This window comes from Tyto alba, unplaced genomic scaffold (genome assembly GCF_018691265.1).
Source record: "Tyto alba isolate M040663 unplaced genomic scaffold, T.alba_DEE_v4.0 Super-Scaffold_8, whole genome shotgun sequence".
NCBI classification, from domain to species: Eukaryota; Metazoa; Chordata; class Aves; order Strigiformes; family Tytonidae; genus Tyto; species Tyto alba.
This window is the reverse complement of record NW_024881329.1, coordinates 7232995-7346173: the sequence shown is the minus strand read 5'-3', so window position 1 is coordinate 7346173 and position 113179 is coordinate 7232995. Positions and strand designations below refer to the sequence as shown.

General features: G+C 35.8%; 1 protein-coding gene and 1 long non-coding RNA gene across 2 annotated transcripts; one reads left to right on the top strand and one right to left on the bottom strand.

Moving 5' to 3' along the window:
- Window positions 1–8075: 8075 nt before the first annotated feature.
- On the bottom strand, window positions 8076–22860 carry LOC122152479. Its single transcript, XR_006164597.1, has 2 exons — window positions 22331–22860; window positions 8076–9932 (listed from the first exon to the last, which is right to left on the bottom strand). It is a non-coding gene; the product is annotated as an uncharacterized LOC122152479 (long non-coding RNA).
- Window positions 22861–22984: 124 nt separating this feature from the next.
- On the top strand, window positions 22985–109511 carry PDE3B (phosphodiesterase 3B). The gene is made up of 16 exons (XM_042784532.1): window positions 22985–24210; window positions 85528–85578; window positions 86442–86690; window positions 90645–90787; window positions 92607–92713; window positions 95046–95250; window positions 95788–95861; window positions 96377–96480; window positions 97265–97399; window positions 99561–99672; window positions 100436–100549; window positions 103163–103362; window positions 105067–105270; window positions 105771–105932; window positions 107315–107564; window positions 107880–109511. The coding sequence occupies exons 1-16, from the start codon at window positions 23200–23202 to the stop codon at window positions 108104–108106; spliced, it is 3348 nt and encodes a 1115-aa protein (XP_042640466.1). The 5' UTR covers window positions 22985–23199; the 3' UTR covers window positions 108107–109511.
- Window positions 109512–113179: the final 3668 nt, after the last annotated feature.

Here is a 113179-nt window from a genome sequence, read left to right as displayed (position 1 = left end):
CGGATGCACACAGGTGCTCAGAAGGGTACAGTAAAACCTTCAATATGAGATTTGGTTTTCCCCTCGTTTTTTCCACTCTGAGGCAAAATCCGTCACTGTTGAGCAAAGGGGTATCTCTGTAGAGCGTACGTGAGTCGCACCGATCCCGTGCAGACAGTATGTGTACGAAGAGGCTACCTCTTTGGGAAGCCAGAGTCAAATCATACCAGTCCTAACTCTTCTAAAACCAGTAGAAGGTTTTGAAGCTCTGTGTTCAGTCACTGACCTTTTATCACAAGCAGGTGTTTATGAAGTGGTGTGCTTCCCAAAACTGCAGTTAAGTTTTCATACAGTGTCCAGGCTAACAAAGCCTAAGAGCTTAAGCAGTTGAGGGTAAAAAAAAAAAATAAACAACTGAAGGCAGTTTGGTAGGAGTAAAATAACAGCCACTGTTAATCATATGTAGCAGACTGGAAATCCTCATATTTCTGGTTTGGAAAAAAAAAGGGTACAGGAAGTCTACGAAATTACATAAAGCTAAATGAGACACACTATTATGAATTATGTTAGAAAAATATTACTATGTCTTTTTTAATTATTACTATTAATTACAGCTAAGATGTGATTAAATTTCTAAACGGGTCTGTTTGCTCTCAAAGATAAAAAAGTACAAGTGTTTAACAAAAATTGCTTACTGCAGCTCTTAATTTGGACAATGTAAAATAGAAAGTCGTAACTAAAAAGGGAGTTAAAAGTGACTATGAGAACTCCTCTGTAGGACTGCATGACTCAAGCATTAAGATAAAAGAGAATCAATTAATACTGTATTCATATGTCTTACTTTTTTAAACAACCATCCAGCTGCTGAAGTCACAGTCATTAAAACCAAACTAGTATTCTATCACTTTTTGGCTACTAAAAGACCAATGACACATTTCTGTTACCATTGGAGAATTCCGTCTTTTTCCCTGGAGAGGACTACAGTGTAGTCTAGGAAGAAAAAAAAAAAATCTCAACAGACTGATTTAAATTCTCTAACTTGGTTTGTTATTTTTCAGCTTTCCAATTAATAAAAAAAAAATGTTCTGAAATAGCTTATTTTCTTCAACATTATTTGGTGTGCACTGAAAGAGGATATATAGACATTTTATTAAGTCAGCTGGACAGCTTTCAAGTTTCACTGAACTTTCAGTCAATATTCCCGTAGTCTCTGCTATAATGCCATTCTGTAATAACTTCCTACAGCGATAAGGAACTCCCTAAGATCTGTTTACTCCACCTACAGTAACAGAACAATAGACAGATATTTCCTCTCTTCTGGCAAAAGTGTGCTAGTTGTGACAGAATGTTAAGCTATGCCAAGACTCTTGTTCTGTGTACTTACAGCAAGTAATATTAGGACCCACAATTCTAGTGATAAAAAGGCAGGATTTGTAAAACTTTACATCAAAAGTTGGTAAAAACTGTATAAATGAAAAACTGTTGGAAGCTATATGAACAGGTATAGGTTTATTAAATAGCAACTTCAGTATTTTCCTGAGTAGTCCTTTTTTCCTTTATTACATGGATAGGAAAACATATTCAAAACCAAACTAACCAGATGTCCAGCTATTAAAAATTTATTTGAAAGCAAACTGATTCAGGTCATGTGAGAGCAGGAAGGGTGGTGTGGAATGGAACTCCAGCTGCTCCCCAGTGCTTCAGGCAGCACAACTGTTCCCATATTCCCAGGGCAGCAGCAGGAAAGGATGTCAGAGGCAGGAATAATCTCTAGAAAAGGGAAATGCTTACTGTGGAAGGAAGTAATTCACTTCCTTCTGAATGCTCCTGCTTGCCCTTTAGGCTCAGTACAAGCCCTCTATGGGCAGGGCTAATGCCAGTGGGTTTGTAACATATTTCTGACTACATCACAGTGCACTGGTGTTAAAAAGCACCCAACCTATTCCCCATTGATGTATCTGAACTGAGAGTGTAATACTTAAATGCAAAATGAGAGAAGGAATTAAGGGAAAAAATCAAATAGCTCTTTTTCAGATAACAAAGGCATCAAATGCGAAAGAAAGCTTTTTACATATATTTTGCCCAAATATGGCAAACAGTTACTGAAATTAGTGAAGTTAGTGGTTTATCAGTCATCCAGAGTTGTTAGAAAATTTGAATGAAGGCCTTAAATGAGAGTTTCAGTAAATTTTAAGTGATGCATAAGCATTATGTTGACCTCTGCACCTGAGAAAATGTCACCCTTGCTATATTTAATGGTGGTACAGTGGCCTGCAGAAAATTATCTGCTTCATAGGAGATCAAAATCCACATGACAAAAGACTATGGTAACACAAAAGCAGTTGATAGACACAGCGAAAAAAAAAGTGCTGCGTGACCAAGACAGTTAAACTGCTGTTTTCTCCAAGCCATGTTGTGGGACACATTGATGAGGCAACGTGGGACACAACTTCACATTGATTTTGCCACTGCTGTATCTGATCCATTATTAAATACCTACAAAACTATCCTAATTATCCATATCACAGGTATTAACTTTATAATAGTAAAAGCTATAGGAAAGTGCATCAAATGTTTTTCTTTGGTAACAGTCCTAACACCAGTATTAAGATATGCTTGCATAGTTCTATAAAAGGTTTGAATTAATAGAAAAAGATGATTAAAGAAATACAAATTTATTTGTAGAGAAAAAAAGTGAATGACAAGCAGCAGCCAACATACTACATCAAGAAGTCACAATATAAAAGACTACAGGACTGAGAAGTAAAACTAAAATGATTCTCACATTTAAACAATCTATTCATGAAACATCTATGTTAGGAGAAAATAGTATTTTCTTACTTTTAGTTTCACAGTTGGCAACCTGATAATCCAGATCACTTCAGAGAAATTAATACCCAAATTGATAACTCTACCAAAACGTGTTGAATGCTCAGTAATGGCCAAATTAAATGTTAGGAATTATTAGGAAGGAGAACAAAATGTAAAGCACTGCCACTGTATAAATCCATACTGTATCTGACACTGGTCAGACTTCAATACCAGCTGTGATTCCTGTTTCCCACCTTAAAGGGATGTATCTGTACTGAGGGCACTGGGAAAAGGGAAAAGAATTATTCAAATTGCAGAATATCTTCATATAAAGAATGACAGTAAAGAGTAGAATTCTTCAGTCTAAGTAAGAGATATGCAAGGAAAGGTGATGAACGCCTGCCAAATCACAAGTGGCCTGGAGATGCTTCTCTCTGCCCTCCTGCAGGTTCAAGCAAAGACAAAGCGGTATTTCCTGGACGTGTCATACCTGTGCTGTGAAAACCTTTGCACCTGAACACACTGTGGTCTCCTGGTCATGTACTGAGAGAACAACTGGACAAATTCAGGGACAAAACAACTTTTCAAGCCACCTTACAATACTGCTGATTTAAGTGCAGCAGTGAAAAAATAGCTAACCTAAAGCATGCATATACAGTCTCAAGAGAAATCAGTGATACTATTTTGTTCTATGTTATGTTTCCAGCGTAGTTATAAACAGCATCTGACATCTGAGCAATGGCAGGCATTGCTCTGTGGAGATTAATACACAGGAACTAAAAGGCAAGGTCATTATGCCTCCTCTTCTGCTGATTCACTAGAGGAGACAACATTCCACCAAGTCCCCTTTTGGGATACCACTCACCGGCAAGCTACACTAACCTCTGTGTTGCTCTGTACTACACTCCTGTAGTTGTATGGCCTTCTTTGATAAAAGATCAGCTCCACTGGGGTCAGTGGTGACACTCCCAGGAACTGCATGTTTTGTGCTACCTAGGCACAGCAGATTCCAAAAGAAGAAAGAAAACTCTTGTGCCAAAGTAAGAGACAGACTGAATGAAGGCAGGGTCTCCATCCCCTTGGAGAAGGGGAAGGACAGGTCCCGGGAGATCATGGAGCCACTCCTGTCAGATGGACGAGTGGTTACTCACAAATAGCAGTGCTGTTACTGTTGAGCAAGTAGGAATGGGCATATTGCTGTGACGTTCAAATACCCTGCTTTGATTTCTTTGGCCTGTATTTCATGACTCGTGCAGTATAGCTTCCTGCACTAAGTAGCTGTTAGTGTATAAGAATAAAAAAGTTACCAGTTAATCTCAACTTTTCTCATATAATAATAAAAAAAAATTCCATTGCTTAATATCTAGCAATCGTTGGGAGTCTGACTGTTACTCTTGGGGGAAAAGAATTGGTCAGTATTAGCCTCAGGAGACTTGAAGATACTATTTGTGCTGAAGAGGGTGGATGAAGTAAAGCTCAGCAGCCAAGCAAGAGTCAGACTGCTCCTAGAGTAAGTGGCATAGGCAAGAACACATGGTAACAACAAGTGATTTGCATTAGTTAAGTAACTCTCAAGGGTTTTATAACAATGCTATCCCTATTTAAGTGAAATGTATGACACTGTAAGAAACTAAGGGCAACAAAATCCTGAGGCAGAATTTAATTTGCATAGTTAGCTCTCTTTTTTGTATTATATGGTGAATGTCCATTTGATCAGTCATCTAGGTCAACAGGAAAAGGGGTGGATACCTTCTTCTGGAACACAATACAGGACTCAAATATTATAGTCAGGAGAATTAATTACAGAAGAGAGACCTTAAAACAGTGGTGTTCTTCCTTCCCTTGTTAAAAAAAAACCAGAACACCAAAAAATAGTCGTCTTCTCCACTGTAGTCAACAAATACTGGAGGGCAGAAATGGCAATCACATTTGTTTCAGAAGATCCTTCAATTTGATGTGCTGTATTTAGTTGGACCACATTTACACCTAATTTAGTCTCAAGTCACCACAGCTGATAATAAATTCACATAAAGTGCTTCTTACACTTCTCAAGTCATTGATTTGTGTCTGTTGATTTTAATGCCAGAAATCTGGACCTTAATCTCTAAAATAAAACTGGGTTTAAATAATGACCCAAACACCCTTATTCTATACGGACAAACATTTCAGCTTCATGTACACGGATTGGTTTCATCAAAATAATATTACTTAAGATTAGATTAAATTGGATATTTTTACTACGTTTTTTTGAGAACTGCCTTACTCTCTCAACCATGTGAACAGTCCACATTTGGATTTAATGCAGGTAATAAATTTACTTAATAGATATTTTATAAGGGGAAAAGACTACTTAATTGTAAGCATTTGTTTATGACTGGTCATATTTGATGTCATTTTCACCAACTAAGTTAAAGCTGATGGCAAAAATTTGAAAGCTGCTATAAATGTATATACTTGTCTTTAGAATCCTTTAAAGATGATGTCAGAAGTGCTCACAAAGGAAAAAAATTATAATACTTTATTTAGTATTGTAAATAGGAAAAAATAACTTGTTCTATAAGTGATGCCAAATTCCTTTCCTATTCTTTTGCAAGTTCTCAGTAGAAGTGCAGACATTTCTTTCTCTGTGACAGCCTTGCATTTGTGTTGCCAAAGGCATTTTTAAACATTTTTTAAACTACTGACCAATTTAAAACAGTAGAATATTTTTTAATGAAAAATGTTAATTACACCAATTTTAAGTGTCTATTCCTAAATTTTAAAAATCCATAGCTTTTGTGAACTGACATCATTTGTCCTTTTCAGGACAGGCCTTCAGGGCAACTAACCTTGTTTGATCATCAAAGCTGGCTGCGAAAGACCAGGCAATGCTGAAAGCAGGCTAAAATAATCCCTGTGGAAAAAGAACTGCGGAAAAGAGCCTGGCTCTTTCTGTCCAGTCCTGAAACAAACAAGGGCACAAGGTTCAACACAGTAGAGCTGTTGTAGCATATCCTGCTCATGGAAATAGTTTTTATTTGTAAGTTCTTGTTTGAATAAAAGAAAACTATATTTAGAGAGAAATTCACGTGGATATTATTGCTAGTTATTTCTTGGACCTGAAACTTATTTCTTCGTTCGGAGTGAGGAAGGGTTTCTGTATAACATACATTAATTATACAAGACAAATATATTTTGAGCTGTAAATTGCTTGCTAGCCTAGAAGTTATGATTTAAACAGTGTACTTAGTATTGTCTGAGTCAACAAAAGATAATTGAAGAACCATTTTCATTATTTATGAGAATATTATGAAATATTGGAGTTTTATGAAAATCTTAAGCTTTTTTTCAATGAAAAAGAATGGCAGTTTTTATTATAAGGTTCTGACGATAAAAGATCAATTTCAGTGTGCATATAGCTACATAAACTCTTTCAAATATATTTATTGGTACTGTTGATTCTTATTGTTGGAATTATTTTTGACTGAGTATACCTGAATCAAAACCAAGGCATCATCAAACATTCATCAGTGGATATATAACATTTTGAGACAGACATCTATGAATGATGCACAAGTTCATGAATGAATACTGTATCAGTTATATTAGTGATGAAATTTTTCAAAATTTCTACCTATGAAAGAATTAAATATAATTGTCAGCACAGATTGGGAATAACAGATCGAGTGATGCAGAAATAAAGCCTTTGTAATCCATGAGACCGCTAATGGATCCCATTTCCTTATGACAGACATTACTGTCATGTTGAATAAATGGCTAGACAAAGTATTACCTTCTTACTTATGCATTTATATTCCATAAATATTTTACAATGAGTACTTATATGTAGATCACACAATAAAATGTTCAGAATGTTTTTGCCACATCTATTATTGCCAAAAGTTTCTGCTTGAAAAATGGAAATGTATTCACATACAGACATAAATTTGCCAGATGCTATTAAACTACTTAAAAAAAAAAAAAAAAAAAAGAGAGAGAGTAAAGACCATGGGAATTACTTAATATTCCTCCCAAGACATTAAGGATTTCTGTGACATTTCTCTTCGCAGGCATTTTGAAGTTCTATGGGAGTGTTTCCCTTACTGTAATAGTCAGTTACTACTTAGGCAACAATTCGGGTATTTGTGGACCACACTTTATGAAGTGACTCAGCCCATTCTTAGCATGGATTCAGTTTTTGGTTAGGGAAGACTACAATACAGAATTAATATGCATGAAAAAAATAGATGTTTGAGTAAGCTTTAGTCTGCTGTCATCAGCCAGGTTTTTTTCTTACTGTTTGCCAAGCTCCTAATTTTACTACATGGATTTTAACAGCTTTGCTGTCATGCATATCCCTGTTTTCATAGTACAAATTTTATTTGGCACTGCCATCTTTATTGCATATATTCCTAAACTAAAAACAATGGAAGCAGAAATCTAAGCCTGTCCTGACAAATGTGAGTGAGCTTCTGGCAGCGCAATGTCCATTGTCTACAATCGTTCTGACAGATCACTGAGCTCAGACAGTGCATCATACATGCTTAAATTATGAACAAATTCCATTGATGTAAGGATAATTCTAAATCCAGAGTATTTGGCACAACCCTTGGTTTCTAAGTCTGGTCCGTGGAAGGATTCAGTGATGGGCCCAAAGGGCTCTAAATTAATTCCAGACCGCCTTGACATAACCCTGCCTTGAAACTAGCTAGTGAGTATCTAAAAATCTCTGCAGTAGTTATTAGCATATCACTATATAGTCTACGCATCTGCGCATTTGATTTTAAGAAGTATCTATCATAAATTTGTGACTACAGATGTCTCATTCACGGCAGATTCTGTGGCACCAAAATATTTTTAAACTGTGTTTATCACATCATTAAATGAACAGGAATAGTAATTCTTCAGACAAAGGGTATTGCCAAATGGAAGATTTCGTACTTTGAATAGGGAAATTTAAAGAAAGAAAAAAAAACAAAACAAAACAAAACATGAAATCAGACGACTACCTTTGCATTTGTACAGACCCTTTCAACTGTGTTATAATAATGAATAAAAAGAGGAAGATATTTTCCCGGTTGGAAATTGAGTACATACCTTAGGATTCTGAAAAGTGGCCAGTGATAGAGGCTATCAATTTTTTGTTATGCAACTTGAAATGCATTAAGGCAAAACAATTACCAGAAAACCCTGGGTACCTCCTTGTTTCATAGTAAGCAGTGAGAATGAATGGATTTGTATTTCTTTTTAATATTGTGCAAAATCACATAGGTAAATGTTACAAAATAAGCTACTCTCAAGCAGAATGCTTTTATCAAATTCTGTATTCTCACTATTAACTGTACACAATACTCAGCACATGTTATTTAGATGAGTTTCATACAAAAATAGTCTTACCACTAAAGCAGAACATTAAGTTAATTTGTTTAGGATCTTATCCAAAAGCCACTTATACAATATAATTTGAAATATGCCCTGATACTGCTTCCTTATCAATAATTACCAGTCTTCACCCAAGTATATGGCTTGTCCTTTCGTAATGTAGCTTTCCATTGAAGTGATATCAACATATATTTCTAATGAAAATCAGCTCATTAAACTTTTCTTCAGAATATACTCGAGTTATAAAATCCAGTTTCTGTGTTATAATCTTTACATCATTAACAGTGTGGGGTTTTCCAGAGACTTCAGTATAGCCAGTTTTACTTAGATCTTGAACATGTAGTTGGGACTGTCAATTTTAAATCAAATTAAGAAAGTATACAAAATATAGTTTGTTTCAGCTTTTATTGAAGACTGGTGTGTATATATCTCCAAATTTCATATCATAGCATTTGCCTTGTAAATTTAAAGGATTAATCTAGATACTGGCTATCAGCCATTTTAAGGTATTTTTTTTAAATAGTTGATAACAGTTTTAATATATATCTACATTTGCATGTGTTCTTCTGTACTTTTTCTTTCTTAATGCATACCTCTTTCCAAGATCAGTGTAAGTTATGAAGGATCTGTGATAAACATTCATAAGCACTTCAGAGCTCAAGTACCATTTCCGACCACTCAAAAAGTGTTCAGAAAAAACTATGATATTCAGATCCTACTTGAAAACTAGTACATAAAGGAAAAAAAAATATTAACAAACCCTTCAAGATGCAGTTACTATAGTACCAACAAAAACAAAGAAGCCACCAGCCTGGAAGCATAGTTCTGAAACAGCTGTCAAATAGACTGAGCTGATAGAGGAACCCAGCGCCATCCAGGAAGCAGAGAAATTCCAGACAATGAGGCCAAGGAAAGGAAAACTGGCTTTTCTGTATACCACATGGCATATTAAGTCTACTTGGCCAAATAAATTTGCCTTGTATTTCTTCTTCTATTAATTAGGGTATTTCTCTGAAGGAAAAAAAAAAAATCACTGGGCATTTAAAAAAACCCCAGCTACTTCAATAATGAGGTTGAACATCGAAGTTCAACAGAAAAGTTAAAATTATGCCAGATCTGCCTTATGCTTATCCTTAGCTATCAGAATGACAGCTATTTTAAAACAACTCTGAAGATTAGAAAACGCATGCATGGTTGACATGAATGCATCTGTCTCCTTTAACAGTTGATTACAAAAGGGTCTGGAAGACACTGAAGTAAAAAAGATGGCATTTCCTATTCACGTCCATGAGATGAAAAGATCTCGGTTAACTGCATTCTTGTAGAAAAGTCTCCAGAACATTGTCATGGACTTCCTGCTTGTGATATGGATGCTTGAAATGACCTGATCTGTTTTCCAGCTCATTCAAGAACCCAGGCCGATTGCTAACAGAAATGTCTGATACCTGATATACTATATTTCTGGGGAGGACAGCATACCTCCTTTTGATTTCAAGTCACCCAAGGACAACTTCTAGCCAAAAAAGCAAGCATCTGTTACAAAGACCTGCACAAATGGGTAACTGGAACAACATTCTAATAATAATGTTGCTCAGATTCAGCCACAAAGTCTTCAAAAAAAGGTCAAAAGTTCACTAAACAGCCAGCAGAAGAGTAAACTAATTCCTACCACTTCCGCTTGCTTCTGGTATGATGTTCGAGCGCACACCCCTTTGTGGTCCATAATGCTCCTTTGGAGGGGATGCTGAAGAACTTCTTTCTTTATAATTCTTTTATTCTCCCTGGAAACACAGAAGCCAAGAAAATTGCCTAAGAAATAAGGAGGAGGTGAAAGCACAGACTGCTGCTCCTGCTGCGTCAAAGTGAGGCTTGCAGGATTGTTCTAGATGACATATGACCCTCAATAATTGGAGTGTCAAACTTCTGGCAAAAATCTTTGGGCAGTAATCTGATAAAGGTCACCAGATGGTCAAAGATCTTGTGGATTGTTGTGGTTTAACCCAGCAGGCAGCTAAACACCACACAGCCATTTGCTCACTCCTCCACAGTGGGGTGGGGGAGAGAATCGGTGAAAAGATGAAATTTGTGGGTTGAGATAAAAACCATTTAATAGGACAGAAAAGGAAGGGAAAATAATAATTATAAAAGAATATACCAAACAAGTGATGCACAATGCAATTGCTTGCTCTCCGCTGACTGATGCCCAGCCAGTCCCTGAGTAGGGGGCCACCACCCCCCAGCCAATTCGCCCCAGTTTTATTGTTCAGCATGACGCCATACAGCATGCGACGTCCCTGGGGTCAGTGAGGGGCAGCTGTCCCGGCTGTGCCCCCCCAGCTCCCTGTGCCCCCCAGCCACTCGCTGCTGGGGTGGGGAGAGAGGCAGAAAAGCCCCTGGCACTGTGTAAGCCCTGCTCAGCAACTAAAACATCCCTCTGTTATCAACATTACTCTCATCCTAAATCCAAAACACAGCACTATACCAGCTACTAGGAAGAAAATTAACTCTATCCTCAACAAAACCAGGACATGGATATAGTTTGAGCAGCACACAAGGTAGTTCCAAATGTGGAACTGAAGTGACAGTGAAGAATACTGTCTTTCATGGAGCACAAGTACCTCGGGAGTTCTTCGGAAAGTAGCTTTGGAAAGTACTTAGGAAGCACTGCGAGGAGGTGAAGATCTAGACCACAGGGAGATCTTTTCCTTAAGAACATGGTAATATGGCAATAGCCTCTGTTAGGGCTCTCTGGAAAACAGGTAGTGTGATGCTGCATGTCTGAGAAGCTTCTCCAATTGCCACAACAGTCACAGAGCTGACCCACTACTAAGGTCTTGCTCAGGAATCAGATGGTCCCAGGTTTGAGGTTTTGTCTTTGGAGTACAGCTCTTTCCCATTCTGACTGAAACAGGCTATTCAAAAGCAATTTTCTAGTTGTGTTGATGGGATAATAAGCTATTTTGGTCCTGAAGAACTCATAAACCTAACTAACAAATATTCCTGAAGCTAGTGCTAATGGTTGCAGTGGGCAAAAAGACAAAGTTGTCCAGGAATATGGGCTATCAAAGCAATGGGAATGATCATATGAGATTAAAAAACAATTGCCAAAATCAATGCACCTCTCAAAACCCCAAGGCAGAACTAGTCAACGTAAAATAAAAATACCAGCAGTAGCTAAAACTGTCTTAGCTGTAAAAAAAATTAAAACGTTTCAAAGTTGGGTGACACAGGTGCTGTATGAAATAAGGAATCATTTTGATTCAGTAGACATTTAAGGGCAATTGAGTAGAAAGCGGATTGTACTTATTGTCACATCGACATTATGTAGGGGGTTGATACTTGGGCGTGCTCCTGCTGCTATTAATAAGATTATCTGACCTATAGCACCAAGTACAGATACGCTCTCAGTGTGAATGTAAACAAAGATCATCTGATAAAGAGAATATTGAATCCTTGACTAATTCAGTCAATGTATGTTTAACTTACTATGAATCATTAAGGAAGCTTTGTAAGAGAGCTAGCCCTTAGAGAGTCCCGTAGCCTGTCTATATGGAAAAATGGAAAAAGGAGAGGAAAAAAGAGGGAAAAAAAGTGGGAAGGAGGAAAACCAGATAGAATATTTCTTATCAGAAGAAACACCTTTCAGCTCTTTGAACATACTGTTTGCATTCCGTGTCTAAAAAATTTACATTTGCATTTGTGAACTATGTTCAGTGATTAAGTAATTAACAATACATGGCAAGTACCTGATTCTATTGGTTAAAGTTCATTTAATTTCTGCAAGTCATTTTGTTATTTAAGACTTAACTTTCCAAGTAACTGGGAAAGCACTGCCTGACTTCACAAACATCTTATAAAATGTCATGTCCATTTATAAAAATAGTCTATGTATGTTTCAGATTAACACAAACAGAAACGAATGTACTTGTGCCAGAAACTAACGTACTTGTGCATACTGCTCTATCAACTGGAATCTTGTTACCTTACATATAGTAAAATGAACTATTACATGCTCTCATTTATGTCCCAAGTCAATATATTCCTGTATCTGCTACAAAAACAATGGCTTTTAGCTAGATCTCTCAGAAGCATGATCCTGTTTATAGATTATTACTGTCTAAAGACTCGGTATAAAAAATAAATACTGAAGCAGCATTCCTGCCTGTCCTCTCTAAGGCTCTTATATTTTGCTGGGCAGTGTACAGAATCAGGCCTCTAAACTCAAAACCTGAGAATTCCTTTGCTATTTTAATTTACATGGCAGATTAATATATTTTACAGTTATTCAACTTTTTTCTATTCAGAAATATGTTAATTGCACCATTAGATCTGGTACAGACCCATTTGTGTAGGAGACCTGGCTGAGGAGGAAACTAAATAGGATACATCCCAGGATTTCAGTTAATACCATAATTGCCCCATGTACATTTTAACAATTTCTAAACTATGAGGTAGGTAAACTGAGTCTGGAAAATGGTTATCTTTTCTTCCCCTGATATATCAGAAAGCATTAAAGGTTTAACTACGCATTCCCTTCAAACTGGAATGTTGTTTTCCTTCTTCCCTCCATCTCTTTCAGAACTTGCGTGAAAAATACATCAATCATGGGAAGGGGACATGTTACTCAATAAAAGCAAAACTAAATTTATGTGTAAAGGATAGATTCCTCACTTTCAGCACTGAAGAAAGCAAACATGCCAAGTACTTAATACTTTAATGAATAGGGCTTTTTAAGTAAATTCATATTAAGTAATCAAGGCCAAAACTGAAGAACACAGAATCTTGTTTAAATCCAACCTTTAACAATACTACCTGACACCTAATGTTCAATTTTTAATATAAAAGTGCATCAGAATTAGCAGCAATCTGGATGCATGATGTAAGCAAGTTCAGTTTGTCACTCAGCTTCTTTGGTATTTGGCTAACCCCCTGGTATATAGCTTTTTCGTAATTTTTATGTATCAGACAATGAAAGCAGTGTGTAGTGTTTTAAATCCCAAAGGTTGCATGCATCTAGGAGACCTGCATTTAGGAAACTACTATACAGCAATAAGCCTTACTATACTGAAGTACTAGAAACCAAAGTGGCCAGGAATCAAACTTTTAAACCATTATCAAGTACGCACTGGTACCAAACAGCAATTATTACAAATTTCAAAGTCTTTGTAATTAGCAGCAGTCACAGAGAAAGCGATTACAAATCAGCAAATTTTACAAATCAGCAAATAAGTAAACAATAATAAAGGGTAATACATGTACATGTTCACTTCATTTACTAATTGTTTGTTGACTGTGCTTTTTTCTCTAGTAATTATTGGCATAATATTCACATTTAATAAACATTCTAATTCTAGTAGACATTTTGAATATAGCAATACAAGTAATCAAGTAAACATAGCACTGCAGTTGGTTGTAGATCGGTGCTAGTGAATACTGAATCAATGAAATTTAATATGTGATATCTATTCCTCTTGAAAAAAAATAATGCTAATAAAAATCTCTGTAACTCAGGTCATGGTCAATGTTATGCTAATAGCTATAATAAGATATATGTGTTTCATGTAACTTGCAATTGATATAACTTTTTTTTCCAAATGTAACTAAAATTCCATCAAGGTTGAACTAGACAGATTTTCAGGTCTCAAAAAACCCTCGAGATTTTCTTCCATGCTTCCATAAACTCTTACATAATTTTAACAATCACAACAGGGATCATTATAGAATGGTATAAACGATATTGCAAGTACGTGATAAATAAGAAATCAGTTAATGATGTAACCTTAAATCTTCATATATTCAGTGTTTTAGTTTGTTACATTAAGCATCACTCATTGCTACCTAGTTATTACTAATTGAGCTTAAGTGCAAGGATACCATGGTGTAAACTTCTGGGTTTCGTTAGACAGCTCTGGCAAAACCTATTGCTGTGTCCAGTTTGCTCTCTTTCAGGGTGCTTTCCTCTCAGGTTGTTGTTAATTCAAACATCAAAACTCCAAAGCAATGAAAGAACCCTTCTAAATGCATTGCTTTTGTTATTGTGGGTCAATTATTATTCTTTCAGTGCACGAAAGATCCAACAGGTGCACGTGGCTGGTTGTTTCTACATCATTACTTTGTACCCCAGTATGCTGGACACATTTTCGCTAGAAGTAAGCACATAAAATTTAATCAGCTGAAGCTAATACACTTGCATTACCTAGATTCAGAATTTGTAAAATTTCCATAGCACACCCTCATTTTTGCTTATGTAGTCAATTCAGACATGCTAACAATAGGGGAGACAGACCTTTTATGATGGACTAGTTTTTGCTGCTTGGATAAAACCCAGAGAGATCAGCAGTATTGTCTGAAAGATCCTATCTATTCTTACTCCTAAAGAACACCACCTGACAAAAATTAACATCTTGAAAATATTTAATGTATGTTCACAACCAACCGTTCTTCCTCTGCTTACTGTGACATCATGCCTAAAGGTAATAAGCACTGGGTTTTAGCACAGAAATAGTCGAGTTAAATGATCAAGCCACTTACCCCTTACTCGACCTTGTGAAACTGCTGTCTGCTTTACCTACAGTTTGCCTTTGACAACCAACTACAATCTCTCAATGTTTGTAAACAATCATGTTGTATCATTATGCCATCCAGGGGAGACAAAAGCAGGAAGCCCATCAGAATTACAAAACCATTTCAAGTCTTTAGTTGGTGTGCAGTTTCTGATGTAGTGAATTCACACCCCAGGCTGCTGATGCCCGGAGCACCCAGGGGTTCTGCTCTCGCAGGCGGGGAGCGGGGAGCTTCTGCTAGGATGGCAGGAACGGGCTGAGAAATTCCCACAACTGTATGCAGTATTGATTATGAATGCTAAAGAGTCCTATTGCATTGTTTGAGGAAGAAAAGCAACCTTTAGCTAAGTAAGGAGCCTTAAACTGCAAAGATTACTGAGAGAAGTTGTTTGAAGTTGGAACACTTTCACTGCCTGTCACAACTTCCTGGACAACAGAGAAAGCTCAGGTTATTTGTGATGAACAATTTCGTCTTAACCATTAATAAAAATAAAATTAACCTAAGAAATGCTGGTGCCATGCTTAGATTTTAGAGGACAGACATAAAGCACATAAACTTATAATTTTAAAACCAGACGATTTCTGTCTCCTACCACAATTTATTCCTGTCTGCTTTTTTACTCAGATTAATTCCTTCTGTGGTTAGAATGACAAAATACTTCCACATTAATGAGGTAATTAGCTTAATTGCATAATTTTGCTATTTTTTTGATCTTATGTTGAATCTCCAGAATAGTTACCAAGTCACAATTACAGGATTCTGTTACATTTTTCCTTCTTGGGTAGGGGTAGGGGAGAGGGGGAAGTTATATTCACATGTTTTGTAAACAGTTTGCTTACACAGACTTTCTTATTAAGCCATCATTACTTTGAATGCTAAAATCAAATTAATCTCCAAACATTTTAGAAATCAAGATCATGATATATAACAGTTTATGATAATATGTGAATGCTTAATATTCCAGATAATAATATTTTTTTTGTTCAAGAGGTAAGATATTGTACATATTTCCACATATTTTCTGTCAAAGTACTATTATTCAAATATCTGCTGCCTGATACTTCAAGTCAAACGTTTCAGTTTTATTTAACTATGAACAAAACAGTGAATATGTTAATACCATCTTCTTCTAGGTCCAAGCTTTTACAATACTTACCATAAGAAAGCATTAAGTATGATGAACTTCTGAATACATTAAAGCTTATAAGGGTTTCCTACGCGTAACTGAATGAAATAATACAGCCAAACAAAGTAGTTGAGATTATGCTCAAGCATGTGCTGAAACACAGGCCAGAGCCTGAAGAGGTACATCTCAGCACAATTTCTTTACTGGGTTGTTTTACACCTGCTGACAATATAATGTAATTTTAGCAATTTAAAAGAATTTAAATGTATGTCAATTAACAAGGACCTGTCCTCATGATTTAGGGTCAATAAAATGGGTATCTGAAAGATGTGGTAATAAGAGCTGACTAAATGATACAGCTCACTTTTTTTACCTTTTCCTTCCCAGTACATGACCTGACTTGGACTGATTTTGATCTTTTTCAGAATATATTTATGCATCTGATGCTCATGTGTTTTCAGACTTCTCTGAAAAACCAAACCAGCTCCCTAGTTAGATTTAATCTTTACCATTATTAATAAGCAGAGTCCATGAAATGCCTTTATTTCAATTCAAGGCAGAAATTCAATTAGCAAGTGAAGGACTGAATTGCCATCAAAATATTAGTATGTATTCTTAAGTTTAATGCTATTTCACTGAAGGTGTAGATTTTATAATAAAACATGATTCAGCATAAAGTAAACTTTTTACAGAGAGATGCTACATATGAAGAATGTCCCCTATTTTCTGTTTTGTTATTAATCTTCAGTTTTTCTTATACCATATGATGACAAATTGTACTCAGATAATCAGCTTTGAAAAAGTGAAATCTGGAAAAAATTTCACATTTGACAAATTCCTGCATTTTTATTGTAAAAATATTAAACTATCCTGCTATTCTCCAAGTAAAGCTCATGTAAAAAAAAAAAATCTACCATATATAATTACACAGTTCTCTACCATAGCCCATTATCTTTATTTTTATTAGGAAATAAGCATCCAAATTTATGGTACCTTGTGGAAAAAAAATCAGCCAGAGACATCTTCATTTATTTAAATTGGTTATTTCTGAACAACTTCTCAAATATTTCTTATCAAATTTATATATTATATATTGCATAAAGATGTTTTTAAAAGTTATGCAATTCCATTAAAACTTTTCATAAAGCTAATATGAAGTGTTAGACTATTAATGTTATTTGAAGGAATATGGAGATTATACATGGCCTGACTATTGAAATCAGATCAGCATCAATAGATTCTGCTTGTAAAACATTAAAAATCATTGTCTACTGACAATTTCACCTTTAAAGTGAGAGCTAGGGAATGATCAAAATACATTACAACTCTAGAGGTGCCTATCACTACGTGCTTATCTGGAGATGCACATCTTGGTCCATTTCAGAAGAGTCCATTTGTTCAGATGAGGCCGATTGCTTAGGTTTAAAAAAATACATTAGTAGAAGCATCTGGATACAGTACCAGAAGCTATCATGTTGCTGCTTCTCTACATAAAAACAAAAATATGGGCACCAGAATAAACTTGAGAGACTAGATAAAGATTTATGCCCTTCTGTTTTTTTTCTAAAGACATGATGTTTAATTAGGTCGATACAGTATTTCTGCTACTCACTGTTCCTCAAAGTTTGCGACTGCTGAGCTACATCCTGGATCATCACACCAGTATCTTCCTTTGCCAGAAATGAGAAATCTCACCTAACGATGGCATACCATAGCAACTCTATCTTTCTAGTGCTGTCATCCACACTTTTTAAACTGACAAGTGCTATAGCCACTAGAGACATCTTATCATACAAGGAACAACTTTTTTCCACTCCCTCTTTCTGGTTTACTTTGCCATGTACCTAGTTTTGACAAATTAAACTAAAAGATGTAATTTCTAGTAACTTGGTCTTTGCTGCTGCCTGATGAAGGTCAAAACGCCACGACCCACCTTTGAAACTGACTGCTTTGCTTAATGTGGAATGCAGCTGGACCTCTCTTTCCCACCCTTAGACATGACAACTACATTAACACCACCTTATTGCAAGTATACTGACATCATGCGTCATGAGTACGCTTGCACCAGCAGCCTCTTTTACCTGTATTTTTTCAATTCCCTTAATAACTACATATCCTTCAGTCGCTTGTTTCCATTATGCCTGGCTGCCTGTGCACCACTGCAGACCTCCCCAGGCCTTTAGCGCTGAAGATGTACAAACACCTCAGCAGCTGGTATCACAGCCTTTTAGAGGCCAGCACGTTACACGCAGATAAATATGAGATCACCCAAGTAGCTCTAGTTGCTAGCTGCAGCACATGTTTCTACAGTTTACCAAACAGCAGCCACAGTGTTTGCCACAATACAAACTTAGAAAGATAATGGATAATGCTGGTGTTTCTCCAAACATTCATTCAAGTTTGGTTAAGACTTTTGATTTCTCTAGGTGAACTACACTTGTATGGGCTTTCTGGAGGTGTAAATTTATTTTGTTTGTTGGGGCTTTTTGGTTAACTGATTATGGCTGTAATAATGTAATTTCTTTATTTATTCAAGCATCTGATGTAAAACTGATAACAAAGTTGAGGTACGCATAGACAGTTATTGCCTGCATCATCTTAACTGTGTATTAATTTACAAATTAATTTTTCAAGTTGCAATATTCAAAGAAAAAACAGTGACAAACATGGTAGTCAGGCATAAACTTTCTCATGGATATGAATGAAAACAGCAAATGCAGTAACTTACTAACTCTGAGCTCCAACACAAGATATGTACTCTGTTCCCACTTTTTTTTTTAAACATACACTCTACCCCAGTAGTCAGGTAGTAGGATATTGTTCCCTCAACAAAGTATCAATTTACCCATTCTTCAGTCATACACAAGAATTTCTATGCAAATGATCCCAGATTACGATTAGAAAGCCAAGCTATTTAAACCACATAGCTGCTTTAAATTTCTTTTGTTTCCAATTTCAAAGTTTAGTTTGTTTAAAGAACTTGATTACCTCTAAGTCCATTATTAAAAATGAATCTCAAATAGAAGAGCTCAAATAGAACAGGTGCATTTTGGCCAAGATAAAGTTCAGTCCTCAAGAAAGCTGCCAACCATATCAGAGACAATTTTGTCATAGAAATACACAAAAAGGAGAATCTAGAAAGCATTGAGGTGTCTCAATTTCCTGAAAGATTACCCTATGAAAGTTTCCAAGTTAGGCACTGTACTGTTAATCTCTTTCCCCGTGTAAAAATGGCAAGGATTACAGTCGAGGTACAATTAAATACACGAATAATGATATCTAATTATTATTACTTTGAGGAACACAGTATGGAAGGCTTGAAGAGAAACTTTAAAGAGGACTTCCTAGAATTTCATTACCTTTCTGTGCTGATAGAAGGGGAAGCACAAAATGGTTTTCTGAAGTGAAGAGCTCAGCACCTGTGTCCAAAGTTATTAAACAGATGCCAAAGTTGTCCACATGGTGAGAAAGTGATCAGAAGCGCAGCACTAAATTAGGAAGGAATAATCAAATGTTTGTATCTGATTTGTCTGAAGAACAGGAGACGCCAAAGGTACTTTGAGTTGAAAACCACAGCAATTTTGAACAGAGCTGATCCCTGTGCATGCCAAGATTACAAGGCACACAATAGCCAGGGCATGGACAGAAAAAAAATAATAAAATTGGACAGTGCAAACAGAAGGGAATGATTGAAACCTAGAATTATTCAAGTGGATGTGGTAAGATTTAGCCATGTTCTGGATGTGTGGGTCAAAGGAGAGAAACAGGCTGAAGAAGATGTCAAGATTACAGCCTTGAGTGAAGGCAGTCATGGCTATATTCTCTGTTCTTCCTAGTTATTCTGTTTTGGAACAGAGAGCAGACAATTAAAAATATAACTCAGTATTTTGAAATATTATAACCAAATTTGCATTTCGAAACTTACCAAAGAGCAACTGAAGACATTTGTTTGTATGTCTAGGCCGTAGGATCAATAGCCACTGCTATACAGATGCAGGTATTCTATTGTACGGTACCTTGTGAATCAACCAAGATCACTAAGCTACCTATCTTCTTTTGGTAGCGAAACTGGAAGATGACAAAGGAATTACATTTACCCTGAAATTAGTTTCATCATTCCAATTTAAATGAAACACTTTATATTTTTCTATATTTATTTAAGGAATAGTAAATGAAAGGGTATTTGTTTATTCTAAAAATTATTCTGTTCCAAACAGAAATTTAGTTAACGCTCTTCTAATTTATGATAGGTGCTAAACTACTCAAACCAAATTTTCTTTATACTGAAATTATTCATTATTAGATTGCAAACTCATCAGGACAAGGGCCTGAAATATGCTAGGAAGAGTATTGTTAGGCGACAGAGATGCTACTAGAGAACAACCATATTGCCGTTACATTTTGCAATCAATTGTGTATACACTTCTCCAGGGTGTTTTTGCACAGACATACCACTGAAATAAAAGCTAAATAATTCATGATAAATGATATGAAGACAAATAAGTAGTAAGGTGGTGAAGTATGCTGTTGATACTAAGTTACTGAGGATAGTAAAAACAGAGCTCGCTGAGGGAATCAGCATACAGCTTCTGAGTGCATACGCAGGTGACATTTAATGTAGGTAACCATTATGTAAACACAGGAAAAAATCCTATCCTTACCTATAAAACTGTCTAGTGGATGTAGGTGTTAACAATCAGAAAATAGATCCTGGGATCTATATAGTTAATGCCATGAAAACAATGTTCAATGTTTATTCAATGTTCAGCAGAACAACATTCAACAATGCTCAGTTTATTTGCTTTCTCACTTCCCTGACATAGAAAAACAAATAAATTACAGGAATTATAAGGAAAGAACTCGATAATGACATGAAAACCATTCTTTTGACTGCTTTTTTGTCTTGAATACTGTGTGTAACTCCGGGTCTCCTCTCTCCAAAAGCACATAGTAGTGCTCAAAAAATAAAAAAAATAAAAAAGAAAGATTACTAGTAACATGAAAAAATAAAATGGATTAAAACTCTTCAGCTTGGAAAATACAAGGCAGAGGAAAAATATAAAATGATGAGTTGAAGACAGAAGGTGACTACAGAGCAACTGTTCATTGTTTCTACCAAAATGAGAATAACAACAACTAAGACAGATAGGAAACTTTAAAAAAACCAAACATTTCACACAATGCATAGTCAAGTTGCACCGAGCAAGAACTTCTTCCTGTAGTACACTGAGGGTGCCAAAAACCTACGTGGAGTTTAAAGAAATGATTGGGCAAATGTGTAGAATAAAAATATACTGAGAACTGTTAAAAATAAGACACTACTTCTGATTCAGAAAGTGCTGAAGCCACAGATTGTTGCATTCAGGATAGATAATAAGGGATCACATGATGTCCCATCTCTGTACTCTTCCTTCTTAGGTACTACAGTCTTGTGTCCACTGCTACAAACATACATACTCAAATATGATGTTTTAATGAAGACAACACTATCTAATAATTTCTCAAATGCATTTATTTATGACTGAATTCAAGGGAATCAAAAAATAAAAGATAATAGCAAGACACATCTCACAGCCTTAAAAACATTTACATATACACTTGATTGTGGTCCAACTGATATCATTAACATACGAATAGCAGTAAATGTAAGAATCCCCAAAGGAACTTCACATTTTCTCTTTTCAAAGCTTTTTAACACGGATTCTCTGCCATCATACTGGTACCAAATCAGGACAGAATTTATTTTTCTTTTTTGTGAAAGGGTGTAGGAATATTTCTAATGGAGGAAGGTGTACGGCGGTATTAAAATTCCATCAATTTGATCTGCCTTCTGAAAACATTACTTATTTCCATCTTGTTACATACGAAAGTTACTTTGTTTGTCACTGCATATTGTATTTTTTATCAGTAATCGCCCTGGGAGATTTCTGCATAGTGTCAACCTTTAGGCCAGTATCCTGCAGCAGCACAGCCTCCCCACAGCAACTGCTACTTGAGGGAATTCAAATGCGGCAAATCACAAGCAATGACACCGAGTCATTTCAAGAATTCCTTGTTCCTATAAGCAAGGGAAAAGCGCAATCACCGACTTACCTGATCCGACTTCTAAACCAGTTTAAGTAAAGCAGTATAGTACTATGTGGAGACATGGCTCAAAGGACATTTATTTTAAGTAGCGAGGTAAAAACGCACGGTTGTAATCATAATTGCAAAAGTACTAAACAGTTACTCTGCTTCGAAACAAACGGACAGGATGAACGAGCAAAGGCATTACTCAAAATCCTATTAGATGCCTGTTTTCACTTACAGCAGTCTAAACAATTTTAACAGGCTGGTCCGAAATGATTGTTTTGATCCATTCCAAAGGGATTAGCTGTGCAAATAATCAAACCCGGTCGAGCAATACAGTCTAATCTGTAATTTAGTTGACAAAGACTGAAAAAAAAAAAAAAAAAACAAGTGTAGAAAATTACTCCAATCCATACTTACTTTTCAGGAGTTAAGAAAAAAGGAAAAAAAGAGATGGATGGTCCTTAAAGGGAAAATACTTCGGTACCCTTTGTGTGCTTTACAGCCCGCACTAGCAACTTTTCCGCGGTATCTCAAAGCAAAAAGACGAGATAAAAAAGAAAGTTAGACCAGCTCAGCGTTTCTGTCCCTAAATACCTTGGCCAGAGGGCCGCTCCCAGCGCCGCGCGGCCGCCCGGACTCGCCGGGCCCCGGCCGCTCCCCCCACGCCCCCCCGTGGGGGCGGCCGCCCGTCGCGCGGGATACCCACGTACGCGTCTGTCTAAACGCTTACACAGCTCCGTTTGGTGCGGGCGGGGACCGACGTTCCGCCACCTCAGGGCGGGTGGCGGGAAGGAGCGGGCGGCTCGCGCCGGGCGTGGAGCGCGAGCGCGCCTTCCGCCCCCCCTCGCTCCTCCGCCCCCGCGGCCGCGCGGCCGTTAGCGCGTGGCAGTTAGCGCGCAACCGCTCCCGGGGCGCGTGCCGCCGCAGGGGCTTCCGCGCGCGCGCCGTGTGCAGCGGCGCCAGGGCGGGCGGTGAGGGTGAGGGGGGCCGCTCTTCGCCCCGCTCCCGCCCCCGCCGTGGCCCCGCCAGCCGCCGCCGCTGAGCGCTGGGAGGCGACAGCGAGTCCCCGCTGCCGCCGGGATCCGTTCGGGGAGAGCGAGAGAGCGAGCGGGCGAGCGAGACTTTTACCTTTTCTCTCTTTCCCCGTCTTCACCCAGCATGCTGCGGACGCCACTGCCTCAGCCCGGCGCCTTTCCCCTGAGGAGATGAGGGAGGCGCGGCCGGGCCGGAGCTAGCGCGACCCGCGACTCTCCCCCGTCCTCCCCCCTCCCGCGTCCCCGACCACCATGAGGGAAGAGCGAGAAGCCGCCGGGGCCGCCTCCCGGCCCGGCCTCGGCTCCGGCAAGCCCCCGCCGCACTGCCAGCAGCTGGAGGGCGGCGGGTCGGCTGCCCCCCCGGCGCTCCCCGCCGGCGGCGGCGGCAGCCCGGAGAGCCTGCGGAACGGCTACGTGAAGGGCTGCGCGACCCCCCTGCGGCAGGACCCCCCGAAGAGCTTCCTCTCCCTGCTGCTGTTCCCTGCCGCCGCCTCCTCCCGGGCTCTGCTCAGCCTGGGCGTCCTGGCCGCCGTTGTCCTCTCGCTCCTGGCCTTTCGCGGCCGGGGCAGCGCCGGGGGCCAGCAGGACGGGAGCGGCTGGCGGAGCCCCCGGCCGCTGCACGCCTTGCTGTGCCTGGCTCGCTGCCTCAGCCCCCTTTTCAGCATCGCCTGTGCCTTCTTCTTCCTCACCTGCTCCCTGGCCGGCGGCCGGCGCGGGGAGCACGGCGGCGGCACGACCCGCTGGTGGCTGCTGGCTCTTCCCGTCTGCTGCTACTCGGGCGACTTCGTCGCGCTGCGGTGGCTGCTGCCCGCGGAGGGGCACGAAGAGGAGCCGCGGATGGTCCTGGGCAGGCTCCTGACAGTGCTGGGCGCCGTGGCAGCGTTGGCCCTGCTGCAGAGCTCCCTGAAGTTGCGCCGGAGCCTCCTCGTCTTGGCGTTCTCCAGCCTGGTGTGGCTGGTGTCGCTCACCAGCCTTCCCTCGCTGCCCCCGGCGCTCAGACCGCTGCTGGCCGGCTCGGTCGGGGTGGCAGGCTGCCTCCTGGCACTCTGTGGCGGGGAGCGCGGCATCTTCTCAGCTCAGAGCCGAGGAGCGCACCACCAGCATCATCACCACCCACGGCTCCCCAGCGCGGAGGAGAAAGTGCCTGTGATCAGACCCAGGAGGAGATCTAGCTGCGTGTCCTTAGGGGAAACTTCGGCCAGCTACTATGGCAGCTGCAAAATGTTTAGGAGACCCTCGTTGCCTTGCATTTCCAGAGAGCAGGTAGGTTTCTCCGAAACTGGAGGGAGAAACTTTCTGAGGAATGGGCGCCGCTCACTTTTCCTAACTGCTGTATATGTCTGTGTTGGATGTCTGCTAACTGTCAAACTCCTGTTAGAGGAATGGAGGAAAGCGTTAGTCCCTTAGCGGGTTTCTCAACTCGGTTCTGCAGAATCGATGTGCTCCTTTATGTCTGTATAGAAGCTAAATCATAATCATGTCTTTGCTAAAGGACAGAAGGCTCGTTCGCTTTCCATACGATCTTAAATATTAAAAAGTAGTTTTTATTGATTAAAACAAAACCTCAAACATCTTTAGCTACTGGCTACCTTGTTATTTTGATTGTTTCTTTCCCAAAGCCCACCACCTCCTTCGCTTCTGGCAGACTTTACGAGAGAAAGAAGCCACAGCTTTTTAGCGGCTCGGCGCTCCTGGTTCTTCCTGCTTTCTATCGACAAAATGATTGCCAAGTGCTAAAAAAAAAAAAAGATCAGGTTTTGAGGGCTGTTATTTATCAAATGTTGGCGTTGTTTGAGTGGCAGCTGTCCTTCTGCAGATTACTGTCTCTTGTTTCTCTATCCTTCTCATCCTCTCTTCCTCGCTCCGTATAAGTTAACACTGGGCTTGGGTTGATGGGATTTAAGAAGCTTCTTTTTTACTGAAGAGAGAGCTGTTCAGTAGAGTCTGGAGGGATGCCCGAAACGCTCAGTTTTCTTGAATGGAACTCTGTTGGTTTCTACCTCCCGGAAAACTTTTTCAATGAGTCTTGGGTTTTTTTTTGTAGCGCAAACCCCCGAGTGGGGGGAGTTTGTTTTTATTTGGGGACTTGCACGTGAACTGCAGGAACAGCGAGTTGTGCTGCCACTGGAACTGGCCCGAGGCTGCTGCAAGTGGATTATCGGCCGTTATAGGAGGGAGAATAGAGGGGAGTGTATTTAATAAACGTGCAAGTGAACAGTTTCTGGGAAGTGATTGTTGCTGCAGAATCCCCCATCTACAACTGTTGTGGCTGAAGTTCATGGATACTAAATGAAATTTTCTAATTTTGCTTTGCCATGTGTTCCGTAATGCACTTCTTGTGATTGACTGTCAAATAGGTCTGAGGAAATACGAGGTAAATCTGAAATGGTGGAGTAGTTTTCAAGCATTTCTTTCTCTGCATTTGCACAATAGAATAATACAGCGGTAATTGTTTTTGCATAAAAGGTTAAAATACAAGTATGTTGTAACAGGCTTCAGAAGTAACTCATTCAGTAAGTTTCAAGTTATCTAATGAAAGATACTATGAAAGAAACATTAAAATACTGTACTAGCAGTTCAGATATGTAGGGAATATTGTATAATAATTTACTTCCTCTGTTCCCTTCTGGGATAGTAGGTGCTCTTTCTGTCACATTTATCTGCAGTACAATGTTGTTTCATTAACCTTTCTAGATGATAGAAGATATTTGTTCTTATGCAAGTTACTAAATGCTTCCGTTACTACTCTGCTCACTTCCTAAAGGCACGTGCATATTTCAAGTTAAGGCATTTATTATTCTTTAAGTAACATCATAAATGTCAACCATAACTAAGTATGCAGAATTTATTGGCAGTACTTAAATCATACGTGTTCATAATAAAATGTAACTGTTTGGTAGACTTCCAGAATTTGATATCTTTGTTATCACTAGAAGTGAACAGAAACAACAAAGAGATCTCAAGTTCTTTATTTTCCTAACAGTCTATTATGCTTTACAATAAATATTTGTGCTTTATTAAGCATGGTTTACATGGGATTCATAGATATATATTTTATGCAGTATTTTATATGTGATTTTTTAAGGGTAACAGGTTAAATCCTCTGATCTCCTATCTGACTTGGAGAGAGATCAGACATTGCAGAGCTGATAAAACATTAATTGTTTGGGGGGCAGGGAAGTAAGCCCATAATGTGTGACTTTATTTAAATAAACACTACACAGTTTTTATATTGCTTCCTTGAAACAGAAGGAATGTATGCACTTAATGCTTTTTAGGGAGCATTTATTATGTGAATTTTCTTTAAGGACTGATTGCATGTTTTGCAGATCTTTAAAATATTACAATGATTCTTTTCCAATATTAATATTTTAAGAGTGAGTTTAATGAGCATTGTTAGGAAGATCAGTGGAGTACAAGGAATGTGCTGCAGGTCTACCAGGACAGGAATATTTTGATGAATGAGAGCTAAGTTGCTATTGTGATTCTATTAGATGTATTTTGTACGATTGTTACGAACCTCTTGTATGCAGAGGTTTGTATGAACCTCTGCAAGCAGGGGCACATGAGAACAAAAAAGCCAGATGTATGGAACCATAGAATACCAGGTTGGAAGGGACCTCAAGGATCATCTGGTCCAACCTTTCTTGGCAAAAGCACGGTCTAGACAAGATGGCCCATCAGGCTGTCCAGCTGAATCTTCAAATTGTCCAATGTTGGGGAACCCACCACTTCCCAGGGGAGATTTTTCCAGTGGCTGATTGTTCTCATTGTGAAAAATTTTCCTGTTGTGTAAGTTTTAGTTACTCTTTGAGGAAAATAAGGAATGCTAGTATTGACCTTAAGTTTTCAGTGACTTGTTGATTTGAAATCATGCCCAACTCTCTGTCTAGTTAAATATATGCAAAAATAATTATATTGGGTTGAGTGTTCTTTTCATTAATAAGTTCAAGCCAACAATTGTAGGGGGTCGGTGTGCATGGAGAGTGTACGGTGGGGCAACAGGTATGTGCAGCTAGCAGTGTGTGTGCATTGGAATTGGATCGAGCTATCGCTGTTTTCTGGAGTAAAAGTGGAAAGAGGCCCTGTGAGCACAATCCTGTAAATGCTTTCTAATTTGAGCAATCATTTTGACAAATATTTAGATTATTGCTTTCTGTACTTAAACAGGTATGGCAACTATAATGCGGGAAGGTTGATAAAATTAGATCAACTTTATTCTTACCTTTTATATGAGTATTCATGCTTACCTTAGCCACCAAAGTCTACAATTTCATCCTCTGTGTGGCTTTTCTGCAGTACATATGGCTAGCAATGTAGTTTGAGGTGGGAGGCAAGAGTCTTGAATAGATTATATCTTTAAATTTTTATGTGAGCAAACTTAAATGCCATTATCAGAATATAGAAGTACACATAGAAGGGAGCAATATGACTAAAATGAAGGCTAAAAATTATGCAAATGCAGTGTCTGAACTCTATTAACACGTCTGCTCACAGAATTTCATACGTTTTTAGCAGTAAGCAGGCTTTTTGTATTTTAACTTCAGTGTTCATCTTGCACCTAGAGAGGAATTTCTTCTTAGCAGTATGACTGCAGTATTGATTGCTTTTACAGATTTTGTGTAGATGATGTTTTGATTGTATGTATTAATTGGATGCTAATCTGTTAGCTGTACCTACCGCTACTGGTATCAAAGGGTTTATCTTCACTGACTGTTGCATATTTAGCAGTTTGTTGGGTTGTGGTTTTTTTTGTTTTGTTTTGTTTTTTACATGAAAGCCAAATCATAATTGGGAATCTAAAAGGTGCTTGTCAGTATTGCAGACCTTGTAAACATTCAAAGTCCCAAAACACACTGTAGTAAATTTTTTTTTTCTTTAACATATGTATGAGAGCAAATAACTATGTGTAGGAATTCATACATAGGAACTTCTCAGAATCCAGAAAGGTTATGTGATTTCTAAAATTCATATTTTTCCTTGAGTAAAGAATAGGCCTTCCTAATTAAATATAAAAAACAGTCAATTAAATGTTCAAAACAGTCTGCAAACAGAGCTGATAGTTACCTGACTAGGTTCAAACACATAGAAAGGCTGGGATTTTTCATGGATAAAGACTGCTTTCATGGTGCACTCTGTTAATTACAGGAAGAATTGTGGTTAGGTTGTTCGATTGACCGCCACCTCTCCCTAGTTTCTGTTCCAAGCGATCTCGTACCTTTGATGCATTACCTTAAGATCAGGACTCGATTTCAGGAGTCTAAAATATTTATGTAATTTGAAATTAATGCAGTTCCTTATTTGCTTAGACAACTTATATCTGTGTCTGTTACCTGTTTGTGAAACAAATGATACTTTGTCCCTGAATACTCAGGGTATAAACTTTCTAGTGCAGAAGCTGTCTGCTAACATTTGTTTTACAGTGTCTTAAAATTGTTAAGTTCAGATACTGTTTGCAGCCTAGAAATATGTGAGCCTTTACCTGTTGATTAATGCCAATACATAAAATGTAACTTCTTCCTCTGTGTTTGACAAACTAGCTCTTTGAAATTTTAAGTTTTCCATAATGATTACAATGAATATTACCACAAGTGTACCTGTATGTCAAGATCTGTTTCTGTTGTTAACAGAATCTTCACATCTCTTGGGTTTTTATTGTTTTTCTTGTGGGGAAAATCACGGTAGAAATGTAGATGTGTTGAGCTGTGAATGTAATCAGTTTCAATGGGATGGGATGGAGAGCGGGGAATATGCAAAGAGAAGGATTACATGGTGAAAGCAGCAGTCTTGGAAAACTCTTTTTGCAACCATGTTTTGGATGAGTAGGATTATATTGTTTGTCTGGTTCTCTCTGACCTTGACAGAATGTTTTTGTGCTAGATGAAATGTGAAATTAGAAGACTTTTGATAAGACTTTTGCATCCTTTTTACTATTATTATTATTAATTATTGTTATTATTTTTTTTCATCCCGAAGTTATATTCTTAAAGTATTATACTGCAAAGAAAGGATGATTTGAACATGGTTTGCCCACAGAGCCCTGTAGAGTGGTAGATCAGAGTTTAAGATGGTATCCTCTGGCAAAGTGACCATCAGGACCATACAGTGGTTCACAGAGAATGACAGAGAATGGATTAGGGAGACTGAGTGCAGTTAGGATCTGGGTTAGATAAGTTTGCCTTAAGCTGGTTTTCAGATATTCAAGACTTGGTGGCAGTTCATGTTCTGGACAGAAAAAGTATGCTAAAAGCGAGGAAACACGTATGTAAGTTGTCAGCGTGACAAAGGGGGTTGACTCTTTCTGTAGGTGTGGTTTCCCAGAAAGAAAATGTAAAAGGAGAAAGGAAGGAGATCAAATACAACTGCTGTGGAAACGCTGAAGAAATTTGGACGAAGGTGAGGATAGCATATTACGGGAGTGACCAGAGTGCCAGTAGTAAAGAAATGGGGAACGCTGAGAGAGAAGGTTCCAAGAACTGCATGATTGACTGTGTTGAAGAAAACCAACAGAATAAATTGGTTAAAGTACTAATTTTCAGCTTTGACTAAGAAGACATTTTAAACTTATGAAAGAAAATTGTAGAGATGAGGAACAAAAGGTTCCCAGGAGAGAGCGTCTCTAGAATGGCAAATAGGACAGCTTCCACCCTGCGGTTCATGAACAGTATATTCTGTGAGGTTAAATATGAAAGGGAAGAGAATTACAAGGAGTCAGGTGTATTTTCCTGAGGAAAAGACTCATCTTTTGACACAGTGTGTGTGTGCGTGTGTGTGCATGTATATGCCCGACAATACCATCCTGATAGCTGAACTTGACCAACTGATGTGATTGAATACTATGGCCTTAGAAGTTTCAAAGATGCCAAATTCCAGCAAGTTTTATGAAAAAAGGTGAGTGGGAAATGAAGAGATCCTATGGAATATAGCCCAACACAGGGCAAGTTTGAAGTGTGAGCTGAACTCGTAAAAATCCACATGAGAGTGTGTCTCATGTCATGAGTGAATACCAGAACTAAGGGATGGAAATTCTGTTAAAGCCTGGGCCTTATTTTGTCATTTGAATTGAAAGTTGTGATTTGTTTTTTGTTTTTGTTTGTTTGTTTGTTTGCTGTTTTTTGTTTTGGTTTTGGTTTTCTGATACCTAAAAATGAAAACTTCTTGCAGCCTTACCATCATTCAAACAAATCACAGAACAAAGCCGACTGTAACTATCAGGTCTGGTGTTCAGAAACTAGTTGCTGAAGATGGAAAAGAGTAAATCTCTTGCTGTTGTGCAAGGATGAGGATAACAGGCAGGAAAACTGGGAAATGTAATCTGTTCCATCATTGATGCAAAAACTTGTAGAGGAAAACAGATGAGAAACTTCTGCTTGCCAAATAAGAAGGGAGGTCAGACCATGGGAGGCTACAGCCATAGAATATTTTGTTGGAATCTCACCTGTTTTTCCAGGATAAAACTATGTGGAGAGTGAGCTGAAAGAATAGTTTAAAATGAGAGTAAAGGGGAGTGAAAGGAAACACTGAATTTAAACATGATTTTTTCAGTTGGCAAACACAATACTTAGCAAGACAGACTGACACAACAGAATAAATTTTAATGGAAAGAAAAAAAAAAAAAGGGACTTTTCTGCAACTCAGTAGCAGGAATGAAAATTTAAGGTAAAAATGAGGGCTTGGATTGGTCAGGGCAGACTGTGTGATATAAGAGTGAATGTTAGTGAAACAAAAAGGATCAATAACTTTAAGGATCCAGTGGATGTAAAAGAGCACTAGAGCCTTACAAACAGACAGGAACCACGGATGCTAATCAGTTAGAGTTCACAGGGTAACAAGTGAACTGGATGATGGTATTTGGGAAGGGGAAGTGTGACAGAAACAGATTGGAGAGATCTGTCGCTAAGGAAGACCAGTTAAATGAGTGGCCTTATTGGTGAGTGTGACGAAATGAAGTGTTCTAGGAATGAGAGATGGCATAACAACAATTGACTGCTGAAATAAAATTATAGTTTCCAGAGCAGTTTTATATTTGAAAATGGGTCATACAGCTCTGGGAAGGGACATAATTCATATAAACACAGGCAGCTGGTGACCAGGAATAAGTTTTAATGTGTTGGGCCATCCCTACTTTTTCATAGCTTTTAAATGTAGCATGTTCCGGTGAAACAAGTGCAAATTTGCTGGGAGAAGGACAGAATAGGGTATGGATATCCAAGTAATTTTTTTTATATCTCTCTGTTTGATAGTTCAATATTTATGAACATTCTGCACAGCAGCACTGATTTTCATGACTACCAGTGCTAACCTCACGTTGTACAGGATGTGTGGAAAAAGCCAACATATTTCCAATTAAATGACTGATTAAATGGTAATCCTGACAAATTTTGTTATCCAGTACTGAGTTGCCAACCTGATCTTCCTTTATGCAAGCCCAAATACCTTCACTAAGTTAAAAGCATATTTGTGGCAAATGTTTCATTTGTCCTTCATTTGATAAATGAAAGCTTGTTTTATGGAATCTTAAAATTATATTATTCCCATATAATTTACTATTTTTAATCTATTCAGGATACCATAGAAAATGTACCATGTGAAGCTCTATGTGGGTACTTTGGATTTTGTTTTGAGATCTTCCCTCTTTTATGAGGAACATTCCAGGCATTTTGGTATGAATTAGCAATATAGGTGCTTTGGTTTAGCTATATCCATGCTGGTAATAGTAACTGAGAAATACAGCTGGGTTTAATTTGGGGTGAGTACTCTTAGTATGCCCAGAACAGCCAGTGCTGCTCCCCTGCCCAGAGGAACTGGATCACTGTTAGGTGGTGGTGCTCTAAGCTAGTGTCACATCTGCCTGTATCTATTGTCAGTACAGTTTTACAAGCAAAGTTCGTAATGTAGAATAAACTCTGCTGAAAGTGTGTGAAACTTAAGGCTTGCAGAGGAAAGTTTTATCAGTTTTATTGAAATAACAGCTTAACTCTGACTCCCTGCATAGGCACTGTGGTATTAGAGTGGCTCTCAACCTTCTTTATTGGTCATGTTACATTTTCATTTTTATTAGATTAAACCCTTTTAACAGGATAGAAGCTAAACTAAAGGCTAAAAAAGGTCATTCTTATACTAGGCTTACTGTGTGCATCTTTAGCACTATTTTGGTTCCAATGTAACCAAAAATTAAAGTCCTGTATTTACATTTAGGGTCTTTTTATTTTCCTTAGAGTCAGTTTAATATTACAGATTCAATCATAACATATTTTCTGGTTTGTTGTGGTTTTTTTTTTTTTTTTGTTTTGTTTGTTTTTTTTTTTTCTTTTTTTTTTTTCCTCAGCATTGTTGTGTGATGCATGTTTGCCACTTCAAGCATATAATTCCGTTCCTTCTACCTAGCAGATTCTCTTAAAGGAATTCTAAATTTCTGGGTACTCTGTTACTAACATAGGATAAGTACAGGGTCTTTTAATAACAGGCATTGATGAATTTTTCTAGTACTTTTGGTTTTCCAGAACAGTTTCTATCTTTTCACACAAATTGCTGATATACCTACTGTTTTTCAACATTTGATTGATAAAAATTAATCCTTAGATATATCATTATCTTCTGTGTGAGAGAGGTCTGGTGGCCAAGGAACCTTACAGTGTATATGCTTTACAGAAGTGGATGGCTTGGGCTTGTAACTTTGGAAGTGAACTGACTTTTTGTGAGCTTTTGCTGAGGCAGGGATTGATCCCTGTATTTATAGGACATCATTAACAGTTAATAAAATTCAGTATCTTGCATGTAGTTTAATGATGCTAACTTTAAAATGAAAGGAATGTTCTTGAGAGAAGTCTTAAGTGGTTATTGTCTTGATTAATGTCCACACTAGCCTTCTTTTCATTTGGTTTGCTACCAAAGCAGTGTAATGTGTAAATGCACTCATAGGTTTTGATACCCACTCCTGCAATCCCTTAGAATTATCCTCATTGCATAGTATGAAATGAAAATTCAGTTAATTTAAACTACATTTTTGTAGATATGAGTAGTTATGGTCTTGTATGTGGGTAGTAGGAGAGGGAAATTTTTGTTGAAACATGAAGGTGTGATTAGCAGACTGAAAAAGTTTTGATCCTGCTGTGCCTGTGAAATGCCATCTGCTGTGGCACTGCCCTGAAGGAATTGGCTCAGACTGGAAGAAGTAAAGGCACACTAGCACAGTTTTCCTCTTGACTAGCCGGATCTGCGAGAAGCTGGCTTTATTTTGCTCAGGCAAAGATGAATGTTGATCTGGGTTATACTGTTTCCACTGAGATTGTCCATACAAAAGTGCACTGAAACACAGATATACCTACTGTGTGTTGCTGCTTATAGATTGGGACAAATAAACACAAACATTAATGCTGACAGGGGCTTGGGGTTCTTCCTAACATGTTAGTATAGAAGAGAGCAGTATATTTCATATCTTAACTAGGAAACACAAAGAAGCTTGTGTTGTCCACTCTGTACGTGTCCTTTTCCTGTCCTTGTTTCAATTAACCACATTTTCGGGGAAGCATAGTATCCATTTGGGCATCACTGAAGCATGCTTACAAAGCAAATTTCAAATTAAACTTGCAATGAGAGAATTTCAATTGATTATACACACAGATGTTTAACTAAGCATCTTCCACTTTGGTTTGTTTGGTTGGTTGTTTTTTCTAAGTAAAAAGCTAAGGAATGTTACTTAGGATCTTTCCAGTGATTAAAGAAATGTAGTATGTCTATCTGAAGGTAAAATGAGTGATTACCATGATATAAATAACACCTTTGTGCTGTTACGGCAAAGTGCAGATGGAAGCATTCTGATTACAAGTATATGTTAACTTTTTTTTTATGTAGTTATAGAAAAGCATTGATTAGAATCTGTATCAGAATTTTTTGCTACTTTTTATTCACCATAGTAGAATGCTTCCATGCCATGGTAATATTGAAAATCTAATTTTTCCTTCTATTTGGAGTTTCTGGTTGAACAAGTTTGATCAAGCAAGCAGAGTTTGGAACAGCTTTTGTGTTACTGACCAGTCTTTTTTGTCATTGCTTTTAATTAATTTATTTTTCATAACTAGTAGCCTGTTTGTTGGATGCTAAAGAATTTTTAAAGAAGCTTGAAAATAATAGGTTTCTAAGTGATTTTCTGTGATGTCAAGATGAAAATAAGAGAACAGGAGTAGATGAGCAAAGGCAGATGCTCGCTGTTGCTTTTAAGGGTGGCCTATATTTTCAAACCCTCTGAGACAATGACTATCATATTGGAGACATCTGCAGAATATTCTGAAGAAGCAAATAGTATTTCAGTCTGTGTGTGAAGGATAACCATTTTTTATGAAGAGTGAAAATCATAACTAAGTAAAAGACCCTAAGCTTCAGTTTTGTTAAAACTGAGTAAAACTCTGTGTTTATGTATGAAATCCGCATAACCCCATTAGTATGATCATTAAGGATAAAATAACAGGACAAATTAATTTAGAAACTAATGTTATATCTGTAAATATGAAATTGATATCTTGTTCAGGAAGGTATCTTATAACTTTAGAAAATACTCAAATTGTGTTTCATATAATAAAGAGATGCCATTTCAGGATTAACTGCAAAAGTCAGTACAGCTTTAATAACGGATTTATAAAGGTATATATTTAGCTCTATGTCATTTTATGTGAGACTAGCTGCTGTTAAAATCTCATTGCTAAAGATCTGTAAGTCTTCTATACTTACCTTAACACTTATTCTAGTAGGAAGCTCCCTGGAGTCAGCAGAGCATTTAAGCTTTCAAGTGGAAAAGAACATGTGTTTTACAGTGTTTAAGGACTGATATTATAGTCCTTTCTTGTTTAAAAATTCACAGAGTTTAATGTCATTTATAACTTTAGCAAGTGTTAACAATCTCAAATGAATACATTCTTAAAGCTGTGTTCCTTTCACTGGTCTGGTGATGGACAGGATTGGTGTGCCTTAAGAAGACACAACATTAATTTTAGTTATTTGCACCTTGAAAGTAAAAGCACAATCATTTCTCAGGAGATTAGTGTTCAATAGTAAATTGCTTTCTTGTCTTTTCTGAAATACCATTTTTCTTTTTTTTTTTTTTTCCCTGTCCTTATCTGTTTTTAATTTTACAATAATTTTAACACCTCTTTCTACCAATGTGTTCTTTCTCTTTCTACGTTACAGGATCAGTAACATAATTTGGTACAAAATTACCAGTGTCTTTCAGCAAAGACAAAAATGTTCTGACTGAAAATATTTTATTTTTTTAGAAACCTAGCAATCAAGTGATTTTTTTTTTTTTTTTTTAAAAAAAAAAAAGTATAGAACATTTGGTAACATGTACTTTAAAAAATAGAAGAATTAAATATTTCTTTGCATTTACAGCATAAAAATGTTTATAGAATCTCTTACTTCAGTACCCTGCCAATGTCTGTTATTGAAAACTGATATATAAGTAGACTGCATTTGAAAAGGCATGTACATTTATTTTTGACGTACTCATACAGACCTTGTCCTTTACCTTGATATTTTATAGTATTGTAAAGTTCTTTGGTTTTTCATTTTATTCTTCTAGTTGTGTAATTTAGATGCAAGGTGCTTACCTGCTTCGTTCTCTGTAAACATAACTGCAAATTTATTTCTAATATCTGAGCTCTTAGCATGTAGGCTTTTGTAGTTAGGAAATTACTCTTTGTTGCCCCAAAAGAATCTGTATGTCTTCAGTAGTTTCAAAGCTGCAAACAATCCTCTGTTTGTTTATTTCCTGGATAGAAGGAGAAAGGTTGGGTTCTAAGTTGTTTTTTTGTTTTTTTTTTTTTGTTTGTTTGTTTGTTTTTTGTTTGGTTTTTTTTTGTTGTTTTTTTTTTTTTTGAGAAGATGGAGTCTTTAACCATCTTGTTTATGTTTTGTCTAACTCTTTCCTATCTTAAGCAGGTGAGGAGGGAGAAATAGGAGTGTTGCAATTGTATCAAGAGTAGCTGACTGACTAATGATAATAGGGAATGAACTATGCCTTAAAAAATAAGTACTGAACATCTTACTCCCTTCACTTCTTCATTCAAAACAGAGGGAAAGAATTACAGGGTTTGTATTTGTCAGTGTAACTTTCTGCAATATTTGAGAGCTATAAGGAAGCTTTGCCTGGTTCTTGTAATACTGACATACATATACAAATTTAATTGAGGTATTTCATTCTGATTACAGCTTGGGTTGTAACAGAGTCAGCAGAAGTGGAGTAATATTTTCTGTCCTAATGTCATGAGCTTTACTTACCCCCACAGAGCAAGCAAATTTAACTGGACTTTTGTAGAACTTGCTTTTTTTTTTTAGGGAGATTTTGAATTTTATTTCCAATTTCTGAGTAATACTTTGGCTCAACATGTCTGTTAGATTCCCAGCTGTGACCCAGGTCTGTCTTTCTTCCCATTGGCCCTGCTTCACTTTTTGAGATGTTCTGCAGTGGTACCCCTGCAGATTTCAGGAAGAGGGATAAGCCAAGAAAACCCGGAGTCAAAAAGAACAGTGAATTCCCTGCATCTGTCTTGTCATGAGTGTCATTTGGGAGGTTATCTAGCTTGGTGGACAGAGCTATATTTTTCTTCTTGCATCCCAATCAGAGTATAGCAGGGGACAGAGGTGGAAAAAAACTGTATATTGTGATGTCAGATTCCATAGCTAGTGGATTGTTATAAGGCAGATAATGATTCTGGGTATTGCAAAAGTACTAAATCGTTAGTATTTGGATAGACTTTCAAGCCTTATAGAGTCTAGCCTTCTATGTAAAAGGGTGTTGTTATATATCAGTTACATAGCTGAAACGGTTAAGTCATTTGGTGTCTATGCTGATATTTAGATATAAGTATTTTTTAGTGCCTTCTGACAGAACTTGCATGTGGATGTTCTTCCACGTGATTCTAATCCAGGCATCTAAAACCTCATTTCATCAAAGATGTCCTCAGCAACCATTTTATGTTTTAGTTTTGGAGAACCTGTCTGAACCTTGAGTCTCATAACCTAAAGCCATCATGAAGCTCATGATTTTTTCTCAGGGCTCCCTGATGCATTATTGAATAGTGTTGGGGTGGGAATCTCTTGTATTCCAGCATAACCCTGCAACAATAGTGTCGCTAGCCTGTGCTGGTTTGCTTCCCTCCCCTACAGAGATATTTGGTTTCCTCAACATGCCTTGTGTCATCACAGGTTTTCTGCCTATCACTGCCTCTTCGTCCCTGAAACTTCTTGATCTCTTCCTGGAATTTCCATAATCACATACCAGATTACTTTTATGTTTTTTTTTTTTCTGAGCTGACTTTCCATCCAGTTGATGAAAATTGTTTATCGGTGAAGAAAACATTTCTTTCTTTTTTCTTCTGCCTTTCTACTTACTATGTGGGTACTACAACATCAGAACAAATTGGAATGCAGGTGCATGGGAAGAAACTAAGAAATTATGCAGAGGAAAACTATACTAATAGAGTCTAAAAGCCTGCTGATGGAAACATCCACATTTAGAGAAGAACATCACTGAGATGCTAACAAACAGTTGACTGCTGACTAAGCCAGAGCATTGATAATATTGTGTAAACATGGTAGCCCTTTTTTCTCTCTTATTTTATACATAAGTATAGTTGGCAGTACATACCTGCACACTGTTCTTCAGAGTTCTGTTTCAGGCCACTCATCTGTACCCCTGGGCGTTTTGGTCTGAGACTTTGTATTTTGTTTTTTTGGAACAGGGATAAGTTATGATACAAGATTTGAACAAGAAGGCTTCAAAAGAAACTGAAGAATCTGTGATGTATTTGACAGAATGAAACTTACAGTTACTGGAAAAATCAGGACTGTTTTAGATCTCCTTTTAGAGCAGTTTTAACTTGATACGAGCCTGGCCTCCTGAGTAAGTTTTTGTGAAAGAAATAGTGAAAAGTCCCTAACATTGCCTCCTCCCTGCACCTTTATGTTTCTGATACCTAGTTCTCTTTAGTGGTCAGGAAGCTGCTGTGACAGGTTGTTCTGGCTGGCTGTCATCTGTTGATTTCAGAATGCTTTAGGGGATTTCCCACTTAAAACTGCCCTGTGTAAATCAGTCAGTGAAGGTGGGAGACTTTTTTCCAGCAGTAAATTTCATGTACATTTTGACTTGGTGAAGCATTGTCCAGAATTTTAAACTAAAAAATATTACTTTTATCTTGCCTGTTTGCTTTCTTTGTGCCCCACTAACTGTTCCATAGTATAGAAAAAGAGTTATGTTTTACGCTGGTTAAGTACCGATGTCAGCACATAAAACCTCTGTGCTAGAAATAGTTTGTTTCGTGTTTATTCATGTCCTGAAATGACCAATTCAAATTCACATTTAAAAATTAAATGTAAAATGATCTGATTTTTTTTTTTGTGCAATATATTGTCAGAAAGGCCAACATTTGCATTTTTTTATTAACATGTTTGATATTTTTTTAATTTGCTTCAAAATCTACAGTTTCCCTGCAAGGTAGTTCACTGGTGAGATCCATTCTCTCTACATGTTTTTTAGATCAAAATGTGATTTTTGTTTTCCTTGGTGTATACCGTAACCATTTTGTGATACATTTTTAAAACGTGCTTCCTACTTATGTATGAATACGCATCTATTTGAAGTGAATGAGAAGTAGTTTGATGGATCTGGATGTTTGTATCTAATTTACTTTGGGTCTAGTATAAAATCAGGGAAATTCTGGAACTATAAAGTTAAAACCAGAGATACAGTTATTCGACACTTTATGTAAAATCTGCAGGTGACATTTTCTTAAATTTAATTTATGGCAGAAACTTTCAGTAGTGCAAACACAAATTAAAAGGTATGTTATGTGTTGTTTTTTTTTTTTTTTATTTTAGATGATGTTTTCTTTCTCATGTTTTCCTTCTCAATTAAAAAGAAAATGTAGTGTAGACAGCTGCTGCAAAGGTGTGAAAAAATTAAAAATGCATGTGCAAAACATCACTGTAAAAGTTAACTGTAAAGATGTTAGTCAAGGGTTAAGCTCAGTATGTTTCGCTGGCTGCTGAGTGAAACAGGATGCAGTGACTACATTGTCAGGCTGCTGGTGTGAGTGCAAACAGATGAGGAAATGCTGGATCAGGCACTTCAGCAACTTGGGCTGTTACCTAGGAAACCGCTTGCGTCATACTTGCCAGCAATTAGCTTACAGTTCTTTTATTTTTGATAGTGTTGCAAGCTGAACTCGCCTGTTACAAAGGAAAAGTCTGGCTTCATCTCCAACTGTTCGGTTATGACTGCGGCTGTGGCGCTCATGAGATTTTGCAAAGAGCTACTTTGGATAAATTGAAAAATTATTTGAATTCTCCAGTTTACTTCTTCAAAGAACATTGTAGTTGTGCTTGATTCTGAAAGATGGACAATCAAATTTTTGTGATCTGTATGAAAATGGTCTTTCTTAGTTACCAAAATTAAGTACTATGCAGGTTTCACCAGTGCTTTAGATATCACCACCTTTTCTAGCAGTTATACTGAAGTATTCTTGTGTGATGCATATTAAAACATAGTTTTCAAAATTAATGTTATCTGAGGTTTAACCTCTAAAGCAAGGGAATCTTTTTATTAAATACTTTTTTCCTGTATTGATTAAAATTCAGTAACTTCCAGTGGTTACCTAGCCACTAATATAAACGAGTTAGTGTTAAAAGCAGTGTATGTTTTACCCTGGAAAATCATCATGCCTTCTGCATTTTACTTAAAAACTGTAAACAAATTCACACTAACTGATTTAATATTGATGTATGTTGTTAGTATGGGTATTGCCTTATGGCTAGCTATGGCGAGTTATTTTTTTGGAGAAAAATCTGGCAATGACCAACAGGTTGAACCAAGAATGTGTTTTTACTTTTTGCTTGTTTGTTTGTTTTTGTTACATAAGCAAACACATGAATAGACTTAAAATTTTAACAAACTAGTATTAAAGCACAGAGTTAAAAGCTAAATTTGTTAAAATGTCAAGGTTAATACAGAATACGCTTGTGTTCCTGTGTTTGTGTGAAGCTTAAAAAGAATAATATATTTTAAATGTTAGAATAATAGGATTTTCTAATTATTTTGGAAGAATTCTTCCATATAAACCCCCTGCATTTTCTCCCTTATTAAAAGAATTACTTTGACAAAACAGCAGTTAGAGCTGTGTTAGTATCTGATACTAACAGCAGTTAGAGCTGTGTTAGTATCTGAAGCCTACACACAAAGCTCTTGGTTGGTTGGTTGTTTTTTTTTCCTCTCCCCAAATCACCAAACCTCCCCCCCCAAACAAAAAACCTCACCCAACAAAAAAAAATTCAGACAAGTCCAACCTCCTCACCTGTTTGTGAACCCTTGAATACAAGGCTTAGAAAGATTGAGCATCTCTGTTTCTGCACGTTATGACAGATGAACCTGGCTGTAAGAGTCTGGCAGCCCATATTTTTAGAACATTTTTCACACTGTAGACCAGTGTCACCTATGGTTAGCTGGTCGCTGGGGTTGCATTCCAAATGGTGATCTCTCTCTACCTGGCCTGGGACCTTCATATGGGATTCTCTTCAAAATTGTTTTATTCTTCAAAAAAAACGAAAAAGAGAAAAAATATTTTGTGAGGGGGTGCATGTGGCTAAAGCACTGAGAAGCCCTTCTAAAGGAAGAGCAACTGTTTCTGCTGCTAGTTCAAAGCTGTTTGACTGACTTGTCCAGCCACTAACACGTCGTTGCATGTGGCCACTGCTTGATATGTGCTTTATTTGGTATGTATTCATATTAGCTCAGTTGCAAGTTATAAAGTTTCACCATTGAAGTCAATGAGTATTGGGATTTAAATCTGTATGATTAATAAACAGCTGATGTAGATGTTAACAAAGCAAGATCTGTAAATCTCAATTTTGAATTGTGAATTTTGTCCTTAATCTTCTTTAACCCTTCAGTTCCAGACATTAAAATGGAGGTTATGGTGTCATCAGGTCACAGCTGGGTTCCATGAGTGTATGTCCAGTAACTTTGCCACTTATTTACGGCAATGCTTGCAAGTTATGCAGTACATAAAACACATTGAATATTTTGTTTTATCCTCATTTAGTATTTTAGCCCTGTAAGCCTTGTCAGTCTTCCTTCAATGAAGCAGATGGGAGTCACATGATCACATTCTGCATAACTTTTAATATTGTTTAATTATCTGGATTTAATCTTCATTCTAGCACTTGTTAACTATTTTCAAAGTGCTTTTTATGAGCTGACAACATCCATTTGTTTTCTCAGCCAGGCTGTTTGGTATACATGCATGTTTCAAAAGATAAGTCTGTAATAACAGATGGAATAACTACAGCGTAGTAGGACACTACTTGGCTGTTTAATCTTTCAGGCATTACAGTAAGGGACTGCCTTTTTTTCAGCAAAGTCTGTGAAATTTTGTACAATTCCTGTGGTAGCATTTGGTTTACATCTGTCTTTCCTGACTTCTTAAGCCAACTTGTTTAATGCTGTATGTTCTGTAAGTTTTAGAATCAGTCAGGTGGCTGCTACAAAGGAGAAAAGGGTTGAAGATCTCTTCTGATAATCTTCTGATTGTGATTTTTACTGAGAAAAATGAATCAGTAAAATGTTCTTTGCAATTCTCATGTTCTGAAGTATTCTGTAGAAAATGCTACTGAAAACAGCAAATGACTGAAAAGACATCAAAAAAGTCCATAGTTTCTTTATGTATGTTGTTGAAATGGCTAGCAGTCACATCACCTTGCACACATAGTTTTGTGCATCAGGAATATTTTCATGCTCTTCTGAGCAACACAAAGGTTTTTTTTTTCTTTGTTTTTTCATCATATGGTTATGTTCCTAAATGGTAGTTAGAATCACTTAAGATGGGTAGACTTTTAAAAAATATTATTGTTATTCCCATTGTCTAATTTGAATAACTTTCTTCCAGGTCTTTTTATTTTCAAACCAACTTTGCCAGTCATGGGTTTTTGTTTCCATGTACTCATTAAGATCAGTAGAGGAAATGATGTAAACTTACTTCTGTTCAACAGCCCCTTTCTCCTGATATTAAAATTTCCCTCTTTCCTCTGAACAGGAAGTTTCTCTACAGCTCCACCCTAGGACATCACAATTTAAGCCTGCAGTAAGTTTGTTATTGGGCTTCTTTGTTTGCTTTGGATTTTCAGAGGATAAAAGCTAGGGGGAATAACAGAGAGGCAAGCCTTAGCCATCTCTGAATTTTCCTGGCATGACACAAGTTTTCCTTTATTTTGTGATTTTCACCATTTATTTATTGTCTGTGTCCAAGTAACTTGTTTTCAGTTTTCTTCAGTGTCAGGCTTTCTCTCAGTGTGTTTGGTATCCACATAGAACTTGAGTCCTTAATTAATCAATAGAATGTAACAGTTCCCTAAAATCTTGTGGAATGGAAAGCTTGTTTCTCCTTTTCATGGCCTTAGATTACAGTTGCAGGTGATTTTTCTCAGTCTTAATATGCCACTAGAGTTCTCTTCTGGGGTAGTAATTTTATAAACATTTCTGATTTAAAATTATGTTCTCTGTGTACTGTAGCTATTTAGAAGAAATGTTTTTGCTAAGATGCACATTGGAGGCTGAGACTTCAATGGCTTTTAAAGTCAAGTGTTAGAGGTATACCGATATCAGCAACTTTTCTATACCTGCCCCCCACTTTTTTTTTTTTTTTTTTTTTTTTTATTCTGGAATGCTGAACTCTTGCATTTGTCTCAGATATCTTCTATTATTATTCTTTTTTTCCCCAGCCTTCCTCATTGATCCTTCACATTTTGGTGGGTTTTGGTTTGAAAGGTTTTTTGCCTCTTTTTTTTTTTTTTTTTTTTTTTTTTTTTTTTCTGATAATGCCAGCAGCAGAACTAACTAGAATGTGTGGTGCAACAGCAGCTTTTGTTGGCTGGGAGGTACAATTGCAGTGCAAGTCTTGATTTAAATTTTGAGTTCTGAGGTCAGAGCATGATAATTTTCTGATGCTAAGAACTATGTCCAATTCGGATTAATTTTTATGTAGTCACAGAAAAGGAATTTGTTTTTGACATTTGGACATATCCTTTCTAATCTGAACACCTCTACTCAAATGTTCCAATTCCCTGAATGATTTGTGTGCTTCCACTGAAAGGAGTAGTCTGCTCGTTCCTGCCCTGGCACCATCCCCCTTTGTGCTGACACAAGCATTCATGAGACTGCACAGTGAACTAAATTGGGGAACTAATCCATGTTAAAAGTAATCAGTTCTTTTTGTAGTTCCTTGCCACGTGGCTGTATGAATGCTTTTGCTGCATAAGGGAGGGAGTGACACGAGGATGGGAATGAGCAGCTGAGGGAAGGCAGGACTGCTTTATTGTGGCAATGCCAGGCTGTGCTGATTTAAGAGAACTGATGGGACTGAGGTGTAAATAATGGATGTGTTGGAACTTCCCAATAAATCAGTCAAAATAGAATCCCCTTTATTTTTTTTTTTTCTGTGTCTTGAGTGACCTGTATATTCTGCATTTGTCCACTTGAGGTAAAAGGAACAGAATGCCTCAACACTGGAAAGATGAAATATGGCAAACAGGTACTTAAAATGTAAGATATTAAGCAATTGCAGTCAGGTGTGGTACCATGCTTGCAACATATAACATTGCACGCAAAGTTTTCACAAAGACCTTGAATGGAAAAGTGCAATTGAGATATCTAAGCTAGACTCATACAGTAAATGGGGCAGAGGGTTCTTTTGAAAAACGATATAAGGTTGTTTGGTAACAGACAGAATCATACTGCATTCATGTGTTGGGAACAGAATGAATTGGTAAAGGACATATGAATCTGATTGTTACTAATACCTGAGTATTTGGCACTCATTTAAAAGTGTTTTAATACTCTTGTGTTTGTGTGAAAATTCTTAATTATTTTCAGAGTGAAGTGAAATAAAACCATTATAAAACTGTAGAAACATTTTGCGAGTCACCTTCTGAGTCTTGGACTCTCATCAATCCATGATGCATCCATCTACAGGACTAAATATGTAATATGGTAGTGGAGAAAAGCTATTACCTTAGAATGTAGAAGTCCTCTCATACTGAATCAGGAGTTATGTCTGTCCTCCTTTGATGCTTCTAGCTATTTTAGTGATTTTTCTGCCCACTTTTGTGGGTACCTGAAGTTTCCGATAGAATAAGTTGCTACAATAAGGAAGCTTCAGATCAGCTCTTTACAGTAACCCTCCTTGGCTCTGAATTTTCATGTTGCCAAAAATTCACATACATGACAGCAAAAAAAAAAGGAAAATGTGACCAAAATGACAGTTTCTTATTAATAGTTCAAGCCCAGACTGAACTTCATTGGACAAATAAGTCTCATTGACATTGTTCCTGCCAGCTTCAGAGTTCTGTTGGGTTTAAATTTTCTATAATATGGAATTGTGGAATCCAATCATGTACTCCTTATTCCTTTCATAACTCTTAGTCTGTGATATGTTAACTTTATAGAGGTGTTTGCTCATATGTTCTGTCCATCATCCCAGTAGAGTCACCGGTGTACAAGGCATTAGCCACAATGATAATTTTTTGCAGAAGGGGTGGGAAGTGGACAAGCTGGAAATAGGTGCACCACGTGTCTCATTTCAGCTTTTGAATAAATTAATCTGTTAAGCAGTACATACAAATTACTTCAGGTATCTGTTTCTGTTGTGAACTTTTGGAGTTCTTTTCTACTATATACTGGAGGTTTGTGATCAAAGAGAAAATCTTGTGAAAACACCTGCAGTCCTGCTGCTTTGAGTTGTTAGCTCTACCCCTTTATGAAATCTGAAATATTGGATCTTACACTGCGCAACTGATTAATGCTTTGCCAATACAAGAACAGTTTCTTATCACCTATTTTTATTTTATTTTTTAAATTTAAGTAATGTTCAGGAAGATAAAAGAGAAATTTGCCCTTGATTATGTTCACATTGTTTAGGCCAAAACATTAACAAAAATGTTGATAATATAGATGCTTGACAAAGATTAAGCTTGAACTCAGGAGAAGTGAGAGGGAAGTGAAAGGAATCATAAACTGGAGAGAAACGTTTAATCACATAAAGAAGAAACCAGAATATAGAAGCATAAAGTTTGTAAGTAAAACCTGATGTCAAGCTGAATTCTCTTCATAATTTTTTTGATCTCTGATACCAATTATTCCTAGCCAGAAGATGGAGTTAGAACACTTTTTTTTTATTATGTCAAAATAAGGATTTAGCAATTCTTAGAGCTTTATCTATTTATTAGTGTTTGTACAAGATAATCTGTTCCAGACAATGCTGTGTGAAGTATGAAGGACGTGCAGGATCCTCTGTCACTGGGTTTCCCAGAATATGGTCTGTATGATCTTTAAGTATGGCTAGTTGGCAGATATGTACTGGAGAGGTAAAACAGTACAAAGACTTTTCAGCTGAAACATTATTAGAAATATATTGTAAGAAATAGTTGAGGGGAATTATTCATTGACGGAGACAGTTTGGCAAGCACTTTTGAAGAGTGTAAGTGTGACCCATAGCAGTCACCCACTATAATGACTGCAAAAAGGTATAATGAACCTACAACATCTCAAGAGGGGAGGTACAGTGACTGCTGTTTGTGATGGCTTTAAAACTACTGTATCGAATGCTGCTAACGGTACAGCTGAGACAGTTTGCAGCATAAAGTGCAACCTACTCAGGAAATTGGGTGAACATGGGTGGATATCTTGTGTTGAATTCCATTCTACCTTTAATCTTTTTGATTAATTGAATATTTGGGAAAGTAGCCCACAAGGCTTAAATATTTTGCCAAAACACTTTGTTGTGGCTGATGAACTATCAGAAGTTCAATGTTCTGTGAAATTTAGCCAATGTTTTCTGTACATGGTCAGTGCTGACAGGGATATAACCCAAAGGCAGACCAGGCAATTCTAGTCCAATTCCCTGCCTTACTTTCTATGCTGCACTATCTGGGGGCCTCCAGTCAAAACCCTTTCTTGAATGTTAAGTGTTTTGTTCTCAGTGCAAATATACTGCGTGCTGATTTGATTAATTAATTAGCTTGGTTACAGTCCTGTATGGGTTGAGGAAAATTAAAGATTACTCTATTGTTCAGAAACATGAATCAAACAGAAGCGATTTCAGAGTCTGCTAAGTGTTTGATTTTATTGATATTTAATATAGCTTGATCCACAATAAGATTACAGATTTTGTTGCTATCTTAAAATACTAGAAAAGCTGTAATGCGTTTGTACTTATTAAATTTCAGTATATAAAATAGAGCTTTATTCTCTGTTTTCTTGGAGTACTTATAAAGCAAAGGATTCTTATTTTGCCAAAATGCTTAAAGATAGTGCTTTTGGAAGATAATATTTTGTCAGAAAATTTCAAAGTATTCAAAATGTTTCAAATTTTCAATATGAAAACTAGGAATATTGAGATTATCATGAATACGGTTTAGTGAACTGATGTGAATTTTGATTTTTTTGTTCACTCCATAAATTCTTGCAAGTAGCTTGTAGCTTGTTTCTATTTAATTGAAGGATTACTGCTTTCTACTGTGTTGGTTACTTAGTAATGATTGTTAGAACATTTACTTCAAAGTTTTTAAAAAAAAAAGAAAAAGCAAATCCATGTACCCCAATATTCTAAAACTTTATAAAAATAAAAAAGTAGAATGCCTAACATTCACAGAACATGTGTTTTTCCCACCCCATTTTCAGATCTGTGTATTTAATGACTGACTTGTTATGTGTCTAAATATTGCAAAATGTCCTGTATGCTCACACTGAAATTCAAATCAGCTACAGAACTTTTCTTATATTAGCAAAATTATTGTCAGTCAAAAATATAATCAAAAAGCTTTGAAATTAAATTACAGCTTTTGCATTTTGTCATTTAAAACATGTTTCTTAGTATTCTGACTAGTTTCATAACCTTTATGAACTGTACATTATGCTTTTGTTTAAGCAGTTGTAGTAATTTTTAGTAACCAATTATACATACTGAAAAACTGCACTTTCTAGTTTGCAAAGTAATAGCTCACTTTCTGTGCCCCAAAGCATTAATTAAAACTGTTTAAGTATGATAGTGAGAGTTAACATTGTTTAAAGATAACAGTGTGAGTCAGTCTTATGGTGTTCGTAATAACAAGTTTCCACATCACTGGGATTTTTTTAAGCACCAATATGATTTTTTTTTTTATTGAAGAATAAATCAATTGAACCACTCCATTCTGCAAATGAATCAGCATTTTTTTATAAGTAGCTTTTATTAGTCTTAACCAATTAATTTTTGTGAACTCCAAGTTGAGTTTTCTCTAAACAACATCTTTCATTGTTAAAGCTTTAGTCCTGAACTTACACTACTTCTTGAAATTATAGTTCTCACAAGAAGCTAAAGCATCTTTTAGCTATGTAAATGTATCCCTAAAGTTTATGTTACAAGACAGAAAGTGTTTAAAAAATAATTTCCTGTCTCCTATTTTATCTTCATGTTAAATACTAATAAAAGATACTGTCCTGGGCTGTCAAATATCTGGACTTGGTGAGGAATTTTTGTTCCCTTACCACAGATGTCTCTTTTCCAGGTCATCTCTAAAGTGGCTATTCTGACCTTCTTCTTGGATGTACTTCTATAGGTTGTTATTGGCAACGTAACGCTGTATTAAATGGTGACCTTAACATTTGGTAGAGGTATACAAATATATGTATGTACAAGCATGTGTGTGTTTGTGCAAACATCACAGACACTTTGTAATTCAAGTACCTTTTTGTCATGCGATCATACATCCCTAATATCTTTGAATTCATTGGCTTATTTCAGTTAAGTTTGATGGAGGATAATACTCTTGAATAATAAATTTCCTGTAAATTTCATGAATATCAGTAGCCAGCAAGAGAAAAGAGCCCACTAACACCTTTGTTATGGAAAAGGCTGAGGAAGCCACAAAAGACATATGGGATGAGTACTCCAAATACGGGAAAATGGGGCATTTAGAGTTTACAACTTCAAGTTGCCAGGTAATCTAGACATATGACAGAAGTTCTAAGGGTTTAATCATTTGTGCTCCTCACAGAGCTATTTACCCCTTTTTTGGAAAAAGTGTTTTTACTGTTCTGATGTTCCTCGTTAAGATGTTTTATTCAAGTTTTGGGAAGAAGGTCTTCTATGTAGTGAAACGTGACAGTGTGTTTTCTGTCATGTTACAGGACTTAATTTACCATTCTTCAGTCTTTAGCAGTTACAGAAACAAGCTGTCTAGTGATGGCAGCTCCAAGATAAATTAAATGCCGTCTCATTTATTGGCTGATTTTTTTTTTTTTATACTCTCAGCCTTTCTCGCAGTAGACTATAACTTTTTTTTTTGTTGTTGTTTGTAACACACTACTAGGTGGGAATGACAATGGTCATTCTTTGAAGGAGGCACTCGAACAGGTTTTTGACTTAGCATGAGACATGCCTCACTGCAGTTGCTGGGATGCGAAAACAAATTGTCTCATTGGTATTTTATTTTGTGTTGTACCTATTCAGAAGTACAAGAACAGGTCCCAATCTATTCTTGTGGAGCCCTGAATAGTAAAATGGATAGCAGACAAAAGGATGTAGCAAAGAAGCTTGCTTTTCAGGGTAAAGGTGAATTTTCATAGAATTTCTTTTTGCAGAATGACCAGAAAGCGTAAAGTTTTTATAATATTGATTCCCACTCATTTTCCTCATAGTATTTTCTGATGCTCCAAGTGATTGTTTTTCCCTTCTAAGGGACTTATGTGTGAGTGAAGTATGTTTCTCATTGTATCTTCAAGTTCACGTTATGTTTGCAGATATGATGGTTTGTATGTTTATCATTTATTATATTGTTTATACACGTGTTGTCTATTGTCTTTTTTTTTTTTTTTAAATGAAGTAGCTAACATTTATGAAGGAGAGGGTGAAGAAGGAAAAAAGACACACACTTAAAACTTCCCATTTCCAAGACCAGTGATTAGAACAACAAAATTGATCTCTCAGTAAGTCTTACCTCTTTATAGGATAAAGAGCTGGCATTGTAGGGTCATAATTCTAACTAGAATTCTGAAAGTGTGTGCTCAGTGCATTGACTGTGTTTTTGGTAACAACTGGACATTTGCTTCTGGGTCTTTGCTTCCTGTCACAGTTTACGTTTAAAAGAATATCCAGGTGGCTTCTGAATGTCTCTATTGGAGGTTTACCAGGAGTAAGCCTTGGTCAGCAGTCTCCTGGTGGTGCTGTCCATTGAAGCACAGTTGAACTGTGTTCTAGCCCCTCAAAAATTCTTAAAGTATAGCAGTTTGAACAGCTAGTTGTTCCTTTCGGCACCTTGATTGTTTCCAGATACAGCAGCAGAAAAATGATGCTTTGTTTCCCAAGGGTATTAGAAAACTAGCAACTCTGTTCTCAGCTGTCACGGTGGGAGGTGTGATGGGATGTAAATTCAGAATCCTGGAAAAGTTGACTTAGGGTCCATGTACAGGAATATAAATGAGAAAGCAAACTGAAATAATTTCTGAACTATAGCAGAATCAACTAGGAAAGCTTTGCTGAGTCTAGTAGCGCCAATTTTTTCTTCAGATCTCTCTGCTTGACTTCCACATAAACTACTTAGACCTTTGGCTGGTGTTGGAATGTTTCAGTTTGGGATCAAATAGCTATTCTTGGCCCAAAATTACTTCTGGACATTGTCCAGAGACAATATTCTTTAGGGGTGCATTGAAATCACAGAAACAGTTTTCTCCCACTCCCAGTAGCAGACCAAAAAAATACTATGAGATGAATGAAACCATGCATTATGTGCTTCAGATCAAATTGATGTTACTTGCTCCTTTTTTTTTGTCTTGGTTTTAGAGAATTTGGGGATGAATTGTCTAAAACTGCTTGCATGTCAGGAAGCTAATATTTAAAAAAGATTATTATCCTTGTTTACTGTCTTTTTATATAGTTTTTCAACTTTGCATATGAATGGTGGATTTCTTCTGGTGGGGTGAAGGGGGAATGTTTCTGATTTTGAACACTTGCATTTGATATAGCGTATGTTCCAGTTAGTCTTCCTAAATTTATGTTTAATCTTATGCTAGCATAAAGGAAGAGGCAGACTGTGTTCTCTTTCCATGCAGTTTTTTGATCAGAGATGGGTACAGCAAAAAACTGTGATAAATGCATACACAGCTTCTCATGTCTGAGTAAATAACTATAGTTCAGGAGTTGAGAGTGACTGTTGAATGTGAGGTTTCATATTGGAAATACGTCAGAAGAATATGAAAATAAGCATTCTGTTTTTTGACTCATATTATTCAGTTTTCTTCTTTGCAATGCCATTTTTTTGGCCATTCTAGTTTTAGATTCTTCCTTCATGTTTTCAGAGCCAGCAGGAGGAATGTGAGCACACAAGGTACAGACTCTTTCTGTTATGATGGCTAACATTACATTGTGCTCCTATTAGGCTGAGCTCTGATGATAAAAATGCTTAATTTCTGCTTAAACAATGATGTTTATAATTTTTTCTGATGAGAAAACTGCTTAATTGGGGAATGCCTACCAGAGGTGTAATCATAAATCTAGCAGCTAACTTTAAATAACGTTTTTTGAACTTGTGCAAACTATGCACATTGTTTTTTCTTCTTCGATAAGTTTTGAAAAATGCAACAAATGGTTAGAAACTTTAGAATATGTTATACAATGGAAAATATTAGGCTACTCAAAATTTGGGCTTTATTTGTAAATTACCCTGGACCGATAAATAAGCCTGTACACATGGTTTTCACACACATTCTTTCTAAATTAAAATTCTGTAACTCTAAAATTAAGTTCATTTGGGAAACTGTCACGAACAGCTTTGCAGCTATATAGTTTTATGTTGTTTATTTCTGAGAATCTTTAGATTAGTTTTTGTATTGAATAACTTAAAGTAGAGTATTTATTTCTAAGTTCCTTAAATGCTAGACTTCATAAACCTTTGACTATGTAGAAAATAGTAATTTGATGCTTATTTCTAGTGGTGCAGGTTGTTTTGTGAGACGTTTTGTTTTCCTGCTGTGGGAACAATAGGGCTTTGTCCATATAAAGAGTTGCCCAATGAAGTTGTTACTGTATTTGAATTTTTGTTTACAGATTAAACAGAAGTGAAAGAAGCTAAAAACTTGTGTTCCAAAACTGATGACTTTTTTGTGTGTGGGGGGGGGGGGGGGGGCGAGTGGAAATTGTACCATTTAAATTGCAGAAAAAAAATCCATTACTCTTGGTAGGACTTGCAAGATATTTAAGCAGATAAGCATTATTTTAGAAAACATCTGTTGTAGTTTTTATTTATAAATTTGTATCTCTTTTCCTGAAGCTATGGTGAGCACTGCATACTGTCATTCTTTTTCAATTGTAAACATAGTTTCGGTACTACCACTTTTGCACCAAATGCTGTTCCTAAGCGACTGCTGACGTCAGTTGGTGCAGCACAAGAAGGTTTGTGTGTTTATCTGCTGTGGGCAGACTCTTAGAAAAGACGAAAGTATGTAACTAGATTAGACCAAAGCGATTGCAGCTTTAAATAAGCATACATACTGTTTGCAATGTCATACTTTATTTTTTTCTGTATTTTATTTTGATTAGCGGTTGTATCTTCTATTGCATATGCCACAGTATTTTGTTTGCAGGAGATGATAAGGAGGGGTATATATTCTCCTTGCTATTGCTTTAAAGGGGTAGCCTTTTTCCTTCTTTTCTATGGCATAGTTAGAATTTAAATGTAGTGTAAAGCTTTCACATACCTGATCTTAGGGTTAGAAATAGGACTATTAGAAATGAAAGCAGGCATACAATTTCCAAATCAAGAGAAACATATTTATGTAGAGATTTTTGGCCAGAGTCTATACATTTGGATAAACTGGAATGATACTCTTGGAATATTTTACTGCATGTCTATGTGTCAGAGTTAGAGTGGAGCTGGCTTGATGACCTTTGTGAATTTTTTTTGTCCTTGATTATACTTGCAGCACACCCACACTGAATAAAAATTACCTGTAGCAAAAACTCTTTGTATGAAAATCTTTTTATGAAAGTAAAGGAAATAATAGTGGGACTGCAGTCATGGTAGGCCAAAGAGTAAAGCTAAAAAGTTTATAGAAGTAGTAGTACTGGATGGCTTAATAAGGCAGGAAGAAAAATGACAAGCGTAGAATCTCTTCAGAATAGAAGCAGCAACTTTCAGAACTAAATAAAAGATGAGAACAACTGCTCCAAATTATCTTAAATTAGATTGAAATTATAGAAAATGCCTGTGGGACATTGAAGGACATTAGCAAGCATAAAGGTGAAAAGGTCAAGCTAAAAAAGGTCCGCTTTGAATGTGGCTGTTGTGGTTGTCTTGCTGGTCTTGAAGTACACATCGGTCTTGCTAACTTCTCTGTACTGTTACACTGTGCTGTCCAGTCTGCCTGCACAGCCTTGCTGGGCATTCTGCTCCACCTTGTCCTACTGCTGTGTGTCCTCATAGTGAGAAATTTTCTTCTTACCTCTAGCCTGAACTTCTTGTTTCATTGTTGCCTCTGATCTTCCCACTACGCACCACCAGGTACAGCCTGGCTTTGTTGTCTTGATGGCCTCCTATTAGACACTGGCAGGGTACTGTTAGGTCCCCCCAAAAGCCATCAATTCTCCAGACTGAACAAGCCCAGCTCCCCCAATCTCTTCTCACAGGGTAGGTTCTGTAGTCATCTTGGTGGTCCTCTGCTGAACCTGCTCCATTTTATCGATATCTTTCTTGTATTGGGGAGCCCCAAACCGGGGGTACTGCTCTAGATATGGACTCACAAGAGCTGAGCAGAGAGGCAGTTGTTTCCCTTGATCTAATGGCTGTGCTCCTGTGAATATGGACCAACATGCTGTCAGCTGGCTTTGCTGGCAGGGCACACTGCAGACTCATGTTCCAACCCTTCATCCTTTTCGGAAGAGCAGCTCTCAGCCCGTGTCGTTGCAGGGTACTCTTCCTTTCTAGGTGCAGGGAGTGTCACTGTTGAATTTTGTAAGACTCCTGTTCATTCATTCCTCTAGCTTGCCTGGGTCCCTCTGGATGACAGCCCTGCCCCTGCATGTACTGTCTGGTTCCCCCAGTTTGGTATCATCTGTAAGCATGTCTTGTAAACTTTTATTGTTCAGAAGAACATAGTGGGTTTTAATTCAGGTTAATAAAAGTTTAGTAGCTGCAGGTGCTGTTTCTCATTTGCCTTGACTGCTGCTTCTTATAGGTCTTCACTGACTTTTCATTCCCTTTAACCATATTTTCTTATTATAAGAATCTTTTCTCCAGCTTTCGATAGCAAAGGTAGAGTTAGGAAATTACATTTAATTCAGTAAACTGCTCTTAAACGAATGGTGAAGTTACTTGTGATTTTCATTAATATAAAAGCATAAGAACGGCTCAGATTAAGAATTCATTTAGCCTAATATTCTATCTCTAATCTCTGATCTTTGTCTAAGGTCAAACTTAATATCTGTTCTTATAGTTTAAGTATCTTTTACATCCTTGACTTGAAGATGTCATAATAAACAAATTTTTGGGACCAAAAGATGGATTGGAACTTTTTCTGTTTATCCTATATTATTCTATTTATCCTGTATTATTCAGTTTATCCTCCTTCTATTGCAGTATCTCCAGAAGCAGCACACCACGGGAAAAATCAATAAAACCAGTAATTATTAAGTTGCTGCTTATCATCTTCCCGCCCATTACAAGGGCTAATGTGCAATTAAATGCATTAAAGATCATGGGGGGGGGGGGAAGAAAGTAGCCATAATCAGAGGCCAATGGAAGGATAAAAATATGATAGCATGATACTTTTCCCATCCCCCCGCCCCCATACCACCTCTCCCAGCTTCCACTTGCTCAAGGGACTTGCTAATGTGGTTTAGCTATTTAGTTACAAGTGCCTGTTCAGTGTCCCCTTCAACTTAGAGGCACTTCCTTCTTTGCCTAGTTTCCCCTTGAACTTATTTAAACCTCTTGCATCTACACTTCTTTTGATAAGGCAGGTTGCTTACTACCTGTTCCTGAAGAACTGCCTCTTTCTGTTTTGGACCTGGCTTGTCCTAGCTCTTTCTAATTGTTTATGATTCTTGTGTTGTAAAAAAAAAAAAAATATAGTCTGATTTTAATTTTATACTGACCAGTTACTTGGACAGAATTTGCAACAGTCATGAGTTCGATGTAGCAATATACATGACATCTAGCAGTGACAGTAACTAATTTGTTTAAAAATTATCTTAAGGTGATTTTAGAGATCAGCTTGAGCAAAGTTCATGACTTCGTATATTCTTAGACCTGAATATATTGCAGTCATGTATAGTTTTACTGTTTCCTGGAGGTTGATAACTGTCTGCCATTAGGACTTTTTGTTGCAGGATGATGGCACTGAAAGTTCTGCCCAACTATAGCAGATGTTCTTGTGCAAAACACCTGGAGACAAATGAACAGCACAAAAATCCTCTCACTGAGAAATGATACCATGCTATTACATTCATTTCCTTTTGCAGGGGAAAGTTGTTGATTTTGTGTTATGTGACATCAGTTAGAATTACTGTAACTGTCTTTGCATACTTACAGAGAAATGGCTGCATCTTGGACATATGATTTGGGTTTTTACAAGTCTTTGTTCTGCAGGTTTTGCTCTTGTTCACAGAGTGCAAACTTTGTATGTTTCTGTAAATAAATGGATTATTCAAAAAGTTTTCCTTTCATTGTCGCTGACTTCAAAAGGCAGCCATACCAGAGATCCCAAACAGTTTTATAGACAGAGAAAAGGTTACTCTTCTCTTGTTAGATCATGTAATAGGAGTAAAAATAATGTTAATTTAAATATTTTTTTCAAAAGTAACTCATTGTTTTTGACTTATGGTCTTATAACCATCATATCTCGAATTGTAAAAGCTATTGCTCTGGGATACTATACAAAATACATGGGATTTCTATAATGATTTTTTTTAAAAAGATTAACCTGCTTAATTTGTTAACCAGTTTAAACAGTTATTATAATCTCTCCTTGAATTAAGTGTATAAAATATTAAAATGACATATTCAAGAATGCCTGTGTGTTAACTATAATTATCTTAAATAGAGACAAAGCAACAGGCTTTTATTGCATTTCCTAATTGCAGTACAACCTATAGCAACCGTTCTTGTCTCAGGTTTCGTAGTTACCATCCTGTATGTTCTATTAGTTTGTGAAACTGTAACTGGGCTCTGATCCAAAAACTTCTCTCTGTAAATTTATAATAGACAAACTGAGGAGCGTTTCTCTCTAGGCTTGCAAGAAATACCCATGCTGGTTCTTTATAACTTTTTGATAAGTTATTTGATGGATTATTTTTAGTAGTCCAGTGTTACTTTTCAAAAAGTTACATTTTCAGTACAGTATCACAACATATTAACGCTGCATTATTTTACCGTCTAGGATTTTTTCACAGTTTTTCAATAAATCTTAAACTAGCAACTACAATTTTAAAATCCTGAAACACAGTGTATAGTCAGCAGAACTTTTCAGAAATCTTTTGTTCATTTACATGGGAAAATTTAAGTTTTAATAAGGAAATTAAACAAATTGGGAAGATGTGTGATGTTAGTATAAGATTCTGGAAATGGAATAATCTTGCACTGATAATTGGTTAAGAGTAAGATTTTGTTGTTTTGCTCATTGTTTATAGAAAGATTATTAAAATATAAATTTGATCTAACTTTGAACCTGTAAATTTCTTCTTCCTACCTTTCATTTGACTTTTGCTTTTATTACAGATATAAAGTTAAACAAATATAAAGCTAGTATCCTCAAAAATATCCTGAAAGGCTGGGAGACATGAACAGATAAAGCTTAATTTTGGTTAGCGTGTGTTATACAGCAATTAATAGGGAAGTTGGCTGATAAGGTGCATTTATAAAGTTCCAAATCAAATATATTTGTACATAAGCAATGAAGATGCTTTTTGACTCTGTAGCACAGAACAAACGCTTCTATGAGGGATAGTTCACATATGGCTGCCAAAAAAAGGAAAAGTCTGTAGATAAACTAGGCATGATGTCTGAAAGAATTAGTTTCAGCTCCAATATGATAATGCCTAATGTAGTCTTTGGAGGCAGTTTGGACACGTAGGCATTATTTTGTGATTTCCTTTTGAGCTGTTCTTTTTGGGAGGCGACCACTTTAGTGTGTTGTTCCTAGAGTGGATTCATAGCACATTTTGTGAAATACTAGTTATTCTCTTTCTGCTTTTGATAGCTTTGTCTCATTGCCTTATTTCAGAAACTGACCGTTCTTTTTGGCCAAATATTGGATTGTACATGTTGTAGAGTAGTGGTCCCCAAACTACTTGGGGATGGCTAATGGTTGCCATCCCACTTTGGGTTACAGCAGTTGCAAGGGGAATTCCATCGATGATGTAAAAACTTAACTGCTTGTTAATATTTGAAGTTCTAACCCTAGCAGAAATAAGGCTTAATATGGAAATTACCAAGGGAAGTAAAACTGACAACTACTCCTTTTGGTATGAAGATAAGATGGGAATACTGGATAACATTTATTCTTTCATAGAAAACATCTACTATTGACATGTTATGACTCTATGACCTCTTGAGGTTCCTTTCAAATGGAATTATCCTAGAAGACTGTCCCTGTTGGTGTGAAATTTTGTGTAGACATAGCTAACTAGTTCAGGTACTGCTGAGGGCATGTTTGCAGTAGCACATAATTCTTCTTAGGCTGTGAATCCTGGGAAAGGAGCTGATCAAATATTTAAGTACTGAGTCAGTGTTGAACTCCAGCCACTGTGGATACTGAGCTAGTACTACCTAAGTTTTTTTAGCTTGTAGTTCTCTAGGAGTTTTCTAACATACTCTTTGCTAGCTTGTATGAACGAGCTAGAAACATCTCAGTGCCTTTGACTACTTCTCCTAACTCTTCTGTCATTGTAGAATTAGGCGATAATGTCCCATCTTTCTTTTATTGGGTTTTCTTGGGTAAACTTGCAAAAAACTAGAGATCCTCATCATTTTAACCAGTACCTCAGTCTGTTAGCCTACTGTGTTAATGTAAGCTTATCAGCATGTGTTAAATCTACATTTCAAAAGGTGGTGGGAGCAGACTAAATGTTTACTGTTCTGAAACATGCATTTTAGATGCCAGTAATATGTTCTCACTGTATAGCACACCAGTCATATCAATTGTGTGTTCAAATCATATTATGCTTTTAAGTATTGAAACGTGAAAAATTCTGCTAATGTGATATAAATTTTAAGTTACACAGATCTGTTCCTGAAGAAAGATTTGGTGCTTGTTTACTCAATTATTTAGTTAATCTTGGGGTTTTTGTGAGTGAAGAACCATGCAGTAGATAACCCTGGAGTAGGAAAGGTGCTGGATCACACAACACGCTGAGATTTCAGTGCTTAAACAGGTTAACATCTGGTAAGGCCCTGCTAGATGTCACTGTCCTCCCTTAGACTGAGGTGCTACAGTCTCTTTTGAGACTGATTTTGAAGCTTGTTAATACTTCATTAACTATTATAAAGGTGGACAGCTGTTTGATGGTCTGGACCACTAAAAAAACATTGTTAAACATTCTGTAATAGAAAAATGTCTGAACAAAAGCAAACAATATTGCTGTTCTTTACAAGTTGTCATCTATGTGTTTCCATTGCTCCAATATGAATTTTGAATGATCACTGACATTGCAGTTGTCATTTCAGAGATGTTCTCCGATTGCTATTTTGAAGCAGGTCCTAAATGTTCTTCAGGAAGAAGTTAACAGTTGCTTTCCTTTTCTGGCTTCTGTGATTGGCTGGTTCAATCAACAATCATTGATGTTATCTAAAGATTTAATCTGAGCACCTCACAGTCATGCAAAATCTAAACAATCTACATAAAAATATATTTCATTAATGTAGTTTTAAAATTCTTAAGGTGTCACAAAATGCAAGATTTCTGAAGGGAGAAAAAGTCTTCTTGAAATACTTTTTTTACTTCTTAGCTATTTATCTGATTTCTTTGCTGACAGCAGAGGAACGGACAAGTGCCTGCAAGAGTTTCCATAATTATTCATATGTATGCTCAGTTGAAGATGTAGTCACATTATCTGCAAAAAACATTTATTGTTCTAACTCACATATGCCATCTACTTCAATATTCAGCAATAACTCTTTACAATATTGACATTTCACAGTACAGCTTCTTGAAGAGATACTCATTCTCGCTTACAAGATTTTATTATTTTTTACTGTCATGATATGTAACTCGTTCTTTATATCTAGCAGTTAAAATTAGTATCTGTATTAACTCCAACTCAGTCAGTACACAACAATTTACAGTTACTTGGATTCTTTAGACTTGTGAGATTTTCACTGATCATTGTATGCATCTTCTGCAGACTTGTTAGATGGGATACTAAGCTAGGGAGGTTTGTGGTCTGATCCAGTGTAGCTAGTTTATTTTCTTGTTTAAACCAGTAGGACAATGGTTGTTACTACTTTGGGATTTTGGTAGGTATTTTTGATTGCAATTGCATACAGAAGAGGAGGGAAGAAAGCACAGGTGAATTAACAGTAGTAATCTTTTTTTTTTTTTTTTTCATTTAATCAGAGACTGATGTTTATAAAGTTAATTTTTTTTTCTTTTTAACTTATGTGAATGAAAATAACAGTGGCCAAATTCCCAATATAAACTTACTTTATTTTAATATAATTATAAAGAATCTTTTGGCTTGTATCTCTAATGATTAATAGCTAACTTTTGTCTCAGAGCAAACTTGAATTCAAAAGTAGGGTACACAATTATCTGTTACTGTAAATTTGCTACAGAATTCCATTAATGCTTTTATAAAATATTATTTTGTAGATCCAAATTCTAGATCTAATGTTCAATTTTGCCAAATATTCCCCCTCAATATTTGATCATGTTTTTTCTTTTATCTTCATTGGTTTACAATCTGCATAATCTGAACCGTGAAGAATTTTTAGGGAAAAAATGACATTTACCTTCCAGTTAGTTCTTGGAAATTGATTCTGAGTATTTATACTGTTTATGCACCTTCTACTTGGTCACCTAAATTACCAGTTACTAGGAGTTTGAGGAACTGTAAGAATCAGATTTGACTGGTATGCCAAAGGCAGGAGCAGCTGGTATATGTGACAGCAAACATTGATAGAGGAGTTGCTTTTCCCTGATGTATTTTGTTAGTGTGAATGCATGGAGTCCCTCTTGAGAAACTCAAATTACAAGTAGGTAAAGCTCTTTTTTTTTTTTTTTTTTTTTTTTTTTTTTAAATACTGTAGGTCATGAAAATATAAAACCTGGACTGAATAGAGACATATTTGAGTAGAAATTTGCATGGTTTGTTTTTTATATCTGCACATAGGAGAACATTTGTTAGGTTAGATATAGGATTTTGAAGTGAAGTCAAACTTCTGTTAAGCCTGACTAGCCAAAACTGATTAGTAAATTGGTTTAAAAATTATAATCTAACTTGGTTTTGCCTCCCTTTTCCAATGTGAAAACTACTAATTTGGCACATAGACTAAGCTTATTTTATTATTTCTTTTCTTTTTCTTTCATCGTTTTAAGACTAATGTTGTCTCAAGCTCCCCTGTTGTAGGACAAGGCTGGAAATTGAAGAGAAATGGCCTTTATGGCAAGGATGAGTATATTGTCTTTGTGAAAATCTGCTCTCAGAACGGCTCTATTTTAAAAAGTTGTGTTTTGCATATTCTCAATATAACTTCTCTTATCTTTATAGCACAGTACCTGAAGATTCTATCACAATGTGTACAATCCTATCTGAAGTGGACTTGGCCTACAGCTTCAGCTCTAAGCTTGGGCTGTGCCCCAGAACTGAATAGGAGGATGGTTTCTTCTGTTCTTTGTCTTTCCCTTGCCTTGTCTTGCCTGATCTGATTGCAGTAGGGATAAGAACTGGATGCAGGTGTGGGGAAGAAAATAGGTTAAAATGTTGTAAGCAGAAGGTAAGAAGATGGGGCTGAAGGAGAGGAGGTTCAAATGATGGTTTGAACTTGAATGAGAATGGGATAATTTTATGTCTGGAGTAATGAGATTGACATGCTAGACAAGGAGGTTATGAAGAGAAGCTTGAGAAGTAAACATAGCTGGCGATAATTGAAGAATGAAACTGTAATAAAGAAGTAAGGGATGGGTCTGGATTAATGCTAGAAGAGATGGAGCTGTAAATGTTGTATTTGAGAGAACAAGCAGAAGTTTGTGCCTGCTGAGGAACACTGCAGTCAAGAGCCTGAATGACACCATCTCTCCCTCTGCTGCAAGCAAGTACCAGAGAAAGGCTATTTGTGCTTTCTAATATTCATCTGAATAAAAGATACTAACAGGAGTTCTCCCATTGCTTGCTGCAGTGGAACAGATCTTCTGGTTGCTTGTCACTCCAACAGTGTGGTGACATATGAGGGAATTTGGGAGTTTTGGTTTGACTTCTTGAGAACAATTAGTCAGTAGCAATAAAAAATCTAAAATGGGCCGTGCTTCTAAAGGAATTAAAAAATGAAATAATTCTGGAAATAAAAATGCTATGATTTTACAAGTTCTATAATTCCATACACCTCTCCTGTCCCTCCCTATACTAAAATTTGTGGTGCATCACAACAAATAATGAGCAATTTTGTTTTATTTTGTTTTCTCACTGGAATTGCCGCTTCTCTATGCCCCCAAATAAGTGTAAGAAATGAGTCAGAGGTCAGAAAAAAAGGAGAGATGGGTTTAGGCTTGAGGCAGTTGAACATTAATTGGAGAACTGAATTTTATTCTGACTTTGCCACTGAAGTTTCTTTGTGTGTGTGAGGTACTTGGTGAGTCACTAAAATCTAACTTTTCCCCAGTGGTTATTAATTGTATGTGTATTTTTTGGTTTTTGTTTTTCTTTTTTTTTCTCGAGACCATGGATCTGATTTGCAGTAATGGTAACCACTCTTTACTGTAGCCAACACTATTATTTGAATGCTTAAAATCTATGTAAGTGGTGAAAGGAATTTAAAATTCGGTTAGACATCCAAATTCAGCAAGATTATTTTTCATTATTTTTTTTTAATCTAAATTGCTGATCAGTAAAGTACTCCAATATTTCACAAGCATTTTGTAACTCATTTTGTAAGAATGTTTGTGAATATTCAGGTGTTATCATGGTGAACACTATACCAAAGCCAGAGGAAGTAAAAAGAAATTGCGTGGGTTTGAATTGCATGCAGCAAGTATAGGATCGTGCACTGAACAATAAAGCAGCAGAGTACTGTGCTCTTGCTGTGGACCTGATCTGTTGTCTTTCAAGTATGGTGGCTCACACTTGCTATATTCCTTATTGATCAACAAAACTTCAGTTTCATTTACCCATCTGTAAGACCTTTAAAACTAAGTATATTGACAGTGAGTGTGTTTGCTTCTTTTTCTGTTTATACACAGATTAGCATGTATTTTCTAAACATAATTATTGTATCAAATTTGAGGCTACCTTATGAGACTTTGAGACACATTTTCTACACTGAATTTTGAAAATGCTTTCCATTTGCTTGAATGAGTGATGACAAACTACTTGCATGTATTACCAAAAAGGAACGTGACAGCTAATTAATTGTTCTGCTGCAATAGAACAAGTTCTGTCAGTCACTAATTGAAATTTTTGTTTATAATACATCAGCACATGGCAGTGGTACTGTGATCCTAAAACGTTAACCACAACATTTGAAAATGTCTAGAACACTGAGTGCTGCTTATATACTGTACAACTGTATTATATGTATATTATACTATATTACTATATAGTAGTTTTTTTATATATTTCAGTTCCAGTGTTGGAGTATTATGTACAGTCAGGCACTGTGATGCTTTTAGAAAACCTGCACTTACGCTTTGCAGTTCTACTTGAAATGTTACAATGTTAATAGCCCTCAATTCACTTCGGTTGTACATGATTGTGGTAAAGCCTTTCCTTTTCCAGCAATCATTTATCTTTTCTCCAGGTACAGGTTGGATGTGTTCTGAGAAAATAATCAGTGTAGATTATTAGAGATATGCAATAAATTCTGTAGTTGACAAGACGTTTTAAGAGTTATGCCTTGTTTTGTTTCAGAGTTGAAAGTATGATGAAACAGGATCATTTGTGGTTGTAATAGCTGAATGACAAAGAATCTTTGTCTGATACAGTGTTGTTATGCTGATAACCAGTCTATTTCAATTGTCTTTCTGTATTGGTCTGTCTTTAAAATATTTATCATAATGCTTTCATCTGTCTTGCATAAAATGGAGAAGATGGAGGTTTTTTAATAACATTATAGAAAACTCCTTAGAAAATTAATTTGTATTTTATTCACACTATGGTAAAGAATGTATGAGGTCACAGTAAATGCATGGAATAGAAAGAAATACTGAATTGTTTCCTCACTTAAAATGGTCTAAGTTAACCTTTTATCCCATAATCGTTTAGATGTGTGGGTGTGTATGTTACTATGGCTTGGATAGTTTGTGATACATCAGCTGTTCTGCAGTAATTGCTGATGGATTTGCTTTTATTTCCAGTGTAGTAACACATTCCTAGTGTATTTTCTCAGAGGGGTTTATTTTGTTTTTTAAAAACTATAAGAGGCTTCAGATGGAACCGCTGAAAAGTAGCAGCTTCCACCACACTAATTGCCTAATGAATGGGTCTGAGAGGGCCTAATGGTTAGAAAAATGTCTCACTTAACTGGGGTAGATTCAACTCTACTGAAACTGCAGCAATTCTCATATCTTGAGTCATGTATTATTAACCTGTTTCTACCAGTTGAGAAACCAGGTAATTCACATTTCCTAGAGTTACGAAATACGTACATTGAGAGCTTTGGATTTATCAGATTGCTTCAAAAGATTATAATAATTTTAATACTCTTGTTACTTTATTCATAATTTCCAAGAGTTTACTTTGCATTTTCTTTAAATATTACAAAGAAATTTGGACTACCGCTTGCATAGCACATGTAAGAATGTTAAATGGGTTGATTTAATTTATTACAACATTAATATTAGGAATATCAGCATTTATCTTTGGTTTTAGTACAGGTTGAGTTAACATAATTTCTATCCCCTTTATTTGATCCAGTAGTTTCACATGCTGAGTGACAGGTTTAAACAGATGATAAAGGTTTCTTGAGCTGTTTTTTTTTCTTTGGAGTATTTCACCATTTTGCATATACTCTGAAGATTTAGGTTAAAATTGCTGAAGTCCAATGAATGTCTAGTTGGAGAGGTGCCTCCACTGATGTGGCAGGCAATTTCTGTCATCTACTCCATTGGCATCCAAGTTTTTCTAAATTGTGAGTGAAAAACAGTCTCCGAGTCCAATAAAAGTGCTGTTCAGAAGTACAGATTTTATCTGTTCACTATGTAGCATGCTGATTTCTCAGCAGTTTAACTTCTTTTCCTTTCCCACCAGACTGTTGCAATTTGGTTCAAGCATTTGCATGTTAATAGTATAAAAAAAAGTCAAATTTGTATCTTTTACCACCAGTAATCATTTTCTATACAGACTGATGATGCAGTAATGAACCAGCTATGAGAGGGCAAGTCATGAATATAAATAGTCCCATTTTACAAGTATTTTGCCAAGGTCAGTGGGAGAGAGGAGGGAGGTCAGAAGTAGCTCCTTAGTCACAATCACATCTGGAGCTGAAACAAACTCTTTCTTTGTCTGTAGAAATTTGGCAGTGTTTTAGAATTGCCAGAGTTTATATGCTAAAATATGGGACAATGGCAGAGAACTCAACTGTGCATACACAGATTAACTGTGCATGGAAAGTACAATATATCTGCATAATAACCACTTTTTCTGGATACCCTGTAACATGGATTTCAGCATGTTTGGAAAGCAACTGTTACCACGGAAATACAGGAAAAGCCATACCCTATATGCTTTTCATAAGGTACTGAATTTGACCACTAGAATATAACTTTTTAATTATACAGGGCATCTGGCAATCCTATGAGGTTCAGCCTGTGTTTTTCCCTCATCACAGAAGAAATATTAATGCATCAGCAGAAGCATTCTTTGGAGACAGTGATTATTGTTCAAGATAGCACTACTGGCACTGGTTTTTGACCTCTAAACTTGTTTCTGCTTGGCAGTGACTTTTGGTATTGTCCAAGTGCAGACTGGTGTCTTCTCAAAGAAAAAATATTTTTGTTTTCTCTTATCTGTCAATCTGTCTGCTTAAGTAGTCTCTGTTATCATAATATTATAAAATGGTACTCCCAAATTGCCTCTGAGTGGGGGAAAAAAAAAAAAGACATCTGCAAGTTCCAGAAATGGTGGTGCTTATGTGATTCTTTTTGCAGTTTTTCAGTTTAATACTGGATTTTAATGAAGCTCTTGGGAACTTAAGCTCTTCAGGGAAAGAGGGTACAGATTGTCTTAAAAAATAGTGTCCTTTCTTTTATGTATACAGCAGTTATTTTTCTTCCATATCCAATGTATCAAACTGGTGGAGTACATAAACTATTTCTGTGATTACTGCCCAATCTTGTAGCTCACTGAACTAATATTTTATATTTGACAGTCATTATACATGATCATTCTAGAATAATGCCATCAAGAGGCATCACTGAATATATGCTTGAGAAGTGAGATCATCGGCCCTTAGCGATCAGCTGATGAATAAACCAAGCACTGTGTCGTCATGCCCTCTGAAACATTCCCACAGTTTTGAAGTACTCTTTGGATATGGGACTTGCCACTTTCCAAATTCAAGGCCGTTTGTCACATTTCAGTGTCAAACTGTGGTGCCATATAGATTTGGGAAACTTTGAAGTACTTTTAAATTACCTAATGACCATGGTGATACATGTCTGAAACGACAGAGTTCTGGTAAAAGGTTTTAAATGTGTTTAGTTTTTTTCTGCTAGCTGATGAAGAATCATTCATCATCTGCTGTTATCTGATAGAAAGAAGGCAGGAGCAGCTTTAGCTTCCTCTGGGCATCACCTGTTCAGTGCAGTAGCCTTAGTACATTAGTGATGAGTCCAGAGAGAGCACTAAGCTACTTGAGCTAATTTGATTTCTGGTATCTTGGATAGTTTGTCAGAATGGCGGCTTGAAAATGGGATATGTCCTTAGACCTTTAGAAGTTTCAAATGATCATGGTGTTTGAACTTAGTGTTCAGTAGTTTGTAGAAGGTTGTGACCAGCATGGTGCTAACCTCAGTAATATAAGAAGCTCTGACTATTTTGCAGTAGGAAAGCTTTTCAGGAACATCTTTGGGAAGGGCATTATTAGCATGCTTCCAAAAATGTTCATTCAATGATGAGAAAGCCATAGTGTGAACCATATGGATCTAATAGCTATAGACCGTCAAGTAATTATTTTAAAAAACTATTTTAGATCAATGCAACAAATAGTGGAAGAAGAATGGTAGGAGGTGGTATTGATTTTTTTTTTTTTTTTTTTTTTTTTTTTTTGTTTACAATTAAGAAATTGATGTTGGAGTTATCAACCTGTAGGATTTTCCTGTATATTTTCACACCACTGGAAATATCTATTGGTTGCATTTGTTTTGTGTTTTAATAGTGAATATTTATATACTCCCTTTTTTATTTCAAAATGTAATGCTTGGTATAGAAAAGCAAACAAGACAAAACGGTCCTATTCAAGCAATGTGTGTATATATATATATCTCAGTGGCATGACCTCTTAAGTGGTGTGCCACTACCCCGTCAAAAGATGATGACTAAGAAATCAATTTCTATCCTAATTCTACAGTTATTCAACATGTTCAGGTGTGGATATACAAGCAAATTTTTACTTTTCCACAAACTGATATGATGAAGGGAAAAGATGTTGGAACTTGCTCAGTTCATAGAATCACACAATTGTTGAGGTTGAGTAGGACCTCTGGAAGACATCTGCTCCAACTCCCCTGCTCAGGCAGGGCCACCTAGCACCACTTGCCCAGGACCATGTCCAGATAGCAAATGATAGCCTGAATTGAATTTAGATTTTTGTCTGGGGAAAAATAAGAATAGGAAAGCTATTCATTTTGTGGACTTTTGTATAACAGACTAAAGATTTTATTCTGTTCATTATTTCTTATGAAGACCAAACATAACATAGCTAGAAAAACTGGCAGAATTACTAAATATTTTTAATCTTCATTTTAAGAATTAATGATTTTTTTGTTGTTGTTGCTCTATTTTAGGAAGACTGTGCAACTCAAAACATACAGAAGATTACAGCTAAATTTGTAGATTTAAAAAAATATATATTGGCTATTACATTGGAAAACTAACTGATAAAATTTATTCAACTGGTTTCTATTGAAATGTGATAGCAAGGCTTAAAATGTGTCATTGTAGAACAAAGTTCACTTCTGACTTAATACTTTTGACCTTCCTCAGTTTGTAGCACTTTGATTTTCCTGTAAATGTCTTTGTCATTGTTTTAACTTCTTTAAACACACAAGTACTCATGAGGGGTGGGGGTATTAAGAAAAAAAAAAAAGACCTTGGCATTATTATAGATAAAAAATATTAGAAAGTAATTCCTTAGTCATTTTATACACCAAAGTGGTATTATTACATGTGAATTGTATAACTTCCTCTTCACTTTTCATGTCAAACTTGATCCTTGCTCAAATGGACTTCATTACAAAAACTGAAGTCTTACTCTTTTTACAGGTTATACAAACCACATTTATATTGCATAAAAATGCATTTTCTTTTATTTAGTTACTATATGATATGATTATTTATGGGTTTAAACTGCCCATAAAATCAGAAGTACTGTGAAGTGGAATGGAAAATTTCATAGCTGTGCACTGGTATGGCTGACTAAAAATGTTCATATGGCTTTTCAAGCACTTGTAGTATGTTCGTGTCTGACAAATGTCTTCTTGTTTGTTAGATCATCTAAAATGGTTACTCCTCAGCTTATACTTTGTGATTTTATCACTGTTGCTACTTTGTGAAGTAAATGCCAGGCCTCAATATATGCGTTTCTGTACTGCCAGGTTCACTTGCCTTTCCTGTCAAGTGTTTATACTATCTGTATAAATAATGAAGTAATAGTATGCCTATAGGAGTTTTTTTCTAAAGCCAGTTATTAGTTGGGTAAATCTCATGTCATGAAAATTTGTAGAGTTATCTATCTAAATATTTTTTAAACAGTTTGATTCTTTTTGTTTCATTACTTAAAGATGGAATATGCATTTTTAAGTATTGACAATGCACCTTGTATCAAAACTTACTAAGTCTTAGAAAGCTAAATTTAGGATGGCACATGTAATAAAACTGTACTATGGCTGAGATAACAGAACGCTGTTGTCCTTATCTGAGTCCGAGGGGTAAATGTATGGCCCCAGCATTTATATCATAGAATCATATCACAGAGTGGTTTGGGTTGGAAGAAACCTTAAAGACCATGTAGTTCCAACCCCCCTGCCATGGTCAGGGACCCCTTCCCCCAGCCCAGGGTGCTCCCAGCCCCGTCCAACCTGGGCTTGAACCCTCCCAGGAAGGGGGCAGCCACAGCTGCTCTGGGCACCCTGGGCCAGTGTCTCACCACCCACACAGGGAAGAATTTTAATCTACCCTCTTTCAGTTAACATTATCCCTTATCCCATCACTACACCCCCTGATCAAGAGTCCCTCCCCACCTCTCCTGCCCCCCCTTTAAGCACTGGAAGGCCACTCTAAGCTCTCCCCCTATCCTTCTCTTCTCCAGGCTGAACCCCCCCAGCTCTCTCAGCCTGGCCTCACAGGGAGCTGCTCCAGCCCCCCCAGCATCTTCATGGCCTCCTCTGGCCCCGCTCGAGCAGCTCTGTGTCCTTCTGCTGTTGGGGACCCTAGAGTTGGACACAGCACTGCAGGGGGGTCTCACGAGAGGGGTGTAAAGGGGGACAATCCCCTCCCTCGACCTTATGCCCGCACTGCTCTGGATGCAGCCCAGGACAGGGTTGGCTTTCCGGGCTGTGAGCGCACATTGTTGGCCCACAGTCAGTTTTCCATCCTCCAATACCCCCCAGTCCTTCTCCACAGGGCTGCTTTCAGTCTACTCACTGCCCAGCCTGGATTTGTGCTTGGTATTGTCCCAACCCATGTGCAGGACCTTGTGTTATATGGGAATATATCTGGGATTTATATATAATGGGATATATTTCTGTGTGATATGGGAATAGAAAGATGGTGCAGTGGCAGGAGTGAGACTCCTTTACATCCCTTAAATGTTCCTGGGGAGGTTGCCTTACACTTTATCCTGTCATTCACAATTTTGACATTCTAGGTTCATGCAATAGATGGATTTAAACTGTTACATTTAATTTTTTAGAAATTAGTAGAGCAGAAAGAGCAATTCCTGTAGAGGAAGAAGCATGTTTATTCAGTAAATAGTATTGGAGGTATAATATGTATTTTTAGCTCAGTTTCCAAAGGAAGTGAAGCATATATGATTCTGCTTTGCTGGGAGAAAGGTGCAGGAGAGTGTTTGTGCTATCTGTATTTGCGTGTATGTCTGTCCCCTCTTGCCTGCTAGCTTTTGAACCTATTACATCATTTAAAAAAAACTGCTAGAGGAGTAGTTATTTTACTGATGAACCAGTTCCTATAAATTTGAGGATTGTAGGTATTAAGGATTTCATTGTAAGCTTCTATGTGATCTCTACTACTTGATAGGGATTACTGGTGGGAGGAAGACCTCACACTTTAAGTGCATGGCAATTTCAGTTTCAATTTAAATTTGTTTGGTTTTTGTCTTTTTCTTTGTTGTTTGTTTTTTTACTGTTCCCTTTTGCTTTTTGCCATACAATATTCCATTGAATGAATTTTTGGTCATTCATATTTCATATTGAATTTTTTCTTTTTAACTTTCTCACTTAAATATTGAGCACTTTTCAAAAGATTTGCTAAAATTATGAGGAGCAGAGTTGCTTTCTGTAAATCTTTAACTACATTGCAGGTACCAGGTAATCAAGGAGGAGTTTCCCTCATGCCTTGTTATCCTGAGGTTTCTAAAGATGTGGAGTTCTTTATGATTCTTACTCCAGCTGCTCCTTGTCTATTCTAAATGTGTCTTGCTGAACCAAGTAGCTTGTTTGAGGAGGTGTATGACTGTTATGTACCTCTTTGAAGTTGCTTACATTGTTGGTATTAAAGTTTACCTAACTAATTTTGATCTTACGATTTCTAATATAATGCTTTAGTAAATGTAGTTATAATGAATCTTTTTTTATTATTTTTGCTACAGGTGCAAACAAATTACTAGGCTTTATGAATAATTTTATCTATTTGGGGGGGGAGGGAGAAAGTAAGAAGGTAGACAGATGATTGATTTAGGCATCTCCTCAGTTTTTCTAGTTTTGAAACCAAACTGTAACTTTTATACACTTATTTGGGGAAGAAATGTTGGAACAGGGCTTGTAATAGAGGTATAGTTCTATTCTTCATTTTGGAATATCTTCTACTGCAATGATGATTGCCAAGCAGTGATCCTGTAATAATATTCTGGCAAACAACTATTCCTGTTGTTAGGAAACAAAACAAAAAACCACCACCAAATAAGGCTTATTTACCTGTTTAATAATGCTTTTGTTTAGATTTTTTCTATTATACATGTGGAGTAGTGTGTATTCTCTTTATAAACCTGGAGATAGTCTCCTAGTACACAAATCCTTCAGTTAATCTGTCAAAATACAAAGTGTGGACTGATGTTTTTAGTGCTAACATAGTCTGAGTTTTCTGGTCAAGAGAAGGCCCCCCAGAGACTGAAATGTGCACACCTTAATTTTCATATATTTTGACATCTAGTGAAAACTTGCTGTGAGCAAAATAGCATTGAAAAAATTAATCAGTTATGATACAACTGTCAAAATTTACTCAGGTGTGCTCAGCTTGCATCTTGCTTGCTACCTGCCAAAAAAATAACCACTGTTTCTCACTTCACGGCTTGAAAGGATTTCTTTATTGCATTCTTAAAATATTATTTTTTTTTAAAGAACAAGATATATGAACCACAGATGGTAATATTTGAAAGAAGATAATAGAAATAACGTTTGTTTTAGTTCCCTCATATAAGGAGTGTAAAATAATGTCACTTGTGTAAATAATTATTTACATTCTTTTCTTGAATAAGTAACCTGTGCTTTTTGACTGAAAGGTAGCATTGCATGAGTCTTGTGAGTTAGGCAGTTATTTAAGATACCTTCCTGCAATTTGGATGTTGTCATTCGTTTCATGTTTTTAAAAAAGCTTGCTAGCTTTTAGGTGAAATTTAATTTCCCACTTCATCTTGTGTAAAAGCTGGTAAGAAGGAAAGATCAGGTGGTGCTGCAGCATCCATACACTGTAGTTGAATGCTGAGAGTTCCTTTAGGCTATCTCATGCTCTCTCAGCCCTGTTCCGAGCCCCAAGATTCAAAAATGCTTGCATAATTGGGTACTGTTTTGTGACTTAATTGCTCTCTTGGGTATATAGTGGCATGTGAGCCAGATTGGCTACTTTCCCAGCTTGCATCACTGGCAGCTGTTTTGCTTGAGGCAGATGGCTTGTAAGAGAAGCACCCATAAATTAGGGCATTGCTACTTTTTTCAAACCCTTCTGTGAGAGAGAACCTGATGAGATGACATTTCAAAATGTTTTTTATACACCCTGCTAAACTTCTTTGTAAGTGTCTAAATAGCACATTTTATAGTCATCTCTATTTTTTAGAAGAATTCTAGGGCAGTATGGACACTACAATGTAGTCAGCATGAAAATGTTAAGTTATATTATGAACCATTAGTGATGTTTTCTACATGAAAGAAGGTTCTGTAAAAAATAATTCAAAAATAATTCATATCAGAAAGAGGAAAGAGCCTTATTACCCTTTATATAATGAGAATAAGAGCATTTTTAAGGGCAGTAGCTAGAGATGAAATGGAATAGTGTACAGTAGGAAAACTTCAGTGGTCTATTCAAGTGTTTTAGACATATGTGTATGTAACATTTTTCTTCTGGACTTCATGCTCGCAGTTCCCATGTAGAATTTTAATATGTAGACTTTTAGACAACTACTTATAAGGAGTAGCATGAGACTTGTGCAATTTCCTCGTAGTTAAGAGTGCTGTTACCATGCTTCTCCATCCGTATGTTCATTCTGTAGGTGTACCCATACTACTGCTTTGGAGACTGGAAAATTTCTTGCATGTGCAGGACCATGGACACACACAGATCGAAACCTTGCCTTGCTATGTGTCTCTACACCATCATAAACCAAAAATCTCGTCTTAGAATCATCATTTCTTAAAACTACGTAGCAGTTTTAAGCCAGAGAATTTTACTGCTTTTTCTGTCTTTATTCTTTCATTCCTGTACTGCTGTATTTTAAAGCAAATTAATTTTGGTCTTTTCTAGTGTGTTCCTCAAAGATTCTTCTTTACTGTTGACCATGCCTGCAATCCTCCAGTGGGTTTTAAGTACCATCTTCATTATAGAGACTGCTTCTGAAATTCATGTCTCTGTGTACGTCATTGCAATAAGGCATGCGTTTGAGAAATGTGATATTTGATTTGGACTCATACTCCAGGAAATAAAGGATTATTAGAGAAAACATTAATAATTTCCTCCAGTGGAGTTCTAAGCTTTCATGCTGTGGTGGCAAGTTGGGAATGTTTCTAAATCTAACTCAGGCCCAGTTAGGACATGATATAAAGGAGGGGAAAATAGCCTCTGAAAAAGAATTGGTCTCTAACCAAATTTATCTTGGAGAAAATAGTTTTTCCTTCTTCCTTGTGGAAGGAGACCTCTTGAGTTGTATCAGAGCTTTTGATCTACAATATTGGTCCAAGCTGCCTTTATATGTGTTTTACTGTCAAATCTCTGTGTTTAATTGCCTTCTTGCCTTTCTGTGAAGAAGTACATGGGAGCAGCTGTGCTTACAAACTGGCCACAGAACTGAAGTCTGTCTATCTTTATCATGCTGTTATTTATAAACTGCTTTTTAGTTGTTAAAACCTTCAAATAGTTTAGCTTTTGTGGTTATGACAGATGTCTGTTGATTCCTGCCCACCCCCAATATTTTTAATTTTCTTAAAATGCCAGGTTTGTTCATTTTACTACTGAGAAGAAATGTTGAAATGTAACGGTGGTCTTCCTGGTCTGCTAAACTCGTTATATAATTCCTCTTTGTATGTGCAAAAGATAATGTAGGTATGTGTGTGTTCTTTACAAAGAGAGAAGGAAGTTGGAATCTGAAGATAGATGTGAACTCACTTTTGCTGTAAGTGTTCAAATCAGTGTTGTTTTTTTAAATAACATTTGTTTTGGGAGGATGGGTTTTCTGTGCTCCCACATAGTTCATAGAGATGAGGTGATTTAGAGCACTCCTAGTTAGGCTGCATATGACATGATCTAGAGCAAATATTTAAAACATTCATTGACACATGCATTCTTTCAACTAAAATTAACTTCTGTGAAAACACCATGACATTCTCATAAAAAATAGGCTTTAGAGTAAACCAGCTGATAGTTACAGGATGGGTGCAGAAATTACTACAACCTGTTCTGTCCTGTGCAAGTAAAGAATAAAAATAGTCCCTTTGGGCCTAATATTTCATAACTTCAACTGTGTGTATCCTGTTTTATCTTCTGCTGTTAAAGCTTAACTTGGCTGCTCTTAACTTCTGCGGTGTTAAAAGCTACTTTCAGCAATAGATGGCATAATTGAAGCACAGGAAACACAAGCAACTGCCATCACAGAAGTCCAAAGTAAGAAGAGTATCCTCCCCGCTTGCATGAACCTGGAGTTAGCAATAAGACTTTAATGAGTGTTACCATTTCTGACCAATACCTGCATAACTGTCTTCGCTGACCAAGAAAGCACCACTGCATAGGTAGACTTGTAAAGAGTCAAAACACAATGCTCTGAAGGAGAGAGGGGATTGAAATACAGGCAAACGGTTGTGTGGGGTTGGGTTTTTTTCCTTGTGAAAATGTGAAAGCAGGAAAAAAAGAAACAGCAAAGGCTGTTGGCAATTTTCATGTGAGTTGGGTTTGTTTACTGTTTGGTTTTGGTTCTGATTTTTAGTTTTTGTGGGTTTTTTTTTGTTTGTTTGTACTTTTTTTTTAATAAAATCTGTCTTCCTCCAAATTTGAGAGAGATTTTTTGGTTGGTTTGTTTGTTTTTTCTGCCATCTGCTTCCTACTGACTGATATCTGGGTTAGAATCCCTGGTAACATGTATGGCAATTAGCGTGTGTCTTGCTAGGCTAATTGCCCTTGTAGGCCAGCACTGTCCTTGGCAGAAACAAATACAAAAAAGTTAGACATTATGATCAGACAGATTGAAAACAGAGGATAAAAAAAAAAAAAAAAAAAAAAAGGCAAAAAAGGTAACAGAAGAAATCATTCCCTTCTGTATATTTCAGACAAGGTTCTGTCAATCTGTTTTTGCATTTCTGAGATTATGGCTGCCTGACTTTAACCTTTTGTTTGAAACATTTGATCTGTAAAGTATCTTTATTTTCAATAACGTGAACTTACATGTCTGTGATTTTCTTTCCAATTCCACTAGCAGAAATAGAACCTTTTCCATATAAAATTGGATTTTTTTCCTGTCTTAAATACAGATTATTTTATATAATATTGTTGGAGTGAAGAAACAAATGTTCTGTATCTACTTACCACAATGCAGCTTCTGAAGGTCACTAGCTAGTTTCAAGGAAAGTGCTAATCTCAAGAATTCTTATACACCTTTTCTGAATTTGGGTTCTTTTAAGACATTTGGTGATATGCATAATAATAAATAATAATAAATAATGTTACATGATACATAATAATAAATAATATTAAATAATGATTAATATTTTAAGCCTGATGCCACATGATCTAATTACATGGCCCTGATTCACATGCTCGTGGTCAGTACTAACTAACCATTCTGTATTTACCTTCTCCATAACAGTGGTAACTGTAGAGCATTGTTATAACTCTCTGTTTTCCCCGCACTTGAGGGATCCCAGTCTATGTAGCTCCTCACAGTAGAAGCTGCTCTGTATCTTTGATTTCTCGTATTAGCCTGTCCTTTTTTATTTCTTCTCTACTTCTATATCTACATGCAGCACTTAGATGTGGGTGTAGCATGGATCTATGCAGTGACAGTATTTTTTCCTGTATTGTTTGATGTTCCTTTTCTAATATTTAATTTAACATCTTTGAGAATTGGCCTGATGCAAATGACTTCAAGATCTCTTTCCTGGTTGCTATTCGTGTAATATGAGTCCAGCATTCTATATAAATAGTTTAAAATTTATTTCTGTTCTCAGTATTTACTCATTAGATAGTACTGAATTTCAGCAATGTTTTACTGCCTATTTACTTGCTATATTAAGGTCTCTTGATGCATTTTCACAATCAACTCTATTCCTGACTATCTCAAGGAACTGTGTGTCATCAGTTCATGTTGACACTTCATACTCCTATTGCCTTTTCAATTAATTTTGAGTGGGTTGATTGATAGATCCCAGCTTGAATCTTTGAGAAAATCTGTATGGACATTTTTTTTCTTTTTGTGAACTTTCTACTCTTGTTCTTTACTTTATGTGTTTTAACAAATTGCTAATCCAGAGGAGAGCCATCCCTTTCTTCTGGTGTAAATGTGATTTCTTCAGAAGCATTAAGGGGAGACCATGTCGAAGTTTTTTGTTGTGGTTTTTTTGTTTGTTTGTTTGTTTGTTTGTTTTTTTTTGGCTATTTTTTTTTCTTAAATCAAAGTACACTGCCTAACTGGTTCACTTTTTATTGGTATATGCAAGTAGATTTGTTGGGCATGGTATTCATGTATGAAAATCCCACAAATTTTTGTCAACGTTTCAATTAAATAGTACATATATAATTTCACTTTGTGGGGTTTCTTCCCCCCCCCCCCCCCCCCCCCTTCAGTTTTTGTCCATTTCCTCTGACAGTTTCCCCACATTCTTCTGGATCCCTTTAAAAGCCGTTGTTATAGCTGCTAGTTTCTAGTCTGGTAGTACAAGACACAACTTGTGATTAGTTATACCACCACAAGCTGGTTTGGTTATACCATAAGTTGTACAGATTTTACTCCTTTGAAGGTTACTGTAATGAAATCTTATCTTTCATGTTTTGGATCAGGCATGATTAAATATTTGATTATTTATTTTGGCCAGTCTGTCTCCTAGTTTAGTTTGTATGTACTTTACAAGGGTATTTGATTAATACATACATTTTGAATGTCATAAGTTAACCGATACATTAAAAATACTCAAATAGAGAAAAAATTAAAATTGCTACATTTTAGTGTAAAGATTGTATTTAAATGCTGTAGAAGATATTTCTTACATGTATTAATTTTAGAATGAAGCAAACACATTAAAGGCTATTAGAAAAAGGCTGATAAATTAAAAAAATAGGGGTGTTCCCCAAGGAAAAGTCATTTTGCTTACATTTATAGTATTTGATGGATTTATTGGGCATGTTACATGTCCCAAATGGCAAATTATATTCTCACTGCCAATGTTGTTCTTTGTAGACATCAATGTAACTTTCACTGTTGTCATGATTTTGCTAAAAATGTCTTGCAGTTCAAAAAGAACATCCCAATACTTTTCTGCTTGTATAGAAAAAGCTGGTGAGCTATTTGTGTTATCTTACAGTTGCTGGAAGACACTTGACCCATCTTGACCTCTTTCTTTAGTATTAGTTTCTCCATCTGAGTCATGCTACAAAAATGAAAGAAAAAAAAAAAAGGTGTTAGGTCTAGGTAATTTTAAGATCAACTCAACCTGATATACTGCAAGGTTTGATTTGGGGTGTGCATGTGTGTATCAGTTTCACTCATCAAAATCGTAGGAAAACCTATTCTAGAAACAAAAGTCAGTAAGTCACTTAGAATAAGGAGCAAGTCAACTTCACTGTTTTTCACAGTTCTCTTTTGTGCTACAATTTTGTATGCCTGTGTTCAGAAACTGTTGCAATAAGAATGTTGTGTGTAACTGTAACTTTTGCTCTATGAACAGGGTAACAAAGTGGCTTAGAGAGTAAATCAAAACACTGAAATGAAATCAGGCTTTTGGATACGATTTTCCATTACCTTTGCCTATAGTAGGATACAGAGTTAGGTCTTCAAGCGTGGGAGAGTCCTGTGGTGGATTGGACAGCAGAATGGAACATAATTTATGAAAAGGCCGATGAAGAAAAGAACCTGTAGTTTTAGAGATGTTCATCATGAGACAAAGATGATTTTTCTTTCCTGGAAGTGTACCTTTACCATATTGGCTGTGTGAAATTCAGCTTACATCTACATAAAGTAAATCAATTTGAGGAGGATGTGCTATTAAATGTTCCAAACCCCATATCATTTCACAACGAATTCTGGAATTTTAGGGTGTTGGGGATTATTTTTCCCCCTCTTTTTAACTGACATCTTAGTTTGTTCATTCCTCAATCTTTTAACACTGAACTTTTTTACAACATCAGTAACTGATAACAGATACCAGAGGTGTCTGACTATGTACTCTCTTCTTAGAGTGATGAGTTTATCAGGAGGGAGGGTGGAACGATGTATGTGGCCGTCCCCGGACCACTAGTGAGGATTCCTTTGGTTACTTTGCACATGCAAGACAAGCATCACATCAACAGCATCTATGCAAGATTTGCTGTTTGGATGAGGAAATGGATCTTCCCAAATAGTTTTCTTTAATCTAGTCATCATCTAGTGTTACAAATAGGAAGGCATAATTGTTCTTTCTTTTTCATTTAGAACAGCATCACAACATTACTACATGGGGATTTTCTATGTTCTTTCAAATATGCTGCCATTTGAGTTTTTTCTCATCTGCTTACAAAGCTGCTAACTAAAGTACTACTTAGCATGAATATAGTAGAGAAAAGTAAATTGGCACTTCCTATAGAATGCAGCAATTTTCATTCCCTTGTTCTTTTTTGGTTTTGACAGCAATCTGTATTACTTTCTTCAGAGTTTCAATATTTTTTTCCCCCAACAGAGCTCATCTTGTAGTTCCTGGCACTTCAACTAGAAAATTGTCCTTTAAGGGTTGGGGTTTTGTTGTTATTGTTTTTGTTTTGTTTTGTTGTTTTTGGTTGGTTGGTTTGCTTTGTTTTTTGTTTTGTTTTGGTTTGTTTTGTTTTTTTTTTTTTTTAATTTATTACTGATTTAACTTCTGCTAACACAATTGCTTTTGTAATCAGACTCATATTTATACTCTCTCATCTGTTTCTAAATTACTGCTTTTAATTCTTTAGCTTGAGCAACTGAGAATTTAGTTAGTTCAATCCCCGTATAACTTCCAACCACAGCACTGCAGCAATATTTGCTTTCTTTTATGACATAATATCTTCTTTGGCTTCTTGACCATTTTCTTTCAGCTTACTTCCCTCACTTCAGTCCCTGTAGTGTTTCTTTTTGGGTCATCATCACATCATTGAGAGAAAACAACACTGCTTTTTGTAAAGGTTGTACCTTGTGGTGATTTTGTAAATAAAAATCCTTAAGACAACAATTAATGAAATCAATTTAAAAAGTGGTGGTGTTTAGTGAATTAAGGGTTTTGTTGCTCTGAAGGTGTTACCTCTGAATGAACTGGCCTGAGGGTTTTGAAAATACAGTCTTGTAGTCTCAAAAAATTGTCTTGTGCTTGAAGTTAGCTGGAGAACAACTATAAGCTTTTGCAAAACCAAATTGTTTAGTGGGTAGACTTCATGAAAGCATTGCTGATTGTTTGCTTCCTCACTGTACGAATTCAGCATTGACAGATTCAGAATGAAAGGAAACTTTGCATAATCTGTATTTAACTTGTGAAATGCCCATGTGTATGATATTGGCTGTCAGAAGTTTACATGGATTCTGAAAAGATGATCAGAGAAATGCAAAGATGAAAAATCTATAGACCTTTGTAATACACAAAGGCATACAACATATGGCTCCTTGAGCTGTGTTTCTGAGGCTGAAAGAATATTCTGAGAATTAGCACTGCTTACTTAAGAATATTCTTATTTTGAGGTGGCTGCAGTCGTCAGTGGCAAGATACTGGACTAGATGATCATTTGGTCTAATTCATTTGATGTGAACCTTTCTCACAATCATGTTAATTTTTGGCTAAGAATATTGTACAGCTAAATTTTATGCTGCTTGTTTTAGAGGGGGACTTAGGGAGAGAGGAGAAATGTAAATATTTTTATGAGGTTTTAGAGAGAAAGTTGTGATAAAAATCATTGTGAACAATTCAGTATATCCTTTTCTTCAGATCAGAGCTGAAAAAAGCTCCAACCTGTGGTCATTTGAAATAGTTTCTTTTTGTTTGCTGAAAATAAAAAGATCTGAGATTCATTCCTGTATCCTGTATTTCTAGTGTAATAGGTGGAAAAAAAAAAAAAAAAAAGACTTGATTGAAAAATTTAAGTTAATAGAGGGGAAATATGTTCATCTCTACTAAGTTAAGAATATGTCACCATACAGTAAAATGCTTCAGCATAAGATTTGTGCATGTCCTTCTGTTGCAGAAAGATAAAATGTAAGGTTGCTCTCCCCGTCTGTTCCAATGTGTTACATTAACAGTGTGTCAGCACATCAGTAAAGGCTTTTACTATGTATAATTGTAAGACAATGCCAATAGGTAAGTGTGAAAAGGATGTTTTGGGAGCAATTTCTAGATTTTGCTTTTTGTAAAATAAACACAACTTTAAAAAATGGCTTTAGGTTTTGGATGACAGTAAAACTAGTACAGAATGCCAGAACACCGAAGCAACTGTACTGGATCGGAGCAGTAATCCACCTAGCACTATTTCTTTTCTTTGATGGTGATTAGAACCACATGCTCTAAAGGAAAATGCTTATAATGGGCAATTAAAGGATCTGCACATAGCAAGCTTTTTTCCTCTGCCTTCCCTCCCCCAGTTGCCATAAATTACTGGTTGGCCTTTACTCTGACGTGCAAGTCTGACAAAACCTAGAAGGAACAGGAAATGACCTAAGTGTGGTTTTAGCCAGTTTTTTTCATTACCTACATAAGAAGAAAAAAAAACCCCTACTTTCTCTTGATAGACAAAACATCTTTTAGGACTTTTTTGAAACATTTGAAGATCTTAAAAATATATTAAAGGAAGATCTGAGTTAACTTAACAAGCAATAAGAAAACTGAGAACTTTCTACGGCAGACAAAGTAGAAGCTGACCTGCTGATATTCCTGGTTACAAAAGCAGAAGTAGCATGTCTTCTTAAAAACAAACAAATGAAGCAAACATATACAAAAGAAACAAACCCCCAACCAAACAAAAAATATTTTCCGCTTGCAGGGGGTAATATTAAATTTAAGAATAAGCCTGCTGAAATGGAGCATTTTTGCTCTGTTTTTGTATCTGTTCTGTGGACAAGGTTACTGGAAACACTAACTAAACATATGAGGACTATAAAGTGACTTGTTAAGGTGTACTTACATTCAACTCTTGTTGAAGATTTGTATTTGTAGGGAAGATTGGAATACTGTGGAGTCTGGTGAAAACATGATGGCTAGACACCTCTATGTTCCAGTATTGTTCCTATGAGTCCAGCCCAATATGTTGCAGGTACTGTTTAATGTATAGAATAGTACTTGCTAAAGCAATTAAGTAGAAGCGAGTCTCTTTCCTCTGAAGGAAGATTTTAGACTTTTTAAAAGCTGAAGATAAAGCCTCTAATGAAAGAATTCAGTAGAGTCAGTGACAGAGTCTAGGATAGGGGATATGACTGTTTCCTTCAGTACATGTATCCAAACCTCAGAACCATGAAAGCACACTCAGTTTCTCCTCAAAGATTGTGGCTGTCTGCAGACTTCACAACCTGCTAGCCATTGTATGACCTTGGATAAATAAATTGTATAGAGTCAGGAAGTGATAAGTATTAGGATTCTAAAAATATCCTAGTTTTTTCCTGTCCCATTTACTTTCATGGGGAGGTGTAGTGGGTGGAGAGATATCATGAGTCTAAATGCCTTAAGTATCATACTGAATACTTTTCCAAGTGCTGTATTTTGTCTTGATTACAATAATCTACTCAAGTGGCAGTTGTTTTGGCCTTCAAGATTTCACAACATAATGTTGACTCTGTTATCTAAATAACGCTACCTCTACTTTGACAAAGTCATTCTTTGGTTGCATCACCTTTAGTCTCATACTGAATACAATTTAACTACTTAACAACATACTGTTTTTAAAAATCTACCTTTTCTTACCCAGAGAGCGGAAAAAATCCTACTAAATAAATAACTAAAACAAGACTTCTAGGTTATATATATGTGTTTGTTTTTGTATCATTAAATTATGTGGGTTTAAAAATGTAATTGATCGTAAGCTGTTACAAAAGACTAATTTAGAAATAAAAACAATGAATCTAGCATCAGTCTGGTTTGAAAGGCAGCCATTAAAAGAGATGGATATGTAATGTAAACTTTTTTATATTTTACAATAAATTAGTTTCTCATCTGGTTGTAGAATTTTGCTTTTGAATGAGGTGATTTTTTAAAGAGTTGATTTCTGAATCAAGTTGCTATGGTATTGGTTTCATTGTTTAGTTATTTCTGTGCTTGGTTGCTATGGAAATACTTATTTACGGAACTAATGCCTAATGGTGTCAAACAGATGCTACTAACAACTAGGAATCTTTTTTATTTGATCAATGAAAGACTTGGGCAGGAGTAGAAACTCATTTTTATACTAATTTTTTTCTCCATTAAAATTTTGGAGCATGGAATGTGAATGGGTGGTGTCAAATAGGACAAGCATTCTTTTCTTAACAGGCATTAAATCACGCTCTGAATCTCCTGGATAGTATCATAATTGAAACAAAAACTTCCCACTTACCTAATTTAGGCAATCAAACAGCAATGTTACAGATCTTAACATTGTGTTTGACCCCAGGTGGTGTGCATGTTTCACCGCAGGGTATGGACCATATATATTAGTTATATTCTACATTTTAAATGGAATTTTAGATTTCTAAGCTCTGCAACATTTTTTTGTAGCCCTGTATTTTAAATTTCTGTGTATGTATGAATATTGTCCTTAGCACAACTTTGCACAAACACAAGTAATTCTTGAGTAGCTGAGATGATATGATTTTGTACTTTAGAGGTTAAATTATTCTAAAAATATCATTACACAGTTATCTAGGCAAATATAGTTTGAGTTGAGCATTAAAGTTTAAAAAAAACTTTAAAAAAGATTCATGTACTTTAATAGTAATTATAGTGGTTTATAAGTTGAGAAAAGTGAAACCTATAGGCTTTTATTATGCTTAAACCTTTAGAAGATTAAAATACTCCTCAAACATAACTTTAGCCAAATGAAACTGTGGTACTCATGCAGAGAAGATCCAGAAGAACTCCACCCTCCATGGCTTCTACTCGCTTCTGAAAGACACTTCTGTTACAGGTCTTGGAAACACTGGCTGCGCCATGATAGGAAAGATAACTTTATACATAGAAAAATCATTAAAAACAAAACAAAAAACCCTGAAGCTCTGGCAGTTTTCATTGACTGTCTTCTCCCATTTTTCACCTGGTTTTAGTTTATTTAGACTATAAGCTCCTCAGAGGAGCGCTTTTTTCCTTTTTCTTTGTAAATATTTATATTGTTGCTGTTCGAATTATAAGCTGTATTAGGGAAGGCCTTTATTACTGTTATACTGTTACCTTGTATGCTTTTTAAAAGATTGTTTATCACATTGCTAACAATGAGTGCTTTGCAAAAGTGCCATCCAGCTCTTGGGTTGATAGTCAACAATCACGGCCTTTACCTGTCGTGTCCCCCCCCCTTTTTTTTTATTTTTTCTTGCCCCCACCCCCTCATGAATCGATGAATTACAAATAGTGTCAGATAAGTTGATTCTAAAGTTCTTGTGTTCAAATTGCATGTCAATTCCTCTGGAGTTTATGGAAATACTGTTTTCATTGTTTGAGAAAATATAAACTAAGGGCGATATCTGATGCCTACTGTCAATTTTCCTTCATATTTCCACTAAGTGATATGTATTTAAAATCTCCTGATATTTGACTAAACAGTCATAGAACTAAATATAGTGTTCATTCTTCAGAACAGCAACTCTTGAGAATTTGCTGAGCTTTAACAACTTTTCAGCCTTTAAAACAATGTATTTCCAGTGATGTCAGTTCCTTCTGTCAATACTCTTAGCCTGTCTTAAGAGGTATGTTTCAATTTCACCTAAACCCATCACTGGCTGATGGTGGTCAAATCAGAAAAGGTCACTTGTACTGAAAGTGTTTTTGTAAGCGGTCTTGTCTTCTTTTAACTGTGATGAGTTTTATTTCATAGGCTAAATAGATTCAGTTATCATAGTTAATACAGCCCCTGATTGTTAACGAACAAGGTATTGTATGGTGTTACGTGCAGGGTTTTGTTTTGTTTTTTTTATTAACTGTCCTTCGAAACCCTGATCAGCTTGACAGGCAATTGTATACACCAAGAAAGTGATCATTGCTTTTTGGATGGACTGGGAGACTCTGGGGTTAGAGTCAGGCTGATACAAGAACTTCCCCTCCAAGCTGAAAGGGAATTTGGTGTACATGGTTATCGGGGGAGGGTTATACATTTCTCACCTTTCAGAAGTTCATCTGCAATATCAGAGCCCACTGCAGTTTTAGTTTCAGAGGAGCTCCCAGATGTGTGATTGCTGTGATGTTGGTACTGACAGTGGATGCTCAAAAGTCAAAGTTTGTGAGTTGCTAAGCAGAGGTTTAAGTTGTAGCTTGGAACTTTTATGATTCAAGTCCCTCCTAGATCAGGTGTTTCTTGTTGGAGGAGGTGAGGAAGAATGTTGTGTGCAGTGGATTACAAAATTTTAGTATTGCAGAGTACAGATCTTTCTGCAACAACTGTTATGGTTGCAAAATCAAAAATTGCTGAGGCTCTGCCTTGGACCTATTTTAAGGTCTGTTGGTCTGTTCACATTAAGTCAAAATGAACTGTTGTATCCTTTTTACTCCTGTTGTAAGATAAATGCAACTCTGGTAATATTTGTAACTTTTGTTAGCAATCCACAGTCATTAATTAAAGCTTTGACTGCCAAACTCTCAACAAAAATAATGCCCCAAATGCTGCTTTTTTAGTATTCCAGATTTAACTTGCAAGATATGGAGTTAGGCTAATTAAACTAAGTCTGGTACATAGTGAGAAACAAAGTAGAGTTTCCTTACAGTTAGTTTCTGACTAGAATAGTAAGGAGTCAATTCTTCTTTAAACAGAGAAGTTTTTGTAAAGCAGCAGAATTTCTCAGCTGTTAACCTTTAAAACTGTCACCCCTTCTTGTCCCTCAAACCATTTCAATTCTGTAGAAGATCTGTTAAGGAATATGCTGCTGGTTTCTGTTCCTTTCTACCGAAATTGTTTTTGTGGGGGAGGCTTTCTGGATTTGAGTGCCATCTTGTGGTGCCTTGTAAGTATCTAAGGGAAGGTAGTAACCCTCCTCGTTATTAACCTGTAAGGATTTGATTAGTATAGAGATATACCAAGTTGTATTTACCATGGAAAAATATTAATTGTATAGTGATCTGCATTTTTTTCCCTTGTGCTTAGTAGAAGAGATTGCTACTTTGTGCCTAAAATTTTCATCAGCTCATTTTAATTGCTCAATGTGTGGCACATAGAATGAGCCCCAAGAATTTTACAGACTGTGGTAGCCAGCTAGCTATGTTAATTTACTACACCTGTCTTTTCTCAGAAGACCTGACTTCTAATTAATGGTGATGTATAGTAAAATCAAAAAAAAAAAATCAAATCTGTTGGCAAAATACAGGTAAACGTAGGTTCTGTACTGTTTTAGTTTCTTTGTTGTCTCTGTGTCTGAGTTTAGGAGGACAGAATGAAACCAAAAGATTTCCTATGTTTGATACAGTAAATAAATGTTAATCTGGAAAGAGAAACCTGAGAATGAAGAAAAACAAACAAACAAAAAAACAAAACAAAACAAAACCAACCAAACAAACAAAAAAAAACAAACCAAAAAAACCCGAGCTGCCCATATGGACAACTCATTCTAAGTTTGTTATAGAAGAAAAACCCCTTCGTCTTTACAATGATCATGCTAAGACCAAATGCATCAAATAAAATGGGTATGGCCAGATAATGTTGATCATTATCCTAATGCATGTCACTGACAGGCTAGCAGTCATCTCATATGCTTATTTAAAATTAAAAAGAGGGTATGGTAGCTAGGTTAATCACTTAAGAATTTGAGGGGTTTTGTTTTTTAAGCGATTAATTCTTGATTTAGATCTGCTTGCTTTACACAATATGACTTTCTGACATACCATAACTTACTTCCAGTTTAAGCACATGCTAGTTGATAGATCTCTGCACTTTTCATAGCAAGGGAACATCATAACTATTAACTTTAAACGTGGTTTAATGGTATCTCTATGAAGATAATAGAAGAGAAAAAGAACCTTTAAGTGCCGTCCTTGCCTGGGTACTGCTGACATGTCAGTCTGTGTTCCTTTACTGACACTTTCTGGACCTTCTGCTGTACATGTGCCAGCCTGGAACATAGTGTTTTCTCCATGAAACAGCTGTTAGTCTTAGAGAAACAAAACCAAACATGGTTCTCACCTATAAAAATAAGCAGAAAAACTTACATGACTGCAGAGTATGAACTACCAAGTGGGGTATTGGCACTTTATTTGTTCTCTGTAGCTATGGGAAAGAGGAATAGAAGGGTTATCTTTATATTTGTTTAATTTGTGAATGCATGTTGTGCAAATAAATTGATTTATCAGAGAATAATTAGAACCTGTCAAGAAGTCACGAAGACTGAACATTTTTGAAACAAAACAGACATCTGGATTTAATTTCTTGTATGTTTTTATTTTTTGTCAGTATAGAAGAAAAATTAAGTGAGTGCTGTTGACGTGCTTGAAGCTGATAGTATCTTCAGATTGTGTTGCTGACGTTCTTTTGTGGGTTTGGTGGGTTTTGTGAAGTTATTCAGAACACGTAGATTTGTAACAATATTCAAGCAAAACCTAACAAAACCTCCTGCAAGAAAATGCTTTTAAAATTACTGATTTTTAACCTGAGATTTTGGGGAGCTTTTTGCCATTTAAAAAAAATAAATTATGTTAATGTAGTGTTTTCTGCACTGTATTTACAAAATTGCTACTGTTTGAATGATTCTAGAAAGAAAAAAATTATAAAATATATTTGAGGTTTTAGGATAGATTTGCTTTTATAAGTTGGGGTGAGTAGAAGCAGGAAAGCACTGTTCCCACCTAATTTAGTGTACATGATAAATGATTTATAAACAATCCAGAGATATTGAAATAAGGCCATATAATTATTGTGTCATCAAGATATCTCTGCCTACAATTTCTTCAAGCTCTTTAGGACTTTTATTGGGGTAGCATTAACTGAGAAAATGGCCCAAGTTGCATATAAAAACATGAAGGGATAAGCATTTTATATTACATCACATAATCAAGATTTATTCCATTTTTGGTTTTCAGCATTGCATATCACCTATTACTCATATTTTTTTTTTCTTTTTTTTTTTTTTGTTTTACAGATGATACTTTGGGATTGGGATTTGAAGCAATGGTACAAGCCCTATTACCAGGTCAGCATATTATGAATCTAATTATTCTTTTGTGAAATGCGACGGAGTACAGAGTTCACTGTGAACTATCAGGTTTAAATTTTTCTGTTGAGGTTTTATTTGCCTAAGTTGTCCTAGAACATTCTAGCTCTGTGTAGCAGAAGCTTGATATTTAGCAGTTCTAGCAAAGTTGGCAGGCATCTATTTTCTGTGGTTTAAATAAGAACAGTGTCAAACCTAACTGAGATGGGAGTGGTGTTTTTTTTTAAATATCCCTTAGCATAAGGTTAGGGAGTGATTCCCCAGCAGTGTCACCAAACTTGGGTCTTCCACGTTCTCCCCTTCTTTCTTGTATCAGTGGTGACATGTAGCCAGCTATTGCTGTTCCTTTTCAGAGAATTACGCCAAGTAAAAGCTAATCACTTTTTTGACAGAATTGTTAGGATTTGTTTCAGTAGAATCGGAGTTAATAAAAGTAACGAAGCTGTGGAAATTGCACCTCTATAAAGGGCCTATAACAGTTTTGCAACCAAAATTTCTGTTGATATTAGTGTAAGAGATAGAATATCAAGTTTAATTCTGAGACAAAGTAATGAAAAAAACTGAGATTAAAAAAAATGGCACCAGATCTTTATTTTAAATAGAGAAAAATAAGCTAAAATCTAATGTTGAGTTCTGAAATATTTTTTGGGTGAAAAAAGCCTGCAAAAACTGGTGTCAGAATGTCTATGTGTATATATTTTCTTTAAAAGAAAAATACATTGTATTGTGGTTTTTTTCATTTATTTTTTAAATTTGCAATGGATAAGATGCTTATTTAAAACTTAGAATACTGTGAAATGTTTTGACATGTTAATAGTTTGCAATATTTCCATCTATTCTAGAATGCTGGCAGTGGAAATGGAGTTGATCTTTCAGTACTAAATGAGGCTCGGAGCATGCTAACAGACCTCCTGACTGACCCATCCCTTCCACCACAAGTGATTTCTTCCCTTCGAAGCATTAGTAGTTTGATTGGTGCTTTCTCAGGCACATGCAGGCCGAAGGCTAGTCCATTCACACCATTTCCTGGTTTCTTCCCCTGTCCTGAAATAGAGGATCCTGCTGAAAAAGGAGATCGAAAGCTGCTCAAGGTCAAATTACTTTAATTTCAATTCATGCGTCTGTTGCCACTTAAAAAAAAAAATATCAAGGAAAATTTATCTGGAAAGAATGATCCTGTATGGATAGTAGCTTCCTTAATGAGTGTGAACTACTTTTAAGGTCAAAAGAGAGCAGCTGTGAAAATACATTGAATGAAATGTAGATAGGTACCAAAACACAAATTCAAGTGGTTAATGGATAGACAGGTAAAAGCACTGGTTTTTACTTTGAATACATGATTCCTTGAAATAAACAGAGGATTAAAGAAAAACTAAAAGCAAATATAAAATGAAGATGTTATTTTCTCATCATATGGCACAAACAGGGCTGTTCTTGATTCTCCCACATTCTTGATCTAACAATTACTGTCAGTGTGGCTTTTTCATTGACATTTTTTTCCAAAGTTTATTCTTGTGAACATCAAACTAGCCATTGGACAGAAGCGAATCAGCTATATAAAAGGAAAAATATATCTCCTTTCTGTGCAGCACATCATGTTATGGGACCAGTGTGTAAATCCACTGTCACTTCCCCATTATCTAGGGTATATAAGTGAAACCAAGAATGTAGTTACTGTATGACATGTTAAGGAACATGGTGGAAAAACATTCATATATAGGAACTTGGCTTCAGTGCAACAGAGTTAAAATTTCTAGGGTAGCCTGGTATTGACAGCTTGAGGTAGTTTATTGTGGAGGCTGGTCAGCGACGTTCCTGGCCTGTAGTTGCTTCCATTTCCAGGCAGGGGGCAGCTTGGCCCAAATTGATCAACTTGTTGGCTTAGTATTTTGGAGCCAGATAAACTGCCTCAAGACAGATTCAGCTTGTGAAAATGTTTGTTGGGAACCACTGTCAAGACAAATGCTTTTGGGGAAAAGCCCAGTGTCTGCAGATTACTCTGTGGAAGATCCTGCAGGATCACTGCAGTATGAAATTTCTTGGGTTGTCACATCTGCAGAAATCAGTTGGGTAGGGATCATAATCATTCAGCATATGTTTTTCTTTCTGGATCTTTTGGAAAACTGCTGAAGATTGGTATACCAGTGTGAAAAATATAATTTATGTGAATGTGAAAATGTAACTTATGATTTTTTTTTTTAATTTTTATATAGCTAGTCAGAATTGTTTGAAATTAAAAATATTCATTGCTGAAGACTGGTTATAAAGATTATGTGAGATTGAAAGATTGTTTTTTCACAGCTATTCTCTTCTTCCTTCCTAAAAGTAACTCTTCCTTTTTAAATTCAGGTTTTTTTCTGTATATTAATCTACCTGGTAGATAAAATAGTGCTTGTTACTGTCATTCAATGAATGTTTGTCACTGGTATATGTTTAGAGGTAAGCCAAAAGATCTACCCCTATGTATGTTACAATAAGAAAGAAAAAGATTTATCTTTCTTTCAAAAACCAGGTAAGTCAGCACAAACTCCAGATTATGACACACTAAAGAAAATCATAAGAAAGTATTTACTGAAAATGGGACCTTTCAGACTATACTGAAAGGTTCCCATACTCTCTTTCCCTGACTTGAAATATAAAATATCTCCTCCATATTTCAGACAAGTTTTTTCTTTGCTGAGGATTATGTACGTCTTTGTTTTTCTACCCTGACTGGCTTCCAAAGTGCATTCAATTAATAGGGGTATTTTTCTGCTTCTGATGGGGAACTGCCTCTTCTCTTTGGTAGAAAAAAAAAAAAAAAAAAAAAAAAAGAGAAAAAAAACAAGAAGAAGAAATAAACTGAAGTTGGGCTTCAGACTTTGGGCTAGCAGTAACTGGTTATCTAATACTTCACTGAGTTTCTTGGTAGTCAGCAACTCGGAAAGCATAAACTGCTTAGCTGGTGCTATTGACTGATTAGTCTCTTGAAATTCCTTAAGAAAAAATAAATCAGACAAAAACCATTGCAGAGCTGCTCTGCAATAGAAAGACTTTTCAATTCCATCATGACAGAACTGTCCCCGGATTTCTTAGCATGTGACAGTATGACTGCTTGCCAGATTGGTGGATTTCTGGTGTTATCAACAGTCATGATTTTAACAGTTTCCACACTTCAGGCAACTAGAAGTGAATATCCACATCCCTTATCTCCTGGCCTTGTTATTGCTGAAAATAAACTGAAAATCTTTTCACAATAACTTTCTGGCACAGTCTGAATTTTGTTTCCAGAGCAACTTTTCCCCTTTGTATAGTGATTCCCAGTGGCTTTGCTTGCATAGAGTGATCTGGAGTTCTGTAGTCCTTTGCTGCCCACGTTTTGTTCATTCTCTGCTTCTTTATCTAGTAGGGGAAAGTTCTGGAGATTTGTCATATCCTCAGTGTTCCCTCATTCTTAGAGTAGCCAGGAAGAAGAAAAGTTAAGTGCAGGTGCTGGGCCCTTCTTTCCATATTGTGCAAACTTGTGTACTTCTTTTGGGGAGTGGACCTTTCTCCTCCAACGTTGGGGATTTTCAGCTGTGCTCCCCATATTGTAGAGAGCATGCAGACTGACAGAGAAGTCTGTTCTAGCCTGAGAGCACTACTGCTGTATGATAGCACACAGAATATGCTCCTCCACTTCTCTTTCTGGTGGGACTGGTTAAGGACTGCTGCATGTTTCTGTGGGTGATATGGTGGCCTTATTCTGCCTGCCCAGTTCCACCTTTCTGGCTGTGACTACAGCTTTGCGGCAAAGCAAACAGAGTCAAGGTACATCCCATATCAAGGACTCAAAGCAGTCTGATTTTTCAGGATAAGAGACTGTACTCTTTTGTGTCCACACTGTTTTTTGGAAATATGTAATAGCTTTGTGAGTTAAGTATGATCTTTGACCACCTGATGAAGCTTAAAATTGCAAAGTCATTCTTTCTGCCAGTCTTTTGAAGTGATAATATCCAAGGGTCACCTGTCCTCACACATGACCCTGCAGACCTTACTCAATACTGCAAATATTTCTTTGAATTTTTGTTTTAAACATTTTTTCCTGGCATTCTTTTTATTTTGCAAGGTCTGATTACACACATCTGTATTATGCAGAAGAATGTTACCCACCCACCCTCCCCCCATTGAATGAACAAATCTAGGAATAAGTTAACAAGTGGACTGTAGACTGAATACAGTCAGATATAGATATATAGATATTTTTTTTTTGTTGTTTAAAATACAATGTATAGGTTATCTGTGGAGTGGATGCAGATATGCCAGAGCTGGCTTTGCAGTTTCAGTTCAGTGATCCTATCTTTTCTATTAGTTAGGTTCTACTAGCTGCTATTTAAACATGGATATACTTTTCGGGGGGGTATTTTAGTAAGGCAGAGCTAGTAAGTCCTGAGTTATTTCCATACAGGACTGTTTGAGTGCCATTGCCCTGCTTTACAGAGGACTTTGTTTTCAAGTAGAACAGTGATTCCCGGTGCTCGGGCTGCAGTGTGCCTAGACTAACACAGCTCCCAGGCTGGGAGTGGGGAGGTGCCTGGGAAGCCTCCCGAGTGCTGTGGGGCTGCTATGGAAGCAGAGATGGAGCCTTGATGGACCAGAACTGACCCTGTCTGTTGTGCATCACCCTTTCCACAAGTTCCACAATACCCACACTGTCAATATTTAGTGTCTTGAGTTACCAAAATCTCAGGCTATCCTGAGAGCTGGAAAGCTGACTGTATATATGATTGGATTGTGTGGAAAAAGAATCTGTAATCCTACAGCGACTGACTATCTCTAGAAGATCTCAATTTTTAAAAGCTCCGAAGAGTAATTGTTGGACCACATGGATTTCAGAGTACAAGTATCTACATATTTTAATTTGGGGAAAGTAAAAAAAAGAAATACAATGAGAGTGAATGTAAGATACCATACTTACTCTTTCACTATAAAAAAATAACAATAAATAGTCTTCACAAACAATAAATAAAATGTTAATGTCTGTTTTTAATTATATAGATTTTAACCATGGTTAAATTACTCAACAGGGATTAAATAGCAGGAATAGCCTGCCAACAGCACAGCTGAGACGACCTTCAGGAATTTCTGGCATTCCACCTATAGAAGCAACATCTTCTAGATGGGAGCGGAGTAACAGCAAGAGATCTCATCAGGAATATAACACATCAAGGTAAGCACTTCACCTTATTTTAAGGGCAATAATAAATGTAGTCTTTCTAAAATGTTCATGTCTGTAATGTTGGAACTTGGCAGCAGAAGCACTTTGTGTAAAATCTTGTGAATTAAGTCTCTGAATTCTGCCAGTATAAACTGGAAATTGTTTCAAGTTAATTATATGCTATGTAACTCTGATCTCAAGTAGAAATCAGGTAATTCTGAGGTTGAATGGCATGCTCTGTCATAATAAGTAGGCCTGCATATCAGTTTTAGTAGGTAATGAAAAAAAAGTCCAACATACATGATTGCAAAACAAACTACTTTAATCTCTAAACCTTTACTAGCTTCCTCCTCCTTTTTACTTAAAATATGTATCACTTTCCAACTTCCACATACCCTTTGTGCCGTTGGCTCTGGCTCTTGGATTAGCCCCTTAAATTGTCAGAAAAATAACAGCAGTAGAGAGACAGTTTTTTCTACCTTGGGGAGTTGGTTTAGCCCAGTGAAGGACCCAATGAATGTTAGAAGAGAAGCAAGGAGAAGCAGACTAGTAGTAAAAAGAGAGAGTGAAACAGCAAACTGTTCTCTAGGAGGAAAACTTACAAAAAATCAAATTTTTTTTTACCTACAATGACTGCGTTCAACTGAATTCTAGCTGAGTTGAGAAAGGTAAGATGTTACATAGTGGTACAATAAATTAATATTGCTGCAAAATTAAATTTCGTGTTCCAGAATTTTATTTTATCCATCCAGATAGTGTTCAAAAGCAACTCTTGAGAGCTGCTGTTTTATTTGCATGCAAATTCTTGATGTCATTTCTCAGATACTAGTTCAGGATAAATTGACCTTGATTAAGATATAGTCTTCCTACACTAAATACTGTTGCAGCTTTTTTATATGCTTGAAAGAATGCATATGAGCTATGATAGCTGAACAGTGTAAATAGTGAAAAGTTCAATCAAGCTATCCCAGTTGTCAACCCAAACATCTTTTAAAGTTGACTGTCAGCATCAGACTTCAGAAGAATAAATATGTTTATTCTTTAACTCATTTTTATATGTATATATTTAAACAAATGATGGAAGATCAAGTATTCTGTATTTGAATTTTGTTTGAAATCGGATTAAACAAGATTAAATCTGTTTTAGTAAATACTATTTTCCCATACTTAAATTAAATAATTAATTTCACATAAATTATTTTCACTTTAAAGTACATGTGTACAGTTAATTGCCTATTGCAATTTTGCTTACTAAAGGAAGTCTTTGGAATTTTGCGGTGCAATTTCATGCCTAGAACAGCAGGTGGCATAGTTCAACAATCGAGTTTAACGATTTAGCTACTGAAGTACAATACGACTTTATGTCAAAAACAACTTCAACTTTAAGATGATAATAGATAAAATTATTAATTCAACATGAAAAATTGTTTTGAAAAGCAAGACATGCCTGCGTAAGATTGTCCAAAAACTTCCAAAGTAACCAATCTTTTAAATGTTCTCAGACCTGTTAGAAAGTAGCCTGCTTTAATAAAATGTTCAAAAGTAAATGCCGTGTTAGAAAGTAAAACCCATGGTATGTCCCCTCATTATGTCATTGTAGGACTGCATCAAGTTTTCTGTTACTTTCACCCAGTACACAGCAGTTTTTATTCCATATAATTAACATATATTGTCAAGCTGATCTTGAATTCAACTTCTTTCTAGTCCTCTCCCTTTCTTGAATGATAGTGGGTCTGTATCAGAGTAGTCTGGCCATTTTATAAGTATTTTATTTACAAAAAATGGAAGACAAGGGAAGAAATTAAAAAAAATCTTACTGTTTTGTTTTCAGCCAAGGATCTCATTCAAATGGTTCTTTTGGTGCAAACTTGCTGACAATACCAAAACAAAGATCATCTTCTATGACATTGACTCATCATATAGGTCCCAGACGAGCAGGTAAGATCATGCAATTTATATAGCCTAGTGGCAGGATGTCGAGATAGTAGTACACCATATATTACAATTGTTGGGGGGTTTTTCATGTAAGTGTAGTACTAAAACATCATCGTCATGTTGCATATACTTTAAAAAAATTTTCTTTTTAATCTACTTCTAAGAATACTCAAAATTACTGTTAACATCAACTTTGTAGAAATCTCATCTATTTACTTAATGATGTGTAGGTGTGAAATGTTATGATATTCAGCATGGTTGGTACCTTTTGAAAATTGCAATGTTCACATAAATGAATAAGGGACTTGTTTTCAGTAATTATGCTTTATGTAATGGAACAGTGTCACTTAGGCGCTCCTAAATACCTGATAGCCATCTGAGATGATTATTTAAACAAATTTTGAAAGGAGTTGGAGTAGTTTTTATTCTAACACTGCCAGTGTGATAAGCTAGTAGATACTGTAACAGCAGTGCTGAAATAATGTGTGTATCAGTGTTTCAGATTATAACTGGTCTGTTTGCTCATATTAAGTAAAAACTTGAAAACTACTTCTTTTGACATTTCTGCCTATCTATTTGAGCATGATTTAAAAATAACTACCTGTCTAATAATTTTGTTTTATAAAAGTTTAAATATGCAGGTTGGATTGAGAGAGATCAACGCGCTTTTTCTTTGAAAACCAAACCAAAGCAGAAAACTCACGGGTTTTCTCTGCATTATTTGCTGATGGTTTGGTTTGTCCCTTTCACTTTTCTAAACACCAAGAAACATGCAAGCTCAGGCCAGATCTGAATGCAAACACGTTGTTGCACATTCTCAGTGGTTCTGTCTTCATAAAAGCTGGGCTGCCTTTTGCACTTTTTTGCTTTGAATCTTGTGGATAATACAGAGTTCAATGATATGGATTAAAACCTGCTGAATGTGTACATGTAAAAAGAATTAAATTAATTAACCAACATTAATACATTAATAGAGTAATGGATAAATTAATAGACTAATGGAGTATTAATCTGGTTTAGTTTGGGAAGGGAGTTTACAAATTGCTTCTCAACTTTCCAGTCTTTGCAGCAGTGAAGTGACATTTGCTTTCCAAAACTTCTGTCTCTGCACTTAGCAATGTGGACTTCAAAAAATCCTGTCTTTTACTGTAACAAAATGCAGTTACATACTACTACTAGGGGGTGTGTGTCAAGTCAGTGTAGCCTATGCCACTGTTGGCAGTACATAATGCATGCATTCCTTATTTAAGGGCGATACTGTATATTCTCTTAGTAATTTTTTATTAGGCACTGCACAGTCATAAAACTTATGATGGAGTTTTTGCTTCATAGTGTGCAGCAGAATAAGTGATTCAGCTTTGGAAAGTCCACAGAATACCTCATTACTTTGCTCCTGGGTACCTTATTAGTTTTGATAAAAGTATGTCTGCGATGGCTATAACTTACCTTGGGCACTTGTAGATGACCTGTCTTTTGTGTATTTTCATAAGGGAAAGAAATGATGTTTTGCTTTAATGCAAAATTTTGTTGTAAATTCATGTTAGGCATAGAGTAGCCAAAGTCCAGATTTACCAGCTTGCTTTCCTAGATATCACAGACAGAAGCCTGAAGTCTAGCTTACTGTTTAAACAGGAATGGGGAATTTCACGGACCTAAGGAAGATGGGGTTTGTTGTTGGTTTGTTTGTTTTTCATCTATAATTACCCATGAGCAAACTTTAGATATTTTTTTTTCCAATGGTTTATTTGTCAGGTTTAGATAGATTATCATGCCTATTAAAAAAAGGTACATCACTGTCAAAAAAGGCCAGTATCTGCCTACTTTAATCCTTTGCTTCAAAAATATGATTACAATATTTTGGTTTTTTACTTTGTTTTTAAAAATGTCTCAAGCATATTTTTCCTTTATCGCAAAACAATGTGGTAAAAGATTTTTTTCTAGGTCAGTTATCACTATGGAATTGTTTTTCATGATTTTTTTTTCTGGAAAATTTTAAAAGACAATCCTGTATCAAGACAGGAACATGTAAAGTTTCAGCTACTGATTAAATTTTACCAAAGCTGAAACCAAAGCAAGACCTTTGTAACAACTGGCTTTCAAATACACTACATAGTTTGACCAGTCACATGTGTAGCCTAGACTGTTGCATAGTTGTAGTTCTCAAAACTGGGAACTGATCTGGTTACTTTGTGTCTAACAAGGTGAACTGCACACCCTGTTTTGAAAAGTGGCACATTCTTTACAATTTATAAAAGTTGTTGTCATTTAATTTCAGTCTTTCTAAACAGTAATGTTTTATTATAATCTGAACCCCATGTAATGTTTATTTTGGAAGGTGCATCTCCTGGCCTGAGTCCTGTGGGTTCACCTAGTTATGGATCTGTCTCCAGTGGGGCTTTCAGCAGCTGGTCACCTGTAGAATTTCCTGATACTGCTGATTTTCTTACAAAACCAAGCATTAATATACATAAGCTTCCAGGATACACATCTCCAGATTTTCCGCACCAAGTTAAAACGCCTGGAGGTTATATGTGTAGCAGGTACTGTAAACTCTGCTACTTTTTTAGCAACTTAATGTGTTGAAAAGAATGCAATTAAAATCTAAAAATATAACAAGACTTACACATCTACTAGTATTGAAAAAAATGAATATGATCCCATAATAATGTTATTTATTCATAATATATTATTCAGGGGAGACTAAAGAATGCTGTAGGTATTCTCTGTATCTGCAATAGCTCATCCTTGAAAACAGCAGTTAATGTATAGTAACAATATTTTACAAATTTTTAGAAAATGAAGACTTCCTACCTGAGAATTGAATTCTGTATTTTTGAATACTTTCTAAATAATTAGCTCTACTTTATTAATTCATGGAGGTGATGGTTGATAATTTCTAAGTACAGACTAAATCTGTGACAAATTTAGGAGAAAATAGTAATGTCACTTGGTGGAGGAACCTTCAAAATCATGCCTTTTTAAGAAAAGTAATTTGCAGATATTTTTCAGTACAACACAGCAGTAGCAAAAGAATAAAATTACTGAATGTTGTAAATATTTTTCATGTATTCTGTAAGCTGTGGACGTCAGATACTCAAGCCTGTTCCAACACCAGAACCAGAATTTGCAGAATATAAAGACAGAAAATCAGGTGGGATTTCAAAATAGACAAATATTTGATATCAACTTGCTTATTTTTTTTAAGTCAAGTAAATTAAATTTTTTATATTTTACATTAAATTTTTCCTATACTTTAAGTAACTCATATGCATATATTTTATTTAGTTTGTTACTTAGGGTAATCAAAATAATGTAAAATATTGCCTGCTTCAGACTGAGGATTTTATAACAGCCCTTCACTCATAGCGTTATATTTCTGTACTCCATATGTCAAACAAGTTCTCTGCCGTCTCAGCTAAACTAATCACTGAACCAATTTTTGCAAGTAAAAAGTTATGCTTCTAGCTTTTCTCAGTCTTCAAATGTCTAATAAATTTGTCCTTTACAACTTTTTTTATTGTTAAATTCTTAAATAAATATGGTTTAGAAACAAGCTATTGCTTACATTTCTGTGAAGAATCTGTATGATCAATTCAAGAATTATTAGACAGTAGTAATTTACAAATAAATTACTGATATAGTATGTATATGTGTATTTCCTTTAAGGTGAAATTGGAAGTTCTAGTGTTTCAAAAGAATCTTTCCACCATACAGAGAAGAAAAAAGATGAAAGGAAGGAAATAATCGATCAAACACAAAATAATCTGCTTGTAAGCATGTAATTGCAAAAAACTTTGCAATAACTTTTATCAATATAGTATTTCTTTATCATTTCTAGCATGCTGTAAAGAGGTCTTTGCATTGCTAAGCATTGTAACTTCTGAAGAGAAATGGTGCATCATTGGAATTCAGATTTTCATTTAATAATTGTGTATTTCCAGCTTGCATAAATTTCACTAGCAAATGACAAGAAAGATGGTGATAGCATTAATTTTATATTGATCAAAATTTAATTTAGTGTAATAAGATTTAATGTTGACAGTATGCCCAAACACTGATTAACTAGTATTTTTCTCAGAAGTTTATGAAAGATGTGGCAGTTTCAGTGAGACTTACAAATCCATGTTCATACAGTGCAGAATATTGGAAGTGCAGGGAGAATAATAGTTGAAGCTTTACTAACGTTTTGTGTTTCCACATCATTTTTTTAAAAGCTTGTTCAATTAATGAACTGCTAAAGCTCAGTATATGTTTTGTTAGACTATGCATATTTTTACTTTGTTTTATTAACTCATCTTGTTTAAAAAGAAATAAGAATGAAAATTTAGCACCATCTTGGAAAGCCTGGAATCTGCTACCCCAAAATCTGAGAAGTCAAGCCCTTCACTGTGCTATTTCTACTATTGACTTATGATTTTCTCGTAGCCATAGTTACTGCACCATTCAATAAGTTCAATAATGGTTTATCATTTTCATTGCTTTTTTGCCAACACAACTGACAAATTAGTTTTCATTGTTATTTTAGAGATGATAAAGTATCTTACTGTCATACAGGTGGAGCAGAATGCTACATTAGAAACAATGTTATTAGACCATGATTCACTAATGGAGAAGATGAACAATTGGAATTTCCAAATTTTTGACCTTGTACAAGAAATGGGAGACCAGTCTGGAAGGATCCTTAGCCAGGTTTGTTGTCATTTATTATATGAGGGAGGGTGTGTAAAGCTGTCATGTTTACATCTTTTATTTAAACCATGAAGAAATTTTGCAGCCAACATATATATGAAAGCTAACTTGAAAAGCAGAAATATCATTTCTCATGTACTCCATCTCATTGTAAACCATAAAAAGTGATTTATTTATAGACAACTTGCTTCAGATTTTCCAAATTTTATTCTCAATGTAAAAATAGGCTAGAGTCACACTTACTAGGTTTTACAGTAATATGCCATTTCCTATGAAAAATTGTCTCCTGCTTTCAGAATTACTATCTTGTTTGTCAACCATTTCTTTTTTCTTTATTTCAGTAAAATATTTCTGCCAGAGCTACACCTGTGGGGGAAGAGAAGTGATCTTTTAGGCAGTCTTTTGCCTCTTGATCCTACAAACAATGGGATTTTTTTCTATGCTGCTTGCTGCATGTAGTACCCCTTTTATCTCTTTCTGACTTATTACTAAGCTCTTTCATGCAGTTTCATGTTGTGCTGAAGCCCATCTACTGGCAGGTGCAAAAGTATGATCCTGTTTGCTCTTCTCCAGCCTCTCCCATTCATCAGTGTCATCTGGAAGCTTCTGTCTCTTTCTTTACACTGGATTTAGCAATCACGGAGCTATAGTATGAGCTGGATTTGCTTCTCATCTGACTACAAAATATTTTTATTGCCAGTGTCTTAGTTTCCTCTCGTGGAGTAGAATGCATGTTTCTCTTGTTCAAGGGTAGTTTCAGAAACTATTAGGTGAAGGGAAGGAAACAGGTTAGAAGCACTCAGCTACATAGGCTTGCACCTATACTGAAGACAGAAAAAACCAATGGGGATAATTTAATTTTTGTCATTAGACACCATCTTTTCTTTCATAATACACAATATTCTGAGTATTTTTTTAAATCTTCAATTAGTCTTGTTTGATCAATTGTTTTCAGGTCTTTTGTCACCTCAGTTAGTGACAACTGTTAATGTACCCACTAGAATGCCACAATCCACTTCTGAGTGGTGTTTTTACTGTAGTATGCTAGTACTCTGTGATCCACATTAGCTTGCATTTCATATATGTGCAATCTAGGAGACAGTTCAAATCTGTAAGTACTTAAGCATGCAGGTATCTATTTAACTCTACCAGAATTTCTGCATCATTTCTTCCTGATACTGTATGTGTGTGTACTACTTGTCCTTCTCTTCCTCCTGCCCAGTGCTTTTGTCTGTTGTGTTGTAAGCATCTGATACATATCTTAAGAACCAATTAAAAACCATATTTCACCATCATCAGTTGTAAGGTTTTCAGGTTGGGTATGTAAGGGGAATGGTTGGGACAGGTAGAATGAGGAATCTCCCCTCATTTTCCTCTCATGTACCTCTGAGCACCTCCCACACTTCAGAACTTATTCTTTCTCTTGTCTGGGAAAGAAGTGTCAAAAATGAGTAGTAGTGACTTGTTTTGAAAAGCTTTCTTGATACTTGCAGTCTTGAAGGAGATTAGGTTGTTGTAGTCACTACGTTCCACTTGTAAACTGTAATATATTTGTACAGTATATACATGTGTGGGTGTTCTGAGTACATTTTCGAAATATTTTTTCATTTATCATCTAGCTTTGTTAAAAATACCCAAGATAAGTCATAATGAATAAAAGAAGCAGGATTTCTTTGCCAAAGTCTCAAAAATAAATATAATGTATGTTTGTTTGTTTGTTTGTTTTGTTGTTGTTGTTGTTTTTTATATTAATGGCTCTGCTACTAGAGTTAAGTAATTTGAATTTTTGAATAATAAGTAAGGATATAAATTTATTCTTTTTAGGTCACATGGAATAAAGCATGAGTTCATTAACATTATGAAAATTTTGGAGGATATTATTAAAAATAATCAGTTGTGCATAGAATTTATCAGTAAAGAAATAAAAGCTTTTATTATCTGTATTTCAGAGGATACTAAAAATCCACATTTTTGTGATAAAAAAAATCATTAAACATTTCTCTATGACAATAGCTTTCAGATAATCTTTAATGGAATTTCAGTAATTTCCATCTCTATTAGCAAGCAAACTTTTAAAAATAGGATTATGTTTAAAGTTAAAATCTCAAAATATGCTTAGGTATATTTTTTCAGACTCAAATTTATTTTAATATGTATTTAGGTAACTTACACCTTGTTTCAAGACACTGGTTTATTTGAAATTTTCAAAATCCCAACTCAAGAATTCATGAATTACTTCCGTGCACTAGAAAATGGCTACCGAGATATTCCCTGTAAGTACTACCCAAGTACATATGTTTTTCTTTTATATTAGTGTATCTCCTATAGTGTGTGTATTAATTTAACGTTTAAATACAGACATAGACAATGTCTGAACTTACTATATTTTTAATTAATACATTTTTCAGAATTTAGAATTGATTTAATGAATGGCAGCAAACAATTTATGGACTGCAAAACTATATTCAACCTACATATTAACAAATTCAATCTTAAAGAATTTGAATGAGTAGTTGAATCAAACATACTGAAGTCAATGTAAGAATATTCGTTGATTTCACAGGAATTTGGGTTAGGCCCTTAATAGAATAATAAGAAAATAGAGAATTTTTACAGTAATTATTCATCTTGCTGTTTAGGGCAACCTAATTTGTTGGAAAACCAAAGAAAACAAAAACCACACACACACACATGCATCCACCCCTAGTGTCACAGATGTTTGCAGCAACCCAGGTGCTTGTAGGTATCAGACTGGAAGCAATGCCAGTGGCTCACCATTGCTGGCATAGGCAGCTACTTAATCCCTTCCTGACTCTCAGATAGGATGAAGTATGCTTAGATGATGTTATCTAACTTGTTTCTTAAAAACATTCAGTGATATAGCCTCTACTAACAATTTAAATTCAACTTTTCCTGTATAATTAATCAAAATCTCCCTTATAGTAAATTCGATACATTGCTTTTTTTTTCTTTCTTTTTTGTTGCTTTTGATTATATTTCAAATAATATTTTTTATTATATTTTGATAATTTTCAGATCACAATCGTATACATGCCACAGATGTTCTTCATGCAGTATGGTATCTGACAACACGGCCCATTCCCGGATTTCAACAAATTCATAATGAGCATATAATGGAAAGTGATATGGGTATGTATTTGCATAGGCCATTTGTTCTTTTACTGTAAGAATGTTTTAATGAAACTACAATAGGTAAAACAAACGACTCTGGGAGAAAATATCTAATTATTTTTATCACTTAAATATATTTTTGTATTTTAATATAAGGCAGTAGAAATATCACAATGTTAGTACACACCATTCAGAACTACCATGCACTATATTTTTAGAAAAATTATTAGATAAGTAGTGGTTAGTTTGTTAGCCAAGAATACAGGTTCACTTAATAAATTTTCTATGCCAAAAGAAACCTCTGTGTACTGCTACAGTCAGCATTATTTTTAGCATTTGAAATACATTAGACCAATATTTCTTACCTTTATTGGGAAATTAAATAGAGCAAAGAAAAAATAGCAAAGTCAAAGTATTTAACTTAATTGAACTTCTCCTTAATGGTTTTAGTGAAAAAATGAGTATTTCAGAATTCTGTATTAGGTATAACATGTGGACATTCAGACATTGATGTGACTACCGTAGTTATAACTGCATAAGAGCATCCCTGAAAGCGAAATAAAGACTTCAAATTCAAATTTTGTATGATGTTATTTCTAATGAAGCTTGCTTCTGTATTGTCTGTGACTTCATGGAATTAAATTTAGATTTACAGTTTTTACTAAAATATATACTGTAAGGAAAGCATAATTATTCTAAATATTCACTTTTATACTAAAACGTATATTTAAGAAAAATAAAATGGGGAAATCAAGCACTCTTTAAGAACTCTGTTTTATATGTGCGGTAAAAAAAGACAAGGTGCAAGTCAAGTGGCTTTTAAAGGGCTGCAATTTGAAGTTGTAGTTTGTGAACTGCACAGAACATCATACTGTGTATGTTATTTCTTCCTTGCTAATTAGCCCCTCTGTTGTCATCTTTCTCTTTTTTCCAAGTTTGACCGTATTAACTGATTGCTCCCTATTGCATTTTCTTTTCTTAAGTGTTAAAAGTGTTGGGACTGGAGACTTGAGTGGAGGAAAGAAAAATTATAAAACCCCTTTGTTTCCTTTTACAAAGAAGGAAAATTAAAATAAGAAATTATAGTCCTTGCTTTGGAACTCTTCCAGTATAAATATTACTAGGATTTTTATTCCTCATGTATTCTATTAAGGCAAAAGAGACCCTTTTTATTATGCAGTGACGAAATAAGTACTATTGCTTTTTTTTTTTTTTTTTAGTAGTGACTTTGTCTAGGGAGAGAGGAGAATAAAATTGTGAGTCTCCTTATCATGCAAATACTTCCAACTTAATGGCTTTAGTTCCTTTTGCAGTAGTTTCCACTGTTCCCCAAGGTTTTCCTATAGGTCTGCAAGTTCAAGAAATGGACAAATTACAGAAATACTAAGAGAGATGCTGATTGATCCTTTCTCGGCCTTATTAAGGTTGTAGAGAAACTAGAATGCTCTTCTAGTGCTGTCATTTTTAGAAGGGAATGAAATTCCAGGTCTGCATAACAGGAGGAGGTCTTCAGCAGCACGACAGTAAGGGGAAGGCAAAGAAGTGACACAGACCATAACAGTAATGGATAACCATTGTTATCCATGTGGATTTTCCAAGATCTGGAGTTTTGGACTCTGAGATACACATTTTTTCTAGTTTTTCTCCTTCTCTTCATTCCCTCCCATGGAACCTACAAGTGCATTTTAATAATTAAAAACTTAGAATGTTATGGTTGCTTTCTAATCTAAATGACAACTCAACTGAAATCAGGAGACACAGAGTAGATGGCCAGTGGCCCTTGTTCCACTCGCTTGCCTTCTCTGCTTGCTGAAACACTCCTCTGAACCAGCCTTCTGCAGCATGAGCAAACTGTAGCTGCAAAGAGAGCAACTTCCTCTGGTTTGTGTCTTCTAAGGCGCCATACAGTTTCAAGGAGCAAGGCAAATATTTTCTTCCTTACTTACTTCTAATGAGGGCAGTAAGTGTGGATATGTGCCCTACTCATTGCCAGAAGTGTAAAGTCTACATTTCTTTTTCTAAAATTGCATGGCAGGAGTGAGCTCTGATTGTGGTGAAATAAAAATACTTATTTTTCCTGATTATCACTGCTCAAAGCTCTTCTGAAAATCTCCTGTATTTGTGTGAATTATAGTTATCCCCCAGCAGTTGTAATGGGAAATCTTGTATGAAAAATGGATCTTGAGGTGTATCTGTACATAGTACTAGGTAAAGAATTGGTTTTAAAGCAGGAACATTCCACCTGCCAGTTTGGGGACATGTCTTATAAGGCTCCACAATGTACTGTAGGATTTTGCCCTTCTTGTGTAATGTCATGAAACAGCTGAATGTTTTTATGTATTTGTAAGACTACATCTACTCTTTTGGACAACTTGTGTGGCTGTGATGAATTTGCAACATTGGCATTTAAAATTTTCTTCAAAATTGCTGGTTTATCTATAAAAAATAGGATTTTTTTTTTTTAAGTGTAATTCTTTCTTTGCCAATTATTCAGCTCCACAATTACAATGGTTAATTATATTAAGATTATGTTCACAACAGTATCTGGCTGAAACATTTAAAATGTATTAAAAACAGGAATGAAATAACGCTCTAAAAAAGATTTTTTTTATATATTTTCATTTTTTTTAGATGAAGCCAGTGGTATTGCCCCTGTTCAAGTCAGCTATATTTCTTCTAAAAGTTGTTCTATTGCTGATGACAGTTATGGTTGTCTGGCATCAAACATTCCTGCTTTGGAATTGATGGCTTTATATGTAGCAGCTGCCATGCATGATTATGATCATCCTGGTCGTACAAATGCTTTTCTAGTGGCTACAAATGCACCTCAGGTAAGAAATTCTTTAACCAGAAAATTATTTGTCTGTATCTGAAATCACAGTCATGAAAAGTTTTCTCTTCTTTATCCTTACTGTAGTGTGTTTAGGATCATTTGCCCAATTTAAGAAATGAGGAAATTAATTTGTACTTAGCTTGTGTAATTTTTTTTATTTTCCTCTGATAAATTCTGATGTGTTTTGTACATATTGCTATGTATGTGTATAAAAATAATTTTCAGTCTACAAAATTGAAAATAACTACATAATCAGTGCAGATTAGAGTAAAAGATTATTTAATAGACAGTTGGCCCTAGGACTGTCTAAGCAGCTAGTTCATGGATAACTTACATTTTTGGAGTCCTTTGAAATCCTCTGTAATTACCATAAAAACACAAGTTCCTCTAATAGTCCAATTAACTGCATTGTCTAATCTCTGCATTTCAAATTAGTCCTTTATGGCAAATAGCCATTACCTTGAAGGAAGGGTGAGTGAAACAAATCATCAAGTCATCCTTGCTTTTATCTCCCATATTCAACTTTGTTGTTAGAACAGAGAGTAGAAATTAAGGAAATGCCACGCTCTTCAGGGTCTAAAAGTCTAAGACAGAAGAAGTAAAGGAGAGTAAAGCTAAACAAAATAGCAGATAGGAGAAAAAAAAAAAAAAAAAGTGGGCTGGGGAAGAATTGAAAGGAAAAACACTGAAGATGACTAAACTGGAAGGTGACATATTTTTGTCTGAAGAGTGGAATGTTGTCTGGGGAAGAATATTTATGATGGCTATTTGGATCTCTCTTAATAAGTTAGAGATAGGAAACTTAAATAATAACAACAACAATAATAGTAAGTCAGAAACAAATAGAATTTGTCCAGAGATGAACACTTTTAAAGTGAAATTTTCAGTCAGTTTTCAACAATTCCTTATTGCAAAAAAAGTTTAGGAAGCAGGCAGTTATGTATTTCTGCTGAACGTAGTATAAAAGGAAGAATAAAAACAAACAACATAGACATTCATCTCCAATTTTCAGAAGTGTACACATTCATTTTGTTAATGATCTCTTCCTTTCCTCAAAACATAAAGATTATTTTTGCAGTTTTCCAAAGATTTTTTTTTTTCAGGTCCTATTTAATCTATATTCAATTATTTTATAGTCGGTATAATTTTCTAGGATGTTTTGTATAAACATGGGAGTTGTGAGTAAAATCTACTACTGTTTTAATATTTTAGTTAGTTGCAGTTAAAACATATTCATCCACATTAAACATAGCACATTGAAAACTAGTGATACTCAACACCGTTTCGCATTAACTACGGTTCTTCTATACTTTGGAATTCTTTTGATGTTCTTTTTTTTTAAGCAATACTGGAATTAAGAGGAATTAAAAACATATACTTAGATCTGGGGTTTGGTTTTTTTGTTTTGTTTTGTTTTGATGTCAGTGTATGTGCTCCACCCATACTGCCAAGAGTGCCAAGTCTACATTTTAAGTTGCTTGTGTATGTGTGCCTACAGTGTGAATGTAGATGTCACTAAGATAAATTGTTTGTTTTGTTTCACTTTAACCCTCAAAACTGGAAGGCAAAAAGTAATTTCCAATAGCTGTTTTCTTTTTTATTTTTGTTAAGATTTGCTTCTGATTAGCCATTAAGCTTCAGAATATTTAATTTCAATTTTAAATCTTTACTCTGTCATTTATGATTTTTTTTTTCTTTGTAGGCTGTTCTCTACAATGATAGATCAGTCTTAGAAAATCATCATGCTGCTTCTGCTTGGAATCTTTTCTTATCAAGACCAGAATACAACTTTTTATCAAATCTTGATCATGTAGAATTCAAGCGTTTTCGTTTCTTAGTGATTGAAGCAATCCTTGCCACAGATCTCAAGAAGCATTTTGATTTCCTTGCAGAATTTAATGCCAAGGTTTGTTACATTTTTAGTGTCTGCACTGAGCTGGTCATGATATGCTGATGTTAGTGTTGCTACTCAGTAGTTGTTAATATTAATAACTTGCATTTAATGTTTTATATTATTTAAAAATGAAATTACTGACAAAAATGCAAATAGAGTATTTCTTTTGTACAAACCAATTGTAGATTGTTTTGTAGATTGCCTAATAAGCCTAGCAGATGTGTCATAGGGACCCACAGGAAACCTCAATCATACTTCACGTTTCCATGTTCTGAGAGACAGTAAATGAAATTCTTTTCACTGTGTAAGACAAAAAATGATATAGAAAAATTAACTCAAGTGTCTGTTGTGCAAAGCCTGAAAAAAAAAGCCCCACTGATTGATTGTTTTAATTTAATTTTTAAATAGTTTTAAATATAATTTTTAATTTTAATAAATAATTTTAAATTTTAATAAATAATTTTAAATATAATTTAAATGTATTTTTTAAAAAATGTATGTGCTCAATCCAGGTCAATGATATCAACAGTCATGGTATAGAATGGAGCAATGAAAATGATCGCCTACTGGCCTGTCAAATATGCATCAAACTGGCAGATATTAATGGCCCAGCAAAAGTTAGAGAGCTGCATCTGAAATGGACAGAAGGCATTGTTAATGAATTTTATGAACAGGTGCGTAAGGAAAGTGTAATTTACTCTTTTTTAATGATAGACAGATGATCAATTCTTTGCATTATCAAATGTATAACTAAATTAAACATTATTCCTATGTTAAGTCTTCAGGTAAAGTATTTCTATCTTCTCTTTCTGAATACTGAAAATTTATTTTTATAAGTGGCATACTAACATAATCTCACTTTCTATCAGTTGTGTTAGATGCTTGAAAACAAGCTCCCTGATAATGTTGTCCATTTTTCGGAGATTAGTTTATTTTCTTTTGGATTTTCTTCTTAGGATGATCCTGATAAACCAAAATAACTTCTTCCACTTTGGGAAGTTAAATTCACTGGTATGTTTCCAGGTCAAAGAACATGTGTAGAATACAGAAGGCTGGAAATGTATATTCAGCTAACTCTTAGTGCAAAGACAGAAGATATTTTGAAACTTTCAAATACTAAAAATACACATTAGTAACTAACAGTATTAATATGTAAATAAGATTTTCACATTGGAACTTTTATAAATAATATGAATAATCCTATCAAGATTAACTGGATACAAGTCTGAAAATTTGTTGCCTATTTTTACATTTACAACTTCAGTAAGCACCCCAAAATATATTCTACATTTCTACTCTGTTATTTTTCTGCAGTCAGCTTTCTGAGATGTTAACTATTTATAAGGCAACAACCCAGGATTGAAAAATATATTTCAAACTAGGAAGATGAATGTAAACAACAAAATCACTTGGGAGATTTAAGCAATAATAATAATAATAATCTGAAGTGTTTACACTTAGTATTATAAATAGTAAAACTATTTTTTTTTTAAACTGAGGTCCACAGAAGTGCTGAGATAAGTTATTATAACTCAGAATTGCATATGGTGAACTGTTCAATTTCTTCTTCTCTGATTTATAAAATGGGAAAACCCCCAAACTTAACCACTTTATTCTGGATGTTATGGTTCACTTCATTCTTCTGTGACTTTTGGGAGAAGCCATTTACCAGAATGCCTTACCCTAGCTCATTGCTTTCCCATTTTCTCTGTTCATCAGCTGAGCAATTGCAGTCAAATCTCTGCCTACCCTGAAGCCCTCTGTAAAGGCAGAGGACTAGCAGCTGCAGTAGAACTAGTCTTCATCCACACACAAGGGTGTCTGGCAGCAAAGCTGAATGGAGGATTATGGGCTATGCAAGTCTGAGCCATAATGTGTCTTTATTTTAAATTGGCCTAATTATATTTTCATTCACTTAGTCCATATTATTGTTGCCTCTAATAAAAAGATACAATCCATGCGATGTTTACTTGGTTTCTTAAAAGTAATCTTTAAAATAAAAATTTACAGTTAATTTTGTGAGAAGTTCTGATAATTTTTTTCACTTCTTTTTCAGGGTGATGAAGAAGCAAGTCTTGGATTACCTATAAGCCCCTTCATGGATCGTTCTTCTCCACAGCTTGCAAAACTGCAAGAATCTTTCATCACCCACATAGTTGGCCCCCTTTGTAATTCCTATAATGTAGCTGGGTTGCTTCCAGGGCAATGGATTGATGAAGAGGAGGAGGATGCAGAAAGTACTGAAGATGATGATGGGCCACAGTTAGAGAGTGATGATGAAGAAATGGAAGATGATCTTATTTTAAGTAAGTTTCTCTATTTCAGCTGGTGCATATTTTTGTCATTTAGTAAATTCAGAGATAGCAATAATGGTTGAAATGGTATAACACAAATATTGTAGATATTGTGATTATGCTGCTTCATTAATTTTACTATTTTAATAAAATTTTTGTTAATACCAGGATACTTGCAATTTGAAACAGAAACTCATTGTTATCCTTTGCCATGTCCATGTTTTTCTCTCAAATTTACATCTCTCTTTCAACATGCCATTGGTTTTGTATATGTAAAATACAGTTACTTTGAATCTCAAACAGTCAAATATGCTTATAATTTTACAGAAGCTCAAAGAAAAAAAGGTAGACGAATATTTTGCCAGCTAATACACCATCTCAGTGAAAATCACAAAATATGGAAGAAAGCGATTGAAGAGGAAGAAAAAAATAAAGCTGAAGGAGCTAAACTGCTGACTGAGATCTCATCTTTACCTCAAGCAGATGAAATTCAGGTTATTGAAGAAGCTGATGAAGAAGATGAGCGACAACTAGGAGAAGACAAGACATGCTAAGAAAACTTCAGTGGTTTCCAGTACGATGATAGCCTATTTTTTTTCCACTGTGCTGACTTTAGCCTGACACAGTTCACATAAAATTGAAAGGCCTTAATACTGTGAGAGGATTCTTTCTACTCTAGTGGAATCCCACTCCTATGCACTTTCGCTACACAGATTATGAAACTTTATTCAAAGATTGAGTATTGCATACCCTGATGCAAAGTTCTTTATGCCTTAGTTGGTGTAAAATATCCTGATATAATGCTGCCTTGCTGAATATGGAACTTATTTTCCTTGAAGTACCTGCAATTTTTAAAAACATTCAGTGACTTCTATTACCAAAGTGGCAAGAACTTTTTGCTAACAAGGAAATGTGGGATGAATCTGAATATTGTCTTGAGTTGTTTATTTCATGTTTTTTTTAAACATGAATGAGAAAAAGTCTGTGCCTATATTAAAACTATGTTACTGTTGCAGTGCAAGCCTGCTTTGGGGTGTCTACTTAGTGCAGTAGTGTGCTTAATGTAGTCATCTCAGAGCAACTGTTCAAGGACTGTGACATAAATGCTGAATTCTGATATTTGTGGTTTAAAAAAGAAAAAAATCCAGGTGCATCTATTTCTGATGCTTTTTATTATTGTGCATAATCTGATGTTTTATTTTTGCAGAAAATATTCAGGTTTGCAGTGGGTGTTCATGGTAATTCATTGAGTACAAGGCCATTATCGTCTGTTGCCTTGCTGGTTTGTGGTAGAACATTAAAAACCTGTTCAGCTTACTTAAATTATTAAGGAATTTTATTCTTTTAGTCATAATGCTATATTTCCTGCCCTTACTCAGGTTCCTGTTTAAATACAAGTCAACCACATCATAGACTCTTATCTTGCACCAATTTCTGGTATTAAATTTTGAGGAAATAAGATCATATTTCATTTATTCTTTGTATGTAAAACTTTAGGAGAATTAAAGATTTTTTTAAAAAATAATACATAAACTACTGTTTCAAAATGGCTAGCATAACTTAAGAGCACCACCCCACCCCACCCTCCATTTTCTTCCATCATAGGCATAGCTTATATTGCCTTCAAGTTTGATGTACATCCTGAAATACACATATGGAAAGCAGAACGTGAAAACTTTGTGTAAAGCCTAATAGTAAGGTAAACATCATAGTACTACATTTTATATTGTTGGGTTTTTAAACAAGAAACTTAGTCATTCCACACAAATGTATTTTTAGGAACACTACCATTGTAGGTCTAATTTTTTAAAAAAAAAAAAAAGCATAAATTAGGCTACAAGTATGTAAGCAAGCCACAAATAAAGCTAGTTTTAAAAGTGCACTTTTTGGTACTAAACATTTAGATGTTATGCAGTTGAATTGAATAAAAACAAATGCACACATGTGCAAGTTGCTAAATGTATCGTAGCATATTTGTGTTTACATTTATCAGTTGACTTGAAAAAAAGCTAAAATTCCTAAGATAATCTTGTATAAATTGCATTGCACTATTTTACACAAGTTTTTATTCTGCTCTTTGATTGGCCAGTTTATATAACTGAAAAGAATTATTTTTTTATTTTCCACTAATAAGCTTTTTGTTGATCTATTTAGTCCACTGAGACATGCTTTAGCTATTTTATATATTCAGTGCCAAATCCCCCTTTGCTGCCATTACTACTATCACATTTTTTGTAACACAAGAAGTGTTAAACCCAGATATTTCTGTCATTAATATAATGTTGCACTATTGAGTCTGGCACTTACTGATCATTCACTTGTATTTTACATCTGTTGTTCATATATTTTCCTAACAGACAATTTGAAGAGTACAGCAATTATGCTTGTTACAGTATGCTGTATTCTCAGCATTTTGTTTAGCCTATGTGTTTGTATATAAAGAAATCACTTTAAGACTGTTTAGTTTCATTTTGCTTTGACTGAGAAAAGATGTAAATGAGCTTGTCTAAAGTTCCTGTTATTTATTTTACATTTTTCCATTTAGTTTCCTTTTAAAAAAGAAAAATCCTAAAAACTAATATGAAGAAATAATAAGAAGGTAAAAGTAACATTTTTTATTTTACTAAAGCATTGGCAGCATTTATATCTGGTGACAACTTTGCCAGCAACTTTATCATCTCAGGTTTCCCTTAAACTCTTTAGAAATACTGAAGCAGTTTTCAAATCCAAAAACAAGTAGCAAACTTCAGTGTTTAATGAATTAAAATGCTAATATGTATTTACAATTAGATATTTTCAAGTTACAGTAGCTTGATTCAAAGATATATTTAATTATGGATGTGTTAAAAATCCATCTTAAAATGTCTGCTATTTATGTATACCTAATACATGATTAATTGTTATTCTAAGAGCAAGGGGAGAAGAATGTACAAATGTCATCAAAAGCTGGTTCAGGGCATGTTTGCAGAGGTGGATGTAACTGTAACTGGAGGTGTCTTAATCTTTCAAAAATGGTAATGGAGGGTCATTTGAATGTTGATTGAGCTGTTGTCAACAATAATATATCTCCATATGAGGCATCACTCCTATGCTGGTAACAACCCACTGAGAAATTACAACCAATTTAAATTGTGATCACACTTCAATTCACAGCTACCAAGGGATGCTAAGGAGCACAGAAACACACACAAAAGAACACACTTAAAATACTTTCTAAAGCAACACTCACCACTTTTTCCTGCCAAGAAGTAGGCCAAATTAGCCTACACTGAAGTTTATGCTGCTACAGTGGATATGCCTTTCATGGGTAATATTCTCAAGTTTAAGTAAAGCCTTCAGCCCCTTTCCCATCAAGAGTCTCCCAACTCATCATTGCTTTCTTTCACTATGTATGTTGGATTACTTATTCCTATACATGCAGTGCGTACAGAACTAGACTGTGGTTTTCTGTAAGGACCCAATTCCCTCCGTGCCTCTGGAGCCCTCTGTGTCTTACAGTGGTGCTAAACTAGTCAAAATGAACTACTTGCATCCTCTTCCTGTGAGTCCTTACTCCATGACAAAGTTAGATGGTGAGTCTAAGATTCAAAATGAAAGGACTGGCATAACATTACTTAAGGTAAGTCCAAATTAACAAAGTTTGCACGAGACCTGCTTTGCTCTGTGCATAAAACCATTTATCTTCCTTGTACTTCTTGCGTTCAGTTTTGAGCACAGCCAGTGGCAGGTGGATCAACAAAAGGAGTTAGCAGAATTCAAGAGCTCACTTGTGGCTTTGGTCCTTCCTCCTGAGCAGGCATAGCTGAGGCTGGGCTTCTGGTTCCTTTAAAAGTATACACAGAACTTGAGGTAATCCAGTGTGCGGCTCTAATATTCACAGGGCAGCACTTTCCCTTTTGGCCAAAAAACTTTTGGGAAGGTGTGAGAGGTGCAGAATTGGAAGTGTCTCATACGATGGTGAGTGTGAGATCAGTAATCCCAGTCTGAGACGTTTTTTGGAGTAAAAGAATGGAATTAGTTTAGGTGATGAGAATTAGAAAGGAGATGTAATGATGGCATACACTCACACGTAAAAGATGCATTCCTGTTCAGAAGAGAGACAGTTCATGGTTTCAAGCCAGTTCACTGTCTTCAGAATATCTTTGGTAAGTCAAAATATTTGGATTGTTAGAAATGAAATTAAAATGGAAATTAAAATTAAGTTATACTACTAATAATGATACTATTATCATTACTGAAGTTGTGATGCAAGTTTACGAAAATTGATTTTTCTGTGGCCAATAAAGTTTAGGTGAGAGAAAGTAGATATATGAAGTTGATTAAATGAGGTACAAAAAGTATGATCAAGGCAGTGTTTTATTTTGCCTTTTTTCCTCCAGCTTTCTTCAGAATTACGTTTCTGGACAGTGTGCTCCTTCATGTCTGTGTTAAGGCAAATGAGGTAACGAATTGCTTTCATTTTTGCAATGAAGGATTTTCCTTTTGATATCTTCTGAAGTAAGCCTTTCACATGCTATAAGAATCATACTGCAGATTGTGCTGGGTGGGCTCAAACCACGACAAGATTCTCAGATGAAGCTGGCAAAAGAGCACAACTGTTAACTGGTCCTTATCTAATCTTAATAAGGCCATAGGCAATTAGGACTTTTGTCCTCTGCTAAATGAAAAAGAATAGTGTCTTGTATTTCAGAGGAAAGAGGAAATATGGACGAAGCTGCTATAGAATAAACATTCCAGTGCTCTTGAATTTCTAGTTGGCAGCGACCCTCCTGGCATAGTGTATATCCCACACATCCTTATGAGTCCAGCTAATAGATACATAATTCTTAACTGAGCAATATCTCAGTGATTTTGTAGTCCATCTGTTACTCTCATTTCTCTAAGATGTTTCTGGCTTAGACTTGAAGAAATAATTCTGGTTAGTCTCATTTCTGTTATCTGCAATACTCTAAAAAAAAAAAAAAAACTGTAGTAGAGTAACAAGCAATTGCTTGTTTTGCTAATAATAGCATTAAGCTATAGAAAGTGATTCCAGTGAAGAAGCAACTGTTTTCCTTTCCTACAGAGATTGAAATGTCTGTCCAGAAATTGGCTGACTTTAAATGCTATTGTTGTGATACGGTCAGGTTACTGAATAATGGATGCTTAATGTAACGAAGTGATTGACATTTATTTGGTTCTGTGTAACACTGCAGACACCCTTTAAAAAGGGCAGAGCACAATCAGAAATGTCTGACTGGAAGGTTTCTTTCAGAATCTGTACACCATGAATCATCTTTTGATTTCTGTATTTCAGGAGATCACAGGTGATAGCAACTGGTGTCTATGGCAGGTTCTACTACACAAGCTGTGTTACCTGGCAGAATGTTACCATCTGTGAAATCGAAGTGAAGAGAGTAAAAATCTTACACAGAGGAGTAACCTTCTGTCTTCTGGTTTATCTCTGAGGTTTTGGGAAAATAGAATTGTATAACATTAAACCAATAGAGCCTTTAAATAACAGTGAGAGAGCATAGTGTTTCAAATGATTCCTAGCATTCACCTTGTGATTCGTCCATGTTCTAAATATCTTGCCAAAAAAAACGTGATGAGTCACTTCTGACTCATCTCTTCAGATCAGCAGAACC

Excerpts from the sequence above, each read along its gene's own strand:
- PDE3B (XM_042784532.1), top strand. The coding sequence starts at position 23,200 with ATGAGGGAAGAGCGAGAAGCCGCCGGGGCCGCCTCCCGGCCCGGCCTC. Across the intron at positions 96,481-97,264 it reads AAACACAAAATAATCTGCTT|GTGGAGCAGAATGCTACATT; the intron begins GTAAGCATGTAA and ends ACTGTCATACAG. Across the intron at positions 105,933-107,314 it reads TTAATGAATTTTATGAACAG|GGTGATGAAGAAGCAAGTCT; the intron begins GTGCGTAAGGAA and ends CTTCTTTTTCAG.